Here is a 144,179-nt window from a genome sequence, read left to right on the forward strand (position 1 = left end):
TCGGTCGGATCGTGAAGACGTACGACTACATCAACCGCGTTGTGCTAACGCTTCCGCTTTCGGTCTACGAGGGTACGTAGACAACACTCTCCCCTCTCGTTGCTATGCATCACCATGATCTTGCGTGTGTGTAGGAAATTTTTTGAAATTACTACGTTCCCCAACAGATAACGCCTTTGCTCCTGTTGTGATGCTGCTATAAACACCATTTCCATGTTGCGGCAATCCCAAGAAAATCGACAACCAGCATGTATAGCAAAATTTTCATGGCAGGAAATCCCAGCAAATAATGCATAAGTATCAAATGCCCAGTGTTGTATCATTTTTGCAGATGCTTCTTAGTGTTCTGTACTTCTGCATTATTTGTTGCACCATCTGGTGGATACCAAGTACCGAGTTCACCGATATGTGTATCAGCATGTTCGCCTTGAAAACAACTGAAAGGCTTATCCATTGGAATCAGTTCACAAAAGCAGACTTTAAAAGAATTGTCACCTCCGAATAAGAATATAACTAATCTGGAACTGAACCATGGACCCTCATGTGGCCGAAGCTGAAAAGAATTGTCATGTAGTTTCAGGTGCACACCTTGGCGACATCTCAAGGATTCTGTCAGAGAATTCAGAGTACCGGCAAAATAATGCATCACATAAGGAATGTTCGGCCATGTGTACCTCAGTTGCGCACCTTCATGAAAGCAATCGAACGACGGTCATGGGCATGGTCTGGACAAACAAGGAATCAGATAAGCTATGTGTATAACAAATGTTCCATGGCAAGAAATTCCCTCCAACCCTGCCATATAGAACCCTGAAATGATATCCACTGAACGGAGCAGGATTGCATTTTGCATGTGACTCCTGGTGCTCTGTACCTCTGCATTATATGGTGCACGATCCATGGAATACTGAGTTTGCTTGAACTGTGTTAATTTAAGATCACATTGGCTTGCCAATTCTGCACTCCAAGTACCCGGGTTCTTCACGCTCTGAAACAGATGCACAACCACAGTAGCATGCTGAGTAGGAGGTAACCATGCTTGTGATTCCTTCTTCATCCTGAACTGGTGGTCCGGTGGCCACAACACATATCTAGAGCCACCACTAAACCTTGAAACTTTGGGTGGCTGGTGATGTGTACAAAAGGATCCGAGGCAAGGTATTTCCTGCACAATTGACCGTGTGTAATTTTCTGAACTGAACTATATAGCAGAAAATGTTCTTTGATCACTGAGGGAGTCCTGGACTAAGGGGTCCTCGGGCGTCCGGCCTGTTATCTATGGGCCGGACTGATGGGTTGTCTAGACATGAAGGCCGAAGACTGTACCCGTGTCTGGATTGGACTCTCCTTGGCGTGGACGGCAAGCTTGGCGATCGACTATGAAGATTCGTTCCTATGTAACCAACTCTATGTAACCCTAGATCTCTCCGGTGTCTATATAAACCGGAGGGCATAGTCCGAATAGAGGATACACATTATCATAGTCATACATGCTAGACCTCTAGGGTTTGGCCATTGTGATCTCGTGGTAGATCAATTCTTGTAATACTCATATTCATCAAGATCAATCAAGCAGTAAGTAGGGTATTACCTCCATAGAGAGGGCCCGAACCTGGGTAAACATCGTGTCCCCCATCTCCTGTTACCATCGATCCTAGACGCACAGTTCGGGACCCCCTACCCGAGATCCGCCGGTTTTGACACCGACATTGGTGCTTTCATTGAGAGTTCCACTGTGATGTCGACGAAATGTTCGATGGCCCCTTCAATCATCGGCAATGACGCTGTCCAAGGAGGAACCTTCCTCCCCGGACAGATCTTCGTATTCGGCGACTTCATACTGCGGGCCAACTCCCTTGGCCATCTGGAGCAGATCGACAGCTACGCCCCTGGCCATCAGGTCAGATTCGGAAGCTTGAATTACGTTGCGGACATCCGGGGAGACTTGATCTTCACCGGATTCGAGACCGCGGCGATCACTCACCCCGATGAACTTGACTTAAATCTGTCATCGGATCACATCCAGGAGATGGTTCCTGTTCCTGCAATGACCTTAAGGCCGGAGCAGATTGCGCCATCCGAGGCCACCGAGTCCGCGACGTTGGAGCCGCATGCAGACTCAGCCTCATGCAACATCTGCGTTAACGGAACACCGGACTCGTATCTGACTGCGAGTTCCGAACCGCGCGCCTGCGAACACCGAGCTTGATCGGTTATCGATTTTCGAGTTCAGCGTTGCAGATGTTTTCCAACACTCGCCCATGGGCGACCTACTAAACTCATTAAAAACCCTATCCCTGGCGGATGACTCGTCGCCGAACTATGTTCAGTTCGAACTTACGGCGAATGATGGAGAATTTTGCTTCCCACCCGCCACCCACTTCATAGCCATTGTTGAAGACCCAACCAACACACCTGACCCCCACTCCGGAGACATCGACGGTATGGGGCAGGGCCAGAGCCTACTACCCGCTAGACATGGGATGGTCACTTCCTGGTATGATATGTGTATGATAGACACACCTGACGATGCTCTCGACGATGACAAGGAGGATCCGGTCGAGGATAAATCTCCTGGTACACAGTCCGAACACCGCCGCCCACGGCGCCTCCATAAGTCACATCTCCCAAGAGAAAACACTTCTAGCACTAGAGAAGACAACACTCCGGACAATGAAGACCCTGTTGAGGTAGAATCCGAATAGGAGGAACATGAAAGCGGGCAAGACAGCCTTGATGGACAGGCCACATATGGAGACTCGGAGGATAGTAATTATCTCCCACTCTTCAGGGATGAGCAGATCCTTGGCAACGAGGATTTTATCGTGCCTGAGGAACCTCTCGAGCAGGAGCACTTTAAATGCTGGCTCATAGCCACAGCAAGGAGCCTAAAGAAGCAGTTGCAGCTTCAAGCGAGCCAAGATTTGCTCAATGAAAGATGGACCGAGGTCCTGGCCGCCGAAGAATACGGCCTTAGCGGCCCAGACAAATGCCACCCCAAGTATAGGTGGCCCCATCAATACGATGAGAGGGCGTTGGAGCCCACACCACCATCGAATGATGTGGTAGGTCAACCACAGTTCGGTCCGAATAAAGCAGCAGCCCAAGCAGAGCACCATACCAACCCATCCGGCCGACAACACAAGAACAAAACAGCTCGGGAGAATACTCGCGACATCCAACAAGACCTGGAGGGTAGAACAGGACACACAAAATCTATATACAGATCACGGGGGCATGCACCGACCGGTGATGAGGGTTACCTATTTGGACGCAACAGAGCCAACCACGCCCGGTCTGAACACCGTAAATGGAGTCCGCCGGAGGTGCTTCATAGTGTGGCCCAACATAGAGGAGCCACACACCCTCTCTGCTTCACTGACGAGGTAATGGAGCATGAATTTCCAGACGGGTTTGAACCCATTAACACCGAATCATACGATGGAACAACAGATCCCGCGGTATGGATTGAGGATTACCTCCTCCATATTCACATGGCTCGCAGAGACGACCTTCATGCCATTAAATACCTACCTCTCAAGCTTAAATGGCCAGCTCGGTACTGGCTAAACAGTTTGCCAGAAAATTCCATTAGCAGCTGGGAAAATTTGGAAGACGCCTTTCGAGACAACTTCCAAGGAACATATGTCCGGCCACCAGATGCCGATGACCTAAGTCATATTGTCCAGCAGCCCGACGAATCAGCTAGGGAGCTCTCGACTAGGTTCTTAGTCAAAAAGAACCAAATTGTCGACTGCCCGGACACGGAAGCCCTTGCGGCCTTCAAACATAGCGTCCGGGATGAATGGCTAGCACGTCACCTCGGCCAGGAAGGACCCAAATCCATGACAGCACTCACCGCTCTCATGACTCGCTTTTGCCCGGGACAAGATAACTGGCTCACTCGTAAAAGCAACAACGCCAGCGACCCGGGAACCTCCGAAATCCGTGATGGCAACGGCAAGCCACGACGAACCAAACATAACAGTTGCAATAACAATGATAGATCACGCGACGCAGCGGTCAACGCCGGATTCAACAATCCGAAAACCAGTCAACGGAACAAGCCACTGAAGGCAAACCAAGACGGGCCATCCACCCTTGACAGGATATTGGACCGACCTTGCCAGATTCGCGGCCTCCCTAATAAGCCAGCTAATCATACCAACAGAAACTGTTGGGTCTTCAAGCAGGCAGGCAAGCTCAGCGCCGAACACAAGGGAAGGAGGCCGCCAGGCGCTAAAGACGACGGAGCGGCTCACCAGCCAAGTACCAGGGGCCAGAAGAAGTTTCCCCCTGAAGTTCGACCACTCCTGGAACGGAAATAGCAGTTCGGCTTCCGCCGCCCACCTCTTATTCCGGCAAGATTCACACCGCGCGTACATCACTACGCACTCAAGATACCATGTGCATTGACGGAAGCACAATACGGACAACCCTGCGAGCATTCGCGTAACATTTTTTTATCTCTTTTCTGTCTTTCTTTCTTTATTATCTTTAAAAAAACAGGTGACGAAAAGGATAGCATCTACAACGGGCTCTATCGGAGTTCGGATCCATACACTCACCTAAGGGGCTACTTCCGTTAAGGATCCCCCTCCCCGAGGACGGGCGGCGCAGACGTGCGATAGGAGGTCCAAAATCACTTTTTGTAGACCGCACTCTATGTTTCGAGCCTGTACTATGCCCTTTTACCTCCATCCCCGATCCCGAGCATATCAAATAGCCGGGTTGGTGGTTTCTATATATGATTGGCATATTGCTCCGCTCCCAGTAAACTTTATCCGACCTAATCTTTCATACTCTTTCAACAATGAGTATGGCCTTAACGGTTGCTTTACAGAGGCACCTTGGCATAACCTGCCAGGGGCTTGGCATGGGAACAAATGAGTTGCCAGCAAAAGCCCGAACAGCTCTACAGCGTACTTCAGCGTCGCAAGTTTGGCCTTATATGCATCAGCTCCGAATCATTGTCTTGGGTCAATAGTTGGGTTGCCCGGCTCCTGTGCTTGCTACCCTACGTTCCGCTCCATCGGCTAGGGTAGTAAAGGGAGAACTACTACGATTGTGCCCTGGTCTAAACCGGATGAGCACCTCAGTAGAGAAAGCCGAAAACTGACTGTCATGATGCGGCGAGAGCTGGTCAACCACTTGACGACTTCTTGGAATCCTTAGTGATTCTCCGTGTTGCACGAAGGATCTTTTCCAGATCAACTATGCAGGGCACCACATGCCGCATACATACTAGGGGTTATGTCGTAATCCCACAATAAAACTCCTATGGCTAAGTGAAAGTGTTAATGCCTTATAGTCTGATTGCCTAGTTTGCCGCATTATCACCCCCTTCGTGGACCAAGACGTTGGACAAAGAGTGATTAAATGCCTTTCCGAACACCCCCGTACTTCCTACGAGGGGGATGAAGCCAACGACTGGAAAAATTTCAGATTATATTAAAACAGATGCACATGAGGAATTCACACTTTCGAGCAAAACATAAAAATAGATTAACTATAAAGTTGTCTTTTACAATTATCATACACCTTACTTGAACATTACGCCTTTCGAGCATTGACCCTCTATCAAGCGGTGCCCTCTAGGATGTCCTCAAAATAATGCTTCGTTTCCGTACGGTCCTTGCCTTTGGGTGGACTCTTTGTCGCAACATCGATGGCTTTCATCTTCCCCCAGAACGTCTTGACTCGGGCAAAAGCCATCCGTGCACCCTCAATGCACGTTGACCGCTTCACAGCGTCGATACGTGGCACCGCGTCAACAAGCCTTTGCACCAAACCGAAATAACTCTTTGGAACAGGCTCGGTTGGCCACAACCGGACTATGACATCCTTCATGGAAGCGCCGGATATCCTATGAAGTTCGGCCCACTGGGACACCTGTTCATTAAGCAACAGGGGGCACCTCGATGCGCCAAACTGCGACCAAAAAAGCTTCTCTGTTGCATGCCCATGTTGTGCTTGAAAACATTGCACCGCATCGGAAGAACTCTTTGGCAAGTCCAAGAACTTGTTCGGAGAACTCCACACTTGGTTAAGCTGGGCATAGTTCGGGTCACCGAACTTAGCCTGCGGCAGAAAGGGCTTTCCAGCCGCAATCTCCCTTGCCTATCGAATCTCCTCATGGGCCGCTCTGGATTCAGACCGCGCTTCTCTCCCCTCTCGTAAGGCCTTGTCAAATTCAGCCGTTTTGGCTTCATTTTCCTTCTCAAGAAGTTTACAGCGGCTAGCCGCATTCTCTAATTCGTACGCCATGGTGGACATCTTCTCCTTGTCTTGGCACCGTGCAGCTTGTTCGGCTTTCAACTTAGCCGATGCCTTTTCGGCAGCAGCATTACTAAACCGGGCCTGCTCCTTGGCCCGGGCAAGCTCCGCTCGAAGGGCCTCCACGGCGGCAGCACCATCTGCATTCATGCACATTCCATATAAAACCCTTTTTAGAGTCAGGCTTCAATTACAAGCACTTTGGTGTAAGGAATGCTCGAAATATATACCTTGTGAGTCATCAAGACGCTGGTTGATCAACGCAATGTCCTCTTCCGCAATATCCAGCTTTCGCTGCAGTTCGGCCACTTTCATATTTCGGGTAGCCGCAGGAGAAGAGACAGCCTGTATTCCAAGTTAAATCAAGGTTAGTACCTCAGCACATCTTTTTGATCCTCCGGTCGCTTCCTTTGGAAGGCAATCCGAGTCTTAGGGCCTACTGCATATACAACCGGTGCATTCTGTCAATAAAATACCATTGGCAAAATTATGTCACAAACCTCGAAACCCTTCAGCAGGCTCGTGAAAGCTTCATTTAATCCGCTTTTCATGGACAAAATCTTCTCAATCACCGTACCCATCAAGGTACGATGTTCCCCCGAGACAGATGCTTTTTGTAGCAAGCCCCACAATATATCCGGAGCTTCCTGGTCTCCGGAAGCCGCTCTAGGAGCAACCCCGTCCTCTAAAGAAATCTGTTCACCCATCTCCGGAGTCATTGTCGGCTGTGAGCCGGACAGCCTGGGGCCTGTATCGCCAGCCCCAGAATCCCGGACGGTCGAAGATCCGCCTTCGGGCATGACCCCTTTTGTCCCCTGATTAAGAGGGACCCTCCGCGACGACACTTCTGAGTCATCTGCCTTATTGGGTGAGGACATTCGAGGAGGCGTCTAACTCTCCATCATCTCTGGAAGGGGACTTCCTGAAGAGGAGGATTGCCCAGAAAAACTTTGCGTCGACCTGTAAAAACACATGAACACGTTACGTATATCTTCGGTTAACGACAAAGGAGCGGATGCTATCAAAGTACTCCGGATTCAATTACGGTTCGACCAAGGGCTTGTCCCCTTGTTGAAGCTGTTCAACGGCATCGCTTTCCAAACCTAAGCCGCTCGACGGTGGCATCTTGCCCTTCTTGGAAGACCGCCCCTCCCAATTTTTGGAGGCGGCCCTTTTTCTCCTGCTAGGAGAAGGGATACTGGATCGTTTTTCGCCTCTGTCTTCAGGCGAGGAAAGGTCGATCTCTCCGGACTTAGTATCCGACTTACCTCTGGAACGAAGGTCCTCTTGGGCCTTCTCACACTCCTCTTTACCATCTGGCTCCTGGCACGACGCCGAGGCCATCATCCTTATTAGCACAGGAGTAGCTGAGTCTTTGGGAAGGGGAGCCAGACACCTAATCCGTTCCACCTTCTTTATCCAGCCCTGCAAAGGGATGATACTATCGGTATCTTTCCACTAGGTATATGATTACAAGGTATTCGGCAAACGGATACTTACTGGGGTATCCGGATGGTTACAGTCTAGGCTGACATCTTTAGTGGCGTCCGGCCATTGCCTTCATTTCCCGAAGAATAACTTCCACATTCCTTCATGCGTAGTGCCGAAGAAGTGCTGAAGAGCCCGCGGCCCTTCTGGATTGAACTCCCACATGCGGAGTGGCCCTCGCTGGCACGACAGAGTCCGGTAGACCAGCATTACTTGAATGACATTGACAATATTGACACCCCTCTCGATGAGGTTTCAGATGCGACTTTGCAAAATCTGCACCTCGTCCATTGACCCCAAGTCCAACCTCTTATTAATCCACGATGCAAGCTGAGTTGGGGGGCCGGATCAAAATACAGGCGCAGCTGCCCACTTGGAGCCATGGGGCTCGATGACATAGAACTACTCCTGCTGCCACAGATTTGAAGACTTAGCAAAGGATCCTTTCAGCCAAACAACGCTGGCGAGCTTACTCACTACGACGCCGCCGCACTCTTCCTTCTCCCCCTCTATCGCTCGCGGCTCCACATTGAAAGTCTTGAGCCATAAACCGAAGTGCGGAGGGGTTCGGAGGAAGGCTTCACACGTGACGATAAACGTCGAGATAAGAAGAATAGAGTCCAGGGCCATATCGTGAAAATCTAGCCTGTAATAGAACATGAGCCCTCGGACAAAGGGATTAAGCGCAAACCCTAACCCACGGAGGAAGTGGGACACGAATACGACCCTCTCATCGGATCTGGGGGTGGGAATAACCTGCCCCTCGGCGGGAAGCCGATGGGGAATCTCTGCGGTCAGATACCTCGCCGCCCGAAGCTTTACAATGTCACTCTCCGTGATGGAAGAAGCCACCCACCGGCCCTGACGGCTGGACTCGGACATGATTGGAGCTTGCGGTGGTCTAAATCCGGGTGTTGGAACTCGGGGAAGCAAGGGCCGAGGAAGAAGCAAGCGTAAATAAAAAGACAGGCCAGTGCCCCTATATAAAGGCCGCAAATATCAAGCGTCTCTGCCTGGGCCTCAAAACATACCTATTCCCACGGAGTTGTACCCAGGTGACGGTTGGGTTGCCCATGTCCGGGTTGATAAGAATCCCTTAAAAAAGGGAGACATGATCTCCGCTTGGATAAGACCTGCCAATGAAACCATGCCTCGAGACGTGGGACGATGGGCCAGCCAAACGGCTCGAAAATAATGGCCATGCAGGCATGATGTCATACTACCCCAAAGAATCATCAGCAGATGGGACTCGTAAAATATTATACCCTTTGCAATTGTGTATACAGGTCCGGATACTATCATCGCATCTGAAGACAATCTTGGAGTTCGGAAAGGAGGGAACCCGCCTTGCAATGTCGAAGACAATCTATGCGTCGGACTCCTCGTCATTGAAGCCGGGTTCAGGGGCTACTGAGGGAGTCCTGGACTAAGGGGTCCTCGGGCGTCCGGCCTGTTATCTATGGGCCGGGCTGATGGGCTGTGTAGACATGAAGGCCGAAGACCATACCCGTGTCCGGATTGGACTCTCCTTGGCGTGGACGGCAAGCTTGGCGATCGACTATGAAGATTCCTTTCTATGTAACCCTAGATCTCTCCGGTGTCTATATAAACCAGAGGGCATAGTCCGAATAGAGGATACACATTATCATAGTCACACAGGCTAGACCTCTAGGGTTTGGCCATTACGATCTCATGGTAGATCAACTCTTGTAATACTCATATTCATCAAGATCAGTCAAGCAGGAATTAGGGTATTACCTCCATAGAGAGGGCCCGAACCTGGGTAAACATCATGTCCCCCATCTCATGTTACCATCGATCCTAGACGTACAGTTCGGGACCCCCTACCGGAGATCCACTAGTTTTGACACCGACAATCACCCAGATCCTGAGACCAAGTACACACATAGAGAAATTCTAATTCAGTCAAGCCTCTAATATTAGATGGTGCCTGATCTGGTGGACGCCCATGCTGTAATTATGCACCATGAGGGCTTAGGCTGTAGCAAGGATAAGGGCTCCCCTGGTATGACATACCGATTGAGAACGATGGCCATGGAATTGGTCGAGTTTCCTTCCCTCTGCAATATGATCTGCCAGAAATAGTAGACACGACCTTGGCCATATCAGCAGCCACTTGTGCGTCGGAAGTGGGTTTACCATAGGTGATAACATAGGTCTCTCGGGGCGGCAGAAGCATGAATGCACTATGGACTTCAACACTTCAAGTTCATGGTTGATGGATAGCTGCATCAAATTGGCGACTGGGACCATTGGTGGGGCTTGAGAGAGTATGAGCACGTCCTCCATGGCCAGGGGCACCCGCAGGATAGAATCACGGTCCCCGGCTGGGTGAAGGACATCGGTAGCAGGCGCCCTGGAGGCTACAGGAAGTAGCAACCTCGGCGTAGTTGGGAATGAGAGCGACGGAGTGCCCGTGAACTGGTTCGAGCAATACGTCAAACAGGTCACGGGCGCCCTGGCGATGCAGTCAGAGGACGCATCACGGAGGACTTCCTTGGCCTTGGTGGTGGAGCAGGAGACTCCGGGGAGGACGGCGAGATTGATTGCGACGTATGGAGTGGCCGCCACGAGTTCGTACTCGTCCGTACCGGCAACAGCCATGTGACGCATGTCGTCGGGGGAAGACTTGGGGGATGGGTCCTGGACGTGGGCTGGCGTGCTGGTGTTGGACGTCACAGGGATGTCGATGGAGAGTTCGGAGCAGTCGTATGCGGTGTTGTTGGTGTCGCGGACCTCCTCGGTGATGGTGGTCAGGGCGGCCGAACTGAGTCGCGAGGTAGAAGCGACGAGCTCAGCTGTCATGCCCTTGGTCCTATCGATCAATGACGCGAGATACTGCTACCTCTTGAGCTTGCTTTGGTTTTCCCCGAAGAGGAGAGGATGATGCAGCAGAGTAGCGTAAGTATTTCCCTCAGTTTTTGAGAACCAAGGTATCAATCCAGTAGGAGGACACGCCCAAGTCCCCCGTACCTGCACAAAACGATAGCTACTCGCAACCAACGCGATTAGGGGTTGTCAATCCCTTCACGATCACTTACGAGAGTGAGATATGATAGAGATAATATTTTTGGTATTTTTGGTATAAAGATGCAAAGTGAGAAGTAAAAGGCAAAGTAAAAAAAAGCAAGATTAAAGTGATGGAGATTGATATGATGAGAATAGACCCGGTGGCCATAGGTTTCACTAGTGGCTTCTCTCAACAGCATAAGTATTCTACAGTGGGTGAACAAATTACTGTTGAGCAATTGACAGAATTGAGCATAGTTATGAGAATATCTAGGCATGATCATGCATATAGGCATCACGTCTGTGACAAGTAGATCGAAACGATTCTGCATCTAGTACTATTACTCCACTCATCGACCGCTATCCAGCATGCATCTAGAGTATTAAGTTAAAAACAGAGTAATGCTTTAAGCAAGATGATATCATGTAGAGAGATAAATTCATGCAATATGAAATAAACCCCATCTTGTTATCCTCGATGGCAACGATACAATACGTGCCTTGCTGCCCCTTCTGTCACTGCGAAAGGACACCGCAAGATCGAACCCAAAGCTAAGCACTTATCCCATGGCAAGAACTACCAATCTAGTTGGCCAAACCAAACGGATAATTCGAAGAGACTTGCAAAGATAACCAATCATACATAAAAGAATTCAGAGAAGATTCAAATATTATTCATAGATAGACTTGATCATAAACCCACAATTCATCGGTCTCAACAAACACACCGCAAAAAGAAGAAGATTACATCGAATAGATCTCCACAAGAGAGGGGGAGAACATTGTATTGAGATCCAAAAAGAGAGAAGAAGCCATCTAGCTAATAACTATGGACCCGAAGGTCTGAAGTAAACTACTCACACTTCATCGGAGAGGCTATGATGATGTAGAAGCCCTCCGTGATAACGGCCCTCTCTGGCGGAGCTCCGGAATAGGCCCCAAGATGGGATCTCGTGGATACTGAAAGTTGCGGCGGTGGAATTAGGTTTTTGGCTCCTGTTCTGATCGTTTGGGGGTACGTGGGTATATATAGGAGGAAGAAGTACGTCGGTGGAGCCTCGGTGGGCCCACGAGGGTGGGGGCACGCCTAGGAGTGTAGGGCGCACCCCCCTACCTCGTGCCCACCTCGAAGCTTCCTTGGCGTACGGTCCAAGTCTCCTGGGTCATATTCGGGAAGAAAATCACGTTCCAGAAAGGATTTTTCTGTTTGGACTCCATTTGATATTCCGTTTCTTCGAAACACTGAAATAGGCAAAAAACAGCAATTCTGGGCTGGGCCTCCGGTTAATAGCTTAGTCCCAAAAATAATATAAAAGTGGAAAATAAAGCCCAATATAGTCCAAAACAGTAGATAATATAGCATGGAGCAATCAAAAATTATAGATACGTTGGAGACGTATAAGGCATCCCCAAGCTTAATTCCTGCTCGTCCTCGAGTAGGTAAATGATAAAAGGAGAATTTTTGATGCGGAGTGCTACTTGGCATAATTTCAATGCAAATCCTCTTAATTGTGGTATGAATGTTCAGATTAGGAAGATTCAAGACAAAAGTTCATATTGACATAGAGAATAATAATACTTCAAGCAAACCAACAAAGCAATTATGTTTTCTCAAAGTAACATGGCGAAAGAAAGTTCATCCCTACAAAATTATATAGTTTAGTCATGCTCCATTTTCGTCACACAAGAATGCTCTCATCATGCACAACCCTGATGACAAGCCAAGCAATTGTTTCATACCTTAATAATTTCAAACTCATAAAATTTCACGCAATACATGAGCGTGACCCATGGATATAGCACTATGGGTGGAATAGAATATAATGATGGGGGTTATGTGGAGAAGACAAAAAAGGAGAAAGTCTCACATCAACGAGGCTAATCAATGGGCTATGGAGATGCCCATCGATTGATGTTAATGCAAGGAGTAGGGATTGCCATGCAATGGATGCACTAGAGCTATAAATGTATGAAAGCTCAACAAAAGAAACTAAGTGGGTGTGCATCCAACTTGCTTGCTCACGAAGACCTAGGGCACTTGAGGAGGCCCATTGTTGGAATATACAAGCCAAGTTCTATAATGAAAAACTCCCACTAGTATATGAAAGTGATAACTCAAGAGACTCTCTATATGAAGAACATGGTGCTACTTTGAAGCACAATATATGAGACTCGCTATATCATGGTGCTACTTTGAAGCACAAGTGTGGAAAAAAGGATAGTAGCATTGCCCCTTTTTATTTTCTTTTATTTATTTTTTATTTTTTTGGGCCTTCTTTTTTTTTCTTTGGCCTTTCTCTTTTTTTTGGGACAATGCTCTATTGAATGATGATCATCACACTTCTATTTATTTACAACTCAATGATTACAACTCGATACTAGAACAAAGTATGACTCTATATGAATGCCTCCGGCGGTGTACCGGGATATGCAATGAATCAAGAGTGACAAGTATGAAAGAATTATGAACGATGGCTTTGCCACAAATACTATGTCAACTACATGATCATGCTAAGCAATATGACAATGATGAATGTGTCATGATAAACTGGATGGTGGAAAGTTGCATGGAAATATATCTCGGAATGGCTATGGAAATGCCATAATAGGTAGGTATGGTGGCTATTTTGAGGAAGATATAAGGAGGTTTATGTGTGAAAGAGCGTATCATATCACGGGATTTGGATGCACCGGCGAATTTTGCACCAACTCTCGATGTGATAAAGGGCAATGCACGGTACCGTAGAGGCTAGCAATGATGGAAGGGTGAGAGTGCGTATAATCCATGGACTCAGCATTAGTCATAAAGAACTCATATACTTATTGCAAAAATCTACAAGCCATCAAAAACCAAAGTATTGTGCGCATGCTCCTAGGGGGATAGAATGGTAGGAAAAGACCATCGCTCGTCCCCGACCGCCACTCATAAGGAGGACAATCAAATAACACCTCATGTTTCAAATTTGTTGCATAACGTTTACCATACGTGCATGCTACGGGACTTGCAAACTTTAACTCAAGCACTTCTCAAATTCACAATTACTCTACTAGCATGACTTTAATATTACTACCTCCATATCTCAAAACAATTATCAAGCATCTAACTTTTCTTAGTATTCAACGCACTCAAAAGAAAGGTTCACAAATCTTGAATACCAAGCATATTATTATTAAGAAAATTACCATGCTATTACGACTCTCAAAATAATTTAAGTGAAGTATGAGAGATTAATAGTTTCTTTAAAACAAACAACCACCGTGCTCTAAAAGATCGAAGTGAAGCACATAGAGCAAAATTACAACGCTCGAAAGATATAAGTGAAGCACATAGAGCAAAACTACATAGCTCAAAAGATATAAGTGAAGCACATAGAGTATTCTATCAAATTCCAATTTAAGTATGGATCTCTCAAAAGGTGTGTACAGCAAGGATGATTGTGGCACACTAACAAACAAAGACACAAATAATATAAGACGCTCCAAGAAAAACACATATCATGTTGGTGAATAAAAATATAGCTCCAAGTAAATTACCGATGGAAGTGGACGAAAGAGGGGATGCCTTCCGGGGCATCCCCAAGCTTTGACTTTTTGGTGTCCTTGGATTATCTTGGGGGTGCCATGGGCATACCCAAGCTTAGGCTCTTGCCACTCCTTGTTCCATAATCCATCAAAAGAATTCACCCAAAACTTGAAAACTTCACAACACAAAACTCAATAGAAATCTCGTGAGCTCCGTTAGAGAAAGAAAACATAAAACCACTTCAAAGTACTGTAATGAACTCATTCTTTATTTATATTGGTGTTAAACCTACTGTATTCCAACTTCTCTATGGATCATACCCTCCAATACTAGCCATAGATTCATCAAAATAAGCAAACAACACACGAAAAACAGAATCTGTCAAAAACAGAACAGTCTGTAGTAATCTGTAACTAACGCAAACTTCTGGAACTCCAAAATATCTAAAAACATTAGACGACCTAGAAAATTTGTTTATTGATCAGCAGCAATTGGAATCAGTATTTTATCACGTTATGATGATTTTTAATAATTCGGGCACTGAACGCAAAGTTTTTGGAAATTACAGCAAGATCAAATAACTATCATCCAAGAAGATCCAATAGGTCTAACTTGGCACAAACACTAATTAAAACACAAAACCACATCCAAACAGAAGGTAGATGGGTTATTTATTCCCTAACAGAAGAAACAAACTAAAAACTAAAAATAAAATTGGGTTGCCTCCCAACAAGCGCTATCGTTTAACGCCCCTAGCTAGGCATTGAGATTTCAATGATGCTCACAAGAAAGACAAGAATTGAACCACAAAGAGAGCATCATAAAACACGTGACAAACACATCTAAGTCTAAAATACTTCCTATGCATAGTAATCTTATAGGAAAACAAATTATCAAGGCAAACAAAAACTAGAATATGCAAGGAAGCGGGAAGAAACAATAGCAATCTCAACATAACGAGAGGTAATTTCGTAACATGAAAATTTCTACGACCATATTTCCCTCTCTCGTAATAATTACATGTGGGATCATAAGCAAATTAAACAAAATAGCTATCACATAAAATATTTTCAACATGATCCACATGCATGCAAAGTTGACACTCTTCCGAAATAGTGGGATTAACATTAACTAAAGTCATGACCTCTCCAAACCCACTTTTATCAAAAATTTCATAAGATTGAATATTCTCCAAATATGTGGGATCTAAAGTTGACACTCTTACAAACCCACTTTCAATATTATTGCAAACAATATTATCAATCTCATATTCATCATGGGGATTAAATAAATTTTCAAGATCATAAGAAGAACCACCCCAATCATGATCATTGCAACAAGTAGTAGACATAGCAAAACTAGCATCCCCAAGCTTAGGGTTTTGCATATTATTAGCACAGTTGACATCAAGAGAGTTTATAGTAAAATCATTGCAATCATGCTTTTCATCGAAGGAACTATCAAGTATGGGTGCAATAGTAACGATCTCATGTTTAACATAAGGAACTATAGCAAATTCATCTTCATAAATATTGGCATCATGGCCACAAGAATAGCAAGCATCATGTTCATCAAGGGATATTTCAATCAAATCATCGGAATCACAATTATCTATAGATTCATGCATATCATTATTTTCTTCCGAAGCAACGGTCATTCTTTCAATAAATTCTTGAACATAGACATTATGAGCAAGGTTTTCATTGCAATATTTAAGTATGACGGAATTTTCAGATTTGTTGAGAGTAAAATCATACTTTTCAATAAAAGAAGCAACTTCATGAGCACCCTTAAAAACGACAAATTCTTCAATTTGTTCGATATCATAGTAACTATAAACACCCTTTGCATAAGAAGATAAGATTTCATTATCACTGAACTCACATAGCTAGGGAAGGTGTTTTTTAGGGTTCTTAGAGCAACAAGTAAAATCACAAATTTCACAAAGATTCCAAGCATAGCATAGCAAACTATTTATATGATACCATAAGAGTATCCCCTTTTCAGACAAACGGTGACGCACAAAATGAGCATGCTCATCTAAAGATTTCCCATCAACTAGGCTAGTTGGGGTTTCAGCACGAGCGCATCAGGATCGAAGATGATCCAAGTAGAACACTTTAAGTGGATCCATAACAATAGACTTTTAGCAAGCAAAGATGCAAGCAAATATAAGGCACATGGTAACACAAGCAAACAAGAAGCAAGCGGAAAAGGGCAAAAATAAAAGGAAGAGGAGAAGGAGAGGGCGAATAAAACGGCAAGGATGAAGTGGGGGAGAGGAAAACGAGAGGCAAATGACAACTAATGTAATGCGAGAGATAGGGATTGTGATGGGTACTTGGTATGTTGACTTTTTGCGTAGACTCCCCAGCAACGGCGCCAGAAATTCTTCTTGCTACCTCTTGAGCTTGCGTTGGTTTTCTCCGAAGAGGAGAGGATGATGCAACAGAATAGCGTAAGTATTTCCCTCAGTTTTTGAGAACCAAGGTATCAATCCAGTAGGAGGCCACGCTCAAGTCCCTCGTACCTGCACAAAACGATAGCTACTCGCAACCAACACGATTAGGGGTTGTCAATCCCTTCACGATCACTTACGAGAGTGAGATCTAATAGAGATAATATTTTTGGTATTTTGGTATAAAGATGCAAAGTGAGAAGTAAAAGGAAAAGTAAAAACAAAGCAAGATTAAAGTGATGGAGATTGATATGATGAAAATAGACCCGGGGGCCATAGGTTTGACTAGTGGCTTCTCTCAAGAGCAGAAGTATTCTACGGTGGGTGAACAAATTACTGTTGAGCAATTGACAGAATTGAGCATAGTTATGAGAATATCTAGGCATGATCATGTATATAGGCATCACGTCCGTGACAAGTAGATCGAAACGATTCTGCATCTACTACTATTACTCCACTCATCGACCGCTATCCAGCATGCATCTAGAGTATTAAGTTAAAAATAGAGTAACGCTTTAAGCAAGATGACATGATGTAGAGAGATAAATTCATGCAATATGAAATAAACATCATCTTGTTATCCTCGATGGCAACGATACAATACGTGCCTTGCTGCCCCTTCTGTCACTGGGAAAGGACACCGCAAGATCGAACCCAAAGCTAAGCACTTCTCCCATGGCAAGAACTACCAATCTAGTTGGCCAAACCAAACAGATAATTCGAAGAGACTTGCAAAGATAACCAATCATACATAAAAGAATTCAGAGAAGATTCAAATATTATTCATAGATAGACTTGATCATAAACCCACAATTCATCGGTCTCAACAAACACACCGCAAAAAGAAGAAGATTACATCGAATAGATCTCCACAAGAGAGGGGGAGAACATTGTATTGAGATCCAAAAAGAGAGAAGAAGCCATCTAGCTAATAACTATGGACCCGAAGGTCTGAGGTAAACTACTCACACTTCATCGGAGAGGCTATGATGATGTAGAAGCCCTTCGTGATGATGGCCCTCTCCGGCGGAGCTCCGGAACAGGCCCCAAGATGGGATCTCGTGGATATAAAAAGTTGCGACGGTGGAATTAGGTTTTTGGCTCCTGTTCTGATCGTTTGGGGGTACGTGGGTATATATAGGAGGAAGAAGTACGTCGGTGGAGCCTCGGTGGGCCCACGAAGGTGGGGGGCGCACCTGGGGGTGTAGGGCGCGCCCCCCTACCTCGTTCCCACCTCGAAGCTTCCTTGGCGTAGGTCCAAGTCTCCTGGGTCATATTCGGGAAGAAAATCATGTTCCATAAAGGATTTTCTGTTTGGACTCCGTTTGATATTCTGTTTCTTCGAAACACTGAAATAGGCAAAAAAAACATCAATTCTGGGCTGGGCCTCCGGTTAATAGGTTAGTCCCAAAAATAATATAAAAGTGGAAAATAAAGCCCAATATAGTCCAAAACAGTAGATAATATAGCATGGAGCAATCAAAAATTATAGATACGTTGGAGACGTATCAGATACCAGATCGTCTGCTCCTTGGCAGACATGGCTTCCCACTCCGATGATAAGATAGTAGGCATGGTGTCGTCGCTGGTGGAACAGAAGGAATCGCGTGTGGGAGAAAAAAAGGAAAAATTAAGGGTGGAAGGTTGGTGGCCTGGTTCTGAATACCAGATGTTAGGATACAGATGTGATACACATGATCTACACTCACTTGATCATACGGATCACGGTTCTAGGTCTCGATTATAAGGAATTGAAGATACACGAATGGGGAATTTGGGGTTGGTAGGGGAGAGCGAGGTGCCGATGCCGCCGTTGCCTGATCCTACGCGGATGCCTTGTCATTGCTTCCTCTCCCAGTACTTGTAGCTCAGTAGCAGACAGCAATACACAGCCAGACCCAGCCCATGTGATATCCAAGGGCCAGCCCAAGTATATGCATGGGCTAAGGAAGGTCCCTGACAGCTAACTAGCTAGCACACGCGGTGGGCAGCTAGCTAGCTAGCTAGCACGGGTGCGGCTCCGACGAGTAGACGCGGATGGACGGCAGCGCGTGTGCTTCTGCGAGGGGGCGTGGTGGACGGCGGCGTGGATGCTGCGCGGTGGGCAGCGGCGAGTTGGAGCGCAAGGGAGAGAGACGGAATATTTATTTGGCTGCCATGTGGGACAGCGGTGAACGCAGACGGACAGAAATGAGAGCTCGAACGATCCGCGCGGACACAAAACGGACGCAAAATGAAAATTAGTCTCTACATTGGGTCAGCGTTTATGTCCATGCAGAACCAAAAGAATATGAAAGGACAAAGTGGGTAGCCCGGTTAAAGTTGCTCTAAGAACAGAAATCTATGGCTCAAATCTCGAAAGATGGCAAGGAATGGCAACACAGCCAACCCCGAATGTAGAGGCCTGGGCATTCCCACAAGGCCACAACCGCAAAATATTACAGGCCATCTAATGCTACCGCTTTGGACACGACTCCTGGACGATTTCATATGTCTAGGTTATCAACGAAAACTTTCATCAAAAAAATGAAAAGGATCATGATAATTAGCGTATTTGTTTGTATTTGGACATCTGGCGGGAGGTACATAGTACCATCAATATTAACGACACGTTGAGATATTGTGATTGCTTCCACTAAAGCTTGAGCCAAATTCCTTAGAAGATGTCTTCGGACGTAGTACTAATCAGCATTCAATCCGATATGAGTGGTGTCTGATCACATCGCACGCACATGAGATGTCCGCGGTAGTGCGAGTCATAGAGGCAAGGACATATCGGAGATGGATGATGGGGGTCCGACATGTACTCCATGAACTCTTGGGTATAGCGTTGGTTTTCTCCCTTGCCTGAATTACTTATCTTCTCAATATTTTAATATATTTTTCTTATGATTGTAGGCTTATTTTGTACGTGAGAGGAAGAACAGTTTGGATGTCGAACCCTTTCATCGTCAAAAGTCAAAACGCATCCAGAATAGGGACGTGCGGCCCAATGAAGAAAAGGCAAGTAATGTATGACCAAATGGCAAAACAAACTCAGTGGGCTTGTAGAGTGAACAGTTTTTTTGTTTCTTTTTTAAGAAAACTCTCTTCCAGAATAAGACCGCGATGGTTATTTCTCTCTCGCACTGATTCCTAAGGAATCGCCTACGCGTAGGAAATAGTGGGCTGGCCCAACGTTGTATATTTTTTTCATTTTTTCGGTTTCTCCCATTGCCTGCAACCTGGTTTTTATTCAGTTTTTCGGCTTTCCTTTTTCGTATTTTATTCTTCCAATTTCAGTATTTTTTTCCCTCTGTTTACTTATGATTACCTTCACTTTTTTACTTTCAGGTTTTAATCATTTTTCTATTTTTATTTTTTCAACACTTGTCTACTTTTTTCATGCATAATGTACATTTTGATTATACATAAGGAAAAATTTTATTGCATATGTTTAACATTTTTTAAATACATGGTTAACATTATTTTAATATAGGTTTTACTGTCTATGTTTTCTCTTACACATTTTGCATTTGCTTGTATATACCAGGAACTTTTCTTTATACATGTTAAACATTTTTCAAATAGATAATTACATTTTTAAATAAATGTTTGATGTCTACTTTTTTTTCAACACATGTCTACATTTTGTAATACACATTGTACATAATTTCATACATGTTTAACATTTTTATAATATATGATTAACATCTTTTTCAGATATACGTTATGATGTCTAGTTTTTTCTACATATTGTACATCTTTTGTGTACATATGAAATATTTGATTATATGGGTTAATTTTTTAAGAAAAATACATGATTAAAATTTCATGAAATATGTGTATTGATGTCCACATACACCGGAAACATTTTTATGTATGTTTAATATTATTTAAATACTTGATTAACATTTTCTTCAAATATATGTTTTGATCACTATTTTTTTAATACACACTGTATGTTTTTCTTGTACATCAAGAACATTTTTTAAATTGCGATGAATACTATAAAAACCTAAATAGGAAAAAAAAGGAAAATGAAAAAAAAACATAAGAGACAAATAGAAACATAAATCTACAAACAAAATAATAAAATTAGGTGGGACGTCATCCTTTCAAATGGGCCGGCCCATGAAACTGCTGCCTGCAGCGAGGCGAGCTACCGCCGGTTCAATAATAAGGGAACTTCTGCTTCTCCACCAAAGACGTTGTGTTGGCTAGATGGTTATACATGCTTGATTCTTTCCACGCGACGTTCCTTCCTTTTAATATTAGGTAAAGATAAAGATTCATCTGTTCCAGGTGGACCCACAACCTGCCAGAGGCATTCGATGCAACGAATCGCAAAGCTATACTAGGCGTGTGATAGTTAACAAGCTAAATACTCCCTCCGTATGAAAATACTTGTTTTCAGAATGGATAAAAAAGATGTATCTAACTAAAATACATCTAGATACATCCCCTTTTATTCATTTTAATGACAAGTATTTCCGGACAAAGTGAGTAGAAAACAACAAAAAAAAACAATTCTAATAGGAAACATTCTGCCATTCCCCCAACAACCCCAGGAACACAGCTGCTAGAGAACATGACATACTGATTTTGCTACATAGCATACTGTTTTTCCTAAAAATACATAAAAATAAAATATACTCCCTCCGTTCGGAAATACTTGTCATCAAAATGGATAAAAGGGGATGTACCAAACGTATTTTAGTTCTAGATACCTATCCTTTTATCCATTTTGATGACAAGTATTTTCGGACGGAGAAAGTACACATTAAACTCGGACACCAATTAACAAGCCAGAAAGTGATTTGTCATGTAATGATTCTAGATCCACAAAGAAAAGAACTAGTATTAGTTTCAGAAATCTAACCAAGATAGATTGTGACATCTAACCATGAAAACAAACTGAACATATGTTGAAACGTACAGTCAGAAATCTCTAGAAACAACTCAAATCTATGACCATCAGTTATTTTTTTTGAAACCAGGCAAAAGGTTTGCCATTTTCATTAAATAAGAGAGGAGGTTCAGATATATGTCGCAACGCGACCAAAAGAAAAGACTACTCTCGCAACATAAGACTACTCAAATGCTTGGCCCCAGCCAAAGTCCAAAGGTGGGTCTCCTCTTTAATTCTCGTGACGATAATTGTGGTCGGTCGCGGCGTTGCGAAAAATTCTGGCATTTGGTTCTTTCCATATTTCCCAAAAGACAAGCATCATAACAGAGTCAAGAGCCTTTCTGTTATGATCTGCGTTGCTCACCGCCTTTTGCCACCAAGTTCGAACCGAAACTTCATTTCGCCAAATCATTGGTGAGCAGTCGTGGATTCCCAGCCAAATGGTAATCTCGTTCCAAACTCTATCCATGAATCTACACTGAAATAGCAGGTGGGCAGCAGACTCTTGAACTTGCTTGCAAAGGGGGCAAAAAATGCAATTGGGCCATCCCCGTCGAGACAAACGATCGGCCGTCCAGACTCGGTTCTGGAGAACTAGCCAAGCAAAGAACTTGCATTTGGGAGGAGCCCACATCTTCCAGATCATGGAAGTATTGGTACTGAAGGTGAGTCCCGCAAATTGCGCCAAGTAAGCCGAGGATGTCGTGTACTCTCTGCTGGTTGTGAATTTCCACGAAATAGTGTCTTGTCTATCTTGGCTTAGAGTGACACTGGCAACCATCTCCCAGAGGGCAGTGAACTCCTGCAAGTGTGTCAAGGTGAGGCCCTATGCGGTGTTGATCTGGTGGATCCAAAAATTGTTGTCCAATGCCTTGCTAACCACACAGTTCTTCCTTTTTGAAATCTCAAAGATTTTAGGCGCGATGTCTTTGGGCCGAAAACCATTCAGCCAAGAGGATTCCCAGAAATTAGCCTTCTTGCCATCACCAATGGTCACCGTCGTGGCCGCCGCAAAGAGATCTTTATCCTTGTCAGAGCAAGGCGTTCCCACCCGAGCCCAAGATTTTGGCAGGTCCCCCCACTCAAACGACAACCAACGGAGGCGTAGAGCAGTAGCAAATTTCTCCAGGTTGAGCACACCTAGACGCCCATGAACTTTGGGCTTGCAAACTAGATCCTAGTTCACCTTGCACTTGCCTCCCGTCACCTTATCACATCCTGCCCAGAGATAGGCACGTCTGAGACTATCAATCTTTTTCCTCACTTCAATAGGTAGGTCCAGCGGGGTGAGGCGATATATCACAATCGCCGTAAGGACGGCCTAGACCAGGAGGATGCGCCCCGGGGTAGCCACATGTATGGCCGACCAAGGCGGGAGCTTGCCAACCACCTTATCTTCTAGATATTGGAAGTGGATGCGCTTTAGTCTTGCAACCGAGAGCGGTAGGCCAAGGTATCTCATGGGAAAGGTGGCCCGGACCGCCTGGAAGGCCTGAAGAATGTCATCCAAATCAATGTTGGCACAACGGATGGGAGCCACATGACTTTTCTTATAGTTGGTGACCAAACCAGTAACTTCACCAAATGAGCCGAGCGTGGATGCCAAGAACTGGATATCCTCCTTGATAGGAGCTACAAAGTGTTGGGGAACGTAGTAATTTCAAAATTTTCCTACGCACACGCAAGATCATGGTGATGCATAGCAACGAGAGGGGAGAGTGTGATCTACGTACCCTTGTAGATCGACAACGGAAGCGTTTGGTTGATGTAGTCGTACGTCTCCACGGCCCGACCGATCAAGCACCGAAACTAAGGCACCTCCGAGTTTTAGCACACGTTTAGCTCGATGACGATCCCCGGACTCCGATCCAGCAAAGTGTCGGGGAAGAGTTCCGTCAGCACGACGGCGTGGTGACGATCTTGATGTACTACTGTCGCAGGGCTTCGCCTAAGCACCGCTACAATATTATCGAGGACTATGGTGGCAGGGGGCGCCGCACACGGCTAAGAATATGATCACGTGGATCAACTTGTGTTCCTCTGGGGTGCCCCTGCCTCCGTATATAAAGGCTCAAGGGGGGGTGCGGCCGGCCTAGAGGTGGCGCGCCAGGAGGAGTCCTACTCCCTCCGGGAGTAGGATTCCCCCCCCCCCCCAATCCTAGTTGGAATAGGATTCGCGGAGGGGGGGAAGAGAAAGGGGGGCCGGCCCCCTCTCCTTGTCCTATTTGGACCAAGGGAGGGGAGGGGCGCGCGGCCCATCTCAGGCTGCCTCTTCTCTTTTCCACTAAGGCCCACTAAGGCCCATATAGCTCCCGGGGGGTTTCGGTAACCTCCCGGTACTCCGGTAAAATCCCGATTTCACCCGGAACACTTCCGATATCCAAACATAGGCTTCCAATATATCAATCTTTATGTCTCGACCATTTTGAGACTCCTCGTCATGTCCGTGATCACATCCGGGACTCCGAACAACCTTCGGTACATCAAAACGTATAAACTCATAATATAACTGTCATCGAAACCTTAAGCGTGCGGACCCTACGGGTTCGAGAACAATGTAGACATGACCGAGACATGTCTCTGGTCAATAACCAATAGCGGGACCTGGATGCCCATATTGGCTCCTACATATTCTATGAAGATCTTTATCGGTCAGACCGCATAACAACATACGTTGTTCCCTTTGTCATCGGTATGTTACTTGCCCGAGATTCGATCGTCGGTATCCAATACCTAGTTCAATCTCGTTACCGGCAAGTCTCTTTACTCGTTCCGTAATACATAATCTCGCAACTAACTCATTAGTTGCATTGCTTGCAAGGCTTAAGTGATGTGCATTACCGAGAGGGCCCAGAGATACCTCTCCGACGATCGGAGTGACAAATCCTAATCTCGAAATACATCAACCCAACATGTACCTTTGGAGACACCTGTAGAGCACCTTTATAATCACCCAGTTACGTTGTGACGTTTGGTAGCACACAAAGTGTTCCTCCGGCACACGGGAGTTACATAATCTCATAGTCATAGGAACATGTATAAGTCATGAAGAAAGCAATAGCAACATACTAAACGATCGGGTGCTAAGCTAATGGAATGGGTCATGTCAATCAGATCATTCAACTAATGATGTGATCCCGTTTAATCAAATGACAACTCTTTGTCTATGGTTAGGAAACATAACCATCTTTGATTAACGAGCTAGTCAAGTAGAGGCATACTAGTGACACTCTGTTTGTCTATGTATTCACACATGTATTATGTTTCCGGTTAATACAATTCTAGCATGAATAATAAACTTTTATCATGATATAAGGAAATAAATAATAACTTTATTATTGCCTCTAAGGCATATTTCCTTCACAAAGATGACCGTATCATCCGCATACAGGGAAGCCCAAGTGGGGTTACCTCGGAGGGGGTGTAGTTTGCCTTGCTCAGTCGCCTTAGCTAGGATGTGATGGAGCGGGTCAATGGCCAAGACAAAAAGGAGGGGTGATAGGGGATCCCCCTGCCTAAGTCCACATCCGTGCAAAATGGGGTCCCCAGCCATCCCATTTAGAAGAACTCTGGACGAGGCCGTGGATAAAAGGGCGGAGATCCAGTCTCGAAAGCGGCTTGGGAAATGATGGTGTCTTAATAAATCCATCAAGTAGTCCCATCTAACCAAGTCAAATGCTTTCTTGATGTCTAGCTTGAAGAGCAAGGTCGGTGATTTGGTGCGGTGAAATCGACGTGCCAAGTTTCGGACATACATAAAGTTATCATGTATGCTCCTTTTCTTGATGAAAGCACTTTGCGTATTGGAGATGAGGTCGGACATGTGAGGAGCGAGACGTGTGGCCATCATCTTTGTAATGGTATTCGCAACCACATGGATGAGGCTTATGGGCCTAAAGTCAAAAATGTCTTCTGCCCCCTCTTTCTTTGGAATGAGGGCAATATTTGCCGAGTTGAGCCAGTAGAGGTTGGAGATGTGGAGGGTTGAGAAGTTGTTGATTACTCTCATAATGTCCGGCTTGACAATGTCCCAACATTCCTTGAAAAACAGTCCAGTGAAGCCATCTGGCCCCGGCGCCTTATCACCGGGAAGATTATTGATGGCTGCGTGAACCTCCTCTTCGGTGAAGGGGTTGCCTAGCTCCGCAAGGTCAACAGCCGAATGCGGAATGCAATCCTAGTTTAAGTCCTTGGCACGCTGAGGGCCCTTCCCAATGGCCTTAGAAAAGTGTTGCTGGACGATTACTTTCTTGTGGTCATGGTGTGTGACCCAACCATTATTGTGTTTGAGACGGTGAATGAAGTTCTTCCTTCTACGGTGATTGATGCGGAGGTGAAAAAAGCGGGTGTTAGCATCTCCCTCTTTGAGCAACGTGATTTGTGAGCTTTGCCTTTTTCATGCTCGTTCAAGAACTGCCAAAGCCAGAACTTTCCTTTTCAGCTCCTTTCTAAGGTTCCACTCAGCCGGGCTGAGTGTCCTTAGCTCTTGCGCAACGTCAAGGCGAAGAATGATCTCGAGAGCCATGTGGAGCTGGACTTTGTGGTTAGAGAAGATAGCCACCAGGTCCGCAGTCGTTGGCTCATTCATTTAAGCTTGTGGAAGAGTAGCTGGTATGGCTCCATGTGGGTCATCTCTTCATTCCAAGCATCAGTGACTGTTTTCTTGAAATTAGGCATCCTGATCCAGAAATTTTCAAAGCGAAAGGTTTTTGGTCACTTCGGACCCTTGTCGCAAGTTAGTAGCAGCGGGCAGTGATCGGAAAGCGAGGACGATAGCGCATGAAGGATGTGAGAGCCAAAGTCAACATCCTAATCATCATTACAGAAAAAATTGTCTAACTTGCTCAGTGTCGGGTTGGCCTGCTCATTGCTCCATGTATATTTCCTATTCTGTAGATGTATCTCTTTTAGCTCACATGAGTTGAGAGCGCTTCGGAAGCAAACGAGGCGACTACGGTCAACATTAGAGCGGTTTTTGTCGCATGCACGATAAATCTGATTAAAATCACCCATGACGAGCCATCTTGTACCATGTTGTGGCTTCAGGCTTACTAGCTCTTGGAAGAACGCATCTTTAAGGTTGCTTCTTGTAGGTCCGTAGATTGAAGTGAATTTGAAGGAGGTGTTGGTGCTGACAAGGGTGATTTTTGCAGAGATACAAAAGTTTCCAACAGAAATATTATCCAACTTGATGTAATCTTCATTCCATAGAAGAAGAATTCCCCCTTTTGTTCCATCCGTCGGCTTCTCAGCAAAGTTCTTCAGCCTTTGGCCACCAAGGAAAGATGCAAGGAATGGGTCAACCGCTGATAATTTCATTTCCTGGAGGCACACAAGGTTGCATGGGGTAGCAACTATGGTCTCGTGGACGGTGGCGCGATGATTTGGGCAGTTAAGACCATGAACATTCCAGTTTAGAACTGAAAGACTTTCATTCATTGCAAACATAAGCTACATCCTTGCAAGTTGGTGGCGTACATATTAGCCTTGCCAAGGCAACAGCATCAGGTAGCAGTGGATCATTGCTACAAACATGCATCACTAACACTACGAACATGTCTTCATAACTTAGACAACTAATCATCTAAACTGGGCTACAACATTAAGGAGCAGAGCAGCAGCTTCAGGCAGAAGCAGTAGCAGCTGCCTCGGCATGGCCTTGGCCTTGGGGCTCCAGGCCAGCATCTCCGTCATGGTCCAGGAGAACGTCTTCGACTACTGCGGCAAGGTCACAGTCAAGCCTAAAGAGGGCTCGGAGAGCAGCAATGGCGATGTCCAGTAGCTGCCCACGAAAGAGGGCCACATACTTGTTGATAGCAGCCTCAGTGATCATCTCACCCTCTTCCACCACTCCCATGCGCTGGCAAAGCAACCTCTCAGCCAGCTGGGCGATTGGCATATCTTTGTTCTTTGCCTGCAGTCTTGGGCTGCTATGATCAGGTTCAGACCTGTCACACCCGCTAGAGTCTTCCTTCTGGTCGTTGGTGGTCTCGGCGGGGTGGAGTTGGGCGTCGGGAGAATGGCGGGAGGCAGTGGCACAAAGAGGGGAGTGCCAGCAACCTCACCCTGCTCCAGCGAAACTGCAGGGACAGTGCTCATCTCTATCTGGTTTTCCACTATGCAGATTATCAGTGCGGGAACATGGAGCGGTGTGCAGGGGCTGGGAGGTGCTTTTGGAGTCACCGGGGAGCCCAGGCACGGAGCTGCCCGTCGGAGCCAGTCAGGGATTAGCACGACGGCCTCAGCTCGATGATGTCACTAGAGGTGGTCCGCGGTGAGGGTGGTGGCAATCTTCCTCGGTTGTCCTCGTTGCGCTGGACACTAGCCACCTCGCAGGATCGCGAGCGCCGCTCCGGACAGGCCGCCCGGTGCCGGGCCCGCCTGCCCGAGGCCGGGATCACCGCCCCATCAGGTAGGCACTGAACACGAGCACTGTCAACCTTCCGGGCGTCCGGCGACAGTGGCTCCAAGCCGCGCCTCCTGCCATTGTCATAGCGGTCCCGAGAGTCGTTGTCGTCACGGCGCCGGTCTTCACGTGGCCCCCTGCTGCGATCATCATCACGTCGAGGAGCTCTGGAGCGGCTCCGAAACAAGCCACGCTAGGAGGACTCCTGACGATCGTTGCGCCTTCCACGCCCATCATGGTCGCCGTCTCTGTCGCGGTCGCCGTTGCGTTGCTCTCGACGGTCGCCCTCGTCCTGGCGGTCACGCGCACGAGACTCGCCGTCCACGTCTCCAAGTCTCCAGCTGAAGGGAGGGTGCGTGTGTGGGCGACGGGGAACCTTGCCGTCCGCACCAGGGGTGTAGTCCTCGATCAGGTCCAGATGGACCAGGACACGCCGCTTGAGCCCCTGGCGCCCAACAGTGGGGTTTGGAGCACTGCTTCCCGGCGGCCGGTTATTGGTGAAGGTGACATGCTGCACTTTGGGTATCTTGCTAGGATCTGCTGACCAAGCCCACAGGTTGAGTGTGGCAACGTCCTCACACTGCACGGAGGTGATGTCGAAGTAGTGGAGGAAGGTATTCGGCCCCAGCACCTGAGCAGCTACGGCGTCGTTCCAGGCGTTGAGCAGGACATTTTCAAGGCAAAGGTGGACGTGGAGGTCAGCTTGAACCACATCGGCGTGGGCGTTGAGCCTCCACTTGGCGATGTGGATGTCTAGGTTGCCGTAGTCGGAGCTATAGTGGGAGAAGCGGCCTGGGGCGGCCGTCGCCAAGTCCCGGTGATGCTGATAGTCGAATCTGACGAGGAAATCCTCTGGGTAGAAAGGCACCACCTTGACATAGGCGCGGTCAATGCCGGTGGAAGTGGCGACCGCGTCCCTGATGACGGAGGCGATGACCGATGGGCGGCTTCCGCCGAGCCAGGAAACAACCGCAAGATTGGCGAGGCTGGCTGCCTGGGCGTCCATGGCCGGCGTGGAGGTGATGACCACATGGCCCTCTGAAGGGCGCAGCGAGGGATCCCCGACCCGTGGCATCTCGTCCCCGAGCAGCAGGGGCGCGGAGACGGGTTGGCCCGGGGCAGCAGAGCCACGGGAAGTTGAGGGAGCGGGTGGGGCGACCGGCATATTTGAGGGAGGCGGGCTGCAGCCCAGCGAAGATGGTGGAGGCGAGGCACTAGAGCACTGCCGCGCTCGGTGGCCGCTTCTTCTACAGAGCAGGCATTTGTATGGGTCTCGACAGTCAATTTTGCTGTGGCCTTTCTCCAGGCATTTGTGGCAAGTTCTGTGTTTGTGCTTGACGAAGGCCCCTCTGGCTAGAGCGGAATAAGAAGGCGAGGACCGTCGTCTTGAATTGCAGTGGGTGGGCGACAGAGCTCGCCACCAGAACAGCGCCTTAACTAGGTGCCACTCCGCCCCCGAGCTGGAATCCACAACCAACGGCTCGAGTGAAGGCGCCTGCTGCAGCTCGGGGCTCGAGGAAGCGGCAGCCCGCGACTCCATCTACGCAGCATTGAAGGCCATGGACGACCTCGGCTTGAGGCAAGGCTTGGGAGCGCCCTGAATGCTCGGCAGAGGAGGATGGAGCAGGAGATCTTCAGCGTCAGCAAACCGAACCTTGCAGATGGGACCTGGCGCTGCTGGGCAGTAACTACGACCGGATCCTCCGGGATGGAGTAGCCCGAAGAGGCAGGCCGCCGCGGCGTGGAGGCCAGATCTGGGCTGGATACAGCTAGCTGCGGGAACACTGGCATGAGGCGCTCGCGCGCCAGACCCAGGGTGGGGAAGCCCGGAGGGAACCGGGGCGAGGAGGGGGGGCTTGACCGGAGAGGGAGCAGGACAGCCGTGGCAGCGTTGCTGGCTGCGGCCGCCCGAGTGGCGCGCCGCCGGAGCGTGGGTGGGGGGCGCTCTCCCATTTCTTTTTCTCCACTGAAATGATTTGGCCCGTGCTGAGCCGACTGCCGCTACCATCAGTTATCACCACATTACCATTTCTCCTCGCAGTTTTGGCAACACAGCAAGCATTAAGAACAGAAATCTATGGCTCAAATCTCAAAAGATAGCAAGGAATGGCAACACAGCCACCCCCGAATGTAAACACTACCAAGCCTGGGCATTCCCACAACCATTAAGAAGAACCAGCTAAATATTACAAGCAATCTAGGCTTTCGAGCATAAAACTCCTGGATACATATATATCGATTCATCTGTTCCAGGTGGACCCACAACCTGCTAGAGGTATTCAATACAACGAATCGCAAAGCCATACTAGACGTGACAGATAACAAGCTCCTGTGAGCCCGCGATCACATACTCCACTTCCCCTCTCTCCCCCACTCTTCCCCGGCAAAAAGAAACACGACTGGTTAAATCTAATAGGAAACAACAAAAAAGACAATTCTAATAGGAAACATTCTGCCATTCCGCCTACAACCCCAGGAACACAGCTGCTAGAGAACATGACATACTGATTTTGCTACATAGCATACTGTTTTTGCTAAAAATACATGAAAATAAAATATACACATTAAGCTCGGACACCAATTAACAAGCCAGAAAGTGATTCATCATGTAATGATTCCAGATCCATGAAGAAAAGAACTACTATTAGTTTGAGAAATCTAACCAAGAACCAGGAAAACAAACTAAGCACATGTTGAAACTTATAATCCGAAATCTCAACAGAAACAACTCGGAACCATCAGTCATCACCACATTACCATTTCTCCTCACAGTTTTAAGAACAAAAATCTATGGCTCAAAACTCAAACGATATCAAGGAATGGCAACACAGCCGACCAAGAATGTAAACACTTCCAGGCCTGGTCATTCCCACAACCATCAAGAAGAAGCAACAAAACATTACAAGCCATCCAGGCTTTCGAGCATAAAACTCCTGAATAGCCACGTTGATCGCCCTAGCAGCTTCTCACAACATCTTCAAACTTGAGAGAACACCCACCCAGTCAGCCTCATACGGGCACATTGCCCGTAACTTGAGACCTCTTATAGCACCCTCGGGCCTAGAATTGTGGCCCCCCTCCAATGTGTTTAAATTGAAGATTACACGTTCAGCGGTGTGCCCTTTGCCATGTGCAGTCATTGCCAAGACCCCACTCTCAGCCGAGCACCATTCAAGAGAAAACTGGATATTGTATGGAAGATCAAGACACTGGATGATCCTATCTCTGCAGATGGTGCCATGTTGTGTCCAGCCTGTGGGATATTTGGAACTCCAGACCGTGATCCCCTTGGCATCGAGTGACAGTAGCCCGAGCAGCCCTCCCTGGTCGCTCCCACCAACATGCCCATCTGCTGAAGCTGACACAAGTAGTAGTGTGTCCTTGTGGTAATCAACTGTCGAGCAGCATGTGGTAGGCAGTGGGATATATGATGGCATGCTAGTGTCATTGATTGGCATCTTCAGTACACGATACTTTCCAGAAGACCTGCACAGCCAGTGAGCAGCTGCATCAACAACCACCGGAAATGCAAAGGGCTTGACATTCCTGGAGCGATCCCCGATGATTTGCCTGTGAACCACAGGACCCCACACCCCAGACAGCGGAGGCCGGCCGTGGCGGCTCACAACAGCAAAATCTTGTTTCACGGGAGTGAATATCTTTGTCCTTATGACCCCAAGCCGTGGGCGGGCTTTCACCAGCATCAATTCCATGCCTCCATTGGTTCCGGTTGACAGGATACAACCACATTTGCGGGCTAAATTAGTTTGAGGTGCAAAACCCAAATACCGCTTCAGTGGACACCATAGACAGACCTCTGGATCAACATTATCTGACAGAACCAGGACTCCAGCATGAATTCCAGCCACCGTCAGATCTATAAGGCTACCGATGGACCTTTCCTCCATAAGAGATGAATGTACCATTCTAGACAGCACCCCAGCATTGGGCAGTGGTGACGGGATAAAATGTGGTCTAGTAATCAGCCGGCTGCAGTAATTCTCAAAATGACCAAGGTAAATTGATGAGGTGAACCTCCGGCCTCGGCCCAGCTGCCCAAGAAAATTACGGCTTGATATGTTCCTGCGGATGAGCTTACAGGAAAGAGCAAATTTGACAACCGAGGTGAGGCTGCATCGCTTTACAATCTCGAGAAGGATATCAAGATTCAAAGGGCAGGAATCCAGTGACAACTCATGAGGAGAGTTCTGGGTCTTCACTGGTCGGGACAGCATTGGCATTCCACCAAGGACGATACGCACACTCTTCTTTCCTGAGCCTGCCATAGAAGTGATTGAACAGATTATCAAATTTGAATTACCCACAGTATATGAATGTTCAAGTGACGGGCGCAGAGTTGCATATAGACAGCAAGCATAAGCTGGAAAGCAAATTTTGCACCTGGCAACATCAAACAAACTATGCATTTTAATGTGGGGAGTCTCATACCTTTTATGTGCTTCTGCAGCTCTGGAGTCAAAATCCAAGCGTGTATCATCGAAGAGGAGCCCGTCGACAAGTCTTGCACTTCAATCACGCGCCTTGTAAGCATGTCCACTGCAGTTACTTTGAGACCGTTGGAAAGATAGAGGATATTCGGATTATACGGGTGGACAAGGCTGAGCATCGGAGGTTCCCAACCACTCCATACATCACACAGAGGAACACGATAGGTGCGGACCCAGTCTGATTGACTTCCCTCATCAGCAAGGTTCATCGACCACATGACAAGAGCAGGAGTATCCCATAACTGTTGAATGTCAATGAGGCATATCTGTCCTAAACTCAACTTGATGCAGCGTCGCCTTGCCAGTTCATCTAACCCACCATCATTGCACTCTTCGCAATCCAACGGAAGAGCTATGAAGCACAGCACAGGGGTATCAAGAAACGGGTCACAATGGGATATACCTTTTGCAAGGTTGAACCAGAAAAGCCTTCCTCTGTGGGAAAGAACTCCATGAGAAATTTCGAAGTTAGGAGAACACCCTGAGGGTCTCTTGAGCAGCCATCTATCACTCCCAGCCTCCCAGTAGCACAGTACAGGCCCATCCACTGTTCTCTGGAGGTCAGCCACGAGCACAGCAGTGCCTTTGCGTAGCAGACCAATTCCACTGGGGTGGCCAACCTTGAGGGGATCAGGCTGAGGCAGTTCTGACGATGTGTGCCCCGCCGCATCCCAGAGGAAATACTGCCTGGGGTTGTCCGCGATGTAGTTGGAGGAACACAGCAGCAATCCGGAGGAATCCACAGCAGACACGAACGGATGATCTACGGGAACTCGGTAGGTACCTGAGCGCATAAACCCAGATGCAATCACCAACGCGGGAACGGACGGCACGAGCACCCATGGCTGCGGCGGCGCCGTCTCGTCAGCGTCAAGGCTAGCGGTGTGCGAGCGGAAGACTGAAATTGAGAGCCCCATTGGTCGGAGTGGTCGGGAACTTCCGAGAGGAGGAAGAAGGGGTTGCGGTCGGAGTGGTGGGGAACTTCCGAGAGGAGGAAGATGGCGTCGGGGTCGGGGTGGTGCGGAATTTTCGAGAGGAGGGTTGGGGTGGTGGGGAATTTTCCAGAGGTTAGGGTTAGGGTTATCGGAAACGAATTGCGGCACTAAGGATGGGCTAATCGAAAATACAGAGACAGCAACGCAAGGTGGGCCGGCCCATTTGTTTGTTCAACTTCTGCAATCACCTTTTCAACATTTTTCAAATACACCAGCGACATTCTTTATGTGCGAACCAAACTATGGTTGGATGATATGCCGGCTCAATCTCTCGTAGGTGTTCATAGAGGTAAGATGTGCGTGTGTACGTTCACAGGGTGAGTGTATGCGCGTATGTATGAGTGCTTGCGTCTGTACATTTGTATATATTTTTATACACCAGGAACATCTTTTATATACACATTTAACATTTTTCAAATACATTATTAATATTTGTTAAGACATGTATTTTTATAATTACTTTTTATATACACATTGTAGATTTTTTGTACATCGGGAACATTTTTATATACATGTTTATCATTTCTTATACACATAATTAACATTTTTTAAATATATTTTTATGTATACTTTTCACATAAACATTGTACATTTTTTTGTATACATCAGAAACATTTTTTATATACATGTTTAACTTCTTTTCAAATGCATTATAACCATTTGGGGTGCCCAGGCTCCTTACCTCTTGGCCGTCGGATTTTAGACTAATGCATATAGATAGTAATGGGTGCGAGTATATTAAGCACCTTACATATATGCTTATTTTGGAATGTAGATTTACTTATATTTCTCTGTTTACATAGAGCGAGTGAGGGCTTTTTTTTTTGAGGGAAGAGTGAGCGCTTTTGGCGGTAGACCTCCATGAAGGTGGATATATTCAAAAATCTGATAATTACATTTTTGGAGTTTCAAAAAATTCTGAAAAAAATTGTCCACATTCATATGGATGTATTCCACATGTATATAAATCTTACCATGAAATATATTATGATGAGAGCTACGCAGAAAAGACAAAATCCTGCAATTCTAATAGTGAACAGTGTTTGCACTGTTCATCACTTTGAAAATCATGATTTGTCTTTTTTGTGTAGCTCTCACCATAATGTATTTTATCTTCAAAATTTACACACATATAGAATACATCCATGTAAACATGTATGATTTGTTTCAGAATTTTTTGAAACTTCAAAATATGTTTTTCGATTTATTTTTTAAAACAACCTCCATGGAGGTCGCCCGTCATTGGCATTTTGCGCGTACATGGACTTATTTTAGATTGTAGATTCACTCATATTTGCTTCATATGTGGTCATATTGGAATCTCTAGAAGTTGGTAGCTGATACGTATCCAACGTATCTGTAATTTTTGATTGTTCCGTGCTATTATATTATCTATCTTGAATGTTTTATATGCATTTACATGCCATTTTAATGATTTTTGAGACTAGCCTACTAACCTAGAGCCCAGTGTCAGTTTCTGTTTTTTCCTTATTTTTTAGTTTCGTAGAAAAGGAATATCAAACGGAGTCCAAATGAACTAAAAATTTACGGTGATTTCTTATGAACCAAAAGAAGCTCCTGAAGCAAAAGAGTTGGGCCAGAAGAGCCACGGGGCCTCCACAAGGGTGGAGGGCGTGCCCTACCCCCTGGGCGCGCCCTCCGTCCTTGTGGGCTCCTCGTGGACCCTCCCGGCGTGAAATTGACGCCAAAAATTCCTATAAATATAGAAACCCCTGAAAAGAAATTTAGATCGGCCTCTCCAAATGAAGCCCCTCGCGAGACAAGTCGTACGGCGTCAGTTGATCTCTAGCAATCCGTCGATTCTTTTGAAGCACCGCACTAGCATCATATGAAGTTGAAGAAGGCTTGCAGTCGCTATACCCAAAATGACTCAAGACCTTTTCCACATAGTAAGATTGAAGCAGTGTAATCCCACCATTCTCATGTCTCAACGGCTTGATGTTTATGATAACATCAGCTACTCTTAGATCCTTCATCTCAAAAGAACGAGATAAGAAATCCTTAACCTCCTTAATTAAATCAAGTTTGGTTCCAAAGATTAGTATGTCATCGACATACAGACAAAGAATAACCCCTTCGCCCCAAAGTACACACACTTGTCACCTTCGTTTACAACAAAGTCTGCAACAGTTAATATTCTTTCGAACTTCTCATGCCACTCCTTGGTAGTTTGTTTAAGGCCATATAAAGACTTTAATAACTTGCACACCTTTCCTTCCTGACCAGGTACTGTAAAACCATATGGCTGATCCATGTAAATTTCCTCGTTCAACTCTCCATTGAGGAAAGCCGTCTTAACATTCATTTGATGAACGAGAAGACTGTGTGAGGCAGCCAGTGATAGTAGCACCCGAATAGTGGTCAGACTATCCACATGTGAGTAATTATCGAAGTAGTCTTCACCTTCTTTTTGGGTATAACCCTTGGCCAAAAGGTGTGCCTTGTACTTTTCAATCGTACCATCAGGTCTAAGCTTTTTCTTGAACACCCAATTACATCCTACAGGTTTACACCCATAAGGACGATCAGTGATTTCTCAGGTTCTGTTAGCTAAGATGGAATCCATCTCGATGCGGACAACTTCCTTCCGGTAGTTAGCATTAGAAGATGTATAGGCTTTTGAAAATAGTCATGAGTGTGTCATCCACGAAGTACACAATGAAATCATCACCAAAGGACTTTGCAGTCCTTTGTCTCTTACTCCTTACAAGGGTTTCATTATCATCATCCAAAGGATTCTCAACGTGTTCCATGGCAATGGTGGGTTCAGTAATTACAGCAAATTCCTGACTAGATGGAGTAGGTATCTCCTGATTTGATGTACTCGACATATCCTTCATAGAAAATATGTCCTCAGATAAAGTCACATCATTCGACTCCATAATTGTACCAACATGCATGTCGGATAACTCAGATTTTATTATCAACAATCTATAGCTAATGCTATGAAGCATAGCCTAGAAGAACACAATGCATAGTTTTTGGTCTAAGTTTGTAAGTAGGTAGGAGAGTTTCAAACATTTCCTTTCCCATTTCTCAAATGGAGGCATGGTCTTATGCTTTGTGGGAACTCGATTTAGGACATGACATGCAGTCATTAGCGCCTCCCCCCACCATGCCTTGGAGAGACCCGATGTGTCTAACATGGTGTTAACCAAATCAGTTAGAATTCGGTTCTTTCTTTTGGCCACCCCATTTGACTAGCGTGAGTAGGGAGGTGTCCTCTCATGGATTATACCATGTTCCGCACAAAACAAATCAAATTCATCGAAAAAATACTCTCCACCATGATCAGACCTAAGACGTTTAATTTTCCAATCAAATTGGTTCTCTACTTCAGCTTTATATTTTTTGAAAAAAATTAAAGCCTCATCTTTTGATTTCAGAAGATACACATAACAATATCTAGTGGAGTCATCAATCAACGTCATGAAGTGTTTCTTTTCACCTTTTGTTAACACTCCATTCATCTCACAAAGATCAGAATGTATAATCTCTAGTGGCGCCAAGTCTCTTGCCTCTCCAGTCTTATGGGACTTGCGAGGTTGCTTAGCTTGCACACACACTTGGCACTTGGAGCCCTTGACATTAGTGAATTTTGGAATTAAACTCATATTGGCGAGCCGCATCATGCAAACAAAGTTAATATGACAAAGTCATGAATGCCAAATATTAGACTCATTATCGTGGCAAACATGATTAATAACTTTAGTGCAAATATCTGACAAAGACAGGCGGAACAAGCCTCTGCACTCATAGCATTTTCCAACAAATTGTCCATACTTGGATATTACAACTTTATTGGACTCGAAAACCAACTTAAAACCATCTCGACATAAACGGTAACCACTAACAAGATTTTTATTGATGGAGGGCACATGATGAACGTTCTCCAGGTGCACGATCTTCCCCGGAGTGAACTTTGGATCGATCGTACAGACACCTTGAACAATGTCATGTGACCCATTCCCCATCAACACGGGAGAAGTCCCTTTTCATCATTTGATGACAAAGGGGGAGAAATGCATGAAGGAAAATGGTGTCTGACGGAATTCTGCATGCGTGCATTAAGGTACTTGAGGAAATAAGCAAGCAGAAAGCAGTTCAAAAGTATCAGACCACCATCGGACTTAAGTTTACAACTCGTCAAACAAACACCTCAGAAGAACGAGAGTTGTAACTTAAAGAAAAACAACCCATATATAGAGACCCACTTGAAGACTAACTCAAATTTCTCCCCCTTTCTCATCAAATGACCAAAAGGGACGACAAATGAGGACTAACGCCCCAAAGAATATCAGCTTGAAGTCGGTGGGGGAGCGCCAGCGTTGACGGGGTCGTTTGTTGGAGTAGGGTCCGCCGCTGTGTCGTCGAGATCCTCAGCTTCATCCGTCTCAGGCAATGAAGAAAATGAACTTGTGACCAACTAAGGAACTTTGACCTTCTTGAATTTCTTTGAATGAGGATGTAACCAGCCAAAGTTCTGCTGAAAGTCCATCTGCTTGAGGTCTTCATCACCATAAAGATGAGAAAGTATAGCCCAAGTGCGATCAAAGATTTCATGCACATAATAGTGATTCTTCTTCACAGTATTCTGAGTGGCAGTCATGTTCTGAAGAATTGAGCCAAATTGACGCTTGACCCACTTGTGATTGCGATGAAATTTCTGGTGAAGACTGATACGTCTCCAACGTATCTATAATATTTGATTGCTCCATGCTATATTATCTACTGTTTTGGACCATGTTGGGCTTTATTATCCACTTTTATATTACTTTTGGGACTAACCTATTAACCAGAGGCCCAGCCCAGAATTGCTGTTTTTTGCCTATTTCAGAGTTTCAAAGAAACGGAATATCAAACGGAGTCCAAACAGAATGAAACCTTCGGGAATGTGATTTTCTCACTGAATATGACCCGGGAGACTTGGAACCTACGTCAAGAAAGCCACGAGGTGGGCACGAGGTAGGAGGGCGCGCCTACCCCCTAGGGCGCGCCCCCACCCTTGTGGGCCCCACGAAGCTCCACCGACGTACTCCTTCCTCCTATATATATCTACGTACCCCAAACGATCAGAACAGGAGCCAAAAACCTAATTCCACCGCCGCAACCTTCTGTACCCATGAGATCCCATCTTGGGCCTGTTTCGAAGCTCCGCCGGAGGGGGCATCCACCACAGAGGGCTTCTACATCATCATAGCCCCTCCGATGAAGTGTGAGTAGTTTACCTCAGACCTTCGGTTCCATATTTAGTAGCTAGATGGCTTCTTCTCTCTTTTTGGATCTCAATACAATGTTCTCCCCCTCTCTCGTGGAGATCTATTCGATGTAATCTTCTTTTTGCGGTGTGTTTGTTGAGACCGATGAATTGTGGATTTATGATCAAGATTATCTACGAACAATATTTGAATCTTCTCTGAATTCTTTTATGTGTGATTGGTTATCTTTGCAAGTCTCTTCGAATTATCAGTTTGGTTTGGCCTACTAGATTGGTTTTTCTTGCAATGGGAGAAATGCTTAGCTTTGGGTTCAATCTTGCGGTGTCCTTTCCCAGTGACAGTAGGGGCAGCAAGGCACGTATTGTATTGTTGCCATCGAGGATAATAAGATGTTTTTTTTATCATATTGCATGAATTTATCCCTCTACATCATGTCATCTTGCTTAAGGCGTTACTTTGTTTTCTTGAACTTAATACTCTAGATGCATGCTGGATAGCGGTCGATGAGTGGAGTAATAGTAGTAGATGTAGGCAGGAGTCGGTCTACTTGTCTCGGACGTGATGCCTATATACATGATCATGCCTAGATACTCTCATAACTATGCTCAATTCTGTCAATTGCTCAACAGTAATTTGTTCACCCACCGTAAAATACTTATGCTCTTGAGAGAAGCCACTAGTGAAATCTATGGCCCCGGGTCTATCTCCATCGTATCAATATTCCATCACTTTATTATTTCTTTGCTTTTGACTTTGCTTTTACTTTTACTTTGCATCTTAATCACAAAAATACCAAAAATATTGTCTATCATCTCTATCAGATCTCACTCTCGTAAGTGACCGTGAAGGGATTGACAACCCCTTATTGCGTTGGTTGCGAGGAGTTATTTGCTTTGTGTAGGTAGGAGGGACTCGCGCGTAGCCTCCTACTGGATTGATATCTTGGTTCTAAAAAACTGAGGGAATTACTTATGCTACTTTGCTGCATCATCCTTTCCTCTTCGGGGAAATCCAACGCAGTGCTCAAGAGGTAGCAAGAAGAATTTCTGGCGCCGTTGCCCGGGAGTCTACGCAAAAGTCAACATACCAAGTACCCATCACAATCCCTTATCTCCTGCACTACATTATTTGCCATTTGCCTCTCGTTTTCCTCTCCCCCACTTCACCCTTGCCGTTTTATTCGCCCTTTTTTCTGTTTGCCTTTTTATCGTTTGCCTTTTTGTTTGCTCGTGTGTTGGATTGCTTGTTTGTCATGATGGCTCAAGATAATACCAAATTATGTGACTTTACCAATACCAACAATAATGATTTCCTTAGCTCTCCGATTGCTCCTATTACCAACACCAAATCTTGTGAAATCAATACTGCTTTGTTGAATCTTGTTATGAAAGATCAATTTGCCGGCCTTCCTAGTGAAGATGCCGCTACTCATCTAAATAGCTTCGTTGATTTGTGTGATATGCAAAAGAAGAAAGATGTTGATAATGATATTGTTAAATTGAAGCTATTTCCTTTTTTGCTTAGAGATCGTGCTAAAGTTTGGTTTTCGTCTTTGCCTAAAAATAGTATTGATTCTTGGAACAAGTGCAAAGATGCTTTTATCTCTAAGTATTTTCCTCCCGCTAAGATCATCTCTCTTAGAAACGATATTATGAATTTTAAGCAACTTGATCATGAACATGTTGCACAAGCTTGGGAGAGGATGAAATTAATGATACGTAATTGCCCTACTCATGGTTTGAACTTGTGGATGATTATACAAAATTTTTATGCCGGATTGAATTTTACTTCTAGAAATCTTTTGGATTCGGCCGCAGGAGGCACTTTTATGGAAATCACTTTAGGAGATGCTACTAAACTCCTAGATAATATTATGGTTAATTATTCTCAATGGCACACTGAAAGATCTACTAATAAAAAAGTGCATGCGATAGAAGAAATTAATGTTTTGAGTGGAAAGATGGATGAACTTATGAAATTATTTGCTACTAAGAGTGTTTCTTCTGATCCTAATGATATGCCTTTATCTACTTTGATTGAGAACAATAATGAATCTATGGATGTGAATTTTGTTGCTAGGAATAATTTTGGTAACAACGCGTATAGAGGGAACTTTAATCCTAGGCCGTATCCTAGTAATCCTTCTAATAATTATGGAAATTCCTACAACAACTCTTATGGAAATTTTAATAAGATTCCCTCTAAATTTGAGAGTAGTGTTAAAGAGTTTATGAATTCGCAAAAGCATTTTAATGCTTTGCTTGAAGACAAATTGCTTAAAGTTGATGAATTGGCTAGGAACGTTGATAGAATTTCTCTTGGTTTTGATTCTTTAAAGCTTAGATCTATTCCTCCTAAGCATGATATCAATGAGTCTCTCAAAGCCATGAGAATTTCCATTGATGAGTGCAAAGAAAGAACCGCTAGGATGCGTGCTACGAAAGATGCCTTTATTAAAGCGTGTTCTTCCAATTTCTATGAAAATCAAGATGAAGATCTAAAAGTTATTGATGTGTCCCCTATTAAATCTTTGTTTTGCAATATGAATCTTGATAATGATGGGACTGAATATGATCCACCTTTACCTAGAAGGCGTTCCAAAAATTTGGAGTTTTTAGATCTTGATGCTAAATTTGATAAAAGTGGGATTAAAGAAATCAAAACCCTAGATGTTGCTAAACCCACTATTTTGGATTTCAAGGAATTTAATTATGAAAATTGCTCTTTGATTGGTTGTATTTCCTTGTTGCAATCCGTGCTAAATTCTCCTCATGCTTATAGCCAAAATAAAGCCTTTACCAAACATATCGTTGATGCCTTGATGCAATCTTATGAAGAAAAACTTGAGTTGGAAGTTTATATCCCTAGAAAACTTTATGATGAGTGGGAACCAACTATTAAAATTAAGATTAAGGATCATGAATTTTATGCTTTATGTGATTTGGGTGCTAGTGTTTCCACTATTCCCAAAACTTTGTGCGATTTGCTAGATTTCCGTGATTTCGATGATTGCTCTCTAAACTTGCACCTTGCGGATTCCACTATTAAGAAACCTATGGGAAGAATTAATGATGTTCTTATTGTTGCAAATAGGAATTATGTGCCCATAGATTTTATTGTTCTTGATATAGATTGCAATCCTTCTTGTCCTATTATTCTTGGTAGACCTTTCCTTAGAACGATTGGTGCAATTATTGATATGAAGGAAGGGAATATTAGATTCCAATTTCTGTTAAGGAAAGGCATGGAACACTTCCCTAGGAAGAAAATAAAATTACCATATGAATCTATCATGAGAGCCACTTATGGATTGCCTTCCAAAGATGGCAGTACCTAGATCTATCCTTGCTTTTATGCCTAGCTAGGGGCGTTAAACGATAGCACTTGTTGGGAGGCAACCCAATTTTATTTTTAGTTTTTTTGCTTTTGCTTCTGTTAGGGGATAAATCTTTGATCTAGCCTCTGGTTAGATGTGTTTTTATGTTTTAGTTAGTGTTTGTGCCAAGTTAAACCTATAGGATCTTCTTGGATGATAGTTATTTGATCTTGCTGTAATTTCCAAAAACTTTTTGTTCACGAAAAAATTTGTTAAAAATCACCAGAACGTGATAAAATAGTGATTACAATTGCTTCTGATCAATAAACAAATTGCCTAGGTATTCCTATTATGATTTATTTGAGTTCCAGAAGTTTGCGTTAGTTACAGATTACTACACACTGTTCTGTTTTTGACAGATTCTGTTTTTCCTGTGTTGTTTGCTTATTTGATGAATCTATGGCTAGTAAAATAGTTTATAAACCATAGAGAAGTTGGAATACAGTAGGTTTAACACCAATATAAATAAAGAATGAGTTCATTACAGTACCTTGAAGTGGTCTTTTTTTTCTTTCGCTAACGGAGCTCACGAGATTTCTGTTGAGTTTTGTGTTGTGAAGTTTTCAAGTTTTGGGTGAAATCTTTTGATGGATTATGGAACAAGGAGTGGCAAGAGCCTAAGCTTGGGGATGCCCATGGCACCCCCAAGATAATCTAAGGACACCAAAAAGTCAAAGCTTGGGGATGCCTCGGAAGGCATCCCCTCTTTCGTCTACTTCCATCGGTAACTTTACTTGGAGCTATATTTTTATTCACCACATGATATGTGTTTTGCTTGGAGCATCTTGTATGATTTGAGTATTTGCTTTTTAGTTTACCACAATCATCCTTGCTGTACACACCTTTTGAGAGAGCCATACATGATTTGGAATTTGTTAGAATACTCTATGTGCTTCACTTATATCTTTTGAGCTATATAGTTTTTCTCTAGTGCTTCACTTATATCTTTTAGAGCACGGTGGTGGATTTGTTTTATAGAAACTATTGATCTCTCATGCTTCACTTAGATTATTTTGAGAGTCTTAAATAGCATGGTAATTTGCTTAAAAAACCTAATATGCTTGGTATTCAAGATTTGTAAAGCTTTCTTTTGAGTGCGTTGAATACTAAGATAAGTTTGATGCTTGATAATTGTTTTGAGATATGAAGATGGTGATATTAGGGTCATGCTAGTTGAGTAGTTGTGAATTTGAGAAATACTTGTGTTAAAGCTTGTGATTCCCGTAGCATGCATGTATGGTGAACCGTTATGTGATGAAGTCAGAGCATGATTTATTTATTGATTGTCTTCCTTATGAGTGGCGGTCGGGGACGAGAGATGGTCCTTTCCTACCAATATATCCCCCTAGGAGCATGCGCGTAATACTTTGCTTTGATAACTTGTAGATTTTTGCAATAAGCATATGAGTTCTTTATGACTAATGTTGAGTCCATGGATTATACGCACTTTTCTTCCTTCCACCATTGCTAGCCTATCTAATACCGCGCACTTTTCGCCGGTATCATACACCCACCATATACCTTCCTCAAAACAGCCACCATACCTACCTATCATGGCATTTCTATAGCCATTCCGAGATATATTGCCATGCAACTTTCCACCGTTTCGTTTATTATGACACGCTCCATCATTGTCATATTGCTTAGCATGATCATGTACTTGACATCGTATTTGTGGCAAAGCCAACGTTCATAATTCTTTCATACATGTCACTCTTGATTCATTGCATATCCCGGTACACCGCCGGAGGCATTCATATAGAGTCATATCTTGTTCTAAGTATCGAGTTGTAATTGTTGAGTTGTAAGAAAAATAAAAGTGTGATGATCTTCATTTTTAGAGCATTGTCCCAAGTGAGGAAAAGGATGATGGAGACTATGATTCCCCCACAAGTCGGGATGAGACTCCGGACGAAAAAAAAGAAAAGAGGCCATAAAAAAAGAGAAAAGGCCCAAATAAAAAAAGAAAAAATGAGAGAAAAAGAGAGAAGGGACAATGTTACTATCCTTTTACCACACTTGTGCTTCAAAGTAGCACCATGATCTTCATGATAGAGAGTCTCTCATTTTGTCACTTTTTTTCATTATAGAACTTGGCTTGTATATTCCAATGATGGGCTTCCTCAAAATGCCCTAGGTCTTTGTGAGGAAGCGAGTTGGATGCACACCCACTTAGTTTCTTTTGTTGAGCTTTCATATACTTATAGCTCTAGTGCATCCGTTGCATGGCAATCCCTACTCACTCACATTGATATATATTAATGGGCATCTCCATAGCCCGTTGATATGCCTAGTTGATGTGAGACTATCTTCTCCCTTTTTTTCTTCTCCACAACCACCATTCTATTCCACATATAGTGCTATATCCATGGCTCATGCTCATGTATTGCGTGAAGATTGAAAAAGTTTTGAGAATGTCAAAAGTATGAAACAATTGCTTGGCTTGTCATCGGGGTTGTGCATGATTTAAATACTTTGTGTGGTGAAGATAGAGCATAGCCAGACTATATGATTTTGTAGGAATAACTTTCTTTGGCCATGTTATTTTGAGAAGACATGATTGCCTTGTTAGTATGCTTGAAGTATTATTATTTTTATGTCAATATGAACTTTTGTCTTGAATCTTTCAGATCTGAATATTCATACCACAATTAAGAAGAATTACATTGAAATTATGCCAAGTAGCACTCCACATCAAAAAATCTGTTTTTGTCATTTACCTACTCGAGGACGAGCAGGAATTAAGCTTCGGGATGCCTGATACGTCTCCAACGTATCTATAATTTTTGATTGCTCCATGCTATATTATCTACTGTTTTGGACCATATTGGGCTTTATTATCCACTTTTATATTACTTTTGGGACTAACCTATTAACCGGAGGCCCAGCCCAGAATTGTTGTTTTTTGCCTATTTCAGAGTTTCGAAGAAACGGAATATCAAACGGAGTCCAAACGGAATGAAACCTTCGGGAACGTTATTTTCTCACCGAATATGACCCGGGAGACTTGGACCCTACGTCAAGAAAGCCACGAGGTGGGCACGAGGTAGGGGGCACGCCTACCCCCCTAGGGCGCGCCCCACCCTCGTGGGCCCCACGAAGCTCCACCGACGTACTCCTTCCTCCTATATATATCTACGTACCCCCAAACGATCAGAACAGGAGCCAAAAACCTAATTCCACTGCTGCAACCTTCTGTACCCACGAGATCCCATCTTGGGGCCTGTTCCGGATCTCCGCCGGAGGGGGCATCCACCACGGAGGGCTTCTACATCATCATAGCCCCTCCGATGAAGTGTGAGTAGTTTACCTCAGACCTTCGGGTCCATAGTTAGTAGCTAGATGGCTTCTTCTCTCTTTTTGGATCTCAATACAATGTTCTCCCCCTCTCTCGTGGAGATCTATTCGATGTAATCTTTTTTTTGCGGTGTGTTTGTTGAGACCGATGAATTGTGGGTTTATGATCAAGATTATCTACGAACAATATTTGAATCTTCTCTGAATTCTTTTATGTGTGATTGGTTATCTTTGCAAGTCTCTTCGAATTATCAGTTTGGTTTGGCCTACTATATTGGTTTTTCTTGCAATGGGAGAAGTGCTTAGCTTTGGGTTCAATCTTGCGGTGTCCTTTCCCAGTGACAGTAGGGGCAGCAAGGCACGTATTGTATTGTTGCCATCGAGGATAACAAGATGGAGTTTTTATCATATTGCATGAATTTATCCCTCTACATCATGTCATCTTGCTTAAGGCGTTACTTGTTTTCTTGAACTTAATACTCTAGATGCATGCTGGATAGCGGTCGATGAGTGGAGTAATAGTAGTAGATGTAGGCAGGAGTCGGTCTACTTGTCTCGGACGTGATGCCTATATACATAATCATGCCTAGATACTCTCATAACTATGCTCAATTCTGTCAATTGCTCAACAGTAATTTGTTCACCCACCGTAAAATACTTATGCTCTTGAGAGAAGCCACTAGTGAAATCTATGGCCCCCGGGTCTATCTCCATCATATCAATATTCCATCACTTTATTATTGCTTTGCTTTTTTACTTTGCTTTTACTTTTACTTTGCATCTTTATCACAAAAATACCAAAAATATTATCTATCATCTCTATCAAATCTCACTCTCGTAAGTGACCATCAAGGGATTGACAACCCCTTATCGCGTTGGTTGCGAGAAGTTATTTGCTTTGTGTAGGTATGAGGGACTCGCGCGTAGCCTCCTACTGGATTGATATCTTGGTTCTCAAAAACTGAGGGAAATACTTACACTACTTTGCTGCATCATCCTTTCCTCTTCGGGGAAATCCAACGCTGTGCTCAAGAGGTAGCAAAGGCTTAGAAGAAGCTCACGATCGGTCATCACACACGAGGTAGTGGCTTGAGGATTTTGATTGGTGGCTTTAGCAGTAGAGTCCTCGGTTGCAGAGTCATCATTGGTGGAGTAAGATGCAACCTTATGAAATTGACCATCCAATGGACGAGTGCCTTCATCAATAACAACAGCTTTGCCTTTTTCATCAAGCGAGGAAATGGTCCTTTTGAGGACTTCAATAGGAGGCAGAAAGCTGAGGTGATTCTGAAAATTAGCCTCGTATGGAATTGAAGATTTGGTCCTAATGAATTTCATGATATAAGGAGTATAGGGCTTCAATTGAAATGGCGACAGCGCAACATTGGCCAAAGTCCTCATGAAGAAATCGTGATAGTTAATAGGAATACCATGAATGATGTTGACAGTAGATTCTTCATGATGCCAACAACTTCTTCCTCAGAGTTGTGACCTTTGATCGGACTGAGGGTTTTGGTCAATATGCGGTAGACGGTCCTGGGCACATACAACTAATCTTTCACGAGGAAAGTGGTTCTTGGAGCTTGGCCAGGATGTAAAGGCTTCATCAACACTTGCATGAGATGATTTTGAAGTTCAGGTTCCTCATACATGAGCCTTGCACCTTCTGCCGGAGGGCTTACTGGGATGGCATGAAGTAATTCAGAGGCTGGAGCTTTATAGTGAGTGTTCGCCGTCATCTAGTCCAGAACCCATGAATTGACATCTGAGACATTTCCAGTGAGGTGCAGAGTTGCATAAAACTGAAGAATTGGCTCTTCATTCCAATCACAAATGTCAGCACAGAAATTGAGGAGTCCATCTTCGTGAAGAACCTTCAAAACTAGTTGAAAGCATGGAATGGACTCCATATCCACATGATGGATTTGACGGTGTTGGAAAACTTTGTCCTTGTCAAACAGAACAAAGGCATAGAAATTCATCTGACTTGCAGTCCAAAACCTCTTGCACCTTAATCTTGCTGAGTCATAAGGATTTTCATCGGTGAAGAAATGATGCTCAGTGAAGAAATCAACATTTTTGAATTTAGGCCTCCTTGTGCCAAATTGAGGATTTTGAGGCTTGGGCTGAAGAATTTGTAGTAGTAGGCCTCAAAACCTCTTCAGTCACAACTTCTGGTGTAGCAGGCTAAGGAATTGAAGCGGCAGTTTCATCAGCAGCTGTCTGGTTCTCCATTTCTTTAGTTGATGCAGCTAGAATTTCCTTAGGAATAGATTGGAGAGAAGTTTGACGTCCTTCAGACCCTGTCAATATTTCTTCAGTATGCACAGGGGACTGAGGAATTTGATGGGGAGGTGTGGCGATTGGTGAATTAGGGTGAAGAGTTTCCCAATAATCATCATTTAGGATAGGATTAGTTGAGCCAATATCCACATCCTCATCAATTTCTTTGATGCCCACCTCTTCAGAAGTGAACTGAGGCATAGGCGATGATACCAGAGGTGTTGAAGCAACAACTTCCACCTCAATTTCTTCGTCCATCTGCTCTGAGGAAGCAGCAAAATGATTTTCTTCATCATTGTCGTCATCTGCAATGACATATTCTTCACCAAACGGAACTAATTCCTTTGATGGCACAATAGAAATTGGAACAACATCAATTGGTTAATTGAAAGAGCTCGTCAAAGTCCTCACTTTCTTGGGATCTGAGGATTCTGCAGAGGTTGATGATTTCCTTTTCCTTGCGGCTTCCTTCTCCCCAGCTTTAGTTTTCTTCACTTCTGATGCACAAGGAAGTGTTGTTTTCTTCATCTTTGAAGACTTCGCAGGAGGAGCAGAGGATGAAGTTGGTGCATTTTCTTCAGGATCGACTAATGCAGTCGCCCTGGCATTCATAGTTTCTTCAGGCACAACAGTTCCTTCAGCTGGCCTTCATTGTTCTTCAGGCACAACATTGGTGGTTGCCCTAGCATTTTCTTCAGGAGCAGGAACTTCTTCAGCTGCCCTGGTAGCTTCTTCAGCAGCCTGAATTTCTTTAGCTGCGCTTACAGTTTCTTCAGCAGGCTGAGCAGAAACTTCGGGTTGACGAATTTTTTGTTGCGATGGAGATGCAACACTTGCCTTGAGGCTCTTCGCGATCTTGACAAAGCTGACCTTGGCTCCTAGCCAATTAGCATGGTATTGGTCAAATTCATCACTGAGGACTTTGATTTCCTTCTGAATAGAGACAAGATCGCCAGGTGAAAGTGCAACTATCCTTGGGTGGTTTTGGTAATTCCTAACAACATATAACTCATTGAACTAATGCTATTTCAAGATGATCATTTCAGAAAGTTCAATGATTGGCATGGCATGGATTAGGAATGTGTACCCCTGAAAATGCTAAGGACACATATTGGCTCAAGCTCAAGACTCTACATTTTCATTTTAGTGATCCAAGATCACATTAGGTCCATAGGAAAAGCCAATACTATTAAAAGGGGATGAGGTGTTGCTTAATGGCTTGCTTGCTCAAAATGCTTAGTGATATGCTCCAAAAGCCCTCAACCACTTTCTCATATCCACATATGTCCCAAACCAAAAGTCAAACTCGCCCCTAGCGATTTGATCTATCCGGCACCACCGAGTTCATTTGACATAGCCACTGCCAAAAACCCTAGTCATTTCGGTCCCACCGATAGGGATCTCGGTCTCACCGAGATGGGATTGCAAACTCTTTGTTTCCCTTCGTAACGTTTCGGTCCAACCAAGATGAGCGATCAGTCCCACCGAGTTCGCAATGCAAACTCTTTGTTTCCCTTTCGTAACGTTTCGTTCCCACCGAAATGAGTGATTCGGTCCCACCGAGTTTGCCTGACCAACTCTCTGTTTGCCTATTACAGAAATTGGTCCTACCGAGTTTATGTGATCGGTCTCACCGAGATTATGTTATGCCCTAACCCTAACAAAATCGGTCCTACTGAGTGGACATGTCGGTCCCACCAAAAATCCTAATGTTCACATTTCGAACTAAGTTGGTCTGACCGAGTTTCATGATTCGGTCCCACCGAGTTTGGTAAATTGTGTGTAACGGTTAGATTTTGTGTGGAGGCTATAAATACCCCTCCACCCACTCTTCATTCATGGAGAGAGCCATCAGAACATGCCTACACTTCCAGCATACATTTTCCGAGAGAGAACCACCTACTCATGTATTGCAACCAAGATATTCCATTCCAACCACAAGAATCTTGATCTCTAGCCTTCCCCAAGTTGCTTTCCACTCAAATCATCTTTCCACCAAATCCAAATCTATGAGAGAGAGTTGAGTGCTGGGGAGACTATCATTTGAAGCACAAGAGCAAGGAGTTCATCAACAACACACCATCTATTCCCTTTTGGAGAGTGGTGTCTCCTAGATTGGTTAGGTGTCACTTGGGAGCCTCTGACAAGATTGTGGAGTTGAACCAAGGAGTTTATAAGGGCAAGGAGATCGCCTACTTCGTGAAGATCTACCCTAGTGAGGCAGGTCCTTCGTGGGCGATGGCCATGGTGGGATAGACAAGGTTTCTTATTCATGGACCCTTCATAGGTGGAGCCTCCATGGACTTGCGTAGCCGTTACCCTTCGTGGGTTGAAGTCTCCATCAATGTGGATGTACGATAGCACCACCTATCGGAACTACGCCAAAAATCTCTGTGTCTACATTGTGTTTGCTCCCTCCAAACTCCTCCATTTACCTTCATATGCAAATGTTTTACATTCCGCTGCTATACTCTTAGATTTGCATGTGTAGGCTGATTGCTTGACTTGTGCTAAGTTGCTAAAATCTGCCAAGACTTAGAATTGGGAAAAGGCTAGATTGTTATTTGGTCAAGTAGTCTAATCACCCCCCTCTAGACATACTTTCGATCCTACAAGTGGTATAAGAACTTTGGTTTCCATTTGCCTTGATTTCCATAGCTTTTGGTGATCATAGCCTTGATTTCACAACCTAGGAGAGTATGGCGTCTAGCGAGGGAAATTACCACCATAGAGGTCCTTTGATGGTACTAATTTTGCTAGTTGGAAGCATAAGATGAAAATGCATATTCTTGGACATAACCCCGCCGTTTGGGCTGTTGTGTGTATTGGCTTGCAAGGTGAATTCTTTGATGGGAGAGAACCGAACCATGAAGCTACCGCGGAAGAGTTGAAGATGTTGCAATACAACGCTGAAGCTTGCGATATCCTCTTTAACGGATTGTGCCCTGAAGAATTCAACAAAATCAGCCGTCTTGAGAATGCAAAGGAAATTTGGGACGCTTTGATTGATATGCACGAGGGTACCGACTCCGTCAAGGAATCCTAATTGGATGTGCTTCAAAGTCAACTTGAAAAGTTCAAAATGAAGGATGGTGAAGGTGTCGCTGAAATGTACTCTAGGCTTGCTCTCATCACAAATGAGATTGCCGGCTTAGGAAGTGAAGAGATGACTGATAGATTCATCATCAAGAAGATCCTAAGAGCCTTTGATGGAAAATATGATACCGTGTGCACATTGATCCAAATGATGCCCAACTACAAAGTTCTCAAGCCAGCGGAAGTCGTTGGAAGAATTGTTGCTCATGATATGTCACTCAAGGATAAGGAAGAGCTTCACAACAAGTCAAGTGGTGCTTACAAAGCTTCATGTGATGCTCCTACATCATCAAGTGAGAAACAAACCTTCAATGAGGAATTGAGCCTAATGGTGAAGAACTTCAACAAGTTCTACAAGAGTAGAAGCAAAGAAAGAAGTTCGAAGTCAAGGTCCTACAATGACAAAAGATCTTCGAGTCATGAGCGTAATTGCTACAATTGTGGAAGACCCGAACACTACTCCAATGAGTGTACGACCCCCTACAAAAGAAGAGAAGAATCACCACCAAGAGAGAGGAGGAGGAGTAGAGATGATCGTTATGAACGAAGAACCCCTTGGAGAAGCAAGGATTCGGAAAGGAAGGACAAATCATCAAAGAGCTACACAAAACGAAGACATCAAGCTCATGTTGGTGAATGGGCATCCGGCTCCGACTCCGACCATCACTCCGAAAGAAGTTATCACTCCGACTCCAAATATACTCAAGATGAAGGTGTTGCCGGTTTAGCACTTGTGTCAACCAACTCCTATGACATATTTGACTCACCAAATGAAGGAATTGGAAGATGCTTCATGGCTAAAGGCCCAAAGGTATCACACCCCGAGTATGTTGATTTCAATAGTGATGAAGATGATTTGCTAGGTGATGATGATTTACTTGTTGACAACTCTAGTGATGAAAACTATGATGAACTTGCTATTAATCATGCTAATCAAGATAAAATGAATGATAATGATAAGAAGGAGATTGAGCGTCTAACTAAAGAACTAAACACTCTTAAGTTAGCTCATGAAACTACCTTGCACTACAAAAAAAAGACACATCCGTGACATTTTGGGCCGAACGAATTTTTTTTTCTGTCATACTTATGACACTTCTATGATGATAATTGTGACAAAACCCGGTATCATCATAGATGTGGTGGGGTCCTACTTCTATGACAAAAAATCATGACAGAAAATGGGCTTTTCGCCCTGGGCGGGCCGAAGACGCAGCTGCATGACATTCTTTGGGCCGTCCATGATGGAAAAAACCATGGTAGAAGCGAGGGCGAGGAAAACATCAGGGTGTTCCCGGTTACGGTGGGTGGTCGGGGCCGAGTGATGCGTGTTTCTCTCGTACACGCACACGCATGGGTGCGAGGCGTTGGGCTCTAACTGAACCCGAGCAAGGCGTTGGGCTCTAACTGAACCCGAGTGATTGCACTGCAGGCTACGCGTTACTAAACCCGAACGATCGATCGATGGCTGTTAACTGAACCCGATCGAGCGATTCCTTCGCTACTGCTGCTAACTGAAGCCGATCGATGCTGCCTATGGATGAACAGTGAACGTTGCTGGGGGGGGGGGTTGGATGAACAGTTCCTGGTGGGGGTGGATGAACAGTACCCGTGGTGTTGCCTCTGGATGAACAGGACCCCGATCGATCGAGCCGGTTGGGGCTGGATGAACAGGACCCCGTGGAGGGCAGGATGAACAGGACCACCCCGTGGAGGGCTGGATGAACAGTAGATGGTGGAGGGCTGGATGAATAGTAGCCCGTGGAGGGGTGGTTGAACAGGAGCCCGTGGAGAGGGCTAGTTGAACAGTAGCCGGTGGAGTAGTGCGCGGTGGAGGCTGGATGAACAGGAGCCCGTGGATGAACAGTCGCGGGTGGAGGCTGGAGGAGGTAGACGGTGGATGAACAGTAGCCCGTGGAGGCTGGAGGGGGTCGACGGTGGAGATGAACAGTATCCCATGGAGTCCCGTTTTGCGGTACGCCACACCCCTCCTGATGAACAGGACCCCCGTTTCGACCGTAGTGCTCCAACACAAGTCCGTTTCCTCCGTTTTGCGGTACGCCACACCCCTCCCGATCAACAGGACCCCCGTTTCGACCGTTGGAGGTCTGTTTCCTCCGTTTTGCGGTACGCCAGACCCCTCCCGATGAACAGGATTCCGTTTCGAACGTGGCCGGTCGAACACAAGGCCGTTTCCTCCGTTCTGTGGTACGCCAGGCCTCGTTTCCATTGGCTGTTCCGTCCAAGCCCTCCCGATGAACATGACGACGCATTCCGTTCTGACCCAGCCGGTTGGCTCCCCATGAACACGATGACGACGCTGTTTCTCCGTTCCGACCCAGCCATGTACACGAGCCCTGGCCGTACGTACGCGCGAGTAGGTGTTCGAGACCCCGCCCGTATGTACGTATGTGGCCGTATTTACTTTCTTGCACCCTGGCCGTTGTGCGTACGTGTACATGCTACGTGCGTGCCTCTACTACGACACGTGCGCGCCTCTACATCGACCAGTATGCACGTACACGTTCGCGACCAGAATGACAACGCTACGTACGCTTCAACCAGGTGGGTCCTGACTGTCAGGCACTTCCTTGCCTGCGAAGATGTAGTTGGTGGGTCCCGGCAGTCAGGGGGGCGAATCGTTTTTTGCCCATACGCACTTCCTTGCATGCGAGATGTAGCTGGAGGGTCCCAACAGTCAGGGGGAAATGTTTTTTCGCGAAATACGGTGGCCCGTCCGGTGGGTCCCTGCTGTTAGGTGGAGGAATAATTATTTTGCGCGTAATAAGGAGGCACTTCCTTGCGGCCGCCATGGACCCAGCTGTCAGCCTCTCCACGTACAGTACTCTTCCAATGGAAGTCGTTCCTTGACCACGTTGACCATGCCACGCCGAGAGCACCAGGGCGGTGGACGACGGCGAGGCCTAGGAAGGGGACAACGCGGAGCCGGGGAAGACGCGACAGTGGAAGCCCGCGCGGAGAGGAGTACGAGGGTTCACTGGTTCAGTTGTGGTGTGAGGCTGCCGTCACCGCAGGGCCTGGCCAGCGGTAGGAATAGTAGGGGGCGGTGAGGCCTCCGCAGCAGCACAGCCAGCCACGGAAGGTAGGAGCATGTGGCACGACCGGCGCTGCTTTGGGCGACTCGAGCAAGAAGACCAGAGGTTGAAGAAGCACTACGACTGTTGGATGGACATCGTATGGTCACTGGAGCTAGAATTGTTCATATTGACTAAGTTGACAAAGCACTCTGTCCCCGTCAACTTAGTAGGCCCACAAGTCAGCCTCCCACCAAGGTGGCCCCCAACTAGCAGGGGGGTATTCATTTTTTTGTGCGTAATAAGGAGGCACTTCCGGTGCGTCTGAGCTGACAGCGGGAGGAACGTTTTTTTCGCGAAATACGGTGGCCCGTCCGGTGGATCCCATCAGTTAGGGGGGAAACATTTTTTTTGCCAAATACGATGGCCCGTCCGGTGGGTCCCTGCTGTCAGGTGGAGGAATAATTATTTTCCGCATAATAAGGAGGCACTTCCTTGCGGCTGCCGTGGACTCAGCTGTCAGCCTCTCCACGTACAGTACTCTTCCGATGGAAGTCGTTCCTTGACCACGTTGACCACGCCGCACCGAGAGCACCAGGGCGGTGGATGACGGCGAGCGGTGAGGCCTAGGAAGGGGACGACGCGGAGCCGGGGAAGACGCGGTAGTGGAAGCCCGCGCGGAGAGGAGTACGAGGGTTCACTGGTTCAGCTGCGATGTGAGGCTGCCGTCACCGCAGAATAACAGGGGGTGTGGGTGAGTGGAGGGATGACTTGGCCAGCGGTGGGAGTAGTAGGGGGCGGTGAGGCCTCCGCGGCAGCACAGCCGACCACGGGAGGCAGGAGCAGGCGACACAACCGTCGCTGCTTTGGGCGGTTGGAGCAAGAAGACCAGAGGTTGAAGAAGCACTACGGTCGTTGGATGGACATCGTACGGTCACTGCAGCTAGAATCGTTCATATTGACTAAGTTGACAAAGCCCTTGGTACGAGTGGGCCCACAGGCCAGCTTCCGAAACGGTGCGCCCTAGATGTCAGGGGGAGGAATCATTTTTTGGGCAGGTGAAGCTAGAATATCCGAGATTGAAGAAGAAGCACAACATCCATTGGATGGACATCCAATGGACACTGCTGCTAGAACCGTGTGTGACTATAATAAGTTGACAAAGCCTTACATACGCGTCAACCTTTTTTTAGGCGATGCATCAACTTAGTAGGCCCCCAAGTGTGTGGCAGAGAACTTATAGCCCATTTGCAATTTGTAAGAATGTACAACCCATTTTTGAATTCTAATGGAATTTACCACAGCCCATTTACAGTTTGTTAAAAGCACAACCCATTTTCTAGCTAGGACAACGATTAATAATTTCAACCAACCGTTCAAGACAGAATTCAATAAAATTTCCCACATTTTGATGGGATCCGAAATATTTTTATCCCAAAATTTCTAGTCAGATTAAATATAAATTTGTATTACGTAAAAATCTAACGAAACATTGTGCGCGCAACAATAAAAAATTAAGATTTTCAAAATCCATAAATAATATTTTGTAAACTAATTTCGTGCTTGGTGCATTTTTTATAGTTACTGCCCAGTTTTTATAATTACATCCCATTTATTATTTTTAAAGCCCATTTTCTTGTTAAGCCTAATGCATCCCTCCTAGGAAAGATTTGCAGCCCAGTGGGGCGGAGAATAACAAGTTGACCTTGCCTGGGTATTCCTCAAAAAAATGTATAGCTGGGATAGCCATTTTCACCTTGAAAAATAATAATATCTGGGCTGGATATCTGTCCTGGGCTAGACGGGCCACAGCCCGCCCAGTTAATACCCTGCTCTCCTCTGAACAACAACGAAAACATCGCCAAGAAAAACTTTGCAGTGCTCACGCCTCAAAAACATAAATACTGCTCGAGCTGCTTGGTCCCAGCTGTCGGCCGCACCTTGTGCAATTCTCTCGTTTATATTGACTACATAGGTTGACAATGGTGTGGGACCGTGATGTTAGGAAACCAGGAGGAAGCAAAAAAAATATAGTTGTACATAATTAGGAGGCACTTGCGTACGTACGACTATGGCCCTAGTGGGTCCCTACTGTCAACCAGTCAAAATAAAGTCATCTCCTGAATCCTCATGTTCATTGACCATGTTAACAATGCTCGGCGCCACGCCGAGCGCAATACTCGAAGGACGACGGAGAGGGCCTCGCAGGCCCTACGGATGGTCTGATACAGCGCCCGCTGCTCATTCAGGAAGCCAGGATCATCGGACACCTATGAGCACCTTCGAGAGACTGAGACGGCATGAAAGGGTAAGGCCGTGCTTGGGAGCTCTGGTTTATTTCACACCTGTATTAAGATACAAGTGTAATTTACTCGTCATTGGAAACAAGGCATAAAATACAGGCGTAATGAAACAGAGGGCCCGAGGTCTGTAAGTAAAACTGGCAGGTTACGCGTGTAATTTGAGAGACCGGTGTATATTTTACTAGTCGAAATCGACCAACCAAGCGCTTTGCCCAAGACCATCTACTTTTATTTACAAGCGTCAGTTTTACAAGCGGTTTTGGTTGGAAAACGACGATCCAATCACGGCCTAAGATGATGAGTTGGTCGGAAGATCATATGGTTTCACGTCTAACCTACCCGACTTGTCATATAGGCTATGAATGAAACATAAGACGATGAACTTCTTAAGCATGAAAATAACAGAAGAGGATGATCTTCCTAACAAGCAAATCACTGGCATTAGATTGACATGCAAAACAATACGAAGCATTATTCTCAGGAGGCACGGTGAACAGCTCGTGATGCCGCATGCCACAACATTCCAAGCTCAACTTTGCAATCAAACACAAGGCCTGGCATTACATAGACAATATTCAGAACAAACTCTTAAAATATCTTACATAAGTCAACATTCATGTGACTATGCATCTCAGCAGAGTAAATATTTACTTCTGAACTGAAGACAGGAATAGGAAAAAACGATCGACGTTGCTCACAGCAAAGGGCGTCCCACACAAAAATATCAAATGCATGTCTTCTGGCTAACATCAATGAGCAAAAATTGACAAGGTTTTCCAATTCCAATATATTAAACTAATGTCAACTTTGACAAGCTTTTCCCATTCAAAATATGTAATGCCTATGATTGTGGAACGGGTAGGGTTTGTCATCAGTTTGTCATCTGATAGTCCAGTGGCTCAAGGTGACGACGAATGATTAGAGAACCATTCGATGTATTGTGCATGATGAAGTATTATTATGGAGAACACGAACCATCTGAACATTTTATGCAGTTCCACTAAAATCAAGCTGAGTATCCCTGTGGATTTCGTATTTATATGCTGCCAGAAAACAAAGACACATCAGCACACACATGAATATTGGCCCCAGTGTCAACCCACCAATCGGTGGACTAACAAACTGAAAGTACGGTAAACAGATTACCATACCCAGATGCCCCATCATTGTTGCTTAGAGTGACATTGACAGACTTGGAGTCCTGTCCTGGCTTCCTGGTACTTGTTTGGGAACTTGTTTGCCCAGTGTTCCTCCGAACCACAAGTAAAGCAGCCATCTCTTCTTTTGTCTTTCTTCTTACCCTTCTTAATGGCCGACGCTGGCAGCACCATTCAAACATATAGTCCGGTGGCTCAAGGTGACGATGAATGATTAGAGAACCATTCGATGTATTGTGCATGATGAAGTATTATGGAGGACACAAACCATCTGGACATTTTGTGCAATTCCACTAAAATCAAGCTGAGCATCCCTGTGGATATCGTATTTATATGCTGCAAGAAAACAAAGACACAACAGCACACACATGAATATTGGCCCCAGTGTCAAATCACCAATCGATGGACTAACAAACTGAAAGTACGGTAAACAGATTACCATACCCAGATGCCCCATCATTGTTGCTTAGAATGACATTGACAGATTTGGAGTCCTGTCCTGGCTTCCTATACTTGTTTGGGCACTTTTTGCCCAGTGCACTCCACGTGTTGTAGAGTTTCCTATGTGCTCTCTGCAGACTAGTCATGTCACCAGCGTCTACTAATACTCTGTAAAGCTTCTCGATCATTCCTTGTGTAATGTAGCGCAAACAGTGACTGCTTCTTTCTGCAAAGTGGTAAGACCAACTGGACCCACTAATGCAGCAGTTTGCCTTAGACACATTGGCTCCTTTTGTGCAGTTCAACTAAAATCAAAGTCAGAATAAAACCGAGCTTTAATTTTGATATCCCTGTAAGCAACAAAAGGTATAAGGGAAACAATTACCGAGAAATAACGGTTGATGACTTGTACTCCCAGAAGAAAAACATATACTAATCTACCTTATCTTAATGGGAAACAAAGCAAGCGAGTAGAAATTCTCAATCAGTGTGGTTCAGTCATATTAACTGAGACATTATCTTAACAATGCCTTGTTTCAACATGTATAAAGAACGACAAAGCAGAAAAGTATCATTCCTAAAACAATGCGACTGATTCATTTTAACAGAGACATTATCTTAACAATACCTTGGTTAAATATGTGGAAAGAACTACAAAGCAGGATAGTACCATTTGTAAAACAATGTAACTGATATATAATAACAGAGACATTATCTGAACAATACATTTCTTAAACATGTACTCCGACCGATCCCTAACAGAAATGGTACTCCCGCTGATCCCTAACAAGTGTTGCAGTTTTGAACTAAGATTCAGTAGTTAATTCTGAGGAAAGTCGGTACTGACCTTTCAGGACCAAGATTTGAAACAACTCGTGAGGAAGACCTCAGAGAGATCTCAACACATATATGGAAATCCGGTCTCATTTTGTGCAGTTCCACCAAAATTAAGCGAAGCAAAATGTCGCAATAGCAACAAGTTGAATAGATATCCCTGTTTTAACAGAGGCAAAAAAGGAATCAATTACTGGCCAATAAAGGAGGATGAAACATGCGGCCACAAAAAAGGTAATCCCGCCAATCCCTAACTAGTGTTGCAGTTTTGAAATAAGATTCAGTAGTTAATTCTGAGAGTGGCATTGCTTAATTTTACCAGCGGCATTAGATTAACAAAAAGCATAAACAGTTCCAGGGGAGAGTGGGCGCAACAACAACATGTGCTTCCATCTACTTATAAAGGGGGTGATGCAGAGTTTGTTGTAACAAAGCAACAAGCATAATGTCTGGGTTGGTCCCATTTTTGTTCACTACTTAATGGGAAAAGATAGCAATACAATAGCTTCAATTCAACATTTATTTAAAATAGTACCAATACAAGTAGCACAACATCTCAAAACACACTACACGATCATGTGGATGAAGGGAAGTACCAACCTGTCATGACGCACACAAGATCACGTACGAATCTGCCAACACGAATAGGAAATCCAATCTCGTTTTGTGCAGTTACTCTGAAATCAAGTAAAGTCGCCGGTGTGACATTTAAGTTTGCTATAGCAACAAGTTGAATAGATATCCCTGATTTAACAGAGGCAAAAAAGGAAACAATTACTGCCAATAAAGGAGGATGAAACATGCGGCCACAAAAAGAAGCATCTACCTTATCTTGATGGAAAACAAAGTATAGGACAGTAGCATTTCTAAAATGGTTGCATTGATTCGTATTAACAGAGAAATTCTCTTAAAATAGTTCAGTAGTTAATTATGAGAGTGGCATTGCTTAAAATACAATAGCTTCAATTCAACATTTATTTAAAACAGTACCAATACAAGTAGCACAACATCTCAAAACACACTGCACGATCATGTGGATGGGACATGGGACATGCCAGCACCATGTGTGTCCACACGTATAAATGGGTGATGCAGAGTATGTAGCCAAGTAGCATATCTCCGTTGGTCCCATATTTGTTCTCTTTGAAAATTTTTCCGATGTGAGGGCAGCAAATCTAGTCCTGCACAAACTACCCAACCCCCCAGTTTCTTTCCTTTTCAACAAAGAGTTTGGTTCCTTATAGATGTGTGTACTGGGTTACCCCCTTTTTCCCTTTTCGACCAATAAAGCGGCTGGATAGCTAGTCTATACTACTTTCCCTCCCTCCTTTCCTCATTGAACCACGTCCTAGATTCATGCTCCACCCCACCGCACCCTTCTTTCCTCTTTGAACCAAGACCTAGATTCGACTACAGAATCGAAGAAGATCAGCATGCAGCTAGACCAATGACAGTTTCAAAGAAACTTATATCTTAGGGTCGTCGGGATGTGGCAAGGCGTGCAACGGGAGGTCGGATCTGCCCACACTACATACGACAGTGAGGAAGAAGGGGTCGATGGCCCTCCCGCATAGGTGCTGGGTGAAAGAGAAAAGCGCAGCCGGTAGTGGATTGCCTCCCTCGCCGAAGGCGATAGAGTGAACGCTGCACCTCCTCCCCTTCCCGGTGCGACGGGATCCGGACGCCTCCTTCGCCAGCTGTCTGTGAGGGGGGTGAGAGAGACAGAGGCCACAATGCAGTCTTGTTTAGATCTGGTGAAGAGGGTGAGAGACAGTGAATATAGCAAACCCTAGCAAAGGAACGCTGAGCCTCCAGCATGTATATATACATGTAGTGTGGCGAGAGTGTGGAGAGTGCAAACCCTAGCGAACAAGCGTTGAGGCTCCAGCTTATATATATATATATACTGTAGTACGGACTGAGCTCCGGTGCCTTAACTGCACCTGCTTTTGGCAGTATGATAGGTGGGCCAGCCACATTTTGGGCCCACCTGTCATAAACCCAGAGGCAGGTGCACTAAAGTCAATGAAGCTGCATCCATATAGTACTCGTCTATACGACTAATATATAGTGGAGTGGTTTTCTTATTCTCTCCATAACAATCATTTTTAATTGTGTAAGTACGAAACGAAACTCTTTATTTAACGTACCGGTGAAGAAAACTACTACTCCCTCTGTTCCTAAATATTTGTCTTTCTAGAGATTTCAACAAATGACTACATACGGAGCAAAATGAGTGAATCTACACTGTAAAAAATGTCTATATACATCCGTATGTGGTAGTCCATTGCAAACCACTTGAAAGACAAATATTTAGGAACAGAGGGAGTACTTCCGATGCACTAACGATCCACGCGTCCTGGTCGCCCTTCCTGTCCTTCACGTGCGGTACACTATCCTCCCTTAAGTGAACAACCACACATGCGCCAAATTATCGGAAACGTGTGAGAGTGTGTACAAATAAAGAATTTTAATTTCAATTATCGGAAAGGTTTGAGAGTACGTACAGTTTGCCCTCTCTAATAATTATGGTTTGTTGTGTTCGGCCTAAACTTGGTCAAACTTTACAAAGTTTGACTTCAGTCAAATCTAATATGCGGAGTAAATAAAAATGGAGGGCTACTACGTCCATTCGGGTTTTTAGTCCACACCATTTTTTAATCAAAGTTAATAGTTGGATAAATAAAATTATATGGGAGCTGGAGACAAAGTTGTGAGAAGGCTTAGAAATCAATACAAAACTTATGCTCTTAGTACCAACGTCGATCCTTCTTCGAGGAAACATTTGGTTCATAGCCAATTGTGTGATAAAATTGCACCAACGTGAAAGACGACTGCGTCTCCAACGCAACCAAGGTGAACTAACGAAGGATATCATCTTTGTGGGTAACAAGCAAAGAGCACTGATGGAAGACAACTTGTTTTTCATTGAAAATCGATCAGCTTCACCAGCCGACACAACCGTGAGGCGCAACCACGAGCATCGATAGGTCATCGTGGTGATGGATCATCCATTTGGCATCAAGTTTGGGTGAGGCACCTATGAAGTTCGACAAATCCTCACTGTAGTTTGTTTCTTCTCAGTAGTCAAGCTCGAGGAAGGAAGAACCACGTGGCAGAGGACAGTGAGGCGGAACAACAATGGCCATCCAATTTTGTGCAGTTCCACTAAAATTGAGGAAGACATGCCCGGGTATGGAGATACACATCGCTGTTTCCAAAACTATAAAAAAAGGGATATAGTGTTGTTACTTTGTTTTACAAGATTAACAACGACATCTCAATTGTCAATAAGAATTATGAAAAGTACACCAACAAACAGAAGCATCATGATTGTCTTGATGGGAACTAAACCAGGATACCCGAGAAAAAAATCATTTCTTCATTTAGCCAGTGATAGTATTAGATTAGCAGCAGCAATAGGAGCATATGGACAATGACCGCACAACCACCATGTACTTTTTGTCGAAACAACATGTATACCTCCACCGAGGCATAAATCAGGACAACTTTTCGAGTGGCATTTCCTCTATAATAGTAGGTGATGTTGGACCAGCCGACGAACCCTAGCTACTATACATGGGGAGCTGGGGAGTAGTCACATAGAAGAAAACCCGCATGCAGCGACCTGGGGAGCTGGACCAGTACAGGAAGTTAAACCTCAGGTGGGCGAGATGTCGCTTAGGCGGGCGGGCGGGATCTGCCCACACGACGGCAGCGAACAAGGGCGCGGAGGACCTTCGTCCGTGCCAGCACCGGCTCCGAGAGGACGGTGCGCATCGGCTTCCTCCATCGCCGACGGCGACAACGTCAACGCTGCACCTCCTCACCTACCGCAGCGGACGGGATTCGGCCGGATCTGTGACCACCGGTGAGGAGAGAGATAGTGTGGACACAGTCATCTTGTTTTGATATGGAGAGGGTGAGAGAGCGAGACGCGAGAAACTCTATCAAACAAGAGGCTATAATGGAGTAAAACAATCTCTCCATAGCAGTGGTTTTAAATAGAATATGCGCGTTCCCAGAAAAAAAGAAATGAAAACTGGCGGACAATTTTTTAACGTACCAAGAAAGAAAACTCGATCAAAAACACGCCCCCGCTTCCAGGTCGCGAGAGTCATTGCACACACACACATAGACATAGACATGCATATCTGTGTTTACGTAAAATTCCATTTCCATATCCATCTCCAATCATATTTGTCCAACTGGCACATTATTTACATCGTTAATTATATACGCGGCAATATTAACGTACAACATCTCTTGTTTGAAGGCGTCCAGACCGCTGCCACGGCCGCTCCTGACCAACCCGAACCCTCTTCATCACCCGTGCATGCTTCCCGCCTGAAACGGTCAGTGCCGCATTCATGCCCGGCCAGAGCGGACGCGACCTCTCACTGGCGCTGGCATTGAAGCGGCGCGCCGACCGAGAGAGCGTCGCCCGCGCCGCTTCCTGGTGCACGCGACTGCTCCGCGTTCAAAGGTCACAATAGCCGGCCACAACATGCATGTAAAAAGTTCTTGGGAGTCCGTGCTACAGCTAGCTGTCCTCCCCCAACCCGTCAATCTCTTCCAGTAGTACTAGTACTCCATGGCGCGATCCATCGACAAGCAGGCGGGAAGTTATTGTATACTCGGTTTGCGGTGAGTGGCATGCCGAGCGGCCGTGTGGGGTCGAGCCGTGGAGGAGGGTGAGACACGAACGTGACAGACGTGATTTAAACATTGGTTTTGCTCGATGGTGTGATCCAACGAAATGAAATGTTGGTTTCTCCCCGTTTCCATTTTTTCTCTGAAAAAACGGAAACTTTCCACTCTATTTTCATTCCTACTCCAAGGTGATACGTCTCCGTCGTTTCTACTTTTCCAAACACTTTTCCCTTGTTTTGGACTCTAACTTACATGATTTGAATGGAACTAACTCGGACTGACGCTGTTTTCAGCAGAATTGCCATGATATTGTTTTATGTGCAGAAAACAAAAGTTCTCGGAATGACCTGAAACTCCATGGAACATCTAGTTAAAAATAATAAAAAGTCCTCGCCAAAGATGAAGACCAGGGGGCCCACACCCTATGCACAAGGGTGGGGGGCGCCCCCTAGGGCGCGCCCCCTACCTCGTGGGCCCCCTGGAGCTCCTCCAACGCCAACTCCAACTCTATATATTTGCTTTCAGGGAGAAAAAAATCAAGGAGAAGAAATCATCGCGTTTTACGATACGGAGCCGCCGCCAAGCCCTAAAACCTCTCAGGAGGGCTGATCTGGAGTCCGTTCAGGGCTCCGGAGAGGGGGATTCATCATCGTCGTCATCATCAACCATCCTCCATCACCAATTTCATGATGCTCACCGCCGTGCGTGAGTAATTCCATCGTAGGCTTGCTGGACGGTGATGGGTTGGATGAGATCTATCATGTAATCGTGTTAGTTTTGTTAGGGTTTGATTTCTAGTATCCACTATGTTCTGAGATTGATGTTGCTATGACTTTGCTATGCTTAATGCTTGTCACTAGGGCCCGAGTGCCATGATTTTAGATCTGAACCTATTATGTTTTCATGAATATATGTGTGTTCTTGATCCTATCTTGCAAGTATATAGTCACCTACTATGTGTTATGATCCGGCAACCCCGAAGTGACAATAATCGGGACCACTCCCGGTGATGACCATAGTTTGAGGAGTTCATGTATTCACTATGTGCTAATGCTTTGTTCCGGTTCTCTATTAAAATGAGGCCTTAATATCCCTTAGTTTCCATTAGGACCCCGCTGCCACGGGAGGGTAGGACAAAAGATGTCATGCAAGTTCTTTTCCATAAGCACGTATGACTATATTCGGAATACATGCCTACATTACATTGATGAATTGGAGCTAGTTCTGCGTCACCCTATGTTATGACTGTTACATGATGAACCGCATCCGGCATAATTATCCATCACCGATCCAATGCCTATGAGCTTTCCATATACTGGTTTACGCTTATTTACTTTCCCGTTGCTACTATTACAATCACTACAAAACACCAAAAATATTATTTTTGCTGCCGTTACTCTTTTGTTACCGTTGCCACCACTATCATATTACTTTGCTACTAAACACTTTGCTGCAGATACTAAGTTATCAAGGTGTGGCTGAATTGACAACTCAACTACTAATACTTGAGAATATTCTTTGGCTCCCCTTGTGTCGAATCAATAAATTTGGGTTGAATACTCTACCCTCGAAAGCTGTTGCGATCCCCTATACTTGTGGGTTATCAAGACTAATTTTTGGCGCCGTTGCTGGGGAGCATAGCTCTATTCTTTGAGTCACTTGGGATTTATATCTGCTGGACACTATGAAGAACTTGAAAGACGCTAAGACAACAATTTATCCCTCAACTACGAGGGGAGGTAAGGAACTGCCATCTAGCTCTGCACTTGATTCACCTTCTGTTATGAGTAAGTGTCGGTGTCAAAACCGGCGGATCTCGGGTAGGGGGTCCTGAACTGTGCGTCTAGGCAGATGGTAACAGGAGACAAGGGACATGATGTTTTTACCCAGGTTCGGGCCCTCTCGATGGAGGTAAAACCCTACTCCTGCTTGATTAATATTGGTGATATGGGTAGTACAAGAGTAGATCTACCACGAGATCAGAGAGGCTAAACCCTAGAAGCTAGCCTATGGTATGATTGTTGTTGTCCTACGGACTAAACCCTCCGGTTTATATAGACACCGGAGAGGGCTAGGGTTACATAGAGTCGGTTAAAACAGAAGGAGATCTACATATCTGTATTGCCAAGCTTGCCTTCCACGCCAAGGAAAGTCCCATCCGGACACGGGACGAATTCTTCAATCTTGTATCTTCATAATCCAACAGTCCGGCGAAAGGTTATAGTCCGGCTATCCGGACACCCCCTAATCCAGGACTCCCTCAGTAGCCCCTGAACCAGGCTTCAATGACGATGAGTCCAGCGCGTAGATTGGCTTCGGCATTGCAAGGCGGGTTCCTCCTCTGAATACTTCATAGAAGATTTTGAACACAAGGATAGTGTCCGACTCTGCAAAATAAGTTCCACATACTGCCGTAGAGAGAATAATATTTACACAAATCTAATCTGCTGACGTATTCCGTAGCATGACATTACACCACAGCCAAGCCTTTATTCGAATCGTTTTTACTGTCCCACCTCCGCGCGTTTTGCGAGGCGGTTTCCTTGGCACGTCTTGTCGAAGCAGAGATCGTGTCCCCTTTATTTACGGGATTCTCATCAACACGGACGTGGGTAACCCAGTCGTGCCTGTTGGTATGTCTCCTCGATCAAAAGTAAGTCCCAAACGGTCACGGGGAGGGCTCTTGGTATTCAATCTCTTATAAAGAGACCAATGCTTTACTCCTTTCTTTCAATCTCAATCGAATCCGCCTCTCGCCTCAAGTTCCAACACCCAGGGCTCCAGATTTAGGCGCTTCGGACCTTCGATGATGCCCGGCTCCGACCTTCAAGGCCGATGGATGCCTTCAAGCTGAGAGAGGCCAGGTATTTGACCGGCGAAATCTCACATAGGCTGCCTGCTCAAGGGCAGGCTATTCCCACTCCCAAGCCCGGTGAGAGCGTGGTGTTCGTATCTCACTTCCTCCGAGGGCTAGGCTTCGCGACGGATCCCTTCGTGAGGGGGCTCATGTTCTATTATGGGCTGGAATTTCACGACTTAGCTCTGGAGTCCATCCTCCACATCTCATCATTCATCGTCATGTGCGAAGCTTTCCTCCGCATTACTCCTCACTTCGGACTGTGGCTCAAGACCTTTAAAGTAGAGCCGAAGATGATCGAGGGATAGCACGCGGAGTGCGGAGGCGCTGTTATAAGCAAGAATGCCGATGCTCCATGGCCCAAGGGCTCTTTTCATGAGGAGTCCAGCTTATGGCAACAAGAGTGGTTTTATATCACAGCTCCCAGGGGTACCAAGTGGGTGGCGCCACCTGCTTTCCGCTTGGGTCCCCCGCCCCGACTAGCGTCATGGGTCAATAAGGGGCTGGACTGGGGCCCGGCAAAGGACGTGCCCCTGTTGCAGGGCCGCATCCGAGATCTCCTGGAAAGAGACATCAGTCTGGTCGTGGTGACGCACGTCATGTTGATTCACCAAGCCCTGCCCTGCAAACGTCGCCCCCTCCGCCTGTGGGAGTTTAATCTAGAGGGACCGCGAGCTCTTCAACATTTCATGGGCGTGACGCCCGCAGAGATGTACAAATTGTTCTTCGGACCACAAGCAGTGTGTCCGGACTCTACTGAGGACGCAGGTCTGAGCTACAATCGTCCGGATACTCAAGTAAGTAGCCCTGTGCCCGGACACATCATCCGTTCATTTATCACGACATCACCCTTAAAAGAGCTGTTCTTGAAAGAGGAGTGGATCACGAAGGCGAAGTTAATCAGGTGTCCGGCCCCCCTTCCTGAGACCTTGCCAGATCCCGTGTTAACCAGGATGCTGGAGATCGCGCCTTCGGAAGAAAACGAAGGGGGGGGGGGACAAGGAAGCTACTGACTCCACGAAGGAAGCTGTCTGGAAAGGAGGAATCGAAAATTCCTCTCCTCAGGGGAAGAAGAGGACCGCCTCTGAAGACCCGGAGACCATGATCTCAAAGCGGGGGAAGAAGTCTTCGCCGGAGGGTCCTGTGCCGGGGGATACCTCGGCCGTACTATGCCCTCAAGGGGATCAGCCCTCCACCAAATCGTAAGTAGAAAGGGGGTTTAAAAAGTGAGAGAAATCCTTGCTTTATTTCTGAGGAAAGTAACCGAAAATTTACCTTGTAGTTCGGACCTTAGCCCTTCTCAGCGGAGCTCATCTTCGGGGGATCTTCTCCCAGAGATGATGGAGAGTGGAACGCCTCCCCCTATCGTACCGCCTTACGAGGTGGGCGACCCCGAGGTATCGTCGCGGAGGGTTTCTCCTGATCCGGCCGGGCCGGAAGGCAGTCATATGGCCCCCCAAAGCCCTCCGTGTCCAGCCTTTGAAAAAAGCAATGAACGAGTCCGACACCGCCTGGTGCACGGTCGGGGGTACTGAAGGATCTGCTAGGGCAAGCGTCTATCTCAGAGGAGCACCATACATTGATGGGTACGGTGATTGAAAGGATTTCGTCCGCGGAGAGCGGGTTGTACAAGGCTGTCAGGAGTTTACTGATAGGTTTTCAGGTACGTGAAGTGATGTACCTTTTGATAGTTCCGCATATTTAAGATGCGCCCTGTGTAGATAGTAGCCCTTGAGACTCTGTGTGCTGTCGAAAGTGACGGCACGCAGAGGATCATAGTCCCAGGTATAATTTGCTGCCTTCTTATGTAGGTGGCGAAGTGTCCGGTGGCCAGCCGGACTGATGAATTTGCCGAGCTAAAGCGGCAACTTGACGTGGCAGATGCCGACATCGCGCTTGTCAACAAGCGGCTTGACGAGGCACAAGGTATGTAATTTATCTGGAGACACCTGGTAAGAGGAGCTTGATGCCAGTATCTTACAATGTGTGCGCTTGATGCAGATGAGGCTGCCGCCGTGGAGGATCTTCGGGCGGAACTTTCCCGAGCCAAGGAGCAAGCCAGGAAAAGCGATGCGGCTAGCTTAAAGGCGGTTGAGGAGCTGAAAGCCGAACAGGCTGCTCACTGCCAAGCAAGAAGGAAATGGCTGAGATGGCTGTGAAGCTAAAGAACGCTGCTGACCGCTGCAAGCTTCTTAAGAAAGAAGATCTGGCGGAGCGGACGAACCTGGAGAAGGCCACTACAGCGGCCAAGGATGCTCGTTCTGCGATGAGGGCGATGAAGGAGGAGCTACGTCAAGCCGGAGATATCGCGGCTGGAAAGCCCTTTATGCTGCGGATGAAGTTCAGAGATCCTAAATATGCTCCATTGGACCGGATGTGGAGTTCGGCAGACGCATATCTATATTTAGCAGCGAGTGCCGTTGATGCGGCCGAACACTTCAGAGATCAGAAAGATCGCGAAGTGGAAAAGCTCTTCTGGTCGCAGTTCCACAATCCAGAGCGTCCGCTTCCGTTGACTGATTGTTTGGCCGAATGGGCCGAGCTGAATAGGTTATCTGGACTCGCCATGAAGTATGTCATGGATCATCTGTGGCCGGAAAGGCCAAAGCCGAACAGTTATTTTAGCTTGGTGCAGCAGTTCCTTGGTGCAGTGCCGTATGTCAACGCGATGAAGAGGTCATCATGCATGGAGGGTGCGCGGATGGCCCTTGCCCATGTCAAGACATACTGGGCGGAGATGGAGGCCACCGCTGTTGCATCCCAAGATTCGGACGGAAGCCGAGTACCTGCCGAGCACTATTTTCAGGAAGTTCTGCAAGGCGCTCGTTTAATAGAGACGCAGTGCTCGAAGGATATTATGTTCGAATAACATCTATTATTGTAAAACAATATTTTGATAAATGTAGAATCTTTTTATACTTGTGCCTGCAAGAATTATAATACCTCCTGTGCGGCCATTAATGTATATGTGTATATAATCTGAAACATGGCAGTCGTCGGCTTCAGCCCCCACGCATATAATGCGGGGGTGTTCGCAGAAGGCGCATTTTCACACTTGACCCAACGTCTTGGTCCATTAAGGAGGTGGTAGCGCAGCGAACTAGGCAATTAGACTATAATGCTTTATCACTTTCACTTAGCCATAGGAGTTTGACAGTGGGGCTACTATATAGCCCCTGGTGGCTCCGCGCTCACCCGAATTCGGGGCGCGTGTGTGCCTGGCCGGGAAACGGCTCTTCGTTTAGGCGGAGGAATCCCGAAGATTCCGCTAGGTCATCGAGTGGTTGACCAGTCTCTCGCTATATCATGACAGTCGGTTTTCGACTTTCTCTACTGAGGTGCTCGCCTGGCTGAACCGGGGCACAATCCCAGTAGTTCTCCTGGTGCCGCCTTAGCCTATAGAGCGGAACGCAAGGCAGCAAAACACAGGAGCCGGGCAAACCCAACATTTGACCAAAGACATGATTCGGAGCTGATGCATATAAGGCCAAACTCGTGACGCCGAACACTCCCTAAGGTATTTGGTCTTTATGAAAACGGGCTGAGCAGTGCCCTTGATAATAAGCCCCTGGTGTCCAGGTATGTGCAAAATTCTGACGTGCCCACATGCCAAGACGCCAGCCTCCTCCTCGGTTATACTGAGAATCCGGGGGGTGTGTATCAACAAGAGACAGTAAAAAAGGTTTACGCAGGGTCTTAATCTAAAAAGAATCCTTGGAACGGGTCCCTGCTGCACGTCTGCGCTCGTGTCTCCGATGTGCCGTGTCCTGGACGGGTGTAGCACGGTGTTCATCTGTAAAAGAGAGGAACTTAGTTGAAAAAAGGTCGTGCGAAATGTACGTTATACTAAATAAACAAAGTATAATTCGAGATGGGTAAAATTGAGCCTTATTGTCGCTTGTTTTACATGCGCGGAGCCCCTTGTATAGGGGTATACGACTATTAAGCCTTTATCAATTGTGTGTATACGCCGGACTCGTCTAGCCGCGTCCGTGGTCTTAACGAGCTGTTAGGTGCTTTGGTTGGTGAAGCCGTTTTAGTGTGTGGCTGTCAAGGCAGCCGCACAGTCTTCCGCGCGCGAGGAACACTCAATATTTCCCTTTAGTGACATGATGCCTCGTGGACCGGGCATCTTAAGTGTGAGAGACGCATAATGCGGTATTGTGTTAAAGCAGGCGAAATCTTCGCGTCCCAGTAGTGCTTGATAACCACTTTGAAACAGGGCGATGTGGAAGGTTAGCTTTTCGCTACGGAAGTTATCGGGGGAGCCGAATATAACTTCTAGTAGGAGGGAGCCCGTGCAACGGACTTCTGGGCCTGGCATTACTCCTTTAAAGGAAGTATTGCTATGGCTAATTTTTGTTGGGTCCATCCCCATTTTGCGGACTGTGTCCTAATATAGCAGGTTTAAACCACTGTCGCCGTCCATCAGGACTCGTGTGAAGTGGAATCCGTCAATTATCGGATCTAACACCAAGGCAGCCCAGCCTGCGTGCCGGATACTTCCGGAGTAGTCCTGATGGTCGAAGGTGATTGGTTTTGACAACCAGTGGCGAGGCTCTTTTGTGATAGGCCGCATGGCGCATATCTCTGTAGGCGCCACTTCGTTTCTCCCTTTTGTCACGTGTAGTAAGTTTACTGTTTTGACTTCTTGTGGGAATTTCTTTTGTTCCCCAGTGCTTTGTTTGTGGGGTTCATCATCATCCTCACTTGGTGTATCTAGCCCCTTGTGTTCGGCATTGAGTTTGCCGGATTGCTTGAAGACCCAACATTCTCTGTGGGAATGATTTGCAGGCTTCCCGGGGGTGCTGTGGATTTGACATATCTTGTCCAGGATTTTGTTTAGATTAGATAGTTCGTCCCTATTATCTTTAAGGGGCAGCTTTTGCCGACCCTGCCGAGAGCTTTTGAATCCGGCGTTGACCGCCGTGCTCTTCGGGCTGTTTCCCTTATTCCGGCGCTGGTCTTTGCTACGTCGTGGCTTCCCGTTTCCATCCCTGACTTCGGATGTACTTGGGTCCCTGGTGCTGCGTCTTGCCAACCAGCTGTCCTCTCCCACGCAAAAGCAGGTCATGAGGCTTGTTAATGTGGCCATTGTTCTTGGCTTTTCTTGGCCGAGGTGTCTGGCGAGCCATTCGTCTCGAACGCTGTGTTTGAAAGCTGCTAATGCTTCGGCGTCCGGACAGTCGACTATCTGGTTCTTTTTAGTAAGAAATTTGTTCCAGAGCTTCCGGCCTGGCTCTCCGGGTTGTTGAGTTATATGACTTAAATCGTCTGCATCCGGTGGTCGGACATAGGTCCCTTGAAAATTTGCCCGAAAAGCCTCCTTGAGCTCTTCCCAACTTCCATTGGTGTTTCCAGGAAGGCCTTTAAGCCAATGCCGGGCTGGCCCTTTGAGCTTGAGGGGTAGGTATTTTATGGCGTGGAGGTCGTCTCCTCTGGCCATGTGGATATGGAGGATATAGTCCTCAATCCAGACTCCAGGGTCTGTTGTTCCGTCATATGCCTCTATGTTTACGGGTTTGAATCCCGCTGGAAATTCATGGTCCAGCACTTCATCGGTGAAACATAGGGGGTGTGCGGCACCCCTGTATTTGGGTGTGCCATGGTGTTCGGATATTTGTTGCATTGCATTGCTTACTAGACCTTGCTTTCTTGGCCCGTAGATAGATCTGGCCGGGCCATCTTTTTGATGCGAATCCTTGGGTGGATCGCGTGCTGGCTTGTGTGCGGCGCCGTTTGCCGCTCTATGTTGGCCATGAGGTTGTCTATCCGACCGGGTGGCTTCCTTATTTTTTGATTGCGGGGACTCTAAGGCCTCCTCATCAAATTCAGGCAGTAGCTTTCGCTTCGGGTAGCTCTTTGTGTGGCGACTGCCGCCGTATTTATCTGCGGTGTTGAGTACTTTGCTCCATCTGATTCTGAGTGCATCTTCCATAGTTTTGAGCTTCCGCTTCTGCTTTTTCAGGCTACGCGCAGTGGCGACGAGCCTTTTGTGGAGGTTCTTCTGCTCCAGGAGCTTGTCCGGCGTGAGGTCGTCCGGACTGTTATCTTCGCCGGGGACGGGTTGTTCGGTTTGTTTATCCAAGTTGCCTTGTTCGGACGGTTGCTCGATGCCATGTTCATCGTCCACCGGCTCGCCCTGCTCTGTGGCTGGGTCTGTATGACTGCTGTCTCTGTCGAGGCGGGGCTTGGAGCGGCGCTTACGCCACCGCTTTGACTGCTTTTCGAGGGAACGATCCTTCGTTGCATCCTCCCGTTCTTCATCATCGTTTTCTTTGGGTGTGTCCACCATGTATACATCGTAGGATGGGGTAGCTGTCCAGTGCCCTGTGGGCACTAGTTCCTGTTCGTCTCCTACATCATCGTCCATACCGTCGATGTCTTCGGAGTCGAAGTCTAGCATGTCGGTTAAATCATCGACAGTGGCTACGAAGTGGGTGGTGGGTGGGCGTCGAATTTCTTCGTCATCCGCATCCCAATCCTACCGGTCATAATCTGGCCAAGACTCTCCTGACAAAGAGAGAGACTTTAGTGAATTCAGAATGTCGCCAAAGGGCGAGTGCTGAAAGATATCTGCGGCTGTGAACTCCATGATCGGCGCCCAATTGGATTCGATTGGTAGGGGCGCGGAGGGCTCAGAGTCCGGAAAAGAGTCCGGCACCTTGGAGTCATGGGCTTCGCAGAGGATAAGGCTGGTGTTCGGCTCGATCGCCGTTGAGACTGCAGCCCCCGCGGCGGGGTCTAGCCACCCGTCCTCGATCGGCGCAGTTGGCCCCGAGCTAAGGGTCGGAGCGGATACGGGTGCGGCCTCCAGGGCACTGTTCGGCGGCAGAGCTAAATCATGCCCATCGTGATAGTGCGGCGCGCTCGGCTGTGGCTCGAATCCGTCGAAGATCAAGTCTCCACGGATGTCAGCCGTGTAGTTCAAACTTCCAAATCTTACCTGATGGCCAGGGCGTAGCTTTTGACCTGCTCTAGATGGCCAAGCGAATTAGCCCGCAGTGCAAAGCCGCCGAACACGAAGATCTGTCCGGGGAGAAAAATCTCACCCTGGACCGCATCGCTGTTGATGATCGGAGGAGCCATCGGGCCTAAAGATGACGACACAAAGGAACTCTCAATGAAAGCACCAATGTCGGTGTCAAAACCGGCGGATCTCGGGTAGGGGGTCCCAAACTGTGCGTCTAGGCAGATGGTAATAGGAGACAAGGGACACGATGTTTTTACCCAGGTTCGGGCCCTCTCGATGGAGGTAAAACCCTACTCCTGCTTGATTAATATTGATGATATGGGTAGTACAAGAGTAGATCTACCACGAGATCAGAGAGGCTAAACCCTAGAAGCTAGCCTATGGTATGATTGTTGTTGTCCTACGGACTAAACCCTCCGGTTTATATAGACACCGGAGAGGGCTAGGGTTACACAGAGTCGGTTACAACAGAAGGAGATCTACATATCTGTATTGCCAAGCTTGCCTTCCACGCCAAGGAAAGTCCCATCCGGACACGGGACAAAGTCTTCAATCTTGTATCTTCATAATCCAACAGTCCGGCCAAAGGTTATAGTCTGGCTATCCGGACACCCCCTAATCCAGGACTCCCTCAGTAAGCTTGCGACACCTAAACCCGCTTCTGCTATTCATTCTGATATGTCGCATGTTATTGATGATGCCACTTCTGCTACGCATGATACTTATGATGAAACTACTTCTATGCTTGATAGTACTGTGCCCCTTAGTGAATTTCTTGATGAACAAATTGCTAGGGCTAGAGAGAGAGAGAAATTATTTAAACTGATACTATTGATGAAAGTGATGATGAAGATAGGCCTGTTATTCCAGAGGGTTATATTTTTGATAAGGAAGCTTCTACATCTATTTTAGCTTGCAAAGATAGTTATGAACTTAAGAGGCTATTAATTAAATGGAACAAAGAATCTCTTAGAGATAGAATGAGGCCTGACCTTGCTTTTGCTACTTCACCTATCTGTGTTTCCGATAAGGATTATGAATTCTCTATTGATCCTGATATAATTACTTTGGTTGAATCTTATCCTTTTCATGGCTATGAATCTAAAACTGTTGTGGCACATCTTACTAAATTAAATGATATAGCCGCCTTGTTCACTAATGATGAGAGATCTCGCTACTTTTATATCCTTAAAATATTTCCGTTCTCATTAAAGGGTGATGCTAAGATATGGTTTAATTCTCTTGATCCTGGTTGTGTGCGTAGTCCCCAGGATATGATTTATTACTTCTCTGCTAAATATTTCCCTGCTCATAAGAAACAAGCTGCTTTAAAGGAAATATACAACTTTGTGCAAATTGAAGAAGAGAGTCTACCACAAGCTTGGGGGAGGCTTCTCAAGTTACTTAATCCTTTGCTTGATCATCCTCTTAAGAAAAATGAAATACTCGATATCTTTTATAATGGACTAACCGATGCTTCCAAAGATTACCTGGATAGTTGTGCTGGTTCTCTTTTCAGGGAAAGAACACCGGATGAAGCTGAAATTCTATTAAATAATATGTTGACAAATGAAAATAATTGGGCACCTCCTGAGCTAGCCCCTGAGGCAGCTCCTGCTCCAATTACTGAGCCTATTCCTAAACCAACTCCGAAGAAGAGAGGTGTTCTATTTCTCAGTCCCGAAGATATGCAAGAGGCAAAGAAATCAATGAAAGAAAAAGGTATAAAAGCTGAAGATGTTAAGAATTTACCTCCTATTGAAGAAATACATGGTCTTAATTTACCGCCTGTTGAAGAAACATATGATCTTGATCCATTACCTATTGAAGAACCTCCAGATCCTGATAACCCGACACAGGTAGTAAAGGTAAATTCTCTCTATAGATATGATAAAGCTGAAATCCCTCCTACTAAAATTGCTAGTCAGTGCTTGGATGAGTTTGATAACTTTATGTTTAAGCAAGAAGATTTCAATGCTTATTTTGGTAGACAACTAAAACAAAATAATTATATGATTAAACACTTGGGTGACTATATGGCTAATATTAGAGGTGAACTTAAACTTGTTAGCAAACATGCTTCTATGGTTACCACTCAAGTAGAACAAGTACTTAAGGCTCAAAATGATTTGCTCAATGAAATGAATAGTAAGAAAAATGATTATGCTGTTAGAGTGGCTACTAGAACTGGTAGAATGACTCAGGAACCTTTGTATCCTGAAGGCCACCCTAAGAGAATTGAACAAGATTCTTAGAGAAATAATATTGATGTGCCTAGTTCTTCTAAAAGGAAGAAAAAGAAAAATGATAGGACTTTGCAAAATTCTAGTGAACCTATTGCTGAACCACCTGATAATCCAAATGATATCTCTATGTCTGATGCTGAAACACAATCTGGTAATGAACATGAACCTAGTGAAAATGTTAATAATGATGTTCATGATGATTCTCAACCTAGTAATGATAATGATGTAGAAATTGAACCTGATGTTGATCTTGATAACCCACAATCAAAGAATCAATGTTCTGATAAGAGAGACTTTGTTGCTAGGAAACATGGTAAAGAAAGAGAACCATGGGTTCAGAAACCCATGCCTTTTCCTCCCAAACCATCCAAGAAAAAGGATGATGAGGATTTTGAGCGCTTTGCTGAAATGATTAGACCAATCTTTTTGCGTATGCGATTGACTGATATGCTCAAAATGAATCCTTATGCTAAATATATGAAAGATATTGTTACAAATAAAAGAAAGATACCGGAAGCTGAAATTTCCACCATGCTTGCTAATTATACTTTTAAGGGTGGAATACCAAAGAAACTTGGAGATCCAGGAGTACCTATTATACCATGCTCTATTAAAAGAAACTATGTTGAAACTGCATTATGTGATCTTGTAGCCGGTGTTAGTGTTATGCCTCTTTCTTTATATCATAGACTTGACTTGAATAAGTTGACACCTACTGAAATATCTTTGCAAATGGTTGATAAATCAACTGTTATACATGTCGGTATCTGTGAGGATGTGCTTGTTGTGGTTGCAAACACTACTATTTTAACGGACTTTGTTATTCTTGATATTCCCGAGGATGATAGTATGTCTATTATTCTTGGAAGACATTTTCTAAATACTGCAGGTGCTGTTATTGATTGCAACAAAGGCAATGTCACTTTTCATGTTAATGGTAATGAGCATACGGTACACTTTCCGAGGAAACAACCTCAAGTCCACAATATCAACTCTATTGCAAAAATTCCATCGATTATATTTGGAGGTTTTGAATTTCCTCTTCCTACTGTCAAGAAGAAATATGATATTCTTATTATTGGGGATGTGCATATCCCCGTTGAGGTAACATAGTGTTATTCGAAATTTCTCCGGTTCCATGTTAATCGGAATGAGTTTGTTAACAAGACCTGATCAACCTTGTTAGTGGATTCCTTTTGATGAGCATGAGATGGATGAAACTAGAAGGCACAACCTTCTGTACCCTCTTTATACTTTCTGTTATTTAGTTGAAATAAAGTAAAAATAGTATTTTTCTGTCTATTTCCTGGTTTATCCGTGCAATATAAAAATACCCCGAAAATAAAAGTCCTCCAAATGCCATGCCAATTTAATATGATTTTTTCGGGAATATTTGAGGATTTATGGTACTGAAAACACCGCGGGGGGAGCTGCCACCTGGCCACGAGGGTGGAGGGCGCGCCCTACCCCCCAGGGTGCGCCCCCTGCCTCGTGGGCCCACGGTGGCCCTCCTCCACTTATTCCTGCACCCATCCTCTTCTTCTTCCTCCCACAAACACGAATAACCAGCTCAAGCACGAGTTCTAGCTCACTTTGCTGCGATTTTCGATCTCCTTGCTCAAAGCACCTCTCACAAAACTACTTGGGGAGATTGTTCCTTGGTATGTGACTCCTCCATTGGTCCAATTAGTTTTTGCTCTAGTGCTTTAATCATTGCAAATTTGTGCTGCATAGGAGACCATGTTCTTGAGCTTGCATGTCAAATTTATATGGTTCCAAGTAGTTCTAATGCATGATATAGGCTCTAGGCACTTGTAGGAGTAGTTGCTATCAATTTAGTTGAGCTTGGTTCACTTTTGTTTGAAGTTACTAAAAATTTCAGAATAATTCAGAAAATAATGAAGAGATTTTTGAGGGTTTCATCGAGCCAAAGCTCGAAGGAAAAGCAAGATGAAGAAGCACAGAGGCCCAAATTTAATCTGCCTCGTACCGCGGAGGTCCGGCTGTGTGAATGGCCTTCCGATAACTTCTTGAGACAAGGCGGGATTTATGAGGATTTCTATTCTTTGATTGAAAATGCTGGCCTCACCGACTTCGTCCACGACCAACATCATCAGTATCTCTTACTCACTAATACTTTTGTGCAAAACTTCTACCTTTTTTCCTAAGGAATCACCTCCTTCAGTAGAGTTTCATTTATATGACGTTGTTAAGAAGATGCCATTAGCCGAATTTTGCAAGGTTTGCAAAATACCCTCTGAGGGTACCTTAGATGAACCACACCGTAAAGATGTGGAAGAATTTATTAACACCATCACTGTGGGAGAAACCAGGAAGGTTTCTGATGCAAGAATCACTAGCATACATTTCCCTGTTTTATGCTTCTTTGCCATATTTGCTAGTCGTTGCTTGATTGGTCGTGGAAACTGTGGAAACCTTAGTGTTCCTGATATTATTATTTTGTTCCATGGTTTATACCGCGATAACACTGTTAGTATGGGCGGAATTATTGCTAGATGGTTAAGTCTTAACCGTACTAAGGGCCCCATCTTTGGGGGTATTTATGCTTCACGCCTAGCTGCATATTTTAACATACCTATTAGGCTCTATGAGAAAGAAGAAAAATTGCTCCCTAGTGCTTATTTAGATTATAAGAGTATGCTAGCACATGATTTTATTGTTAAGGACAGAGAAGGGGAGCTTAAATATAAATTGTTCTTTAATAAACATCATCCTGAGACTATTACCCTACCTGCTCCTTCCTTTTTTAATTTTGAAGGACCATATCTAGTTACATGGGCGGCCGTTCAAGCCTACCGGAATCCTGCATCAACCCCAGAGCTGGAACCACAGTATGAGCCTCCACGATAGTCTGATTATTCTTGGGATCCGGAGATGGCTGCTAGCCAGTGGCAGTCAGAGTCTTCCTCTTCACAGTACGACCCCAGCTACACCTACGGGTATGAGCCAGGCTATCCCTAGCAATAAACCAACTTAGGCAAAAATCCTAAGCTTGGGGGAGTACGTATTTCCCACCAACATTACATTTATGTTCACACACACTCATTGCTAGATGTCGGTGCTCATACTCTTTTACTGTAATATCCATGCTAGTTTATTTTCTTTTTCCTGCTTTCTTCTTGTGTGTTTGCAAAACCTTAAGAAAAACCAAAAAAATTAGTAGTAGTTTACTTTTCTTGTTGTAGTAGTAATAATTAAAAAGAAAACCCAAAAATATTTCCCATTCTTCTTTTGTTTGTTGGGAGCTTTCCCGTGTAAATAGTTTTATTTCTTTTCTTTTCTTTGGGGGTCGATAGGAGAAGACCATGATTAAATTGTTGAAGTGGCTCTTATATGCATTATTGTTTATTTAACCAAGAGCCCATATTGCCTTGTCTTCTCCTGTTTATTGAATGCTCGCAGATTCCAGCTTAGTCCAATGCATGTGCACTCTTATTATTATTCACGTCATTCGGTCGTGCAAGTGAAAGGCAATTATGATGATATATGATGGACTGGCTGAGATGAGAAAAGCTGGTATGAACTCGACCTCTCTTGTTTTTGTAAATATGATGAGTTCATTGTTCTTGATTCAGCTTATTATGAATAAACATGTTTGCAATGACAATTGGAGATCATAGTAGCTTATGACATGCTTGATTAGCTATGAGTTATAATGGTTTACCTTGCGTGCCAACATGCTATTAAAATGGTTATGATGTGGTATAGTGGGGTGGTATCCTCCTTTGAATGACTTAAGTGACTCGACTTGACACATGTTCACACATGTAGTTGAAACAAATCAACATGGCCTTCACGATATTTATGTTCATGGTGGATTATATCCTACTCATGCTTGCATCCAATGTTTATTAATTTAATGCATGTTCATGACTGTTGTCGCTCTCTAGTTGGTCGCTTCCCAGTCTTTTGCCAGCCTTCACTTGTACTAAGCGGGAATACTGCTTGTGCATCCAATCCCTTAAACCCCAAAGTTGTTCCATATGAGTCCACCATACCTACCTATATGCGGTGTCTACCTGCCGTTCCAAGTAAATTTGTATGTGCCAAACTCTAAACCTTCAAATAAACATTCTGTTTTGTATGCTCGAATAGCTCATGTATCAACTAGTGCTGCCCTTATCTTCCATGTTAGGCGGGTTATTCTCAAGAGGAGTGGACTCCGCTCCTCATTCACGAGAAAATGGCTGGTCTCCAGGATGCCCAGTCCCATGCTTTATGCAAACTAAATCAAAATTAATTGCAAACAAAACTCCCCCTGGGACTATTGCTAGTTGGAGACACTCGTTGTTTCGAGCAAGTCATGGGTTGATGCTTGTTGGTGGAGGGGGAGTATAAACTTTACCATTCTGTTTGGGAACCGCCTATAATGTGTGTAGCATGGAAGATATCGCCATCTCTTAGTTGCTATGTTGACGATGAAAGTATGCCGCTCAAAATATTACTTATCTCTATTTTAAAACCGAGCTCTGGCACCTCTACAAATCCCTGCTTCCCGCTGCGAAGGGCCTATCTATTTACTTTTATGTTGAGTCATCACCCTCTTATTAAAAGCACTAGCTGGAGAGCGCATCTGTCATTTGCATCCATTACTGTTAATCTATATTGGGTATGACTATGATTGGATCTCTTTTACCATGAATTACAATGTCTAGTCAGTCCTTGATCTTTAAAGGTGCTCTGCATTTATGTTTTGCGGTCTCAAAAAGGGCTAACGAGATACCATCTTGTTATATCATATTATGATTGTTTTGAGAAAGTGTTGTCATCCGAGATTTATTATTATCACTCACTAGTTGATTATGCTATTGATATGAGTAAACATGAGACCTGAAAATTATTGCAAATGTGGTTAGTCATGATATTTGCTGAAAACTTGAATGCTAGCTTGACATATTTACAACAACAAAGAGCAAATAGAGTTTGTAAAAGTTTTTCTTTCTCTTTCAGTTTATCAACTGAATTGCTTGAGGACAAGCAATGGTTTAAGCTTGGGGGAGTTGATACGTCTCCGTCGTATCTACTTTTCCAAACACTTTTGCCCTTGTTTTGGACTCTAACTTACATGATTTGAATGGAACTAACCCGGACTGACGCTGTTTTCAGCAGAATTGCCATGATGTTGTTTTATGTGTAGAAAACAAAAGTTCTCGGAATGACCTAAAACTCCACGGAACATCTAGTTAAAAATAATAAAAAATCCTCGCCAAAGATGAAGACCAGGGGGCCCACACCCTGTCCACGAGGGTGGGGGGCGCGCCCCCTACCTCGTGGGCCCCCTGGAGCTCCTCCGACGCCAACTCCAACTCTATATACTTGCTTTCGGGGAGAAAAAAAATCAAGGAGAAGAAATCATCGCGTTTTACGATACGGAGCTGCCGCCAAGCCCTAAAACCTCTCAGGAGGGCTGATCTGGAGTCCGTTCGGGGCTCCGGAGAGGGGGATTCGTCGCCGTCGTCATCATCAACCATCCTCCATCACCAATTTCATGATGCTCACCGCCGTGCGTGAGTAATTCCATCGTAGGCTTGCTGGACGGTGATGGGTTGGATGAGATCTATCATGTAATCGAGTTAGTTTTGTTAGGGTTTGATCCCTAGTATCCACTATGTTCTGAGATTGATGTTGCTATGACTTTGCTATGCTTAACGCTTGTCACTATGGCCCGAGTGCCATGATTTCAGATCTGAACCTATTATGTTTTCATGAATATATGTGTGTTCTTGATCCTATCTTGCAAGTCTATAGTCACCTACGATGTGTTATGATCCGGCAACCCTGAAGTGACAATAATTGGGACCACTCCCGGTGATGACCATAGTTTGAGGATTTCATGTATTCACTATGTGCTAATGCTTTGTTCCGGTTCTCTATTAAAAGGAGGCCTTAATATCCCTTAGTTTCCATTAGGACCCCGCTGCCACGGGAGGGTAGGACAAAAGATGTCATGCAAGTTCTTTTCCATAAGCATGTATGACTATATTCGGAATACATGCCTACATTACATTGATGAATTGGAGCTAGTTTTGTGTCACCCTATGTTATGACTGTTACATGATGAACCGCATCCGGCATAATTATCCATCACCGATCCAATGCCTACGAGCTTTCCATATACTGGTTTACGCTTATTTACTTTCCCGTTGCTACTGTTACAATCACTACAAAACACCAAAAATATTACTTTTGCTGCCGTTACTCTTTTGTTACTGTTGCCACCACTGTCATATTACTTTGCTACTAAACACTTTGCTGCAGATACTAAGTTATCCAGGTGTGGTTGAATTAACAACTCAACTGCTAATACTTGAGAATATTCTTTGGCTCCCCTTGTGTCGATTCAATAAATTTGGGTTGAATACTCTACCCTCGAAAGCTGTTGCGATCCCTTATACTTGTGGGTTATCACAAGGTTGCCCCGTTACAACATTCCATCAAATACAAAGGAAAACTAACACGCATGTTGATGCATCTCAATGATTTACAGATCATAGCCAATATTTACTTCACAACTAAAGACAAAAGTTGTGAGAGCGTGTACGAAAGAAAAACTACTGATGGGGTCACTACGACTTAAACCCTAAATCCTAAACAGGATTTAATTTCCTGGCCAGGTAGAACCTGTCGAAGGAAAGACGGCTGGCATCCTCGGATCATACGATGCTTTTGTGCAGTTCCACTAAAATCGAGATGAGCATCCCTGATGGCAAATATATTGAAGAAGTGTGATTAGAATAATAGTACTGGCACTAGTTCATGAGACATAAACTCATCACAAGTAGAAGCCAGTAGAAGTAGAGAAAGATCGACATGGAGATTGAGCTACGTGGGGAGCTGCGGCAGTGGAGCAAGCCAGCTCCAAAAGGAAGATGGACTACCTGGGACGTCGGGCTGTAGCTAGAAGGGCGGTTGGGACGCGGCATCGGCCCATACCACGGTGACCCCCGATTGGGATGCACCGACTGTGGATTTTCTCCCTCGCCGATGTCGACCGCGTCTACGTAGAACATTGTTCCCTTCCCCCAGCTGCGAGATCAGGCCGGATATGTGACCAGCGGTGTGGCCACCGTCGTTCTATGCTTGTGAAGAGAGCAAACCAAGCAAGCAGGCTTGTAGCTTAGGCTCCTGCTAGTGTATATATAGTGGTTTTCTTTTTCTCTCCATATCAACCATTTTATATTGCGTACGTGTCATTGAAGAGTGAAATGATGGTTGCTTCTTCCGACTGACTTACTATGTGATTTGACAGCTCCTTTAGTCACTACAAAAAAATACACTTCCGTGATGATACGTGTTTGTCACAGTAGGTCGCGTTTTTTGTCATGCATGTACATCCATGACAAATTTATGATAGAATCAAGATAGTCATACCTGTGTTATCATAGAAGTGTTCCATGACATTACCAAAATTATCATCACGGAAGTGTCCACTTCCATGACGATAAATCGCGCGTCACAGAAGTGCTTTCGTCAAGGGTGACCGACACGTGGCATCCACCGTAATGGAACGCCGTTAAGCTATTGGGTCGGGTTTTGGATCCGATAACCCGTTAACAGCCCCAACCAATGGGAAATTTCCACGTGTAAAATTCTTATTGGCCGGACGAAACACGTGTCAGCTCGTTAGTGGGTCAGATAGGCGCCTATGATATGTCGACACGTGGCACGTCCCAACAGAGGCCCATTCCTGTGAAAAGGCCGGCCCGTTTAACTTGGTCAAAAGCTGGCGGGCCGGCCCATGGAAAGCCTATTAACGGCCTGTTCGCATATAGCCCATTTACTGCCCGCTAACCCAAGGCCCGTTACGCCCTATCCGAATTAGGCCCAGTAGCATCATCTGGGCCATCCAATATGATTCCAGCCCGTTTTCACTTCTGGCCCATGTATAGCCCATGACGTCTTTCGGCCCATATGAGGCCCTTTGTAACTCTTGGCCCATTAGCGGCCCGTGCTGAAACTGGCCCGTAATGAACAGTGTATTACTTTACACCCATTAACGGCCCATGGTGAAACTGGCCCGTAATGAACAGTGTATCACTTTATACCCATTAACGGCCCGTTATTCTGTTGGGCCGTTTCCAGCCCAAGTTAACTTTCGGCCTTCTGAGAGCCCATTTATTCTTGGGCTAATTTGCAGCATTCGGTTACTTACGGCCCGTTACTGTCGTTTTCTGCTTGTGGGCCAAATTCAGCCCGTCGTTACAGTCGGCCCGTTTGTGGACCGTTAGTCTGTTGGGCCATTTTCATAGCATCACCAAATACGGCCTATTAACGGCCTGTTATGGTCAGCCCATAAAACATACGATTTCCATTAAAGGCCCGTCTACGGCCCATTAAAGGCCCGCACAAGACCCATAAATGAGTCGGCGACCCATGGATCCTACGAGACGTACAAGGCCCATGGATCCTATGAGACGTAGAAGGCCCATGGATCCTACGAGACGTAGAAGGCCCATGGATCCTACGAGACGTAGAAGGCCCATGGGTCCGACGGCCCATGAAGGGCCATGGTCGGGCGAGTTGGCCCCTGTTTGAACGATATAGCATATTCAAAGAATTATCCTACTCAATACTATCAACTCTAAAAATCATACACTATTACAACAAAGAGATCAAGGCATAGAAAGGTAGAATAATCCTACACTATATAATAAAGAGATTACAACCGATTATACCCACTGGGCATTATGGTTCGGCACAGGTGATAATAAAGCATACACAAACAGCAAATTACATACACTGGGCAAATACAGCTCATACATCATGGACGCGCATCAACTTAACTCCATTTGAACTATAATCTCTTCAGAAAATAGGATTGGCCAGATTCAGATAGCACAAATTTTATTCTGCAAAATCTCCAATTCCTTCATGGTTACTGAGGGAGTCCTGGATTAGGGGGTGTCCGGATAGCCGGACTATAACCTTTGGCCGGACTCCTGGACTATGAAGATACAAGATTGAAGACTTCGTCCTATGTCCGGATAGGACTTTCCTTGGCGTGGAAGGTAAGCTTGGCGATACGGATATGATCTCATCCCATTGTAACTGACTCTGTGCAACCCTAGCCCTCTCTGGTGTCTATATAAACCGGAGGGTTTTAGTCCATAGGACGAACAACAATCATACCATAGGCTAGCTTCTAGGGTTTAGCCTCTCTGATCTCGTGGTAGATCTACTCTTGTACTACCCATATCATCAATATTAATCAAGCAGGAGTAGGGTTTTACCTCCATCGAGAGGGCCCGAACCTGGGTAAAAACATCGTGTCCCTTGTCTCCTGTTACCATCCGCCTAGACGCACAGTTCGGGACCCCCTACCCGAGATCCGCCGGTTTTGACACCGACATTGGCGCTTTCATTGAGAGTTCCACTGTGTCGTCGCCATCAGGAAGGATGCCTCATCCCGTCTTTAAAGACGACACTGTTGCTAAAGGAGCTTTGGCTATCGGCCAAACTCTCCGGCTAGGCGGTTTTCTTATGACCGCCTGTTCGGCCGCCGCGCCGCCGATGACTTCTCAGGTCATCGAAAGCAATCTTCACGTCAACTCAGAACTCGCCGAGCAGTTAGATTCGATGGAGATCTCTTCCCTAAACGAGCTCTTGGATCGCATCGCCGCCCTGGGAGTCGCTACAGACTACGATCAGATTGGGCCTAAACCTGATCTGAGGGAGATTAACTCTCCCCAGGTCACCCATCACGTTGCAGTGGTGGAGGAACAACGCGGCGACCCTTCATCTATCTTAAGGACTAGTTATGTCCGGATTCCCGATCCCTCCAAGCCGGATACCCGCGGAGGGGAAGACGTCACTCAAGCCCTGAACCTAAAGTCAGGCAGCGGGCTAGATTCATTGGGCAACATCCAAGAACCCAAGCTTCTGAGTTCGGAAACTCCTTGGCCCATGAGTCTCAGATTGGGTGAGGTTCTGGATTTAATTCCACCCACCCACCCAAACATAAGTGATCTATCCCAAATTCGGCAAGAGCCCGCCGAAGCAGCACAACCTTTAGAGGAATAATCCCCAGTCGGGAAGCACGTTGTACAGGAAAAATCACACTAGATGTGGTTTTCGGCACGCCGGATAATTACAGGTCCGAGGAGGTCACGTTCCAAGTGGCCCCGTTTAGTAGCGGATACCACGCTCGATTAGGGTGAGAGGCATTCACAATTTTTCATGCTATACCCCATTACGGGTACATGAAGCTCAAAATGCCCGGGCCCAACGGAATCATCACTCTTGCTAGTGACCCGGACATAGCACTCCACGCTAAAAATAAGGCAGCCGCACTGGCCCTTGAGGCACTATCCGAAGCCCTAGCGGCCGAGGAACTGACTGTGCTGCGCTCCACGGTGAACAGGGACGACGTGATACTCGATAAAAGATCCAAGTCCACCTCCTTTAAACCGGCGGCCGAAATAGTCAAATTCCAAGTCCATCCAACGGACCCTACAAAAACGGCCTCCATCGGGGCGCAATTAAACCCTGATGTTGACGCCGCACTACGAGAATTCCTATGCGAAAATTGGGACATTTTTTCCTGACACCCTTCAGACATGCCAGGAATCCCACGACGGCTGGCCGAGCACAGCCTAAATATCCTAAAAGGATTCAAGCCAGTCAAGGAGGCTCTCCGGCGTTTCTCCGAACCTAAGAGACAAGCCATGGGAGAGGAGCTAGCCAAACTATTGGAGGCCGGATTCATCAGAGATATAAAACATCCGGACTGGCTAGCAAACCTGGTGATGGTACCAAAGAAGGACAAATCCTGGCGCCTGTGCGTCGATTTCAAGGACCTCAACAAGGCCTGCCCAAAGGATCCCTTCCCCCTCCCCTGCATCGATCAAATTATCGACGCTACCGCAAGACATGATTCACTGTGTTTCCTTGACGCATACTCCGGTTACCATCAAATTAAGATGGCAGAGCCAGACCAAGCCGCAACGGCATTCATCACCCCATACGGTCCATTCTGCTTCAACACAATGCCCTTCGGGCTCAAAAATGCCGGTGCAACATATCAGCGCATGATACAGACATGTCTGGCAAACCAGATCGGCAAAATAGTGGAGGCATACGTAGATGATGTGGTCGTCAAAACCAAGCATGTCGAAACTCTAGTAGATGACTTGAGGCTCACATTCGATAACCTCCGAATATATGACATCAAGCTTAACCCGGAAAAATGCGTTTTCGGCGTACCAGCTGGAAAGCTCTTGGGCTTCATTGTATCTAGTAGAGGAATTGAAGCAAATCCAGCCAAGATCCGAGCTCTGTCACACTTGGATATCTCAAAGGACCTCAAACAAATACAAAAATTGACCGGATGTGTGGCGGCTTTAAGCCGCTTTATCTCCCGCTTGGGAGAAAAGGCATTACCCCTTTATCGCCTCCTCTGGCGCACCAAACACTTCGAGTAGACGGATGCCGCCATGGCCGGAATCGAAGAAATAAAAGCCATATTGGCAACAAATCCGGTCCTGGCCGCGCCAAACATTGACGAACCAATGCTATTATACATTGCGGCAACTCATGAAGTTGTAAGCGCAGTGCTCGTCGTCGAACGAGAGACGGACGAACACAAATTCCCCCTTCAAAAGCCGGTTTACTACGTGTCCACTGTCCTCAATCCATGCAAGTCACGGTACCCGCATTATCAAAAGATAGCATACGCGGTATTCATGGCATCCCGGAAACTGCGACACTACTTTCAAGAGTGTTCGATCACGGTAGCCTCGGAAGTGCCACTTAATGATATTATAAACAACCGCGACGCGACGGGCCGGATTGCCAAATGGGCCATTGAGCTCCTGCCGTTCGACATAACGTACAAGCCACGACGAGCTATCAAGTCACATATTCCAACTCCCTAAAGCCGAATGGACGAAAGCCGAACTCCCTAAAGAGTACGGCACATATTCCAACTGGATCATGCACTTCGACGACTCCAAAATGTTGGCTGGTCTGGGGGCTGGCGTCGTTCTGACGTCCCCAACAGGAGATACAGTTCAATACGTACTCCAGATAATGTATACGGACTCCAACAACGCAGCCGAATATGAGGCCCTTCTACATGGTCTCCGAATGGCAGTATCCATGGGCATTCAACGGCTAGAGGTGCGCGGGGATTCGAACCTCGCAATATCCCAAATAAATGGAGACTTTGATGCCAAGGATTCGAAAATGGCAGCTTATCGCAACGCTGTCCTAAAAATGTCAGCTCGGTTCGAGGGGCTCGAATTTCACCATATAGCCCGGGAAAACAATCAGGCAGCAGACGTCCTGGCACACATTGGCTCAAAGCGCGATGCCGTCCCCCCCAACATATTTTTGGAGAGGCTGTTCAAGCCATCCGTAGTATGGGAAGGGGAACCCGGAAATAACAGCCCGGACCCAACCGCACTGCCCGACCCCGAACACTCTGATACAACTGGAGGCTCTGCCAACGAAGTAACATCCTCAGCCCACGTAATAATGGCAGTCATTGCCCCGTGGACAGAACCATTCCTAGCCTACCTAACCAGGCAGGAACTTCCCGAGGACCAAAACGAGGCACGCTGCATAGTGCGGCGATCTAAAGCCTATAAAGTCCATGAGGGAGAGCTTTATAAGAAAAGCACCACCGGAGTCCTTCAAAGGTGTATCTTCGAAGAGGATGGGCGGAATCTTCTAGCAGAAATTCATGCCGGACTCGGCGGGCACCATGCTGCAGCCCGGGCCCTTGTAAGAAAGGCCTTCCATACAGGATTTTATTGGTTGACGGCTCGGGCAGATGCTCAGGACTTAGTCCAACGATACGTCGGTTGCCAGCTCTTTGCTAACCAAAGCCATATGCCACGCACCGCTCTCCAAACTATGCCCATCACCTGGCCCTTCACGGTCTGGGGGCTTGACATGGTGGGACCCCTTAAAGGTGGAACCCACAAGCAAAAATACCTACTGGTCATGGTCGATAAGTTCACCAAATGGATAGAGGCCAAGCCTGTTAAGACGGCCAAATCCAGACCGGTGATAGACTTCATATCCGGGGTCGTACACCGTTACGGCGTCCCCCACAGCATCATCACTGATAATGGCACGAACTTTACGGCCGATGAGGTCAAACTCTGGTGCAAAAACATGGGCATCAAGCTCGACTATGCTTCAGTCTATCACCCACAAACTAACGGTCAAGTCGAGCGAGCAAATGGTCTAATCATGAGCGGCATCAAACCCAGATTGGTGCGGTCCCTCAAGGAATCTAACATGCACTGGGTAGAGGAGCTCGACTCCGTACTCTGGGGGCTACGGACCACGCCGAATCGTACCACCGGATACACACCATTCTTCATGGTATACGGCACAGAGGCGGTTTTGCCCTGCGACATAATTCATGACTCACCTCGAGTGCGCATGTACGAAGAAAGAGAGGCCGAGCTCGATCGGCAAGACAGTTTGGACACCTTGGAGGAGGAGCGTGACGTGGCAAAAGCCCGTTCCGCATTTTATCAACAGCAGGCCCGAAGATACCAAAGTAGAGAAGTACGGGCCAAAACTTATAATGTTGGCGACTTAGTTCTACGCCTGCCGGATAAGAAAAAGGACAAACTCAAGCCCAAATGGGAAGGTCCCTTTATTATTGACCAAGTCCTGACTGGTGGAGCGTACCGTCGGCGAGATGCATCAGATAACCGACTCGAGTCGAACCCATGGAACGCAGCCCATCTCTGAAGATTCTATGCCTAGCGCCGGACTCTGTGTTCGTCTCCTTCCTCTGTCCATTTTTTATACACTAGCTGTCTTATATTTCTCTCCTTCTCCCCTTTTTTCTCTTATAGCCTTTAAGGGCTCATTCATGCCTTATTCGCACACAATTGACGTGCTATTCGCGCTTATTATACCTGGGGGCTTCTTTAACAAAAGCTTATTTATACGGGCTTCATGCCCAACATATGTGTCACACTTCCACATGTACCTTTTATTCACCATTATATGCATCGATATGACTTAAGTTTTGGCCAAGCTGGGTTGCCTGGCTCCTGTGCTTACCCCTACGTTCCCGATTGTTCAGCTAGGTGGTAAAAGGAGCACCTCTGCGATTGTTACTGCCGGGTCAGCCGGATGTGTACCTCAGACTGGGTGAAGCCGAAAGCTAGTGTTCTTAAGGGAATACTCGGTCGGTGAACTAAAATATGATTTCTTAATTGTTTATTTATCTGCCCCCAGATGTTTTTTCTGCTTTTTTCGCAGTCCGGACATGCACTTTAGGGCATGCATCCCAGGGAAAGGAACCCCTAACGGAACTATTCTCCCTGGAAGATGTTTCTTACTAACCATGTAATATAACATAACTAGTTGGGAACTTGTCTGTTCAAGCACTTATGACCCCTACGCCTGGTCTCCATGCATGCCCCGGTTCTTACATAACCGAGAGGGTATTCGGACACACTCCAGACTATCGGGTCCCGAGGTTGAAGCGAAAAGGTCCGCCATGACAAACGATCTACAATCCGGCTAGAAGGCATTTCACATGTCACCTTACATTACATAGTCAATTTGACTGGGTAAATTCCTCCTCAATACCATCCAATAGGCTGTCTAGTTTACTGTCCTGTTGGGAATATTTGGCGGCCAACTCTACCTGGCCATACACTAAGCTCACAGGGATCTCCTTCCCATCAGGCCCCACAGGTCCGACCTCGGCCATGTGGTTTGGGTCAGCCTTCGTGTACCACGTCCTCACCATGGCCCAGGCCTCCCTGGCGCCTTCACGGCAGGCCGATATCTTCCATAATTGGAAGCACCACCGCGCTCCCTTCAGCTTCTCTGCAAGCTCTCCAAGGCCTTCGGGCACGGAGATGGAGGGCCACAAGGCCTGGGCAACACCTCACATCACCTGTCGAACTCGTTCGTGCAGTTGTGAGAGCTCAGGAAGAAGGTCACCCGTAGAACCGGGCATTTCCTCTGCAGGACAACCTATTAGCATACCTACAGACATAACTCTGTTAGTCGACTTCCTTGCCGAACTCTTTTTTGAAGTTCCTTCAAGCACTTACTAAATATGCCGCGTCGAAGTCGCCAATTCTCCTTAACGGAGTCCGACAGTTGGGCAGGAACATCCTTTAGTTCCATGCCCAGCTGGGTGTTGGCATCTTGGAGATCATTCTTCTCCTGCCTCACCTTTGTAAGCACGCTCTCACCAGCCTTTAGCTGGCGTTGGAGTTGCTGCTTCTCCGGATCTAATCCGGTGCCATCTGCAATTTTATTGTCAGACTTGCATGCACGCTGCACTCTACATGATACTTATCAACTGAGGCGTATAATACCAGAGGGGGTCTTCTTGGGCTCCCCCGCTGCGGCTAGTGCGGCCTGAAGTTGGGCCTTGCACTCTTCTAGCTCCTGGGACAGTAGGGTATTCTTTTCTGTAAGAACCTGCATAACAAATGATCCTTAAATCAGTTCTTCTAACTGTTTCAAATCTCGGGGGCTACTGGTATATATGTAATCATCAAAATTTTCTTACCCGTATGTCCTTTACATACTGCTCCGCGGCTCTAGTTAGACCATCTTGAGCAGCACGGAGATACGCGTCTCCCGAGTTAAAGGCCTCCAATGCCTCCTGGGATAGACAAGCGTCGCGAAGAACTGTTCGGTGACGCCTGTGGTTCATGACACTCTCCACCTCGGAATTGGTGGCAGACAGCCTGTCCGCATCCTCTGTCGGAGGAGCATCTGATGCGCGCCTCGTGTTCACCTCTGCTTCTGGTCCTGGCTGGTGGAGGCGCGATTGGCAACCTCTCCATATATAGTCTGGCGAGCCCTCTTTTTCTTGACAAAGAGCACGGGGGTTATTATGCATCGTAAGAATAATACCTTGGAGTAAGACGGCGCGCCTTACTGCTGCGCTGGTGTCTCGATCCGGACTGCGGATCTCTTTAGCCTGCCCGCCCTCGCGGTCCCTTGTTGGCTAGTCGCCGCGGGCTCAACATCCCGCCTCGAGATCCTCTCCTGCAAAACACCATTGGTATACAGTGATCAAAAATAAGCACAGACGGATCATTTTCGAAGTATTGGGACTTTAGTCTCGGTTACCTGTGAGGCTGGGAACAGTCCGGGATAATCGGCTGTAATGGCCACCAAGGCATTGTCGATGCTTAGTTGGCGAAATACTCCATCAATTAGCTCAATAGATATGTCCGGATCCTCTTGGGAGGCCGGGTCGAGGGACCGTTTCGGATCCTCGGGTTGTGGAGGAGGGCTGTTTATCTCCTTTACGGCCTGGCGCAGTTCCTGCGTCGAAATCACAAGATGAGATACTTAACTATGGGAATATGGAACGGATGAGCGAAAAGAAGTGTCCGCTTACCCAGTTTGGAGGATTGTATATAGAAAATCCGCCCTGTGGATTGACACGGAGAAATTCCTCCTCTTCTCCCTTGTACAGTGCGGACAAGATCTTCGTCAGAGCGGCAACCGATTCCGGCCCCTTACGGCCGCAGCGGGTGGCATCATGCTCCCCATTGAAATCCCACATGGGGTGGCCTCTATACTGAAGCGGCTGCACCCCCCGCATAATGCATGTGGCCATGACTCCGATCATGGTGAGTCCGGAATGGGCTAACAACCTTATCTGGCTCACCAGGTATAGGACGTCCTTGTCATTCTCCTTCTGAGGGCTCCATGGACGCCAGCTTAGGCGCTTCTTCAAGGGAGCATTATCGAACTCAGGGAGGACGATCCGGATAGGGTCCGATAGGGGGACATCTTCTATATAAAACCATTCTGAAGGCCAGTCTTCGGACGCCTTCTTTGGGGTACCGGATAGATATCCGGTCCTGGCGATGCACCATATTTCAGCTCCGCCCACTTGATATATCGACCCCTCCTGAGAACGGGGCACGAGGCAAAACAACTTCTTCCACAATGCGAAATGGGCCTCACCGCCCAAAAACAGCTCGCAAAGGGCTATGAAGCCCGCGATATGCAATATGGAGGCTAGCGTAAGGTTGTGCAGCTGGAGGCCGTAGAACTCCGGTAGCCCCCGGAGAAACAGATGAATTGGAAATTCGAGCCCTCTTATCAAATAAGGGATAAGGCATACCCGCTCTCCTTTGGAGGGATTAGGGACGCTCTCGGCTTGCTCTCCGCCATTATAGGTGGCAAGTCTGGCTCGAACCCGGACCATGTAGGCTGGGGGAAGAAATCCCTTGGTTTGGAGCACCACTAGCTCGCTGTGCGGGATGGAGCATCTCTTCCAATCTCCAGGTTGAGGACAGGGAGGGCGAGAGGAGGAGCTGCGGCGACCGGCCATGATGGAATGGATCTCTGTCGAATGTGCTCCGATGAATGCTCGCAGAGGGAAGATGGTGTGATTTAGATCTAAATCCTCGTCTCTTTAATAGGCAGCTCATTTACACAGCTAGGGGGTAAAAGAAAAAATATCCTGGCTTTTCGCATTCATTTGACACGTGGAAGAAGGCCATTATTGGGCGCGGAAGCCAAGGAGCGCAATATTCATAAGAAGCCGAACACTATTCAACAGGTACACGGAAATTTGGAGAAGAACCCGCCTTGCAATGTCGAAGACAATCTGTGCGCCGGACTCGTCGCCATTGAAGCCTGGTTCGGGGCTACTGAGGGAGTCCTGGATTAGGGGGTGTCCGGATAGCCGGACTATAACCTTTGGCCGGACTCCTGGACTATGAAGATACAAGATTGAAGACTTCGTCCTGTGTCCGGATGGGACTTTCCTTGGCGTGGAAGGCAAGCTTGGCGATACGGATATGATCTCCTCCCATTGTAACCAACTCTGTGTAACCTAGCCCTCTACGGTGTCTATATAAACCGGAGGGTTTTATTCCATAGGACGAACAACAATCATACCATAGGCTAGCTTCTAGGGTTTAGCCTCTCTGATCTCGTGGTAGATCTACTCTTGTACTACCCATATCATCAATATTAGTCAAGCAGGAGTAGGGTTTTACCTCCATCGAGAGGGCCCGGACCTGGGTAAAAACATCGTGTCCCTTGTCTCCTGTTACCATCCGCCTAGACACACAGTTCGGGACCCCCTACCCGAGATCCGCCGGTTTTGACACCGACAGTTACCTCAGTGTCTTGTTTCATTTTTTGACTCCTGCATCTAATACCTGCATGTCCAGTCTCAACTTGTTGATTATACATTGACAATCATGTACACGTTGTCTCTCCACCTCTAGTTGATGCTCGAGATCATCAGCACATTCCAATTCCAATCCATAATCATTCGGTAACGGCCATGCCGCACTGCTCGCAGATCTTTGTGTTGATGTCACTTCATCCTGAAATGTTTCTGTAAGTACACATGACTAGGGAAAAAATATAGTTACAATAGTGAAGCGAACAAGACACTATTTTGTACTACATGGCAAAACATGACTAACAATAATGTTACACGTCACTTTAAAAAAAATGTTACACGTCATGAAGCATAAGCAGGTGATATTTTAAAAATTATAAAAAAGATAGTCTGTGCAGCCTGCATACAAAAATCCCTCTTAGCTCACCAGAGGAGCATGATGTTGGGGCCCAATCGAAAACACAGACAAGTTACAAATTTAGACAGCACATTGCGTATAAGTAAGCATGCAGTTGGCCATTCTGTGCCTCAATTAAAGTCTTAGGGAGCATAATGGACAACAGAGGGTTTCATACAAACATACTACAGTAGGCAAAACTATGCAATCATTAGTGTAGTATAAACTAGATTGTGAGCCTCATGCAATAATAGTTGGTTAATAGACTTCAAAGCTTCAGGCACACTTCGGTAGAGTAATTAAATGGTAAGGCCTTTAATTATGTCAACTAATAGTGATACAAGTACCAAACATCAGGTATGATTATTTGGGCATCTCATTAACTGAGGAAAAATAAAGCAATTGAAAAGAGAAAATTAACTATGCCTAAAACAAACAAGGAATTGAACTGTTGAGTTGCATACAGTGACTTACCTTAGCAGGTTGAAGAGGCTCAACACAGCTCCTACTTCTCTTGTAAGGATCCTTCCTAACATCTTGTACTTGGAAATCCTCAATCTTATCTTCATTGCACCCCCTCTGCAAGGCGACACAAACTAGTTACTCGTCTCCTTGGAAGATAAATATGCATACTTTCCAATCTGTGAACATAAAAGGATGAGATTATAACAAAACAACACCACATAATGAAACATGCCGCATCTCTTGCACTTGCGCACAATGAAATGAGCATTTACTATGTCTGCACTATGTAAAAACTAGGCATAGCTTCGAACTGGATCTCCAGGTACTCTTGGAGAGCCTACTGTAGTGTACAGCCAAACCTTTATGTCACCTATGAGTTAGACAAGGCCCCACGACAGCAGCCCTTAGTGTTTAAATTGTTGACAAGCTCTGTTAGAGTGTTAGGTCAAGAACAGCAGGTAATCAAAGCAAACAGTCCTAGTATGGTTGGCTGATGCAAACAAGCAATTGAACAGATGTGTGAGCAAATCTTACATATCAAGAAAAGAAGCAAAGAAGGAGGCTTAAAGACCATCACTTGACTGACTAGATTTAAGGGGCATTTAAACATCATGTGCAACATATGGACTAACATAAACATTGCATATTCCAGATTCTACAATGGAATGCGCATGTATTAGGTTATGCCATGTATGATGATGCCTAAATGTACAGATAGCAGGCAGGAGTGATTCATCATTGCACGCACAATTGAATTGCAGGTTAAGGGCCAGTTCGATTCCGCCTTTTCAGGGCATATTGTCAAAATAAGCCATAAAAGATGTAAAGAAGTCATTTTTGAGTTATGGGCTTGGGCTTATCTAATTTCACTTTGGAGGGGGGTGTTTTGGGTAGAACCTAACTAAAATTGAAGGGAAGGGGAATAGTGAAATGACTCTGTCGTCTACGTATATTACACTCAAAATGCAACTGCTGACGCCCGTGTCACACCTGACCCTCAAGTAAAAACAAACACGCAAGCATTCATTGCCCTGCCCGCTTGCATCTCCTCTCCCCTTTCCCTCTACCTCGATCCCCTACCTGCAGCACTAGGGTTCCTCCAGCGAGCCGTCGCCACTGGTCCCATCTGGCCTGGTCCTCGACAATGCTATGTCCAGCTAGGATACATGGCCGGCGGGTAGGGGCAAATCTCCCTGGCTGCTCCTCCCTCTGGCTCCGCCCCTCATTCTCATGGTCTCCAGCAGCTGCTCCACTGTGGTTCGTCCAACACACTACTCCGGCGGGCGCTGCACAACTACGGCTGATGCCACACTGCGGCAGAAGGCACCTTATTCCCCCTCCCCTCCTCCCAGGCCATGGCCTTGAGGTGCTGTTGAAGGATGAGCTCATCCAACAAGGTGAGGATCTCCTCTAATTTTTTGCCAAATTTTCGTTCTGATCCACTATACGATGAATTGCTATGAGCTGCTTCTGCTGCTGCTATATGATGCATTACTATGAGCTGCTCCTGCTGCTGCTATATGATGAATTGCTATGAGCTGCTGCTGCTGTATGATGAGTTGCTATGAGTTGCTGCTGCTATATGATGAATTGCTATGAGCTGCTGCTGCTATATGATGAGTTGCTACAAGCTGCTCCTGCTGTTGCTATATGATGAATTGCTATGAGTTGCTCCCACTGCTGCTATATGATGAATTGCTATGAGCTGCTGCTGGTATATGATGAATTGCAGACTACTGCTGCTGTATGATGAGTTGCTATGAGCTGCTGCTGCTATATGATGCTTTCAGGTGGTGCTGCTATACGATAATAACTAGCCACTTGGACCATCGAATTTCAATAAGTAATTGTTCTTCATTTAAATGTGGGTCATGCGTTCTTTGTTTAAATTAGGCAATTGGATCTCTATGGAAAACATTGACCAAAGTAGATTGTGCTAAGTAGATGGTATCTTTGTATTTGCATTTTGAGCAAATAGTGATGGTCCGTTTTCCTATCATATTAATTAATGCATTGGGTTCAATTTGTGATGTTTGCAAGTCAAATTAATTTCCATATGGGCAGCAAAATGCAAAAAAATATAATGCAATCTAGACTTTCCAATAATCATACCAAAGGTAAGCTGAAAGCGCAATGAAAAGAACTGGTTGGCTTATTACATGGAGCTTATATTCACAGGTGCTTATTTTCTTAGGATAACTCATAATAACTGTCCCTAAGAAACTTGGCTAATAGAACTGGCATACAAATAACATGTCACGATGATTGCAATGGAGGAGTGATGTACCATAGCACACTGTATAGGCTCACCGCTGCCTCTCCTTTTTTTGCGATGTTCCATGAAATTGCCACATACATCTTGTACCTTTTCATTGTGTAACCCTATCTGCAAGTTGACACGGCTAATTTCAGACATCTCTACATGATACTACATTGTATATCCCTTGCGCATATTTAAACCACCAATTAATGATTGTGTGCTTACCATAAACTAGCCATGACTCTGTATGCTGGACTAGCAGGCACTCTAAGGGAGCCTAATGTAGTGCACCGGAATTCCTACATGCCACCTACGATTTTGTGTAATGTACTGCCCCTGTTCCTAAATATATGTCTTTGTAGAGATTCCAGTATGGACCACATACAGATGTATATAGATGCATTTTCGAGTGTAGATTCACTCATTTTGCTCCGCATGTAGCCTATAGTGGAATCTCTAGAAAGACTTATATTTAGGAACGGAGGTACGAGGTAGTATCATGTATGACATCTACATATCTAATTTAGCAGCCAGTAGTAGAAATCATTGTCTGCACAAAGGGATTACTGGTCAAAAATCCTAGCAAAGCACGCTGGCAGGCACAAAACAATACAAGAGAGAGAGACGCGCTTACAAGATCATAGCAACGCCTCAGTCCAGGATCTTGGTTGGCCAAGATGTTAGATCCATAAGAAACATCGTCCTTGTAGTTTTTGCCAGCTGCATAACAGGTAACAACGACCGGTTAGTATATTTGAAGTACATCGGGCAGGTGATGCTGGACGGGTTTAATGGTGACAAGTACCTAGGCCATGGCGGGTGCTTGGCATCTCTCCAGACGGTGGGAATCAGGTTAGAAACGTCGAGGGTGATGACGCTGCGCTGGCTGTCGGGGTCCGGTAAGGAGATCTAGAGCCGTCGAGTAGGGTGTTTGTGGAGCGGCTCCGGTAGGGTGGACTATGGTGTGGGCGAAGCGGATCTGTGGCCGTGGACGAGGGCGTAGGTGAAGCTGCTCCGGTGGTTGGGTTAAGGATGGTGTCGACGACGCGGATCTGTGGTCATGGACGGGGCGTCAGAAGCTGCTCCGGTGGTTGGGTTAAGGATGGTGTCGACGATGCAGATCTACGGCCGTGGACGGGGCGTCAGAAGCTGCTCCAGTGGTTGGGTTAAGGGTGGTGTCGATGATGCGGATCTGTGGCCGTGGATGGGGCGTCAGAAGCTACTCCCGTAGGTTGGATGAGGGTGCAAGGAAGTGGATCTGAGGCCGTGGACTTGTGAGTTGGCAAAGCGGCCCCGGTAGGGTTGAGAATGGTATAGGCGAAGCTACTCCGGTAGGGTTGAGGAAGGTGTCGGCGAAGCGGCTCCGGTAGGGTTGAGGAAGGTGTCGGCGAAGAGGATCAGAGGCCGTCGACGGGGGCGTTGGTGGGGCGGCTCTGGGGGGTGTGGATGAAGCGTCTCCGGTGGGGAGTACGAATGAGCCACTGCAGATGCGCGGCGGTTGACGAGAGTACCGGTGAAGCAGATCCGACGCCGTGGACAAGGCCGGCACTGAATGGGCTGTGGTACAGTGGTGGATGAGCAGTCTACTTGTTTCTAGGGGAGGTGGGAGGGGTAGATGTAGCCGCAGAAGCAGATCCGGCGAGGTGGACACCGCTGGCAGTGAATGGGCTATGGTATGCCGGTGGATGAGCAGTCTAGGGTTTCGAGAGGGGAGGGGAGAAAGAGCGATGAAGTACGGACGGCGTGATGTAAGATGCTCTATTGCTGTGGAGTTAGTCGTTTTTGCGGGAGGGGGAGAGGAAATGGGGGTGCCGTGTAGTGGGGGAACCGGAAGTTACCAAAGCAGCCCCGACCTATCATGTAGATGAGGGCGGTATTGTAACTGTTGGTCTCCGTGCACCAAGGACAAAAGGGGGATTTCGCATGCTAAAGACTAAGGTGGCAGAAATTTTAGAAGGAGGCGGGAGATTTTGCCACCCGCGGGATCGTTCGTATCTAGTTTCAACTAATTTTGGACCGTGCTAGCGGGAAGGTCATGCTAGACTGTGTACACGGCACACACGTCAGTAGTTAATAACTGGTGTGAAGTCCACCCCAGAGAAAAAGACAATAACTCGGGATGATGCGCCGATAACTTGGACGTTCACACGGGCGCGGCCAATCGTACGGGTGTAGTGGCGCGTTCACAAAAAAGGGATCAAACGCTCAGCCTATGTATTTCTCATGTAAATAGATAATTTAGTGCCATTGGTTATTTACTTTAAACATAATGCATTGACGTGTTAGTGTAGAGGCGCACAAAAAGAAATGGATATTGTAGTCAGCTACTTAAAAGTGTTACCTCATATGATTACATAGCCTCCATTTAATAAATTGCGTACCCGTTGAATTCATATATGAATATTACATATATTACTTCAAAATAGAAACTTAAATCATCCAAGACTAATGAATTTGAATGCAAGAGTAACAATGGTGCATGTACATGATAGCTACATTGGTTGTTTGAAGAAACATCACTGTAACTTTGGCATGCACAACTGAAAAGGTTCATTTAAATAGAAAAAATGTGATATGTGAGTGTCCAATCTTTATAGCGTTGAATCGATATTGTACCTTTGGCCATGATATGAAGTAGATATTGACTTATGTTCAAGCGATGCACGTCCATGATCGCTAGATAGTGATACGTGAATGAATTGTGCAATCTCTCTGACACGCATACATATCTCATTTCCCTGTGGGCATCGGAATCACACATGCGCACTTCGTGTATTTCTCTCCCTCCGTCAGGGTTAAATTGGTCTTTCTACACCATCCTACAAGTCTCTCACATAGAAACACATACGCTCTCTATGTCTAACACGCCCACCCCTTTAATTCCGCCCACCCACAGCCACTAATGTCTCAAAGTATAATAATGTCTCTCACACATATGCTATCTACCTATCCCTTAATATAGCTAGATATGTGTCACACAAACTCCTTCTCCCTACTAGCAAGATGCCCATGCATTGCACGGAACATCAAGATGCATTTGTATGAGAAGTTTATCTTGTGGGAGAAAAGGATGAACGAGGGAATGCCTTATTTGCAAATGCGGAGAGGGGTGTGGGTATCTTTTTGCAAAATTGCCATAGTTTCCTTCCTGTCCGTCGGATATAAATCGGATGGCCTATATTGCAGGATGGCAGGAACACCATCATCACCAACTCTGTTTTTATAAGAGTAGAGATATGTGAGTGTCACTGCCCCCCCCCCACACACTTCCCAACACCGAAGGAGTAGGGTGACACCTCGATCTTGATACTAATCTATCGACTGGCTTCTCTCTCAAACATACACACACACACACACACACTACCCGGCACCGAAGGAGTAGGGTGGCACATCGATCTTGATAATAATCCATCTACTCCTCTTTCAAACACACACACACACACTCGCTAGTTGTGCCTCTGTGCCTACCGCGCACACTCTTGATACATCTTTCTCTCCCTCCCCCCAACAATGACAACAGAAGGGTGACAACTCGATCTGATCATAATCTGTCAATTGGTTTCTCTCTCAAACATTGTGTCTCGGTGCCTCGCTCGGTAGCCCCCTCGATATGTAGACTTCTCGCGCGCGCACAGCTGTAGTGACGATGATGCTGAACCCAGTGTGCCTTGTTTTTACCGGCCTCATGTGATAGTTTTCACCCTGTTTTCCGTTAATTAACAAGGCAACCTTTTCTTTGTTACTACTAGTGAATCTAAAATCATTTGGGGCAGACATAAAATATATCACTTCAACCCAATTATCGCAGCAACTATTTTAAAAGAAATTAGCTAGCTGCCCGTTCGTTGCACGTAACATCAAGATGCATTTGTATGAGTAGTTTATCTTGTGAGAGAAAAGGTTGAACGAGGGAAGGCCTTATTTGCGAACGTGGAGAGACGTGTGGGTATATTTTTGCAAAATTGCCATAGTTTATTTCCTATCCGTTAGATATAAATCTGACAGCCTATATTGCAGGATGGCACACACACCATCATCACCAACTCTGTTTTCTACTCCCTCCGTCCGAAAATACTTGTCATCAAAATGGATAAAAAGAGATGTATCTAAAACTAAAATACGTCTAGATACATTTCCTTTTATCCATTTTGATGACAAGTATTTCTGGACGGAGGGAGTATTTGTCTTTTTAGAGATTTCAACAAGTGACTATGACCGGACCTTACCAACATACTCAAAAAAGTAGCCCATAATTTTGATGTTACCCTCTTTTCTTGGCGGTGCAGTGCCATCTGGATACCTCATAAATAAATCAAGGACAAATCTGACCCCTTCCTGAAAAGACATACGGAGCAAAATGAGTGAATCTACACTCTAAAATATGTCTACATACACATCCGTATGTGGTAGTCCATTTGAAATCTGAAAAAGACAAATATTTAGGAACGAATGGAGTATATATAAGAGTAGACATGGAGATATATCTCCAGCATAGTCTACAACAAAAATGTGCTGGGCTGGTTAGCGCCGGATGCTCGCAATGCAATGACATGAGTTCGTATTCTGTCTTTTAACTTTATATTTTTATATTATATATTACTCTACTTATTTGATATATACTTCTTTCGCCACTGTACTGACAGTGGAACCCACAGAGTACTTAGAATACAAGATTAAGGATGGACTTGTTTCTTTTTAACTTTCTGTACGAAGCTGTAGCCACCCCGCAAGTCATGTGTACACTGTGCATGCAATTAACTTTTTATAGAGGGACAATCATACAGGCAATTAACTCAAATGGATTGGATGTCACTCTATTATTTCCAGCATAAAGAGCATCTCCAATGGCAGCCGGCAAATTTCCTCCCGCTTCCTTAAGCGGAGGACGACATCAAATGCGAGCGGCATACATTTTTACAACTCTAACCAACGAGATGAAATTCGTGCAAACACGGACTGATTTCATATAAGCATGAAGGATTTCGTATAAAAAAGCCGGATCTTCATATAAACATGATGGATTTCATTACATTTACATGAACTAAGAGGTGCCAATCCGGCTCTCTTGTATAATTAATACTTCCTCCGTCCGGAAATGGATGTATCTAGACTTATTTTAGTTCTAAATGGCCGCCCGCGGATCCCTTTGTCATCCTCATGTCCGTTAGACACTTGCGGGGTCGACGAAGGTCCTCGGAAGAGACGAAGCAGCAAAGAAACCACCTGAATCCGCGGTCGTCGCCTCGGCGGTGGCCTTCATGGGTCCCAAGTGGCGGCGGCCTCCCGTGTTCTACTTCTCCTCGATGATGGCGGCAGACACGGAGAAGCTGGCCACCGACGTCGCTCTCCACGCACCCGGCTTCTGTCTCTGTCTGCATGGCACTTCCGCAGGCACGGGAGGCGCGCCCACATACACGGGAGGCGCGGCCACCGCAGACACTTGTGGCGCGGTACGACGCGGCAGCGACGACGCCCGTACGAGCGTGCTCGCCGCCGTGCCGGAGTGGAGCAACTCGCCACTCCTCATCGAGCTGAACTGGACTGGCAAGTTGCTGAACCACGCGCTTGCTTGGGGCGGCAACTGGCTCCCTCGGGCCAAGCAAGGTTGGTGAAGCACCGAGCAGCCTCGCCCGTATCCGGAGGGCTCGGCGGGCCACCCATCCGGGTAATATGCCGGAGAACAGCTCATCGGAAGCCATCGGAGGAGTGGAGAAAATGGTGAAGGAGGAGATGGGGGAGCGGCGGAGGGGTGCGATTCTTGCCCGCTGTCTGTCTGGCCTCGTGTAAATAGTTGGCGGACGGTAGGAGCTTGGCCGGCGTCTGGCCTCGTTTAAACTGAGGGCGGACAGGAGGAGCTCGGCCGGTCTTGTGTTTAATTTCGGCCCGCTCTTGAACGGATGTGTGGCCGGAGTAGGATTCTCGGTTTGCATGCGGGTTTAATGGAGGGGTTTAATGGAGGCGCCGGGCATGCAGCGGGCGGCGCAGTACTATTCGATTTGACAGCAGTAATGAGCCATCAAATCACAAAGGCCCTCGCCTCTCGTGAAACCGACCGAGCTAGACTGCCCCGCCCTCTAGCCTTCTAAAAAATGTATATACTCCACTTTTGTACAGTAGTAGTATCGATGGATTGCGCCATGGAGCAAAACTTGAAATTAAAAAAAAGTGGTACATATAGAGAGCGCTCGTCGCCAAATTATGCATATAGTACTATTAAAAAGGCTTGTCACAATAATGGTGTCCATCACAAGTGCACAACCCACCCCTCAAATAAAATTAAGCACCCTGGAATTCTTTGACAAAACTAAGCACCCTAAAATTCTTTGACAACTAAACTGCTGGCTATATGATGTTGGCCATATATATTGTACGTATATAATGTGAAGAAACGAGTGGTAGTACTATACCAACTAAAAGATGAAATGTAAGAAATACTAGTATGTACGTACTGAAGAGTTAAAGTAACAAGAAGAAACATAACATAGTTCTGCTGGGGGCTCAGCACAACACACCCCTCAAATTAAATTAAGCACACCTGAAATTAAACTTTGCAACTATTCCGGTAGACACTGCATTAGAACCACCATGAGCAATGACACTGCCACCTTACTCGGAGTCCTCGTCCACGTCCTCGACTTCGTCCTTGTCCCTCTTCCTCTTGGCCGATACTTCTTTGCTCGAACCGCACACTTGGCTGTTGCTCTTCATCCAACCCTTGTAGATATTGAAGCAAAGGTAGCCATCCACTGCAGCGTAGTGGATGTGGTCTATATCTAGTACATTCCGCTGCCATGCATGACGATGAAACGTGTATGGAGGTTTCTCCAGTTTACCGTACGAAGGATGAACCATGGCTCCTGCCAGGGTCAGCATTGAAGGCTGAAGAGAGAACACCAGCCGATTCTTCTAGAGGTCGAAGGTGTTGCCTACAATGAGGCCTATCTGACGCAGGACTTCTTTGTCGTTACCAAAGTCTACAGTAACGAATTTGACTAGGTTGCTCCCGAGGAAGTCCTTAAAATCCTGGCACTCAACGTCGGCATGGCATATGTGGTAGACCAAGCATAAGTCATGCATGCAAACCTGGATCACGGTGGGCTTCTTCCTCTCTTCATCCTTTAGATCCTTCTCTCGTCCCAGGACTGTGGTACACTCAACATCTAGCCCAGCGACCCACTCATCATCTGAGTTTCCGAACATGCGTCTAAAACGAGAAAGGCATCCTTTCACCATCGTGGAAGAACGGGTGTAGATGACGTCGAACTCATCCCCGGTGATGGTTCTAACCTTGTACTCACTGCCGATCATGGAGATTTGGGACGCCATGGATTTGGGAGGAGGGTTTGGATTAGTGGAACTGCCGTAATGTGAATGGACGGGACGACTAGGAGCGAACAGCCGTAGTATTGAAGGACGTGCGGGGACGACTAGGAGCAAACTGCCAACGTGCGAACGGCAGGGTAGTGGCTTTCCATTATCCCATGATACGGGCTTCCGAGAGCCCTTGGATCTGAGATCGAATGGTTGCATGGCGTGATTCTAGACCTATGGGTGAATATCCTATCCTGGAGGGTTATTCTGCAAATTTTCAGCAACTTAGCATGCGATCGTTTGATCTCAGATCCAAGGGCTTCCAGCAGCCCGTATCATGGCCGCGCCTACCACGACCGTCGCTTCGCTCGCGCGGTCGCGCCCTTGGAGATTTAACACGGTGCGTTAGGCTATCTGATGTTCGCATGTCATACATAGTCATCACCTAGTCACTCATACTACAACAAGGTTGGCTATAAGTGTATTTTTTACTCCTCTCTATCTCTTTCTTCGTACTCCCTCCGTCCCATAATATAAGAACTTTTTTGACACTAGTGTAGTGCCAAAAATGTTCTTATATTATGGGACACAGGGAGTACTAGTATTTATTGCATTTGCCAATGAGTGACCTCTTCCAATGAAATGGTGTTGCTAAGTTTGCTTCATTTAATTAGCTATAGACTCAAAATTGTCTTTTCACCTAGGTACACGCGCTTAGCACCGTTTCTTCCTTGGGTCACCAAACTAGTCTCTCTCTTCTTGATTAACTTGCCACATCAGACTTTATGCCTATGTGGCAAGCTTAAGCACCTGTAGGAGCAAGTAAAAGTAAGTAAATAGTGCGCTTTACATGGCATTTTTGCATATGTGGAGGAAAGAGAGGCAAGGAAAAAGTGGAGAAGTGGGCTCTCATGCAAGAGCCAGCCTCTACTACATGGTGGAGCATTGGGAGAGGCACCTGTATGGAGGTGGTCAGGAATCGGGAGACTCACGCCGGTCGTAGCGCCGCAGTTAAAATGATAATGGCAAGTCAAATCACGAGGCCCCATCTGTCCAGCAGTAACTCGCTGTCAAATCACACAGCCCTACGTTTGTAGCAGCCTACTCCCTCGTCTTCTCATGTCTCTGTCAAAGCGACTAGGAGGAACTGCCCCGCCTACCATGCATGAAAAGCCCGCGCAGTATACTCCCTCCGTCTAGGTGACCAAGGTGGAGAGGAAAACGAGAGAAATTAATGTTTAGTATTTTCTAAGGCTGGTTGTAATGGTACTAGCCCTAGCAATTTTGATGCGGTGTCATAGAATTAAATGAAGAAAGAGAGAGAGTTGAGTACTATGTGTCATACATGGCAATAAATAAAGTACTACATGATACTAAGGGCATCTCCAATAGATTGTATGTTAGTCTTGTTGGTAAAATATCCATGTCATCAACCAACAAGTTATCATACAACTACTCCAATGGTTGTATCTAAGCTATCCAATAGATCATGAGAAAATAAATGTGATTGCTCTCTATTTCACCTTGGAGCTTGTGCAAAGGTTGTTGGTTATTCTACATACAACTTTGCTCTCTCTCCACATTTATTACATGCCACATCATCACTATGTCCTAGGTGGCAAATTTACCAACACCTATCTTACAGCTGTTGGAGATGCCCTAATATATGATACATGGCGCAGGAGTACTAAGTATTATTAATACAGTTTTGCTAGAACTCATCTAGATGAGATATAATTTGGTCTCATTCATCTTTTATAGCCATTGGATGTGATGCTATATAAGATGTGTGTGTGCTGACGTGGGTTGTATTTGTTCTTGTGCAACGAACTGACCACTGCATGTCATGTTTGATAGTCTCAAGTCATTAAAAGCATACAAGCCCCACATCTCTTCTTGGTTGATTCCTCTATTTATGTCAAAAAATAAGAAACAACATGAGAGTTAATGCACCACGCCTATGTGTTTACTATTTGGTTTTCGTAAGATGACTTAATACTCACCTAGACGGAGGGAGTATTCGATTTGACAGCGGGCGGCGCAGTTCCCGATACGGCTTTAATGCAGACGAGGGAGGGAGTAGCGGTTCCCGATATGTTGAACGGCCAATGCATCCTCCTTCAATTAATGCATGAGGGAAGTAATGGGAGGAGGTCTAGGAAAAGAGGCTGCACGATGTGAATGCAACACAGTTTGCCCTCATTGCCCTCATATAAAGGCGCCCCTCCATTCCAATGCATCTACCACATCGTACACACCTAAGCATTTGCCTAAGCACCTAGCTCACTCCAGACCCATGGAGGTGATGCGCGTGAGTGGCCAGCGGCTGCGCCAGATGGTCCACGACGCCGGCCTGCGGCATGGCACCGAGGATCGTCTCCAGACGGTGTTGGAGACCGGCTGGTGGATGGCCGCCGTCGACGCCAACTACGACTCTCAGTTGGACCAGATGATCGTTGCCACCAGCAACAAGTTCACCGTCATCAAGAAGCTCGCGGATGACATCACCGTACTCCTTCAGCCCGCGCGCCCGGGCTCCTCATTGCGTGCCACCCTAATTGGCCTCCATGGCCGGAACCTCTTTCAAGCACTGGTGGCCCTGTGACTGCCCGCTGACGCCACGAAGAATGTCCACCTGGAGGTCGCGCTCGCTGCAAGGCGCCTCGCCCTGCAAGAATTCGTCGACCTACATGATGAAGCTATGTACCTAGGGTAGGGGCACGGACCCGTCCAAAGAGCCCTACCCAAGGACATCCCTAGGAGAAGTCACCTTTCAATCAACTTGAAGGTATCCCACTTGACGGATTTAAGACACTTGGCCAGGAAGCTATCACTCGACCACGAAGCCAACCACTCGACTGCCAGGAGACCTAAAGTCACTCCGCAGACAAACGGTCGGCTGTCAAGTAATCTTTATGGTCATTATAGCACTTTATTAGGGGCGTTACCAGTAACGCCCAATCTTAAATGTACCTTAAACCATGCATTACTGAGGGCAGGAGGGGCCGGCGAACTCTATATAAGCCACCCCCTCCTCAGTATGGGGGGTTCGCACCCTTGTAATCCATACACGCATAATCCAGTCGACCGCCTCCAGGCTCCGAGACGTAGGGCTATTACTTCCTCCGAGAAGGGCCTGAACTCGTAAACCTCGCGTGTTACAACTTCCCAATAGCTAAGATCTAGCCTCTCCATACTCACCCCTACATTACTGTCAGAGTTAGAACCACGACAGTTGGCGCCCACCTTGGGGCAGGAGTCTTAGCGCCTTATTGGAGAAGTTGCGATCTTTTGCGATCCATTCGATCATGGTTTCCTGCGGAGTTTTGGTAGAGGGCCGCGAGATCCGTCTCGGCGCGCTCACCTTCATCGCCGACGACTCCGCCTGGCTTCAGGAGGCGCCGCTCGACATCGACGCGCTCCCCGTCCGCGGCGCGACGCACTTCCGCGCATGCATTCGTGGCGTCCTCCTGCGGCAGCCGTCGACCCAGTACCAGTCGGCTCCCGTTTCGTCTCCCCGCCCCGTCTCCCACCAGCGCAAGCGCTCCGGCCGGTCGAGACTCCAGCGGTGGGTGAGGCATGCCGTGGCTCGCTAGTCGGCAGCCCCACAAGTCGTGGCAATCGAACCCGACGAATCCCTCTGCGGCCTGTTCGACTGGTTCCGCGGAGGCCACATCCGAGTGCGACAGCAGCGACCCAGCGGCTGAGGTTCTGGTGGTCGATGGAACGCACGCTCCTCCCGGTTACCCTAGCGCTGATGGAGGCGTGGGTGGGGGCGACCCGTCGCATCCCCACGATGAGTATCTCCCCGAACCTCTCACGTCGTTGCAGCGAGAGGAGCTTCGCCGCCGGAACATGGACGCGCTCCACACTCCTATTGTCGGAGAAACCCCCGAGGCCCGGGCCTTGGAGGACGCGCGCTTGGCTAACCTGGATGAGCGCACTCGACTGGAAAATCTCCAGCGAATACTCGACGAGCAAGCGCGTCAGCGGGCTCCCGAGTCCAGTCGACGTCAGCAAGCTCCCAAGCCCAGTCGACGTCAGCTCTTCTTGCCGCCGCAGGTATACCGAACCCCAGTTCAGAATTTGGCCGCCGCGGCCCGTATAGCAGAATCAATTCAGCCCTCCCAGTCGGAGGCTGGCAGGGGCTTGTTGCAGATCAGAGCGTTGCTTCGGGCGGCGGGAAACCAGAATTCCGCCGTTTCTCAGTCGCGGGACAGAATCCACAGTCGTTCCGTCGCAACAGATACAGTCCAATCGGCTCACAGCCCGAGCTCGCCCCCGAGGCGTGAGGGGCGTGGTGACCAGCATGATCAGTACAGGAGGAATGAGCAGTATGATCACCGATTCGACCGTGATGACAGACGTCGAGTGCCAACCCCTCCCCCGAGGAGTGGGTCGTATGCGCCTCAACGGCAAGATGACAGACGCCCTCATAGTGTTGGGCAGAGGATTCCAGTCGACCCCAGGGACCCAGGCTTTGATGCGAGATCCATCCTCGTTCAAGGTTTGGTTGACAGGAACAGAGCTCATCACGAAGGCCACAACAGAGATACGCCTGCCAGCAGTAGAGTACATGCTTCAGGGCTAGAGTGTTTTAGTTGAGCCATCAGAGCCGCGGTGATCCCTCCCAACTTCAGGCTGGCGACTGGAGTCAGCAAGTTCACCGGTGAATCTAAGCCTGACACTTGGCTCGAAGATTACCGAGTGGCTGTACAGATTGGCAGTGGCAACGACGAGGTGGCCATGAAGCATTTGCCTCTCATGTTAGAGGGCTCAGCCAGGGCATGACTAAATCAGTTGGCACCCAGCAGCATTTACACTTGGGAGGACCTTTCCCGAGTGTTTGTCACAACCTTTGAGGGGACGTGCAAGCGACCTGCAGGCCTCACAGAGTTGCGGTCCTGCGTTCAGAAGCCGAATGAAACATTGATAGATTACATTCAAAGGCGGATCACACTGCATCACACGGTTGAGAATGTGCCAGACCATCAAGCAGTTTGTGCCTTCAAGGAAGGTGTTAAATACAGAGAGTTGAATCTGAAGTTCGGTCGAACTGGAGAGATGTCTCTGAATCGAATGATGGAGATTGCCACCAAGTACGCTAATGGTGAAGACGAAGACCGACTCAGAAGCGGCAAGTTCAAGGCAGTCGCCCAAGAAACCGGAGGAAACTCCAGTCGGAAGCAGAAACGGAAGGCCAAGCCAGTCGCTCCTGGGGAGGCCCTGGCCGTAGCCCAGGGAAACTTCAAGGGAAAACCCAAGGGCACCTGGAAGCCCAAGAAAGTCAAGGATTAAGATGGGAATGATGTTTTGGATCTGCCATGCCACATCTACACCAAGAAAGATGAAGAGGGTAATTTTATTTACCCAAAGCATACCACTCGACAGTGCCGGCTCCTGATCCAGCAGTTTCAGGGCAAGAAGCCCAAGGATAAAGAAAAAGAGCCAGACAGGGTTGAGGACAAGGATGATAGTGACGATGGATACCCTCAAGTCAATTCCACCTTGATGATTTTTGCCGATGTCGAAAGCAAAAGTCGACTGAAAGTCATTAACCGCGAGGTGAACATGGTTGCTCCGGCAACACCCAGTTACCTGAAGTGGTCTCAGACTGCCATCACGTTCGACCAGTCTGATCACCCGACACACATTGCCACCCCTGGGAGGCAAGCCTTGGTGGTCAACCCAATTGTCGAAGGCACTCGACTGACCAAAGTCCTGATGGATGGTGGCAGTGGCCTAAACATACTATATGCTGAAACATTGAAAGGGATGGGCATTCCGATGTCCAGGCTCAGCGTCAGTAACATGAGCTTCCACGGAGTCATTCCTGGGAAGAAAGCCCAATCACTCGGCCAGATTGCTCTTGATGTGGTTTTCGGTGATTCAAAGAATTACCGCAAGGAAAAGTTGACATTCGAGGTTGTGGACTTTCAAAGCGCTTATCATGCCATTTTGGGCAGGCCAGCTTACGCACGCTTCATGGCCCGACCATGTTACGTGTATCTCAAACTGAAGATGCCTGGCCCCAAAGGTGTGATCACTGTTACGGGCAATCGGAAGAAAGCGGAAGAGTGTTTCCAGAAAGGCTCAAAGATTGCAGATGCTCAAATGGCAGTGGTCGAACTGCAAGAATACCAAAAGACTGCCGATCCGAGTGAACTGTTACGAGCCAAGAAGCCTGCTTCAGAATCTGCTTTCCAGTCGTCCGGTGAAACAAAGACAGTCCACATTCACCCGACCGACCCCGATGCTGCCCCGACTCACATCTCAACAACGCTTGACTCCAAATAGGAAGAAGCGCTCGTCCAGCTCCTCCGTGAGAACTGGGACATCTTCGCATGGAAACCATCTGACATTCCTGGAGTTTCCAGAGAGCTGGCCGAGCACCGTCTACGAGTCGACCCGAAATTCAAGCCTGTGAAGGAACATCTTCGACGGTCCGCCGTCCAGAAGAAGAAAGCCATTGGCGAGGAGGTGGCTCGGCTCTTAGCAGCAGAGTTCATCCGAGAAATTTACCACTCCGAGTGGCTCGCCAATGTCGTCATGGTCCCCAAGAAGGACAAGTCACTTCGCATGTGCATTGATTTCAAACATATCAATCGGGCCTGCCCGAAAGATCATTTTCCCCTCCCTCGCATCGACCAAATAGTCAACTCAACGGCGGGATGCGAAAGATTGTCTTTTCTAGATGCCTATTCCGGGTACCATCAGATCCGTCTGTATGGGCCCGACGAGATCAAAACAGCTTTCATCACTCCATTCGGATGCTTCTGTTATGTCACCATGCCGTTCGGCCTCAAGAACGCCGGAGCCACGTTCATGAGAATGATTCAGAAGTGTTTACTCACTCAAATCAGTCAGAATGTGGAGGCATACATGGATGATATTGTGGTCAAGTCACGCAAAGGTTCCGACCTGCGGGCTGACCTTGCTGAAACCTTTGCCAACCTCAGGAGGTATGATATCAAGCTCAATCCATCAAAGTGCACATTTGGGGTTCCAGGTGGAAAGTTACTCGGTTTTCTCGTTTCCGAACGGGGGATCGACGCCAATCCTGAAAAAATTGGCACCATACTCCAGATGAAGCGCCCTGTACGCGTGCACGATGTCCAAAAGCTTACAGGCTGCTTGGCCGCTTTAAGTCGATTCATTTCCCGTCTCGGTGAGAAGGCGTTGCCCCTCTACCGACTGATGAAGAAGTCTGACAAGTTCGAGTGGACTCCAGAAGCTGATGCAGCATTTGCAGAACTCAAAGCTCTGCTCTCCACCCAGCCGGTGCTCGCTGCCCCAATCAGCAAAGAACCTCTGCTGCTTTACATTGCAGCCACATGACAAGTTGTCAGTACAGTACTTACGGTCGAGCGAGAAGAAGAAGGAAAGGCCTTCAGAGTTCAACGCCCAGTCTATTATGTGTCTGAAGTTTTGACACCGTCAAAACAAAGATATCCTCATTACCAGAAGCTTGTATATGGGATTTATATGACCACGAAGAAGGTTGCGCATTACTTCTCTGACCACTCCATTACAGTCGTCAGCGATGCCCCGCTGTCAGAGATTCTGCATAATAGAGATGCAACTGGTCGAGTGGCCAAGTGGGCGATTGAACTCCTTCCCTTAGATATCAAGTTCGAAGCAAAGAAGGCTATCAAGTCCCAAGCAATCGCAGATTTCATCGCCGAGTGGATCAAACAGCAACTTCCGACTCAAGTTCACTCGGAGCACTGGACCATGTTCTTCGATGGATCTAAGATGCTGAATGGTTCCGGTGCTAGGGTAGTATTAGTCTCCCCCCGAGGAGATAAGCTCAGATACGTTCTCCAGATTCACTTTGATTCCTCCAATAATGAAGCAGAATATGAAGCACTTTTATATGGGTTGCGCATGGCCATTTCACTCGGCGTCTGTCGCCTCATGGTCTATGGCGACTCAGAATTGGTGGTCAATCAGGTGATGAAGGAGTGGGACGTCAGAAGTCCGGCTATGACTGGTTATTGCAATGCAGTGAGAAAGCTAGAAAAGAAATTCGAGGGGTTAGAACTTCACCACATCCCCCGACTGAAAAATCAGGCAGCTGACGATTTGGCAAAGATAGGCTCCAAGAGAGAAGCCATTCCCAGCAATGTGTTCCTGGAACACATTCACTCGCCGTCAGTCCAAGAAGATCCTTTTACAGAAGAAGCCCCGCAGCCGAAAAGTGCCGCAGATCCGACTGAAATCGAAGTTCCTGCTGTGGTCAACCTGATCATGGAAGTCTTGGCAATCACCCCGACTGGACGATATCGTACATCGCGTATATTTTAAGGAAAGAACTCCCAGAGGACGAGGAAGAGGCTCGGCAGATCGTCCGCCGATCCAAGGCCTTCACAGTCATAAAGGGACAGTTGTATAGAGAAAGCGCGACTGGAATTGGTCAGAAGTGCATAACACCAGAAGAGGGTCGGATAATCCTTGATGATATCCACTCGGGGACCTGTGGTCACCATGCGTCCTCTCGGACCATCGTGGCTAAAGCATACCGAGCTGGATTTTACTGGCCAAGAGCAAATGAGATGGCAAAAGAGATAGTCGACAAGTGTGAAGGGTGCCAGTTCTACTCCAACATGTCACACAAGCCTGCATCAGCTCTAAAGACCATTCCACTCGTCTGGCCCTTTGCTGTCTGGGGACTAGACATGGTTGGCCCACTGAGAACAGGCAGGAGCGGTTTCACTCATGTGCTTGTGGCAGTCGACAAGTTTACCAAATGGATTGAAGCTAAGCCCATCAAGAACCTTGATGCTTGCACTGCTATCAGTTTCGTCAGAGGACTAACATTCAAATATGGAGTCCCTCATAGCATCATCACTGACAATGGGTCAAACTCCGATTCAGACCAGTTCAGAGCTTTTTGCGCCTCTCAAGGCACACGAGTCGACTACGCTTCGGTCGCCCATCCCCAGTCGAATGGACAAGCCGAGAGAGCAAATGGTCTGATTCTCAAAGGACTAAAGCCTCGACTGATGCGTGATCTCAAGCATGCAGCAGGCGCTTGGGTCGACGAACTTCCGTCAGTTCTGTGGGGATTGAGGACCACCCCTAACCGGTCGACTGGAAGAACTCCATTCTTTCTGGTCTATGGAGCCGAAGCAGTTCTACCGACTGATCTTCTCCACAACGCACCCCGAGTCGAACTCTACACTGAAGATGAAGCAGAACAAGCCCGGCAAGACGCAGTCGACCTCCTAGAAGAAGAGAGGGAGATGGCCATGATCAGATCGACCATTTATCAACAAGACTTGCGTCGGTTCCATGCCCGGCATGTGAAGAGTCGAGCCTTCCAAGAAGGAGATTTGGTTCTCCGAGTGGATCAACAGAAACCACACAAGCTTGCTCCTACTTGGGAAGGCCCCTTCATCGTCACCAGAGTCCTCCACAACGGAGCGTATCACCTCTACAATGTTGATCGCCAGATCGACGAGCCGCGAGCTTGGAACGCGGAGCTGCTCCGCCACTTTTACACTTGAGTTCCTTCCCCTAAAGATGTAATAAGAGAAACTTCTGCAGTTCATTTTTATGAAAAACAAGAGTGTTCCAATGATTGTTGTCGCTTTTGTTTGCATATGAAATCCCCCAGCGGGTGACTTAGCCGCGAATCCGCTTCGCCTAAGTTTGAAAAAATCCTACCGGGTGGAGAGCAAACCTCCCACTCGGGGGCTTAGCTGCAGTCCAACACTCGCCTAAGTTCTCCCACTAAGAGACTTAGCTGCAGTCAGGCAATCGCCTAAGTTTGAAAAAATCCTACCGAGTGGAGAGCAAACCTCCCACTCGGGGGCTTAGCTGCAGTCCAGCACTCGCCTAAGTTCTCCCACTAAGAGACTTAGCTGCAGTCAGGCACTCGCCTAAGTTTGAAAAAATCCTACCGAGTGGAGAGCAAACCTCCCACTCGGGGGCTTAGCTGCAGTCCAGCACTCGCCTAAGTTCTCCCACTAAGAGACTTAGCTGCAGTCAGGCACTCGCCTAAGTTTGAAAAAATCCTACCGAGTGGAGAGCAAACCTCCCACTCGGGGGCTTAGCTGCAGTCCAGCACTCACCTAAGTTCTCCCACTAAGAGACTTAGCTGCAGTCAGGCACTCGCCTAAGTTTGAAAAAATCCTACCGAGTGGAGAGCAAACCTCCCACTTGGGGGCTTAGCTGCAGTCCAACACTCGCCTAAAGTTCTCCCACTAAGAGACTTAGCTGCAGTCAGGCACTCGCCTAAGTTTGAAAAAATCCTACCGAGTGGAGAGCAAACCTCCTACTCGGGGGCTTAGCTGCAGTCCAGCACTCGCCTAAAGTTCTCCCACTAAGAGACTTAGCTGCAGTCAGGCACTCGCCTAAGTTTGAAAAAATCCTACCGCGTGGAGAGCAAACCTCCCACTCGGGGGCTTAGCTACAGTCCAGCACTCGCCTAAGTTCTCCCACTAAGAGACTTAGCTGCAGTCAGGCACTTGCCTAAGTTTGAAAAAATCCTACCGAGTGGAGAGCAAACCTCTCACTCGGGGGCTTAGCTGCAGTCCAGCACTCGCCTAAGTTCTCCCACTAAGAGACTTAGCTGCAGTCAGGCACTCACCTAAGTTTGAAAAAATCCTACCGAGTGGAGAGCAAACCTCCCACTCGGGGGCTTAGTTGCAGCCCAGTGCTCGCCTAAGTACGGAACACAACCCAACCCACAAAGACGACGAGATGCAAATCGACTGGTACCTTCTCCTTCGGAGCTGCACCACAAATACAGAAGTTATTTCGAGTGAAGACCAAGTTCCACTTGACGGATCGTCCACAAAGATGTCCAACGATAAATCAAGTTCAAATAAAACCTAAAAGGTCCCAGACCTCAGATAAAGTATTCGAGCCCTCAGCTCGGCAGAATTTAACTGTTACAATTCCACTCGGCATTCCGAGGCAAATTTAAGGCAGAAGTTCAATGGTTACAGATCCACTCGGCATTCCGAGGCAAATTCAAAGTGAAGCGTAAAAAGTTTTTCACTCCTCAGGTGGAGGACTGGAAGGGGCGACGAACTCATCCAAGTCGATCCCGTCCGCGATACGGGTGGCAGCAGCAATAAATGTCTCCATGAAGTCCTGGAAGTTGTGCTTCTTCGTGTTGGCAACTTGGATGGTGGCCAGCTTCTCCTCCCGCACCTCCTTACAATGGACGCGGACCAGAGACAGAGCCACATCAGCACCACACCGAGCAGAAGACTTCTTCCACTCCTACACTCGGTCAGGGATTCCGTTAAGTCGAGTCATCAGAGACTCGAGGTCGTTCTGGAGCGTAGACTCTGGCCAAAGTGCCGGGTCGATCCGCGACATGGCGACCTTCAGTCGAGCCAAGTAATCCACAATGCCGTCAATGCGAGATTCCAGTCGGAGCAGATTCATGGCAGCTTCATCTTTCACCGGAGAGTTGATTGGATCCAAACCTGTTTCGATCCGCCCAGTCTCCTCTTCAAAGTTCTGGCAAAGCTCTGCATACACGATCCAGAGATAAGTCAATTTTCATAAGACTGAGTCGACACAAAAAAAATCCAGTCGGAACTGAATGTGCACCTTCGAGCTTGATGTACAACTTCTTGGCAAGGCTCCTCAAGTAGCTCTCCAGGTCGTCCCTCCTCCGAGCGATGCCTTCCATCTTCTCGCTCAAGACGAGGTTCTCCTTCTTCCAACGTGAAGTCTGCCTGTTGGCTTCATTCAGAGCGGTCTGCAACCTGGTGTTCTCTCCTTCTAATTGGTCGACCGAAGCCAGCTTCTGTGCGGCCAGAGCGGTCTTGTCATCAGCCTCCTTACGGGCAGTGGCCAAGTCCTGATCCTTCTTCGCCAGAGCTTCTTTCAGTTTTTCTGCAAAGAAATGATGATTGAGTCGGAAATAGCAGAAAGATACCCAAGCCTAAAAACTAACCAGTCGACAAAGGCGTCTTACCTGCGGCGCCGTCTCTGACCTTCTGCAGCTCTGTTCTGGCCAGTTCCAAATCAAGGTTCAGTTGAATTTGCTGCTTCTCCAAGTCAGCCAAGCGATCTCCAAGATCACAAGATTTCTGAAGTCAAAGGGGAGAAGTTGTCATTTCAGTAGAAAACAACAAAGGTAATAAATACTAAGACTACGGTCGACTGCCAGCAGTCCACCATAGTCTCGGGGACTACACCCAGTGGGTGCACTTAGCGTGCCCCCACCGGTTCCTATACAACCCGACCGACCCCCGAAGTCGAGTCCAAGACAAGTTGCTTCCGAGTAACTAAGAGACAATGATGGCATTTCTAAGACTACAGCCGAAGCAAAAAACATTCGACAGTAGTCTCGGGGACTACACCTAGTGGGTGCACTCAGCGTGCCCCCACTGTAAAAAAAAGAGGTCGACTGCCCGCAGTCGACAGGATACCGTTCCATTCGACATGGCCCGATCAGACCGAGTGAAGAAATACAGCTACAACAATTCAATATAAAGACTACAGTCGACTGCCAGTAGTCCACCGTAGTCTCGGGGACTACACCCAGTGGGTGCACTTAGCGTGCCCCCACTCGTCCAAGAATTGACACCCAGTGGGTGTACAGATATAAAGATCTTCGGAAAAGAGATTCTTCAAAGAACGTATCGTAACAGACCAAGTGTTGAAGTCGACTGACCTGGACGTTGCTCTGAAGAGCCGAGCTTGCGTCGTAAGCCGCCTGGCAAGCCTCCCGAGCCACTTTCACTTGTTCCATCATGATCCCCGCCTGCGAACAGCCTCCTTCGCAGCAGCCGCTTGGCCCTCAGGGACGGGGTACGCAGCAAAAAGCGAAGACGGATCCGCAGTCGATGCCGAAGGCTGCACACTCGTCAGAGGAATGGCGAAAGTTACGGAAGCCCGAGTGGGTTCGCCATCATCCCGAGCTACGGCCTCAGGCGCCGGAGTGGATTGTGGGGTCTCACCAGCCGACGCCCTCTTCTTCCTCTTCACTCTCAGCGGTTCGTTGTCGTCATCGTCCGGGAGGTCGATAACATGAGGAGGAGCTACAAGGAAAACATTCAATCGACCAGAGTTGCAATAAAGGTTCAGTCGACTCAAAGGCAGGACGTCAGCAATCGTACCAGGGTTGGAGGTAACAGCGTCCTCCGTCTCTTGGTCGTCGTTCTTGGCGGAGACCTCAGAAGTAGCACCGCTGCAAATCTCGAAAGTCAATCAGTTGACTCAGTGAATCGACCAAGGATGCGTCCACGGTCGACAAAGGAAAGCAAGTCTTATTATTACCCGGAAATGATAGGAACAGCTATCTTCATCTTGGGTAGAGCCTTGGGCGGCTTGGATGGCGTCGCTCGTGGGTGCTTGGGAGCCTTCCCAGTCGGCGGAGGAGAAGAGGTCCGAGGGCGTTTCGACGACTGCCCAACAGGAGCAGTCGCCTTGCCACGTTCCCGCGCTGGATCGTGGGTGAGCTTGGATCGCCCTTCCAGGCGGGGAGGTTCAACCTCCTCCTCCTCCTCTTCGCTGGAGAAGATGTCGTCGCCTCCCTCTCCCTCACCGTCGGACTCCCACTCGCCTTGGTCATCCCCACTCTCGCCTCCGCTTGCCTCTCCTTCCTCAGTCGACCCCTGTGCCCCGTTGGGCGTCGAGTACATCTCGGTGGTCGCCTGGAAAACAACAGACAAGACGAAAGTCAATCGACTTACTCAAAGAAGACTAATGCAGAAAACAAGATATCAGTCGGGAGCGTAAAGACATACCTGGTCCACCTCATACGAGTTGTCGAGTGGGATTACCCTCCTGGCTCCTCGGGGGTTGTCTTTGTTCCCCGTGATGCTTGACAGCCACCCCTCCACCATCTCGTCGGTGACCTCCTCCAGGTGGACCCGAGTGGTGTCGTCGAGACCCGAATACAGCCACATCGGGTGGTCGCGGGCCTGGAGCAGTTGGATGCGCCTTTGGAGGAAGACCTCCAGCAGGTCCATACCAGTCACACCCTCGCGGACAAGCTCAACCACTCGACCTGCCAACGCCTTGACTTGGGCCTTTTCCTCCGACGCGACTTTCAGAGAGGCAGGCTTCTCGGCTTGGTCGAGGGAAAAAAGAGGAAGACCAGTCGACTGTCCTGGGGTCGCCTCGTCCTTGCAGTAGAACCAGGTCGACTGCCAGCCACGGACCGACTCCGGGAAGGTGATAGATGGAAAACAACTCTTCCCCCTCGTCTGGATCGCCAGGCCCCCGCACAGCTAGATCACCTGCGTCCTCTCGTCACTCGACTTGGCCTTCTTGACCGATTGAGAACGGTAGGTAAAGATGTGTTTGAAGAGTCCCCAATGGGGGCGACAACCCAAGAAAGCCTCACACATGGAGATGAAAGCATCAAGGTAGACGATGGAGTTGGGAGTGAAATGATGGAGCTGCGCTCCGAAGAAATTCAGGAAACTCCGGAAGAAAGGATGGGGCGGCAGAGAAAACCCTCGGTCGATGTGGGTGGCTAGAAGCACACACTCACCGTCGCGGGGTTGAGGTTCGATCTCTCCCCCCGGAAGACGCGCAGCTTCGTGGGGAATGACTCCCCCCTCGACCATGTCATCGAGATCTTCTTGCCGGAGCACCGATGGCATCCAGTCGCCCTGAATCCAACCTTTGGGCAGAGTGGTCCTGGAGGAGGATCCGCCCCGAGCAGACCTCTTCCCTTTCCCCGCCGCCGCCGCCTTCTTCGCGCGCTCCAAAGCAGTGGTCTTGCCCTTCACCATCGTCGCCGGCGAGATCTCACACGGGCTTGCGGCGCTAGGGTGAGAGCAGAGGTAGCGGAAGGACTGGCGAAGGGAGAGAGGAAGAAGGAAGGAGAAGAGAGCGCACGGCTTGGAAACCCCGAGCCGGCAACTTATAAGGGGCCGCTCCCGAGTGGCTGACTGGTAGGCCCAGGCTATCCAGTCAAATCCCGCAGCAGACGCGCGCGCAGCACGTGGCGAAAAAGGCGACGCGGAGATCGAGGAGCTTCCGCTTATCGCTTCCGATTACTGCGGCTGCTCCCGTCCCGCGCGCTTCCCAAAATCCGAATCCCGCGACATCCGCGGGCCGCAGAACAACTTGCCAAAACTAGAAGACCTCGCTCGCACCGACACTCGGCATGTCACAAGCAAAGAAATTCACTCAACGAAAGGCCTAGAATGGATCAAGGCGACTGAAAGAGGTTGATCACGTCATCCGTGACGATCGGCCCGGAACGAGGCACTCGTGTAGCCCGAAGAACCAGTCGGAAAGATCCCCAACTCTTTCCCCACTCTAACCTCGATCCATTCGGGGGCTAATGATGAAGCTATGTACCTAGGGTAGGGGCACGGACCCGTCCAAAGAGCCCTACCCAAGGACATCCCTAGGAGAAGTCACCTTTCAATCGACTTGAAGGTATCCCACTCGACGGATTTAAGACACTCGACCAGGAAGCTATCACTCGACCACGAAGCCAACCACTCGACTGCCAGGAGACCTAAAGTCACTCCGCAGACAAACGGTCAGCTGTCAAGTAATCTTTATGGTCATTATAGCACTTTATTAGGGGCGTTACCAGTAACGCCCAATCTTAAATGTACCTTAAACCATGCATTACTGAGGGCAGGAGGGGGCCGGCGAACTCTATATAAGCCACCCCCCTCCTCAGTATGGGGGGTTCGCACCCCTGTAATCCATACACGCATAATCCAGTCGACCGCCTCCGGGCTCCGAGACGTAGGGCTATTACTTCCTCCGAGAAGGGCCTGAACTTGTAAACCTCGCGTGTTACAACTTCCCAATAGCTAAGATCTAGCCTCTCCATACTCACCCCCCTACATTACTGTCAGAGTTAGAACCATGACACTACACATCCACGTGTACGAGCAAATCATGTACATAGGTATCTACAAGGCCAGTGAGGACGCTACGAGGTTGGCCTTCCTCAACCTGCTGGAAGCCTTGGATGCCTTTGCTGAGAAGCACCTCGACCTCGCCACAAAAGCCGCCGCTCCTTAGCCGCCGGTCGGTGGCTCGGCGCACTAAGTTGAGGAGGAGGTCATACGTTCGTGGATCCATCTTTCTTCTTGCCTTCTGTAACCACCACTGCGATCGCATCATCGTGGCCTTAATTCTTATTGTGCTGTTGCATTCTCGTTCCAGTCAATACCGACATGTGTTATCCCTTTGCTTAATTATATGCATCACTGTAACTAGTACTCCATCCGTCAATTTTATAAGTTGTGCTTACCTTTTCCATCAACTTCGTGCAACATGCGGGCATCTTGCTAGAAACACTAGAATATGTCTATATAATCCGTATGTGATAGTCCATTTGAAATCTCAAAAAGACAAATATTTAGGTACGAAGGGAGTAATATATTAGGAGTATATCAAAACAATAGTGATTTCTTTCAAGTTTGTGAACAAATACTACTATTCTACTACTTTGGATCCGTCGCAACGCACGTGCACATTGCTGGTAAAAGGAAAAGGCCTGCCGCGTTCACGTCGCACCCCCACACGCCCGGGAATCGTGAGTACAACACGGCCCATCCGGCACGACACATAGCTTAGGGAAGGCGTGTTGCCTAGCATTTTAACTTTCATGTGGGACCGCCGTTGAGCAAACCGACACCCTGCCCGTCGGGTTGGAAAACAGAAACGAGGGGAAGATCTAGCTGTAGCACGGAAGCCAAGAAATTTGGTGTCAGATGGGGCTCATTGATATAGTAGGAGCATTCCGTACTAGTACTACTCCTACTAGTACCAAGTTTGTACTCCTAATACTATATTACTAGTACTACCACTATACAACTAGTTGGTACGTGCACGGCACAACATCGTAGGAACAAAAAACGGGAAGATCTTGTTTTGGGTGATTTATCTTTTTTTTCAATCAACGTAGTATGAATAATATGATGTGGGGGGCACCCATGAAGCTTATGTGGCTTGGTTGCATGGCTACGGAAGGTTAGAGAAAAATAAATAGATAATGTGTTTAGAGTGCACTCCACTAAATAGATACTAGTAAGGTACACGTGCATTGCACGCATGAGATTTGGCAACCAAATTATGAATAAATACAACATTATAGCATGTAAGCTTTGATCCATAGATGCATGATGTAGATGTTCGTTTAATACTTATAGTTCATCTCATTCAAAATCATTTAGTTTTCATAAAAAAGCTAATCTATTTTAAGATTCATGGAATTGTGCATTGTAAAGCATAAAGTAAAAACAACTAATGGCAATTAATGTAGAAAAAATTTGGGCAATTATGATACGAAAGATTCTAGAACAAAGGAGAAGTGCTTGTGTTTTGAGGTTTGTGCATTATGCTTAAGTTCAACCATGGAGTCTTCTAGATTGTACATGTGGCAAAATCTGGTGGAATGTAGATGATATCCTACGGCCAGTAGTGCTCGGATTTGCCATCTCCGCATCGTCGGATTGGCTTCATCCAACGACCATCTTTCAAAGTTATTCGCACACTATATAGGGGTCTAGATATACTTTGGATCCATTGCAACGGACTGGCACATCTATATCTATACCCCCTATATAGTGTGTGAAAAACTTTGAAAGTTGGTCGTTGGATGAAGCCAATCCGACGGTACAAAGATGGCAAATCCGAGCACTGCTGGCCGTTGGATATCATCCACCAGATTCTGCCACATGTATAATCTAGAAGACCCCATGGTTGAACTTAATACATGACTAACTTCGCCACAACTAAGCTTAGGCAAAGTTATTAGTTCTTCAAAATGAGAGCCAGAAGTTGGCAAGCCTTAGTGTGGTTTGCCTAAGGTGTGGCCTGAACCAAACACTCACCTAAGTTAATCAAACTTGCCTAACCTTACATTCCACCAGATTGTGCCACATGTTAGAATCCAGAAAGCTCCACATGTAGAAGCATAATGCACAAACCACCAGAATCTCATGCGTGCAATGCACGTGTACCTTACTAGTACTAGTTGGTAGTAGTAGTAGTAGTAGTAAGAAAAAAAATTCCAGTTTTGGCACGAGCTCGTACTACGGGAGCACCACAAGGCCTGCCGCAAGAGTTACATTTCCCTCTCGGGGCCCACGGGACCGAACTTCAGTGGCTTAGTGCCCGACCTATGAGTCAATGACATGCGGACCTTAAATGCGGCTGGCCCACATGTCATTCTCATGATGGTGGCGTGGTTCGCGACTCACTCGTTCGAGATAAATCGGCCGGTGGTGGCGTGGCCGTGGCGAGGGTGCCACAGCTGGGCGTCGGGGCGTTACGAGGCGTAGATGGCCACACCGGCGGGTACTACCTATAGTACATAAGTACTCCAGTTGAGGATTGATGCCCGGGACGAAATGTGTCAGAGCCGCTGGATGAAAATTCGATGGTGCGGGAGTACGGATCGGAGCACAGCATCGAAGCAGGCAAACCACGTTCAATCGGGTGTGTCTATGGTAGAAAGTTGATGGTCGCTGCAGTTCAGCTGGCCCGCATGTCATGCACACAAAGGCAGAGGAGCGGTGGGGCCGAGAGGGATGAGGGGCACGTCGGGGGGATGAGGATCCCCTGACGCAAACAATCCTACCATTCTGTCACTGACATGTGGGACCCATAAGCATGGGTCCCACCTGTCAGTGAGGGAAAGGCAGGGCAAGGCAGTGATAGCCACGTCAGAGGATCCATGTCCACGTCGGGGGACGTCGTGTCGTGGGTTGGAGCGGCGTCGTGGGAATCGCGTGTGGGTGGGGAAGTGGTAGAAACAAGAAACGTGATGGTCACCGTGGTTCAACTTCCATGGACAAGCTGTCATGTCTGCTGACACATGTATATCAAAACTAGAGTGTTTATATTTCAAGCACGTGAACAAGTATTATTCTACTACTTTGGATCCATTGCAACGCACGGGCCAGCACATTGGTAGTAGTAGTGTCCATCTCTATCTCTAGAGGCCTTCCCTCATTCATCCTTTTCTCTCACAAGATAAACTACTCATACAAATGCATCTTGATGTTCCGTGGAACGCATGAGAATGTTTCCTTGGGGGTCTCTCCAGCGCAGCGTGGCCGTAGTTGCAAGTTGATGCCCCTTGAGATGCCGACGTTGAGGGGCACTCGGATTTCCTCCAATGAGCAGGTAAGATGAGTTTGATCACGTAGTAGATGCATTCTAAAGACTACTTCCGTGTCCATTTCCTAATTCTCCCCCTGCGCACTGTTTCACAGGTTAGGCTCGGTGCGAGTGGAGATTGGCTTGCATATGTATGGGAGGGTACCAACATAAATTTGCACAACATTTACAATGGTGACACCGTTCCCGTAGAACCTTTGTCCAACATTGGGATCAGCCATGCAACGGGCCACCGCATGAATTGGTATGATGGAACCACGGTGAGATTGAATAAGATAGCACGAACCTTGCACATGGCGGTCAAAGGCGGACCATGCTGTCTGCAACCGGTTTCCGTACGAGTAGGAAGACGTTGTGCTCCTTTCTAACCGCATCTTCATGGTGCCAAACCAAGGGACTTATTTTGTATGGGACACATCCTACGGTATACTCCCTCTCTCCCAGTTTATTTGTTTTAAATCTTTTCGTTTTATAAGTTTCAAATTCAAATTTAGAGCTCCCCATCACATGTTGAGATTACAATGTCCATTAAATCGTTGCGTGCATGTATAGTAAAGAAACAAATCTTGAGTTTGGCACGAGTTCGTGTTGCGGGAGCACCACAAGCCCTGGCGCAGGAGTTACATTTCCCTCTCAGGGCCGTCGGGACTGAGCTTCAGCTCCTTACTACACCTACCTTTGAGTCAATAACATGTGGACCTGATAGGTGACTGGTCCACATGTAATGCTCCCGTAGGCAGAGGGGCAGTGGGGCCAAGAGGGGTGAGCCGCATGTCGGGGGACGTGTGGTTTCATGGGTTCGAGCGGCGTCATGGGAATTGCGGGTGGCTGTGGTAGAAACTTGATGCTCGCCGCATTTTAGGCGGCCCACATGTCATGCACACAAAGGCAGAGGGGAGGTGTGGCCGAAAGGGGTGAGGCGCACATCGGGGGGCGTGGTGCCGTGGGTTGGAGAGGCGTCGTGGGAATCGCGAGATGAAACGTGATGGTCGCCATAGTTGAACTTCCATGGACAAGCTGTCATGTCTACGGACAGATGCACTGCATGCCGATCACTGGAAGGAGTAGCAGAGAAAGCTATATATGTGGATAAATAGTTCCTTATAGTCAAGCAGACCCACGCTACTACTCTTTTCCAAAGACATGCACACCATCGAAATAGTCCATCTATATCAATATACACCGAGAGGGAATAATTTTTTTTACAAGAGAGGAAATAGTTCATCCATCCATAATGCCCTCCTGCTGGTGCAACCTTTTCTTCTTCTTCTTCTTCTTCTTCTTCTTCTTCTTCTTCTTCTTCTTCTTGTTCTCATTCTCTATGGGAGACGGCTTCGCAACAAGCTCTTTGGACCTTGCAGCTATCTCGAAACTCACACGGGCATCGAGGGCAGCATATTTTATCCGCTCGTACGTCAAGCGATAATTCTCCCATCCAGATGACCTTAATGCCACCGTCTCGTCACCCATCTAAAGATTTGTACCGAGCACAAAATTTGCTACGTCGAATAGGGATGGTGTCTGTTTATCACAAACTTCTACAGGAATTTTGATTCTGGTTTGTAGGTCAGCGATGCTTTTCAAATCAAGGTTGTACGGCTCCAGCTTCTGTTTGTCCCCTTCGATGGCTGCCCCACAGAAGTATACGTCCTCCCGAGACAAGAAATCATGAAGCTCACCTGGTATGGAGGGTGAGTGTATGATGTGGTACGCCAAAACATCATCTTCGAGGCACAGCTGAAGGACGGCGGCGCATTGGATCTTCCCAGGGGCACGCTCCGTGTACTCTGCGTCGAGACTAATGACCCTTGTCTCTACCTTTTCGAGGGAGTTGGATACATTGTTGATCCACTGCCGAACAACCCTTGGGTGGACGGTGACGGTGGCAACTATGCACATCGAGCCTTCGACGAGGACATGTTGGACGCTAAAAACCTGCATCTCGATCTCTATCGCCATTTGGAACCGCTGGAACGGAGGGCTATGGTTTGGAGAATTAGGATTAGATGGCTAGTCTAACTGAAGTAGTAGATGATTATTTAAAGAGCTTAAAACAATGTGAATGCAGTGGGGTTTGGATGCAAATGAAGACGAAGGGGGGGTGAAGAAGCCGAGGAGAATCGGTTCCCGATGGAGAAGTAAATGGGAGAAGTCGCGTGCAGGCAGTTGATTAGACAGCTAGATAGACTAAACGAAAAGGCTATGCGGGTAGACTGATGAGTCGTACTTGTTCGTGTACGTGCCCATCCTTCCTGATAGGTGGGACCTATGCAAACAGATAAAAAAATGTGTCATAGTTTTTTTTGAGTGCATGAGTGGGAGACACAACATTCTCTGGTTAAGGAATACTCCCTCCGTTTAGGTGAGTATAAGTCACCTTATGAAAATCAGGTTTTCCCAAAACCGTTAGGCGTGGAGCATTAACTTCCTGCTCGATCCCCTCCCAGCCTCGTTAGCCAGCATTCTCTTCATCTGCTGCCGCGTTGTACTTTTCCATGTTTCCTCTTCTCAAGTGTGGAACGATCTACATGCCGTCCTTGATGCACCAGAACGACCACTACATGCATCGCGGCAGGGCGTTGATTGGGCATGCACGAGAATTTGGTTCTGCTCACAATATGGATGATACCTGAACGATGAAGTGAACAGGCATGCTAGCACGGGAGACCTATTTCCGCTATACAATACTGGAGTACTCATGTTCCTACTACTACTACTACCACTACTACTACTACTACTAGTACTACTACTACTACTACTACTACTACTAGTAGTAGTAGTAGTAGTAGTAATAGTAGTACAACTGTGGTACACTTGATGGTCAAAATACTATTCATCCGGTCCTCACAGTGAAGTTACAACACCCTCCGCCTCACACTAGTCCAGGCGGCGTGTTCGGGTTACCAAAGTCAGCCTCACCATGTGCACTGTGCAGTCTGTCACCGCTGCTTTACAACACATTGGCGCCTCGCCTTATCTCCCTCTCCGCTCCCATAGCACCACTCCATCTCCATCTCCTTCTCCGTCTCTGTCTCCATCTCATTGTGCCCCCGTGTACCGTCGCCTCACTCGCCTCCCCCAGTACCACTATTCCCTCGCTAGCCGCTCCAGCACCGACATCCTTCTCCCCCGTAAATCAAGCCCCCTTCCAAACTCCACCATGGCCGAACACGAACCGCGCAGCATCCATAGCTGCGATTGGAGCAATCTCCCCAGTGACATCCTCGACCTTTGTTGTTCGTGTATGGATATGTTGAGCATCCTGTGGCTGGCTGCATGCTCGAGGGACATGCACACGGCCATCGTCGAAGCGACGCCTAACCTTTTCAAGAAACCCTACTTGTTGCTATCTGGTCTTGTGAGATTGGCTCACCATGATACGGAGGCGTGCATGATGCCCCTCGACTCCAATCCGATCTCCATTAGCCGAAACTTCTTTGCAGGTATGTAGTGGGTCGCCGTACATCATTTCCCTCGACAGCGATCCGATCACCATCGCCCGAAACTTCTTAGCAGGTATGTACTGGGTCGGCATGAACTCCCACTGGATGGCTGCCTTCAGATAAGACGGTAAAAAGTTGGTGCTCGTGAACTTCCAGACCTCCCATGAGATTATCCTTCCTCTGTTGGATTATATAGAGTATTACCATCGCGGTCCAAGTCATCTAGATTACTACGTCAGTTGGATGGACCTTGTTTTGCAGAAGATTGTAATCTGCCAAGTGCCCACATGACATGCGAATTACGCAGACTTCAAGCTAATTGCCTTGTTCAACCGCGGACTCGCCTATCTTTACGTCGGTGCCTTCTTTAGCTGGAGACAACTCGGCTCGCAGTGGATCATCATCAAAGCTGATACACACTTCTGTGATGATATTGAACACAATGGCATCATCTACGCGATCGACAAAGCAGATGGCACCACGTATTGCTGGGATGGCGTGTGTAAGTTGTTTTCATCTCATGTTAATGATGACGCCATGACACTGTTTGAACTTTTTGTGATGATTGGCATATCCATGTTTGAGCAGAATTTGAGTAGAACTATGGCAATGTACTAGAGACGCCGTAAATCAGCTATATTTGGAATGAGTTAATTCATGCGATTGTGACCATGTCATTACAGCCAATTTGTACCCTGAATAATCAAACGGTTAGGAATATATGGATATTATCCTTATTTTATAGTAATCTATATACTACTACTAAATATGAGTGTGTATCAATGGCCATGTTAGCTTCCTCATTTTCATGATGTAGAAACATGCACCACACTGTTGGTTTCATCTAACCATACATTAGGGAAGTAAATGTGCATATGGAGAACTCTATATTTGTAGTGAAATCCTGCAATGCTTACCATGTGTACATACCTATATTCGCCCTTCAGCAATCAATGGCTAGAATAATATCCTCACAAAATTTTTGCCCACAGAACACGAGTATATAACAATGCATGGTATGTTATTTACCTTGAAGAATTTGTTTATGAGGACAAAACATGATTACATAACATGCATGACATGGTAGTTTCCTGTGAAGAATCGATTGCGAGATAACATGAGTATAACCATGCATGACACTTCTATATTTTCGAACCCAGTATACATTTCCCTGTATTTGCCTCCCAGTTCCAACAGGGACATATCGATGTTGTTTCTTGCATTATCCTACTCATACTCTGAACAATGCTGATCTTACATTAACAATGCATGTCCTTTTTGATATGATGCAGTGTCCCTATAGTTACTGCCCTTTGTAATCACAACACCTTTGCCAAAAACAGGGAAGCACAACTGGTTCCTCGCTCTATCAGACAACGGCAAAAGACTGATGATCATTCGGACACATGAGACGGAAAAGTTATATTGCAAAAAACCCACTATATACAAGCACCGTGTAATACGTGAGTATCCAGACAGTGGCTGTTACGTCTATGAGCAGGATACCAGCTTGTTGGGGCCTTTAGGATTTTTTAGTTGGAGGCGGGTAAACAACCTTGGTTCACACTCTCTGTTTCTCGGACTCAATTATCCGATTAACCAGGAGATCACCGTTGGCAAGGACCTTGATGGCAGAGAGGCTCTGTTTGCTATGGAAAACTGTGTCTACACGGCGAGCCCTAGGAGTTCAGGAGCAAACTCCCCTGATTGTCAACGATACAGCCTGCAGCCAAAAGAAGGTGAGAATGACAAAGGCATCCGGATTAACTTTGATCCTTGGATGTGTCAATTACGACAGGCAGTGATGTGGTTCAAGCCTTCAGGTTGATAGGTAATTGGGTTGTTGCATCGAAAGGGTGGAGTACTGGTATCTCCGGATCACTGGTCGCTGAAGCAGGGCTGCAAATTATGATGGTGTTGGATCATCTCTTCGAATGACTTTGTTGTCTTTGCTGTTGGTTCTGGATGGGCAGTTCTTTCTTTTGTTATGCATATTCCTTGTCATTTGGTAATCCTCGTCTATGTCACTCTTACTATGTAATAGTTGCTTCTGTTTAGAATGTCATTCTCGTCTGGATCACGAGAGTCTGAGCACTGCAGATGGGTGCGTTTTGGTGGTGTAGCAAGACTTCTTATGAACTATCATGTCTTGCTGTTTATGTCAGTAGTAGTCACTAGTCAGTGTTTGAATGTTGTATATATCATTGTTTCGAACTGTTTATTGTCTCGAACTACTGGTGGGCTAAATGAGGGCATCACCATTCTCTAGTGTTCAGAGTATATCTCCTTTTTTCAAGTTATATAATTTGAGCTCAGTGTCTTTTCGATGATTTACACTTGTTTGGGCCAGTTAGGTGTCGTTGAATATGGGCCGAGTAGTAACGCAATGCCAAACAGGTCAATTATGACTCTCAGGTCGGGCTCTCAAAAGATCCTGAAAAAGGCCGGGCTCTCCAAAAAAGAAAGAATAAGGACTCTTAGGCCGACATGTGGGTGCCACCGGTGTTTTCCTGCGCTTGCGCGCCGAGAGCATATTGGCGCGTGCTTGAAATTCATGCTACCTTTTCATCCCCAGTCTCCCGCCACTCCCCCACCTCTGGAATCTCGATTCCTACTCCAGTTCCCCCAAATCCCCCTCCTATACTCCCTGTACTCAAGCGCACTATCATGTCGCCGGTCAACGCGGATCTTCGAGCCGGAGATCCTGAGGTCCGTCCTGCCTTCGGTCGCTGCGTGCTGTCGCTCAATAGTGGCATGGCAGCGCTTGACGACCAGTTTGCCGGCAAAGTGCTGATGGTAACCATCAACGGCGACCGGCCTCCCGTCTCACCGGACGACCTTGTCAAAGATCTTGGCATTGCGCACGACATCCAAATAAGTGACTTGCTCGTCGAAGTATGTCCGCCACCAGCTGATTTCTTCGTCAGGTTCCGAACAACTTTCGACTGCAGTCGTGTGTTCGAATCTTCCCAGTGTTTGTTCTGCGATGGCGCGTTGGTGAGCTTTGATCGGTGGCACCCAGGATGGGGCTCGGTGCCCTCTGAGCTTGAGTTTTTAACAAATCTTACCTTCCACGGCATGCCTCGACGTGCTTGGAACAGCGAGTCCATGAACGAGCTTATCAACGACCTTGGAGGTGAGCTCGTAAGTATGTTTGTTCGTCCAGACAGCTGTGCTCTAACGGTTATGGCATGGATGAAGAAGTCATCCACCATACCGAAGGTGATTGGTGTTGAGATACCGGTGCAGGAACCGGGGTTGTACTATTCGTCACCACCAAGGCCGCCGCGGACCACGTTAGGGATGTACCTGTATCGAGTGTTCGTGCATGTCAAAGAAGTGGTCAATCCATCAATCGAAGTCCTGCCGCCGCCGCTGATGCCAGGGTCCATCGATGACGTCCATTACAGGAGTCAACGTCAGACTTTCCACGTGTTGCTCGGAACGATGGATGGCACAGGGCCTACTCCATCGCGCGGCGGAGGCCACTGCTTCTTTGGGAGAATAGGCAGGGCTGGCTGCCTAGATGTGCTCTAATTTGAGGTAACAACTGAATCTTGTCAGATACTAGTGAAATCCGAGCTATGGGTGTGCAGCACTGATATGCCAGTACATTTAATTGTGACCTATTCTAATTTTGTACCAGAACTTTTTTTAGAAAGGGTTGTACGTCAACTTAGTGTGCTAGCAGAACTTATTGTGTTGTCTGTCTGCTTTCTTTGCACAACATTCAAGATATTTCCCCGTCATTGATAAAGACGATGAACCGTTATGTACGACTTCGTTGGTTTCAACATAGCCCTTCCCGTAGCGATCCACTGCTTCCATCATGATTGTGCCGCCTGCGTGAAATTTTTGTATGCAAGTTCAGTGTGCTATGATGTTCTATATGATTGTGTCAACTATATAAGTTTTTACTGAGCATCAGCAATGCATATGGCTGAAAGATGTATTTACGAGCATCGACCAATGGGTCTCTCTCTCTCCCTTTCTCTCTCTCTCTCTCTCACACACGCACACACACGTGCACACGCACAAGTGGGACCCGTTGAATTATTTATTTGCTCGTGATAGCTTTTAATTAGGTTCCATTGTAATCTAACTTTTTTCTTAAGTTATTAATTGAGCTCAGTGACTTCAAAAAGTTGTACAGAAGCTTTGTTTGGGCCTTTCCGGCGTCGCTGAATGTTGGGTGAGTAACCATGTTAGGTTGTACTGTACTACACATGCCTTTTTTTCAACATCAACAATGCAACTGGGCCGACAGTTGTACACAATATCCGAGTCAACTTGTTATTCTCAGCCCCGCTGGGCTGCAAACTTTCCTAGGAGGTATGCATTAGGCTTAACAAGAAAATGGACTTTAAGAAATAATAAATGGGATGTAATTATAATAACTGGACAGTTACTATGCACCAAACACGTAGTTAGTTTGAAAAATACATTATTTTTGGAATTTTAAAATTTTAATTTTATTACTTGTTGCGCGCGCAATATTTCGTTGGATTTTAACGTAATACAACTTTATTTTGAAATTATATTTAACCTGACTAGAAATTTTGGATAAAAATATTTCGGATCCCATCAAAGTGTGGGAATTTTTTTTGAATTCTGTTTTGAGTGGTTGTTTGAAATTATTAATCGTTGTCCTAGCTAGAAGTTGGGCTGTGCTTTTAACAAACTGTAAATGGGCTGTAGTAAATTCCATTAGAATTAAAAAATGGGCTGTACATTCTTACAAATCGCAAATGGGCTATATGTTCCCTGCCAAATCCGAGCCGTGGGCCTACTAAGTTGACGCGTACCAAGGGCTTTGTCAACTTAGTCAATATAAACGATTCTAGCTGCAGTGATCGTACGATGTCCATCCAACGGCCATAGTGCTTCTTCAACCTCTGGTCTTCTTGCTCCAGCCGCCCAAAGCAGCGTCGGTCGTGTCGCGTGCTCCTTCCTCCCGTGGCCGGCTGTGATGCCGCAGAGGCCTCACCGCCCGGTACTACTCCCACCGCTGGCCAGGCCATCCCTCTACTCACCCACACCCCCTGTTATTCTGCGGCGATGTAACGTCCTCGATGCGGCTATAGCTCCCACGTGTCGAGGCATGACTTAGAGACATAACCACATTGAAAGCAATGTCGCAAGTTAGGCAATCATCACAACATCCCATGTAAGATAAGTAATAAAAGGGGAGATACATAGTTGGCTTACACTCGCCACGTCACATCAAAGTACATAAATAGCATACATCATCCAAAACACTCATGGCCCGACTACGACGCCAAAATAGAAGAAAAACCCAACATGCGACACAGTCCCGATCAAACCCCAACTGGGCACCACTACTGATCATCAGGAAAAGAGACATAGTAACGTTGAGAGTCCTCGTCGAACTCCCACTTGAGCTCATACTCGTCACCTGGAGCGGAAACACCTGGACCTGCATCTGGTATAGTAGGAATCTGTGAGCCACAGGGACTCAGCAATCTCGCACCCTCGCGATCAAGACTATTTAAGCTTATAGGAAGGGTAGGCAAATATATGTGGAGCTGCAGCAAGCGACTAGCATGAATGGTGGCTATCTTATTCGCAAAAGAGAGCGAGAAGAGAAGGCAAAGCGCGAGCGAGAATCTAGAGGAACAACCTGCACAAGCATTACTCCAACACCGTGTCCACTTCCCGGACTCCGCCGAGAAGAGGCCATCACGATTACACACTCAGTTGATTCATTTTAATTAAATTAATGTTCAAGTTATCTACAACCGGACATTAACAAATTCCCATCTGCCCCGCGGGCACGGCTTTCGAAAGTTCAATCCCTGTAGGGGAGTCCCAACTTAGCCCATGACAAGCTCTCACGGTCAACGAAGGAATAGACCTCCACCCGAGACATTCCGATCAGACTCGGTATCCCGGTACAACAAGACATTTCGACAGGTTAAAACAAGACCAGCAACACCGCCCGAATGTGCCGACAAATCCCGATAGGAGCTGCACATATCTCGTTCTCAGGGCACACTCAGATGAGCCAGACGTCGGGTAAGCCAGCCCAGAGTTGCCCCTGGTAGCCTCGGACATCGCTCAGTGGGACCAACACTCAGAGGAGCACTAGCCTGGGGGGTTAAAATAAGATGACCCTTGAGTCTGCAGAACCCAAGGGACAGAAAAGGGCTAGGTGGCAAATGGTAAAACCAAGGTTGGGCATTGCTGGAAAAGCTTTAATCAAGGCGAACTATCAAGGGGTTCCCATTATAACCCAACCGCGTGAGGAACGCAAAATCTGGGAACATAACACCGATATGATGGAAACTAGGGCGGCAAGAGTGGAACAAAACACCAGGCGAGAGGCCGAGCCTTCCACCCTTTACCAAGTATATAGATGCATTAAGATAACATAGCAATATAATGATATCCCAACAAGTAAATAAATGTTCCAACAAGGAACGGCCTCCAATCTTCACCTGCATCTAGCAACGCTATAAGAAGGGCTGAGCAAAGCGGTAACATAGCCAATCAACGGTTTGCTAGGACATGGTGGGTTAGAGGTTCAACATGGCAATTGGGAGGCTGACAAGCAAAAGGTAGGCATCGTAGCATTGGCATAGCAAAAGAGCGAGCAAACTAGCATAGCAAAGATAGTAGTGATTTCGAGGGTATGATCATCTTGCCTGCAAAGCTGTCAGAGTTGACTGGATGCTCAAAAGCAAACTCAATGGGCTCCTCGGTAGCGAACTCGTCTCCCGGCTCTACCCAAACAAGACAAACAAGCAACAAGGATACAATCAACCACGTGCAAGCTCAAACAATAAGATGCAATGATGACATGCTATGCGGGATGCAAAATGCAAGATATGACAGGAAATGCATGAACCTGGACTCAACTTGGAAAACCAAGTGTGCCACTGGAAAGATGGGATGAAATCTCTTGAAAACAATATAAAGAATGCCAGAATCGGAGTTACGGTTTGGAAATGGCAAGCGATTCAAAAATTGGCACCGGTCTGCGATTTACAGCAAGTAGGCATCTAAATGCAATGAAATGAACATGCTACAGCAATCAAACATGGCATCAAAATACATGGCAGGGAAGCATTCAAGATGCTTAACAAAATACTAGCACTGAGCCACGGCCAATTCATCCATTAAGAGGTTCAAACAAGCATGGCAAAAACGCAAATGCAAAACAGATCTCAGACTTAGTGAAATTAACACTTGTCTGCAATTTCAGATCATGAAGCCCTCTTCGGAGCAACAAAACAACATGCTACAGGACCTGATTAAGACAAAGAAGAACATGGCATGGAGATACTCAACAAGCTTAACAAAAGTCCCTTAGTGACCTGGGGCCAAAAGGGATCACAAAATATACTAACAAGCACACGAACATAGCTAAAGCATAATCAGTTTTCAGACTTAGTGAAAACTGAGAAATGCTGAAATTTAACTCACGAAGGCATGTAAACGAGCTCGATGCACTCACTACGGTGCAATTCATGGCAAGGCAAGCATACATCCATTAATAAGGCACAAAATTCAAGATATACATAGCAAGAACAATGGCATAGAATGCACGGATCAACTACAATAGCATCGGCAAAATCGCAAACAAGTTGACGATCTGCCCAGATTCACAAGGAAGCAAAAGTAGAGCTCGATTGACCCAAGCTAGGGTGCTCCATAATTGCAAACAAAGGCATGGATGGATAGAGCACCACAAGATTAACAAAACTCCTTTACTGATCATCCTCAAAAGAGGCACGGATCACTAGGAAACAGCAAGAACATATGGCATCATGAACTAAACAATCCCAGACTTAGCGAAAACTACCAAGTCCCTGAAAACAGTTTTACCGGGTGCCTCACTTTGCAAGCTTGCACAAGTCCCCACACACATCACAAAAATGCATGGGTTTCACCTCTGGAAAGAAGACAAAATCCTTAACAAAACATATGTAGGACTCACAGGCATATCATGCACACAACAATCATGGCAAAAATGACAAAAGTCTAAGATGAACTAGCAGATCTGACAATTAACTCATGAAGCCTCCTTCTAACAGCATTTCGGGCATCAAGATGAACTCAAATGCAGATGATGCAATGGAATGAAATGATGTACTCTTCGAGGCGAACATTTTGATATACTATATGTCCAAAACGGAGCTACGGATGCGGAGATATCACAGGTCAAAGATTGCATAAAAAATTTAACGGAGAGAGGCAAAAGTCAACCCTAGGGTTTTCAGATCTGAGATCCGGCCGACACTGTAGCAGTTACTGTAGCAAGCCGTGCCGAGGTCGCCGGAAATGGCCGCGGTGGCGGCCGGAGTAGACGAGGGAGGCTGGAGTAGGCGCGGTGGCGAGGGGAGGAAGCCGGGGCGGCGCGGGCCGGCGATGGCCGCGGCGAGGAGGCCCGGCGGAGGCGAGGCGCGGCGCGGGGCGGTCCGGTGCGGCGACCCGGGCGCCTCGGGCGGCCGGAGATGGCGGCGCGGTGGTCGGAGGCGGCCGGCCACCGGAGTCGTCGAAGGAGGCGGCGGCGCGGCCTCGGGCACACTTGCGGAGGCGGCGCGCGGATGGGCTCGCGGGGGCCCGGTTTGGGCCTCCCGGGCCGCGGCGGTGGAGAGGTGGCGATGCCACGTGGCGCGACTGGATAGGGCGAGGGGGCGGCGGCGGACGTGTCCGGCGCGCGGAGATGAAATTAGGGTTTCAGGGAGAGGGAGAGATCCGAATTTCAGGGGGGTCTATTTATAGGCATAAGTGGAGCTAGGAGAGTCCAAATGAGGTGTGGTTTTCGGCCACGCGATCGTGATCGAACGATCTAGATGATAGAGCAGAGTTTGGTGGGTTTTGGGCCAAATTGGAGGGGTGTTGGGCTGCAACACACACGAGGCCTTTTCGGTCCCTCGGTTAACCGTTGGAGTATCAAACGAAGTCCAATTGATACGAAACTTGACAGGTGGTCTACCGGTAGTAAACCAAGGCCGCTTGGCAAGTCTCGGTCCAATCCGGAAATGTTTGATCCCCACACACGAAAGAAAGGTAGAAATTACCACCGGAGGAGAACGAAGCGCCGGAATGCAAAACGGACAACGGGGAAAATGCTCGAATGCATGAGATGAACACGTATGCAAATGCAATGCACATGATGACATGATATGAGATGCATGACAACGAAAACAACACACGGAGACAAAGACCCAAACCCGAGAAAATAAATATAACTTAACGCCGGAAATGGCAAGAGTTGGAGTACAAATTGGGAAAGTTATATCCGGGGCGTTACAGGCGACATCAGCCTCACATCGCAGCCGAACCAGTGAACCCTCGTACTCCTCTCCGCGTGGGCTTCCACTGCTGCGTCTTCCCCGACTCCGTGTCTTTCCCTTCCTAGGCCTCGCCGTCGTCCAGACCACCGCCCTGGTGCTCTCGACGCGGCGTGGTCAACATGGTCAACGATCGACTTCCATCGGAAGAGTACTGTACGTGGAGAGGCTGACAGCTGGGTCCAGGTGGCCGCAAGGAAGTGCCTCCTTATTACGTGCAAAATAATTATTCCTCCACCTGACAGCAGGGACCCACCGGACGGGCCACCTTATTTCGCGAAAAAATGTTCCCCCCTGACTGCTGGTACCAACCGGACGGGCCAGCGTATTTCGTGAAAAAAACATTCCCCCGCTGTCAGCTCGGACCCACCGGAAGTGCCTCCTTATTACGCACAAAAAAATGAATACTCCCCCTGCTAGCTGGGACCCACCATGGTGGGAGGCTGACTTGTGGGCCTACTAAGTTGACTGGGATGGGGGCCTTTGTCAACTTTAGTCAATATGAACGATTCTAGCTCCAGTGACCGTACGATGTCCATCCAACGGCCGTAGTGCTTCTTCAACCTCTGGTCTTCTTGCTCCAGCCGCCCAAAGCAGTGCCGGTCGTGCCGCATGCTCCTGCCTCCCGTGGCTGGCTGTGCTGCCGCGGAGGCCTCACTAGCCCCTACTATTCCCACCGCTGGCCAGGCCCTACGGCGAAGGCAGCCTCACACCGCAGCCGAACCAGTGAACCCTCGTACTCCTCTCCGTGCGGGCTTCCGCTGCCGCGTCTTCCCTGGCTCCCCATCGTGCCCTTCCTAGGCCTCGCCGTCGTCCACTGCCCTGGTGCTCTCGGCGCGGCGTGGTCAACGTGGTCAAGGAACGACTTCCATCGGACGTGGACTGTACGTGGAGAGGCTGACAGCTGGGTCCACGGCCGCAGCAAGGAAGTGCCTCCTTATTACGCGGAAAATAATGATTCCTCCACGTGACAGCTGGGACCCACCGGACGGGCCACTGCATTTCACGAAAAAAAACGTTTCCCCCTGACTGCTGGGACCCACCAGCTACATCTTCGCACACAAGGAAGTGCGTCCGGGCAAAAAAAAAACAATTCGCCCCCTGACTGCTGGGACCCACCAGCTACATCTTCACAGGCAAGGAAGTGCCTGACAGTCGGGACCCACCTGGTCGAAGCGTACGTAGCGTTGTCATTCTGGCCGCGAACGTGTACGTACATACTGGTCGATGTAGAGGCGCGCACATGTCGTAGTAGAGGCACGCAAGTAGCATGTACACGTACGTACATCGGCCAGGGTGCAAGAAATAAAATATGGCCACGTATGTGTACATACGGGAGGGGTCTTGAACGCCTACTCGCGCATACGTATGGCGAGGGCTCGTTGACATGGCTGGATCAGAACGGAGAAACAACGTCGTCGTCGTGTTCATGGGGAGGCAATGGAATGCGTCATGTTCATGGGGAGACAACGGAATACATCGTGTTCATCGGGAGGCAATGGAACGCGTGGGAGCCAACCGGCTGGGTCGGAACGGAATGCATGGTCATGTTCATCAGGAGGGCTTGGACGGAACAGGCGATGGAAACGAGGCCTGACGTACCGCAGAACGGAGGAAACGGCCTTGTGTTCGACCGGCCACATTCGAAACGGGATCCTGTTCATCGGGAGGGGTCTGGCGTACCGCAAAACGGAGGAAACGGACCTCCTACAGTAGAAACGGGGGTCCTGTTGATCGGGAGGGGTGTGGCATACCACAAAACGGAGGAAACAGACCTCCTACGGTCGAAACGGGGGTCCTCTTGATCGGGAGGGGTGTGGCGTACCCCAAAACGGATGAAACGGACCTCCTACGGTCGAAACGGGGGTCCTATTCATCGGGAGGGGTGTGGCGTACCGCAAAACGGGACTCCACGGGATACTGTTCATCTCCACCATCGACCTCCTCCAACCTCCACGGGCTCCTGTTCATCCAGCCTCCATCGCGCGCTACTCCACCGGCTACTGTTCAACCACCCCTCCACCGTCTACTGTTCATCCAGCCCCCCACACCACGGGGTCCTGTTTAACCACCCCTCCATGGGCACCCCTCCACCGTCTACTGTTCATCCAGCCCTCCACACCACGGGGTCCTGTTCATCCACCCCTCCACGGGCACCCCTCCACCATCTACTGTTCATCCAGCCCTTCACCACACCACGGGGTCCTGTTCATCCAGAGGCAACGCCACCGCTCACTGTTCATCCAACCCCCCCTGCAACGCGCACTGTTCATCCCAGAGGCAGCATCGATCGGCTTCAGTTAGTAGCAGTAGCGAAGGAATCGCTCGATCGGGTTCAGTTAACAGCCATCAATCGATCGCTCGGGTTCAGTAACACGTAGCCTGCAGTGCAATCGCTCGGGTTCAGCTAGAGCCCAACGCCATGCTCGGGTTCAGTTAGAGCCAACTCCTCGCACACACACGCGTACATGTATGAGAGAAACACGCATCGCTCGGCCCTCGACCTCCCACCGTAACCGGGAACTCCCCGAAATTTTCCTCCCCCTCGCTTCTACCACGGGTTTTTCCGTCATGGACGGCCCAAAGAATGTCATGCAGCTGCATCTCCGGCCCGCCCAGGATGAAAAGCCCATTTTCTGTCATGATTTTTTGTCATAGAAGTAGGAGCCCACCACATCTATGATGATACCGGGTTTTGTCACAATTATCATCATAGAAGTGTCATATGTATGACAGAAACAAATTTCGTTCGTGTAAGTGCATCTAGTGCCACCCCTAGTTGGTTTGGGAGTATTGACGACAAACCTAGTTGAGGGACTAATGTGTTTGTGAGAATTGCAGGATAACACAGATAGAAGTCCCTCATTGATTCGGTTTTACTACCAGAGATGACCCCTAAAAATGTACGAAGACATTGAAGTCAATGGTGGTATATGAAGATATTCACATTGAAGACTATGACAAGAGAAGACACCATGTGAAGCCTATGGAACTCGAAGACTTAGATCTTTTGTAGTTCTTTTTCATTTGTGTTGAGTCATAGGAACCACCATACTGTTAAGTGGGGTCTAAGAGAACCAGTCAGAATGACTGAAGTGATGCCTAATTCAAAAACCTATGTCTTCGAGTGAAGACTATGAGAGCAAATCTTGTCCAGAGTCGGACAAGTCAGCTTTGCTTGTAGCCTAAGTAAAGTTGCCGTGTGAGTTTGAAATCTGACCGTTGGAACACGTGTCAGTTCCTTAGTGACCCAGGGTCATTTCGGACAAATCAGGTCGGGTTGCCCAGTGGTTATAAATAGCCCACCCCCTACAACCATAAACGGTTGGCTGCTTAGATTTCAGTGCACGGCTTTTGTCGTTTGAGAGCAACCCACCTCGAAGCCTTTGAGAGAAAATTCCTAGCGAGGAGAAAAGCCCTAACCACCCAGAGCCAGAGAGAATTGGGCATCACTTAAGTCTTCTTGTCTGAGTGATCTGAAGACTTATTACACTTGAGGACTGTGCATCCTCCAGCCGGTTAGGCGTCGCGTTCAGAGCATCCAAGAGACATTGTGGATTGCCGGTGAACGAAGTCTGTGAAGGTTTGGGAGTCTACCTTGAAGACTTACCAGAGTGATTGGGCGAGGTCTGTGTGACCTTAGCTCAAGGGGAATACGGTGAGGACTGGGTGTCCTGAGCTGCGTGTTCAGGACTGGGTGTTCGGGACTGTGTGTCCTTTGGTTTAAATACCTAGCCGCTCCAACCAGACGTACAGTTGTCACAGCAACTGGAACTGGTCCAACAAATCATTGTCTTCAACGAGTCACTGGTTTCATCTTCACTTCCTTTTACTTACTGTTACTCATTGTGAAGCCATTGCATGCTTGCTCTATCTTTTGTCTTCACAACGTAACTGTATGATTTGTTTGGCTTCATAACTTCTTCCTACCTGATCCTTATTACACTGCATCTACTTGTCATTGTGCTTTCACTCTATTGAATACTTGACCATGGCTTGCCTAGTGTAATCTAACTTCCGCTGCATAGTGATAGGCATATCTCTACTGTTTGTCTTCATAACTTTCACGTTTTGAAGACTTTCATAAAAATCGCCTATTCACCCCCCTCTAGTCGATATAACGCACTTTCAATTGGTATCAGAGCAAGATGCTCCCTTGTTCTGTGTGATTCGGTTTAACCACCTGGAGTTTTAGCTATGTCGACTGCAGGGATAATCAAAGTCTCCGCTGCGTGCCCCGTCTTCGATGGAACTGAATATCCCTACTGGAAGAATAAGATGCGCATGCATCTTGAAGCCATTGACGTCGACCTATGGTATGTCGTCGAGAACGGCGTTCCCAAGGCTGGAGAAGGTGTCACTTCTGCTGATGTCAAAAAGTTCACTCAACTGGACTCTACTGCCAAGAATATCATCTGTGGTCATCTGACCAAAGGACAGTATGGCCGTGTGAGTGCCTTGAAGACATCCAAGCTGGTCTGGGACTGGCTCTCCAAGGTCAATGAAGGTATCTCAACCTAGAGAGATCAGAGAATCAGTGTTCTTCGCAACCTCTTCAACCGCTTCAAGCGAAATGACAATGAGAATGTCCAGACACATTTGACCGGCTCACTGACATCACAAATGAGCTTCAAGCCCTCGGCGCCACTGAGATCACCAAACATGAAATCGTCAAGACGCTGCTGAGATCACTTGATAGTTCATTTGACATCCTAGCCCTGATGATTCAAGAACGTCCTGATTTCAAGACACTCGATCCGTCTGACATACTTGAGAGGCTCAACACACATGAGTTTCAGCTTTCTGAGAAAAGAGATATCTATGGTCCAAACTATGGGCGAACTCATGCCTTGAAGGCAAAAGCTGTTTCTTCATCTGAAGAAGAATCTGACAGCAGTTCTGATGATCCTGAAGACATTGGAAGGGAACTTGCAATGCTAGTGCAGAAGTTCCAAAAATTCACCAAGAAGAAAGGCTTCAGAAAGTCTTCACGATCAAGCTCAAGGAATGATGAAGCCTCTGCTCATGACTACAAGAAGAAAACATGTCACAAGTGCAAGAAAACAGGACACTTCATCTCTGAGTGTCCACAGTGGGACAATGAGAACAGAAAGAAGAAGAAGAGCAAGGAATATGACTCTGACGATAAGAAGAAGAAGAAATACTCAAAGTCTTCTTCCAAGTCTTCCTCAAAGTCTTCATCACACAAGAAGAGCTCATCTGGCAAGGCACGTGCGTTTGTTGGCAAGGAAATGGATTCAGAGGAGGAGTCCGCTTCTGAGGAGGCAGAGGTGGAGTCTGATTCTGGCATTGCAAGTCTGGCTACATCATACGTCGCCAAGTCCATCTTCAACACTGAAGACAATGACTTCATCACTGACACTGATGCAAATGACAAGGACGACTCCACTCCTACCTACTGCTTCATGGCACACGGTGCCAAGGTAAACACACGCACTACTCACTATCAAACATCTAGTGACGATGACTCTGATTGTGATTCAAAACCCAGCTACAAAACACTTGCTAAAATTGCAACTGAACAACAAAAGGCCATGGAACATATTCAAAAACTGTTAGACAGAAGCGATGATCTGTTGGGTGCTGAAATGACTCGATCTGAATCCTTAATTGAAGACATAAAAAATCTTCACGTTAAGTATCAGGAACTTGAAGATTGTCATGAAACTCTCTCAACAACTCATGAAAAGCTTTCCTATGATTATCTTCAAAGGAAGCAAGATCTTGAGAAATTGAGAGCGGCTCATGAAGACCTTCAAAAGGAAAACGAGTCACTTCGCGCCAAACAGATCAGTTCCGCTCAGGAAGGATTTGAACCACCATGCCTTAAATGCATTGAGCGTGATAATGCTACTTCTGTTGCTGAATGTTCCACTGCTACTGCTGTTGCAATATCTTCAACTGTTGAAGTGGTAACTAACCCCTCTGCTGAGGATACCACTGCTATTGCTGATGAGAATGCTAGGTTGAAGACATTGCTTGAAACAGGGATGTACAAAAGTCTTAAAGGGCATCAGACATTATGTGATGTCCTCAAGAAGCAGATTCTGAACCGAAACCCTAGGAAAGAGGGTGTTGGGTTCGTAAGGAAAATAAATGCAGATGGCTCTTACTGGAAACCTGAGCAGTACCCCAAAACCACATGGGTTGCTGCAAAGGAATCTTCAGCAGATCCATCCAATCTATCTGGCTTCACTTGTGCTAACCCCATTATCATTGATGAATCCTTTGATGCAAACTATAAACTGTTTAAAAATCAGAATGGTGAAGTGTTTGCCAGGTACATTGGTACTAACTGCAGGAATGGACCGCCTATGAAGAAGATCTGGGTTCCAGAAATGTGTCTGGAGAATCTTCCTGTGAATGTCTTCATGACACCTCACATGAAGAAGACAAACCTCAGACCAAAGGCTTCATACGGTCCAAAGGATTCATATAGACAGAGGACTCATTTGAGTCGCACTAACACAAATGTTTTGCAGGGAAAACATACTCAGGCATATGAATATGAGGGCGGTTCATCAAACCGCCATGTTCATATGACCAAAAACTATTCTGCCTATTCTTTTGAGTACTATTGTCCGCCTGCTAGACTGTTTGCTAGGGCTCCAAAGCCAAAATTCTCAGATGCTGCACTTAGACTTATTGCTTCTAAGCCACCCTTGAAGATGTGGGTGGTTAAGAAAGCTTAAATCTCTTTTGCAGGGAAAGGTCTCCAGCAGAAAACCGAAATCTTCTGACGATATTGCTGGGGACCTTAAAAATCTTGCAGGGCGCAAGATCAAATGCCCGAATGGCATCACTATGTATTTCGTTCCTGAATCGCATGCTACTCTCCCTATTAGTCCTAATCTGGATCTAAGTTTTCATAACCCACTGGTTCGTCAAATGTTTTTGCTTCACAATTCTCTTCGTGAAGCCTATCCCCCTAACTGCACTGTAGGGTATGACACCAGCGTCTTCAGAATGGATTATTGACAGTGGGTGTACGAATCATATGACCGGCGAAAGAAGTCTTCTTATGGACTCAACCTTACGTCCATCCGACAAGAGCCACATCACATTTGCTGACACTGGTAAAAGTAAGGTATTGGGTCTAGGTAGAGTTGTAATCTCGAAGGATCAACACATGGATAAAGTCATGCTTGTTGAATCCCTTGGCTTCAACTTAATGTCTGTCTCAATGCTTTGCGATTTGAACATGGTCGTAATATTTGGAAAATATCGTTGCCTGGTACTAATGGAGGCTTCAACTTAATGTCTGTCTCAAGTCTCTAGTGTTTGAAGGGTATCGAAAGGATGATTTGTATGTGGTAGATTTCTCAGCAGGGCCACAGCTTGCAGTATGCCTTCTGGCAAAGGCTTCAGAATGTTGGCTCTGGCATCGGAGGCTTGGGCATGCTGGCATGAGGAACCTCCACACCCTTGCAAAGAAGAAGCATGTCATAGGCATCGAGGGCGTCAAGTTCAAGAAAGATCACTTATGCGGTGCCTGTGAAGCAGGGAAGATGACGAGGGCAAAACATCCCTCGAAGACAATCATGACCACTACTCGACCCTTCGAACTGCTTCACATGGATCTTTTTGGTCCCACTCACTACTCAGCCTTTTCCACTACTGCTTGCCTCTATGGCTTTGTCATTGTTGATGATTACTCTAGATATACTTGGGTGCACATAATCCTTTACAAGACTGAAGTGCAGGATGTCTTCAGACGCTTTGCCAATCGAGCTATGAACAATTATGGCGCCAAGATAAAGCACATCAGAAGTGACAATGGCACTGAATTCAAGAACACTGGCCTTGATACATATCTTGATACCTTGGGCATCACACATGAATTCTCAGCTCCGTACACGCCATAGCAGAATGGCGTCGTCGAACGCAAGAACAGAACACTCATTGAGATGGCCAGAACAATGCTAGATGAATACAAGACTCCAAGAAAATTCTGGCCTGAAGCCATTGACACTGCATGCCATACAATCAACCGTGTTAATCTTCACAAGCTTCTGAACAAGACATCTTATGAACTCCTAACTGGCAAGAAGCCAAATGTCAGTTACTTCAGAGTATTTGGCGCAAGATGCTGGATCAAGGACCCACACCACACCTCAAAGTTTGCACCAAAAGCACATGAGGGTTTTATGCTTGGATATGGAAAGGATTCGCACTCCTACAGAGTCTTCAATCTCTTTCACTACAAAGTGGTTGAAACAGTGGATGTGCGGTTCGATGAGACCAATGGTTCACAAAGAGAGCAACTGCCAAATGTGCTAGATGAAGTTCCAGCTAATGAATCAATCAAGCTTATGGGAACTGGAGAGATTATGCCTTCTGAAGCTCATCCTGAAGAAGAACTTATCATCTCAGCACCTGATCCACATGAAGACAATGC

At 46.8% G+C, this 144,179-nt stretch overlaps 1 protein-coding gene across 1 annotated transcript; it reads right to left on the reverse strand.

Moving 5' to 3' along the window:
* Positions 1–30,744: 30,744 nt before the first annotated feature.
* LOC125550382 (uncharacterized) lies at positions 30,745–33,635 on the reverse strand. The gene is made up of 2 exons (XM_048713372.2): positions 32,522–33,635; positions 30,745–32,351 (listed from the first exon to the last, which is right to left on the reverse strand). The coding sequence occupies exons 1-2, from the start codon at positions 33,495–33,497 to the stop codon at positions 31,039–31,041; spliced, it is 2,289 nt and encodes a 762-aa protein (XP_048569329.2). The 5' UTR covers positions 33,498–33,635; the 3' UTR covers positions 30,745–31,038.
* Positions 33,636–144,179: the final 110,544 nt, after the last annotated feature.

This window comes from Triticum urartu, chromosome 4A (genome assembly GCF_056163025.1).
Source record: "Triticum urartu cultivar PI428250 chromosome 4A, HENAU_Tu73, whole genome shotgun sequence".
Classification (NCBI taxonomy): Eukaryota; Viridiplantae; Streptophyta; class Magnoliopsida; order Poales; family Poaceae; genus Triticum; species Triticum urartu.

Coding starts and splice junctions, on each gene's coding strand:
- LOC125550382 (XM_048713372.2), bottom strand. CDS start 33,497: ATGGGGCTCTCAATTTCAGTCTTCCGCTCGCACACCGCTAGCCTTGAC. Junction 32,352..32,521: donor GCTGCAGAAGCACATAAAAG/GTATGAGACTCC, acceptor CTTCTATGGCAG/GCTCAGGAAAGAAGAGTGTG.